We start from the raw sequence: 144,179 nt of genomic DNA on the forward strand, positions 1-144,179 counted from the left end.
AGTGATGAATCCTTGCTTGATATCCAAAATCCTGAAGCAGCCTAACTGCATTGTGAGCCCCCTGGAAGAAACGCCACCCATTGCTGGTAGTGATCAGCTCCTATTGTCTAACCTAAAGAAAACCCTTGAGTCATCAGTTTACCCATAAACAAATCTAGTGTTCTCCCTTGAACCATTGTTGTTTCCCTACAAAAAAAAACCCTACACACGCTCAAGTAAGTGTTCTGATGCATGGATCCAAACTCTGCATCTGTTCCACTGGGATTTCATCTTCTCCTGACTGATTGTGCTGGGGGCTCTGCCTGTCTCCAGCACTCAGGACCCTCAGCTACCATCATCACCTGGGAACCCCGACCAGTCCAAGCTTCATGGGGAATGGTGAGATCCCCATCTCTCTCTCTCTGTCTCTCTCTGTTTTCTTTTCTACCTCAGGTATAACTTTCTAACCCTCATTTGTTTGATCAGGTATAGTTGTCTATATATGACTTTTGTGATCTTTAATAATGTAACAATTGTTTGTTTTGGCTCTCCTTGTGTGGTTATCACTATTATTTAATAAATAATTTTTATGGTTAAGCTGGTTGCTTCCCTCTCCCTCTGAACTTCACTCTTTTGTGGTTTTTGCTTTCCCATTTACTCTGCAGCAACGCTTCTCTTACTTAAGCTAAAGATCCCTGTAGCGCCCCAAAATGCTGCGGGGTTTCTCATCAAGTGGGTTACTACCATTACAATTGTGAAGTGAAAGTGGGGATAGGGACGTCCTGAGCCTGTGACATACGAGGGTGGCAGCTTGGAAATGCTGCTCGACTCAGACTACCGAGTCCAGGGGCATATAAAGGTGGCAGCTTGAAAGTGCTGCTTGACACAGTCCGCTGAGTCCAAGGACATATAAGGGGTCAGCTTGAGAGTGCTGATTGTCTACTCGGACTGGCTCTGTTAATGTGTTTTTCTATGTTCATCTAGTTCTGGTGCTGCAGGAATCCAGCCCTAGGGAACCTAGGTCCTGCAGGATAGCTCCATTGGGAGGGGACTTGCAGAAGGGACAAGTAGAGCTCCATATGAAAACACAAGTGACACGAGCAGTACATTAATAGAATAACAGAACCGTCCCACCCCCCCCGAAAAGTAATCCAGTAAATGAGCGTACCCCAAAGTAACAGGTAAATCTGGTAACATGGTGCAGTGGGGCTGGAGCTGTCAGCCAGTGGGGACCCTGGAGCTCTCAGCCACCACAGGCAGCTGGGCACCCGCAGTTCCCAACTGCTGGCCCCAGAGCTCCGAGCCACGGTGAAAGGTCCCTGCAGCTCCCAGTTGTTGCAGGCAGTGAGGGGATCCCTGAGCTCTGAGCTGCTGTATGCAGTGGGGAGATCTTGGTGCTCTCAGTCATTGTGGGCAGCAGGAGGACCCTGGATCTTCAAACCACCACAGGCGCTTTGGGAACCCTGGAGCTGCAGCAGCAGTAGGTGTTTGACCCTCCTTCGCATTTTGTCATGGTTATTTTTAGTAAAAGTCACAGACAGGTCACGGGCTTCCGTGAATTTTTGTTTCATGCCTGTGACTTGTCCGTGATTTTACTAACCGTGACAAAATCTTAAACTTAACCACAACTATAGTAGTATAAATATTTTGGTATACTTTGTCAGTAAATTTCCCTTTCTCTGGTCTGCCTTTGAGATAACTGACAACACTGAAGGAAGAAGCATATGAGAGATTCAGCAGTGCACGTTACAGTGAAGATATAACAAAGATGGGAGACATCTTAATATAGAAACCTTCATTAACCATTTAATATGGATAGACAACTTAGGACATTTTGGGTTGCTGCACAGTATGTTGTAATTAATACATTAAACCAAACATAAAAAACATTTGGAAAAATACTGTACAGAGTGGGTGCTGTTGTGAACAGCTGAGGCAAATGCGCAGTGGGTGATCTCTGGTCATAAAAGACAGTTTCTTGCATTGTTTTCTTTTACTGTGTTAGGCTTGGAATAGGTTGCTATTACAATGGCTCCCCCCTGGGGACAACTGTACAGTAGAACAGGTCATCTTCAGCAACTTTTGTTTTCTTTTGAAAATAAAATTGTTTTGTTAACTGTGAAAAACAATAACTTGGATGAATGACTAGGCAGAGTTGAGGACTGGATGAAATGTAGGTGCAGTCTTGTGAGTCTGCAGCTTCTGAACTGAGAAAATTATACGGGAGCCTAGCCTAGAAATATACTACACAGAGAATTTTTAAAGTGACTTTGTTAGCACTATGCTGAAGTCCAGTGTAGCAGAGCTAGTGAAAATAATCACAATTTCTATTATAACAAAACGTAATATTACTTATTAAGTTCAAAAGGCCAATGCCATCTGTGCAGCTTGCTACTGCTGAGTAAGGGAAAGAGAGAGTAGTGGACATGGCTTGCTGCTCCCCTCATGTCTGGCTCAGGTACAGTAGCACAAATGTATACATCTGGCAGGCTGTTCAAAAAAGAAAGGTAATCAGGTGCTGTGTTGTCATGTCGTGTCAATTGCGAAAAGATCACAGAAACAATTGCTTCCTTCTAATATTGAACAAAGAACTGTATTAGAATAAAGAAATCAGTGTACTCTCTAACATTATTTACTCATTCTGCATTTTCTCTCCAACCAGGTCATTCATTCCTGGGAGAATTTAGCTGCACAGCCAGTACTGAAAGTGAGTGTGGTTTTTCTCCTGGTGCTTCAGTGATGAGTTTCCACAGTAGACTCAAATAACATTTCACTGGGGCCAGAGCAAATTCATCAGACGGCCCCCACCCCATCCCACACAGCTAGATACATAGGTACAAACCTACTGTCACCAGATTTATATAAATAACATTTAATCAAACTCAAATATCCATAATGTTTTTCTGACAGGTGATGGGCTTGTGGCCCTGTGGCCAGGCCCCTCCTTTAGAACAGGCCCTGCGAAAGTTTCCCCCCTCCCCGCATCAGCAGCTGCAGTATGCTAGGGGGAGGGGGACAGTCCGGGTCCCCACCCCTGTGCAGCAGGTGCAATGTCCCCGGACTAGGTCCCACGCAGCAGGTGCAATGCCCGAACCCTGTACCATGGTGGCGTGTACCACTCAGCGGGGGGTGTTGCGTCTGGCCGGCATCCCCTGCAGGCAGACGGGTACAGAGTCTTCCCCCGCTGCCCGGTGTAGAATAGACTCAACCCGGAACTCGGCCAGACGGCCGCAGGCAGGGGCGGGAACTGCGAGCCGTGCTGCATGGCTAGGCAGCAGCTGGGGCGCGGGGTGACGCGAGGCTGTGCCCGGCCGGCGGCCCCGGGGGATGGAGCTGCTGGAGATAGACCTGGAGGGCGGGAACTCTTGGGAACCCGCGGCAGGAGCGGGGAGCCCCAGCCCGCAGCGCCAGGGCGCTAGGGGCAGGGGCGGCAGCAGCGCGGACAGCCTGGCCGAGGAGGAGGAGGAGGAAGAGGAGGATCAGGATCCCGCGGGCAGGTACTGCAGCACCTCGTCCCTAGTGAGCGGCCTCCTGACCGAGCTGTATAGCTGCGGGGGCCGTGCCCGGCACCGGGACAGCGTGGACAGCTCCACCGAGGCGTCTGCGGGCTCCGATGTCTTCCCCGGGGGCGGGGGCAGAGGCAGCAGCGCCGAGTCCCGCTTTCTCCAGGAGCTGCAGCAGCGGCCGAGCCAGCGGCACCAGATCGAGTATCTGGGCCAGAAAGGTAAAGGCACCGGACCGCCTGCACCCACCTCCGCCCTACCCAGCCACCCCATTGGCACTGGGAGCATCCTGGCCCTCACCCCAACCTTATTCTTACCCAGCCACTCCAATGGCACTGGCAGTACTTTGCCCTGGCTCGAATCTCCTCCCTGCCTGGCCACTCCAAGGCACCACAAGTCTCCTGCCTCATGCCTCCATCTCTGCCCTGCACGGCCACCCCAAGGCACTGGGTGTTTCCTGCCCCATGCCCCCATTTCTGCTCTGCCCAGCCACCTCATTGGCACTGGGTATACCCCATTCTGCACCTCCATCTCCAGCCTGCTTGGCCACCCCACTGCACTGGGAGTACCCTGCTCCAAGGCCCCACCTAATGTTGCCCAGCCACCTAGGGCTGGATTAACCTTTTGTGGGCCTGGCACCAAACATTTCTGAGCCCCATGTAGTCATTATGGGCCCAGCACGATGGCGCCATTGGTGCCATAGTAAATGCGGTACTGCTGGGATGGGGATGAAAACATTTATTCAAAAACAAAATAAGATATCTGAAGCCATGCTTGATTGAGACCTCCCCTCAGCCCATAGAGAACAAACTGGGCTAGCATCAATATACCCAGAATATTCTTGAATTTGGTTTACTTGTGTGGGAGGGGGTTGTTTGTTAGTTTTGTCTTTTGTGTTTAAACACTCAGGGCCCGCTTGGGGACATGAATACACGTTTTTAATTTTCACATTTATGAGTTATTTTAAGCCTGGATGTAGCAGTCAATGGAGTTGCACCTGCATCACCATCTCCTCCTCCATGTATGTTTTGTAAATACATTTTTTTTAAAGCTAGATTTTCTGTTTTGGTACAATAATATTTAAAAACTTTTTTTAAAGTTAGTTTCTTTAGCCCTTTTCTCCATTTGCCTCACCATCCGTCATGACTCTAAGTGAAACAATAAAGTTACGGGAGTGGAGTGTGGGAAGGAAAATTGCAGGGGAGAAGTTTCTGGGCATTCCCACTGGTGGGAGGGTGGCAGCCAGCCCTGCTGTCACTGTCCCCTCTCCCCCAGGCCCTGAGGGTCACTGACAACCAGTCTCCCCCACACTGCACCCCTATGGCAGCTGAGGTGAATAAACACACATATACACACCCGGTGCGAAGCTGCAGGGTCAAGATAGTGCCCAGGAGCCTGTTGCCCGGGGGGCTGAATGCTGGGAGTCACAACACTGCTGCCATCCCAGGAGAGTGGGGGAGACTCGGGGGCAGAGGGGCTGAGCCCCCTCTGCCCCATGCGGAGGATCAGCGCCCCAGCACTGGGAACCCTCTCCCTGCACCATTTCCTTTTTTTTTTTTTTTTTTTTAAATTGGTCTACTGCGCTGCTACTCACTTCAACTGGGGCAGAAGCTCACAGCACGGAGCGGGTCATTATGGGACTACTAGTGTAGCTGGCGACGCAGTTTCAAGGCACCAGTGGAAGACAACGGGCACGCGAACTACAACTCCCCCCACACCTTGCAGCACATTGCTTGGCTGTGGCTAGGCTGGATTAACCGTTTGTGGGCCTCTAAGTTGTTGTTATGGGCCCCTTCCAAGTGTGGGTCTGGTACCACTGGCACCATTGTAAACCCAGTACTGTGGCCACACCATGGCAGTAGGAGTCTCCTGTCCTGAAGCCCAATCTCAGCCCTGCCCAGCCACCAGAACATCTGTCCTTCACCCCAACCTTATCCCTACCCAGCTCTGGCCCCCATCTCATGTTGCCTGTTCCACCCCACCATCACTGGGGGTATCCTGCACCACACCCCCACTTCATCCCTGTCTGGCCACCCCATCAGCACTGAGTATCCTTTCCCCTATGCCAGCCTCATTCTTTCCCGGCCCTTCCACTGCTGCCTGCATGCCAAACTCATCCCTGCAAACAGAATAATGTCCAGACCAGCAACATGTATACATGACCCTATTAAAGCAACAGTTTCATAAAGCTGAAAACAACTATGAGCCTAATCACCTGGGAGAGTGGATTTAATCAGAAAAATGTGAACGATAATTGGGAATCTTTTAAGAACATCATACTATATGCTCCAAAAACCACACACACACAATTGAAGAAGAAGGCTGTGCTGTTTTTTGTTTTTTTTTTTAAATCTGGTTTAGAGGGGAAGCGAAAGTAGCTATAATTTTTTTTAATGTAACAAATGGAAGATAGGGGAAATTGATAATAATGGATATGAATCAGAACTTAGGAATTGTAGAAAATTGGTAAGGGAAACAAAGGGACACAGGGAGAAATATGTGACCAACTGAGTTAAGGACAATAGAAGGAGTTTTTTAAATGTATTAGGAACAAAAAGAACTCTGACACTGGTATTGATGAAAATGGTAGAATTATCAATAATAATGTAGAAAAGGCAGAAGTGTTCAGTAAATATTTCTGTTCTATATTTGGAGAAAGCACAGATAGTATAGTCTCATCATAAAGTGATAACACACTTTCCGTTCCACTAGTATCTCTGGAAGATTTTAAACAAAAGCTACTAAAATGAGACATTTTTAAATCAGCAGGTCGAGATATTTTGTATCCAAGACTTTAAAAAGAGGTGGCTTAGGAGCTCGCTGGACCATTAATGCTGATTTTCAATAAGACTTTGAGTTTTGGGGAAGTTCTACGAGACAGGAAGAAAGCTAATTTTGTGCCATATTTAAAAAAGGGTAAACAAGAAGGTCCAGGTAATTTTGGGTCTGTCAGCCTGATGTTGATTCTGGGCAAAATAATGGAGTGGCTTATACAGGTCTCAATTAATAAAGAATTAAAGGAGAGTAAAATAATTAATGAAAGTCAACATTGGTTTATGGAAAAGTGATTCTGTCAGACTAACTAGATATTTATTTTGATGACATTACAAGTTTGAATGTACTTTTGATGTAATATTCCTAGACTTCTGCATGTCATTTGACTTGGTAGCACATGACATTTTGATTTAAAAAACTAGAATGATATAAAATTATGGTACACCTAAAAAATTGATAGGTCTTAAAATGTGATTGTAAACAGGGAATCATCATCAAGTAGGTGTGTTTCTAATGGGGTCCCACAGGGATTGGTTCTTTGCTCTACACAATTTCACATTTTTTTAAATCCGTAACCTGGAAGAAAACGTAAAATCATCACTGATTTTGCAAAAGACATGAAAATTGAGAGAGTGGTAAATAATGAAGAGGACAGGTCACTGATTCAGAATGATCTGAATCACGTAGTAAACTAAGTGCAAGCAAACACCATGTGATTTAATGCAGCTGAATGTAAATGTATTGCATATAGAAACAAAGAATGTAAGCTATATTTACAGGATTGGGGATTTTATCCTGGGAAGCAGTGTCTCTGAAAAAAGATTTGGGGGTTGCGGTGGACAATAGGTTGAAGATGAGCTCCCAGTGTTACACTGCGGCCAAAATAGCTAATGTGATCCTTGGAGACGTACAGGAGAATCTCGATTAGAAGTAGAGAGGTTATTTCACTTCTATATTTGGTCCTAGTAGGACTGCGGTTGGAATACTGTGTCAGTTCTGGTATCCACAGTTCAAGAAGGATGTGATAAAATGGAGAGGGTTCAGAGAAGAGCTACAAGAATGTTTAACGGATTAGAAAACCTGCCTTACAGTGATAGACTCAGTGAGCTCAATCTGTTTAGCTTGAGGAGTGATTGATTGCGATCTTGAAGTACCTATATGGGGAACAAATATTTAATGCTCTTCAGTCTCGCAGAGAAAGATATAACATGATGCAATGGCTGGAAGTTGAAGTTAGACAAATTCATAATTGGAAATAATATGCAAAAATTAACAGTGAGGGTAATTAACTATTGGAACAATTTCCTTAGGGTTATGGTGGATTCTCCATCCCTGACCATTTTAAAATCAAGATTGGATTTTTTTTATGAAAACTATGCTCTAGAATAGTTAAGGGGCAGTTCTATGGCTTGTGTGATACAGGAGGTCAGACTAGAAGATCACAATGGTCCCTTTTGGCCTTCGAATCTATGAATTCCTGCCCCACTGGTATGGGGAGCATCTTGCCCCGTCACTCCACCAGCACAAAGAGTATCCTACTGTGCACCCCAGCCTCAACCCTTGGGTCAGATTGATAGAGACCCTGGGGAGTTTTCACTTCCCTCTGCTGCATGGGTCATGGGTCACCTGCAGGTTTAAACTAGCGTAAATGGTGGATTCTCTGTAACTTGAAGTCTTTAAATCATGACTTGAGAACATCAGTAACTCAGCTAGAGTTAGGGGTCTATTACAAGAGTGGGTGGATGTGGTTCTGTGGCTTTTAATGTGCAGGAGGTCAGACTAGATGGTTATGATGGTTCCTTCTGACCTTAAAGTCTATGAGTCTATCTCTGTGTAGCCGCTCCACTGGCACTGGTAGTGTCTTGATCTTCACTCATCCCTGGCCAGCCATCAACACGGAGGTTACGTTCCTCCAAAATTATCCACAACCTCACAGGGAGTAACCTATTATGTCCGTTTCCCCCGAGCCTGTTTTCCCTGCCCTCTGTAAACCCCTTCCCTGATCTGCGTCAAACTCTTCCTTGTACAGAGGCACAGTGATATCACTCAGATCCTTCACATTTGCATATGAATGACACCTTCTTTGAGCCTGTCTCCTTTCCCTGCACTCCCATCTCCTCCTCTCTATTATCCTGGATTTATTTGTCCACCCACCTCTTCACCTTCTCTGCCTGTGCAAATGTTACCTTTTCCTCCATCTGCACAAAAGTTACCTCTCCAGCCTCCCCCCACCTTTGCCAAAACAAACAAATCAACAAACCAGAGCTGTTTCTCCTCTCCCAGAAACTGCCCCTTCCTCCACCTGCATAGCTCTTGGGAAAGGAGGGTGGGATAATCAGGATTTTATCAAAATATTCAGTGCTTGGATGGTGATAATGTCAGGTACAGCATGAGTGTGTTGGGCCTTTATTTTCAGTTACATATGTTCATATTTTTCTGGAATCTGTCACACAAAACATGGGTTCCAGATTTTTTCTCTTTATGAAATTACATGAATCTCAAATAGTGACCAGCTGTCACTTGTTCCTGAAAGATTTGTTAACTTTAATGTTGCCAGATAGAGGGCGCCTTCAGGAAACCGGTTTTGTGAATTTATTTAGCTCTGTGTGACCTTATGCACAATTTCTATAGTTTTAAACCAGCGAAGCATAATAACTCTGTAAACTTGGTCATGCATTACAGATTCCATATTGTTAAAAGTAGTCAATATTTGGATCACTTTTTTTTTATTTCTGATGACGTTTTTGACATATTAGCTTGTTTGGAAATAAATTGAGTCTGAGGGGGGAAAAACAGATTTTTAAATGTAAAAAGTAAAGCTGTTACACCATTTGCCTTACACTTCAGAAAATTTGAACTCAGACAATAGCAAAATGAATCTATCCAAGAATGTTCATGAAAACTAAGCAACCGTGACACTAGATATTAAGAAAAGGAGGACTATACAAAGGCCACTTGTCTCCTGTTGTTAAATCAGTCTTGTTGTTGACATGGAAAAAACCAGGAAGTGAAACCTGCCAATTTCTTCAAATCTGTGCAAAGAGCTTTTTGCTTCTGTCTCTGGCCTGTTAAAGTGGTATTGCTCTAGTGGAAACTTGCAATTTCGACATACGATTAGTTCAGTCTAGAATATGTTTAATGAACCAAAACTTGTCAGGGTTTGCATGAATGTAACTGTGACTTAGTGAACGGCTCTGATACACAAGAAAGAATAAAATCCAGCTCACTCCCTCTGTTGATTCTACATGGTAACCAGAGTAAAAAAAATAAATTCTTACTTCTAAGTCCATGAACGTGATTCTGAATACATACAGGGATTAGATATACAAATAAGAATGTTCCAGTTTTCCATACATGGTTTTCAGAGAGAACCATATTTTAAGGCATACATGTAACAGCATAACTAGTAATATTTTTGGCTACATCTATCACAATAAAAACAAATTTATAAATTAGAAAAATTAAAATTCTGCCCTTATATAGTGTGTGCAAGTTAATTATTGACTTTGGCCCTGCTCCTGATAAATAAAATAAAAAATGTCTGCCAATTTTTATTTTTTTCATTTTTTCTGATATACATTAATATTACTACAGATGTTCAAATAATATTTTCTTGGATCTAGTCATTTTATATTATCCGCCCAGGTGCACAGCCTTTCAGTCAGTCTTCAGTGTATTTAAATGGGAACATCTCTGCCTGTACGCCACAGTCCCATTCCAATTAATACAGTGAAGAATGTTAGTTTTTCTGATCTGATGTGCTACGTGCCTATGCAAAAATGATGATAATATGGCACAAATATGGTACCGGTTCCTGGGAAATATCGTACCGGTTCCTGGCACATTGGGGGAAAAAAAAAACCTGCCAGTCCGCCACATCAGATAGTTTGAGAAGCACTGCCCTAGATGACACACTGAACTCAAGTCATATGTGTTTCAGGCTGGACTGTAATAATTTTGTGTTCTGCTTATTGACAGATGCTGATGAACTGGCAACTATAGTACGAGAACTGAATTACAGAATTTGTGTTCAGTCAGCAAAGCTGCTTCGTCATCTGAAGCAGAAAGATAGGCTTTTACATAAAGTGCAGAAGAACTGTGATATTGTCACAGCATGTTTGCAGGCTGTTTCCCAAAAACGCCGTAAGTACTGTTTTGTGTACATGTTTATTGGTTGTGAGTAGTTTATTTAATTAATATGGCAGTATTTCAATAAACCTTTGCATTTCATAGTATGAGACTTCTAAACAAGTTCTAAAATCAAAAGGCTAGTTTATGCTATTAGATGCATATAATTAACTCACACAGAAGTCAGTGGGAGTTGCATGTGAATCAGTTAAAAAGAATTGGTCCAAATAATTGATAAGAGATGCTATAATAGTCCAAGATGAATGCATTGAAGAAGTTGTGTCTCTCACAGAGTACGCTCTGTAATGCTTTTTCAACTTAGCATAGGGGAAACGTTGATTCTGCTTGCTGTGTTTAATTGTAAACTTTTGTATGGCTCGGGGGAAGATAGTAAGTACCATTATTCTCTCTTCATTAGTAACTGTGTGTTGTATGTATGTTTTTCATTCCAGAATAGTATTTTAGTATGCCATTTCTTTACTAAGTGGATTCAGAACTATAGATATTGTTAGGAAGCATGAATATCAACATCTGTCATTTATGCAAGGGTTTCAAAATAGGAGCTGTGGGGAAGAAGAGAAATGTTGCTTTCTGAGTTAGTTTTTTTCTCTGACTAAACAGAATATTTTTGTATTTGATTTTTCATCATTGTCAAAAGGCACTAAAATACTTTTGGTAGGTTTTAGTATAGCGAAAGTGTAAAATGTCACATCTAAAACCTTATCATAGCTTTAGAAACAATTATGAAAATTACCTAACATTCCGTCTTGTTTTTTTATTAACACGCAGCGTGACAGGTACAGTAAATGTTCAGGTAAAGTAAATATAAGCATGACCACTTAAAAAAATGCCTGCAGCAACTTTGAGGTGCATGTAAAAGATTTATTTAAAGAACTTACTGTAGTGACATATATATACTAATGTGTGTTTAAGGGTTTGTCTGGTCCTATTGTAAAATTAAATCTTTGAGAGTTTATAAATGTTGATGTGCTCTATGTGAAATTTAGCAAACGAGTTTTTAGTCAACATATAGTACTTAAAATACATGCTCTTCCTCTAATCTCTCCTTTCCCCCCAGAAAAACCTTTAGGCCTCAATTCTGTAAATGCTTAAGCACAAACATAACTTTAACCTTGTGAGTAGTCCCAAGATTGGGTCCTAAATTCTGACAGTGAAATCAATGGCAAAACTCCCATTGACTTTACTAAATTCAGAATTTCTCACCCTGACTGTAAAAGAACTGTGAATCTGAGTTTTAGATGTTTTTTGTTTTTATTCATACTGTTGGAAAGTGGCACTGTTGTTTTGAAAGAAAACCAGCTAGCTATCCCTGAGAAAGCAATTTCAGTTTTGAAACATGCAGTTATTGTTTAACAGCCGTGTGTGTGTGAGTGTGTACGTTTGAAGTCTGGTTACTGGCATGCGTATGTCTAGGGCCCTACCAAATTCATGGTCCATTGTGATCAATTTCACTGTCATAGGATTTTAAAAATTGTAAATTTCATCATTTCAGCTATTTAAATCTGAAATTTCATGGTGGTGTAATTGTAGGGGTCCTGACCCAAAAAGCAGTTGGGGTGGGGGGGGGTCGCAAGGTTATTGTAGGTAGGGGTTGTGGTACTGCTACCCTTCCTTCTGCACTGCTGTAGGCAGTGGCATTGTCTTCAGAGCTGGGCAGCTGGAGAGCTGTGGCAGCTGGCAGGAACCCAGTTTTGAACACAGAGCTGGGCCCGCAGCAGCCGCCACTCTCTGGCCGCCCAGCTCTGAAGGCAGCAGTGCAGAAATAATGGTGGCATGGTCTAGTATTGCCATCCTTCTGTGCAGCTGCTGGCCAGGTGTTGCCTTCAGAGCTGGACACCTGGCCAACAGCTGCCGCTCTCTGGCCTCCAGCTCTGAAGGCAGCGCAGAAGTAAGGGTGGCAATACCATGATTCCCCTAAAATAATCTTGCAACCTCCCCCCGTGCAACTCCCTTTTGGGTCAGGACCCTCAATTTGAGAAACGCTGGTCTCTCCTGTGAAATCTGTATAATACAGGATACAAGCACACAAAAGACCAGATTTCATGGGGGGAGACCAGATTTCATGGTCCGTGACTTGTTTTTCATGGCCATGAATTTGGTAGGGCCCTAGCTATATCTCTTTAAATTAGGCTTTTATATTTAATAAAACTTGTTTAACATCTAGATACACACTTTTGAACTTCCTGATTTTTGTGTATCCCAAAGCAATTGTAATTTAGTCATCTTGTGCATTTAGGATGTAATCCAGCGCTCACTGAAGTCCGTGGAAAGATTCTTGTCGGCTTAAATGGGCTCTTGAGCAGGTCCGCACTGTGTTCATTTTTATGCCTTAATGTAAAAATACTAACACCATGTATGTACAGAATTATATTTGCTGTGGGAATATAACTTTAAATGTTCTGACATTTGTGCATCTAAAATCTCATAAATGTTATGGTATTAACAGAGATTTTTCCAGTTGTCTTCAATTTTTAAAGAGACTTTTTAGAATACACAGTTATTGTGATGACCTCGAAATAAATGCATAATATGAAATAACCAAAATGTAACTGAATTTATTTTAGTGTATAGCACTCCAGCTATACACACGCTTATTAATGCATCTTTTGTCTACATGCCTCAGTACCTATTAAAATATTAGTAGAAATCAATGGACATAGTACATTATTGTATTAGAAGCCTAACTTATTTTTGAAACTCATCAAAAGTACTTGTAATTGAAAGCCAAGTGCACAACAAGTTCAAATGTTGTTTCTAATGGACACTGAATTTCTTTTTCAACTTAAGATTTTAAATATCCAGTTTCTGATAGAGGAGCCAATAATTATTTTTAAAGTATTTAAAGAAAAATGTTGGTAAGTATCACAAAAGATTTATAATAAAAATGTATTCTTGCAATGTTTTTGTTATGGGCAGTAAAGCTTTCTAATGTGCTGCTCCATATTAGTATTGCAGTGTCTTGTATTACTAATGTTTGTGTCAAGAACTCATTAAGGAAAATTGGACAAACCACATCGCTCTCTAAAAAATGTCTAAAAGATTTTCTTAGTGACAGGCTAAAAAATTGCTTGGAAACGTAAATTAAGTCATTTAAAATATTGCCTAAACCTACATATTTATATAATGGCTCCATGTTTGAGTGGCTTAATTTTATTTCCATTTAACTTTTGTTTATAAATAAAGGGTTAGCCATCCATCAGTTAGATTTCCACACATTTAATTTGATTTCCTAATAGTGGTGTTTAAAATGAAAATTGCATAAACAGGATTGAAATTTATACAAACTTTTTTTTTTTATTTTTCCCCTTGAAGCAATATACTTTCTTAGCAGAACTAGATGAATGAAATTTCCTTTCTGTGAACGTTTTTATGAGATTTAATAGGGAATAAAATTATTCAGGAAATTACAAACTTTTCTTTTGTTAGGTTTTAAAAAAATATTAAATATTTTCTGTTGTAACACCTTTTTAGAAACTTAAAAATAAACTATTTTATCAGTGTTGCAAACATTTTTTTTCCTGCAGGGTTCCATTAAAGACACAATGAATGTGTTAAAAGTTTTTCAGGTTCTCCACCCCACCACCCCCACTTCTCCTGGTTTCCTATCCAGCCTCCTCTGTCAAGTGACAGTATAGAACTGCTGAGCCAGCAGGGGGAGCTAGAATATTTTATTTCATGAAGAAGTGGAGACTTAAAGGTGGTGCTCTTTTTTTTTTCCCCCTCCCCCCAATTACAATGATGGCTCTATTGTCCCTTGTTTTTGTTTTTAAAGGATTTAGAAATGACTTGCAATATGATATTTCTTAGATTGGTCTGAAATATGTGATCAGACAAGAACCACATTGATAAGAATTAGGCATAGATTGACATTTTTAAATTGTGTTCATGGAGAGTGTATTCGGCTCCAGAAATAAGGTATAAAACAGGTATAAAAATAATAGAAAAATGTCTTTAATTTTATAGCTGACGCTGGTGAATTCACACACACATAACCTTCCACCCCACACTTGTTCTTGGTACCAGTCTCCCCGCCCCAGCTCCTTATCCAGTGTCTGTGTTTCCCTCAGTGGCTCCCTGTCTCCTTCTCCCCACCACACCCCAGCTCCCAATCCTAGTCTTCCTGCCCAATCAGTCCTAGTCTTCACCTTCTAGCTGCCAGTCACAGTTTCTTTATCCCCTCTCTCCAGTCACAGTCTGACCAAGCTGCATGTCCTAATCTAGTTCTTTTCCATTCTCGCTGTTCTGGCTCATGTCTTCTCTCCATTAGAGTCAGACAGATTTTTCCTCCATATTGCCTGTGGATCAGTAGGGAGGTCATTGAGAGCACTGGAGAGATGGGCTTCCTGCTCTCAGTTCTGGTGTCTGGCATCACCCTGTCCTGGAAAAGTCTGGCTTCACGCTACAGTCCTGGTTTGGAGCATGCTGAGTTGCTCTTTGGAGATGGCTGAGTTAGAAGCCTCTGGGGGTGGGAAAAAATCTCTTTGCACATGCTTAGTGCAGACTTCTTTGGGTTTAGCAGCTAAAAATTTCCAAACAGTCTATTCCCACTGAGCATGCTCCATCTCCCACTGTTTCTAGTGCTGACTGGATTGTGCATGTTCGGCACGGCTGCTGATGTATTCAGAAGTTCTGGATTTCAGTGACTGAACAGCTCAGACTATATGGTTACACAGTGGATTCTTCATCTGCTGACTTGCAATATTGGTAATCTCTTTGAGTTTGATTTAAACTGATATAAAGCCACCATATATGGGAGCTTTTCTGTGGCACTCATCGTATCTAAGTGTTTCATAAATGTGAATGAATTTATTTTGACAACACCTTTGTGAAGTGAGGAGGTGGTACCGTCCCCATTTTACAGATGGGAGCTGAGGGACAGAATGATTAAGGTCAAGAGTATCCACTAATTTTATGTGCCCAATTTAAGACACTTAGTACTTGATTTTTTTTCAGAGCACTTAGACTTGTATAGTACGAAGCACAATTCCCATTTCCTTCCTTTCTCTGTGAGGAGGAATCTGTACTCAATGACTGTTGCTCCCTGTGCAGGTGTGGCCTTCAAGAAACCTTGGTCTCAGATGAAAGTAAAATACAACTCTTACCGGTACGGGTCCCACTCTGCCCCCGCTCCCCCGGAACGGGAAAGGGGTGGGGCCCAGGGGTGGTAGTGAGTTACATTTCTTACCTGTACAGTCCAAACACAAGCAACCCACCTCTCCTACATACTTCATGGATCCCTCCCATTACATGACTTAGATACAGAAAATAAAGCTACTATTACTACTACCAGTACTGTCTGTAATAAAACTTTACTATTGGAATAAGCCTGAAAAACTGAAAACTCGCTGTCACATTTTTCAGCTTGTCCTCCCTCCTCCTCCTCCTCCAGCCAGGGTGCCCGACGTGGCTAGGCTCCATATTCCCCTGACCCCTGCACTCAGCAGGGGCTGCAGGGGTTCCCCTCTAGCTTGTGACAGGGAGCAGGGGGACTGGCTGAGGGAGAAGCCTCCCCAGGTAGCCTGCTTCCTGCATAGGAACAGTTTAAACCAGGGTTTCTCAAACAGGGGTCTCCACTTGTGCGCTTGTGTAGGGAAGGCCCCTGGCAGGTTGAGCTGGTGTGTTTACCTGCCCCGTCCACAGGTCCAGCCGATCTCTGGAGGCTGTCATAAACAGATAGTTAAGGGTTAATGTCTCTTTCACCTGTAAAAGGTTAACAAACAGTGACCTGCAACACCTGACCCGAGGACCAATCAGGAGACAAGATATTTTCAAATCTGGGTGGAGGGAAGTTTGGGTGTGGGTCCTTTGTTCTTGGGCTGTTCTCTCTCTGGGCTCTGAGAGTGACCACACGAATCTCCAGGCTCTCTAATATTCTGTTTCCAATGTGTAAGTACAACGGTAGAAAGACAATATAGGCTTTTACATTGTTTTTCTGTATTTGCAAATGTGTAGTTTGCTGGAAATAGTTTAAATTGTATTTTTTCTGGATAAGGCTGTTTATCCATTCTCTATAAGCTAAAAGACCCTGTAACTTTTTACCATCTAAATTGCAGAGATAAACCTTTTACTTTTTTCTTTCTTTTTTATTAAAATTTTGCTTTCAAGACCTATTGGATTTTTTTTCTCCTAGTTAAGGCTCAAAGGAACTGAGTCTGTATATACCAGGGAATTGGTGGGGAGAAGGGAAAGAGAGCAGGGAGGGAAAGGTAAATTTCCTCTTTGTGTTAGATTCACGGAACTGAATCTGTATTGCCTCTGGGAGAAGGGAGGGAGAAACCTGATCTCTCTGGGTTGTGTTTCAAGGAGTGGAAGAAGGGTGATCTCCTGGTGTACCCAGGCAGGAAAGATCTGGGGGGAAGTAAAGAGGGGGGAGGGAATGGTTTATTTCCCTTTGTTGTGAGACTCAAGGAATTTGGGTCTTGGGACCCCCAGGGAAGGTTCTGGGGGAGACCAGAGTCTATCAGGCGCTCTACTCTAAGTCCTGATTGGTGGCAGCAGTACAGGATCTAAGCTGGTAATTAAGCTTAGGGAAATTCATGCTAGTACCTATATTTTGGACGCTAAGGTTCAGATTTGGGAATTATACTATGACAGAGGTGCTGCTTCCAGCAGCTCCCATTGGCCTGGAGCAGTGATTGGCAGCCAGTGGGAGCTGTGATTGACCTGCGGACGGGGCAGGTAAACACCCGGCCCCGCCCACCAGGGCCTTTCCCTACGCAGGCGCACAAGCGGGGACCCCTGTTTGAGAAACCTGGTTTAAACTTAGCTGTTCACTCTGCAGTCTGAACTGTGGGATTTGGGGCTATTTCTGGCATCCTTGTTGGATGCTAATTTCACTCTTGGTTGTTGGGGTGTGTGTGTGACCAAAGCTGGGGCAGTTCTTTTCTGCCCCCTGGATGAGGCGATCTTCAGTAATATAAATTGAATATAAATGAACTGCTCCGGCTTTGGTCACCCCCACCCTCCCCAATAGCTGAGAGTGAAATTAATAAGGATGCCGGAAATAGCCCCGAACCCTGCAATTCAGACCACGGAGTGAACAGCTAAGTTTAAACTGTTCCTATGCAGGCAGCAGGCTACCTCAGGAGGCTTCAAGCTAGCGGGGAGCCGCTGCAGCCCCTGCTGAGTGCAGGGGTTGGGGGAACACGGAGCCTAGCCTGCATCGGGCAGCCTGGCTGGAGGAGGAGAGGGAGAGAAACAGCAAACAAATTTGACAGTGAGTTTTCCCTTTCCAAACTTTTATTAGGTTTGAGTTTGAACTTTTTGTTATGCAGCCAAAAGAGGTGAAAGTAAGCCAGTACTGAATGCTCCACTTATTTGCTAGTACACCACTGCACCATTTTTTACTGGTACTCCGTACCGGTCCCCTACCAGCTTACTTTCACCTCTGCTTGGTCGCCATTGTGGTAGGCTAGTGGCTGATTTTAAATCCTCATTTTATATCATACTTGTTTAAATATGTTCCTGCCTCTTCATTGAAGAGAGAGAAGTTTCTGTTAAAGGCCTGGTCTACACTACAGCATTAGGTTGACGTAAAACAACTTACGTCGACCTAATTATGTCAATGTACACACTGCAGCCTTGCTCCTACTGATATAAGTGTCCAACTACACCAACATAATAGTTCCACCTCCACAAGAGGCAGAGGGCTTATGTCATTGTAGTTAGGGCGACAGTGTCCCTATAGAGACTGCGTTACTTACATCTATGAGCTGTCATTCTTAGTCTTAGTCACCACTGGAGCTGTGAAATTGACAAGAAAGCTGGCTACCAGCTCCCTAGTTGGGCTGCCACTCAGGCTTGGTATGTCACTCAGGCTCAATCTGCTGCCTGGGGTCCTCTCTCCCCACAGAGAGCCCTCCTGGCCCCACCTCTCCCAGGTGTAACGGGTGATGCTGGTGGCAGACAGTTTGTGCACGACGGGGGAAAGAATGTCACTGACGCCAAACGCCGAAAATTAAAAGGTTTGTACACTAATGCGAGGAGCCTAGGTAACAAGATGGAGGAACTGGAGTTACTCGTGCAGGAAGTGAAGCCGGATATTATAGGGATTACCGAAACCTGGTGGAATAGTACTCATGACTGGAGCATGGGTATTGAAGGCTATGTGCTGTTCAGAAAAGACAGGAAGAAAGGCAAGGGTGGGGGAGTAGCCTTGTACATCAATGATGAAATTAAATGTAGCGAAATAAGATGCGATGGAATAGATAAGACGGAGTCCGTCTGGGCAAAAATCACGCTGGGTAAAAAAGCAACTAGAGCTTCCCCTGAGATAGTGCTTGGGGTGTGCTACAGACCGCCGGGATTGGATTGGGATATGGATAGAGACCTCTTTAATGTCTTTAATGAAGTAAACACAAAGGGGAAATGTGTGATTATGGGGGACTTCAACTTCCCGGATATAGACTGGAGGACGAGTACTTGCACAAATAATAGGGGTCAGATTTTTCTGAATGTGATAGCGGATGGATTTCTTCATCAAGTAGTTGAAGCACCTACGAGAGGGGATGCCATTTTAGACTTGGTGTTGGTGAGCAGTGAGGACCTCGTAGAAGAAATGGTGGTAGGGGACAACCTTGGTTCGAGTGATCATGAGCTGATTCAGTTCAAACTAGATGGAAGGATAAACAAATGTAGATCTGCGATTAGGGTTTTTGACTTCTCGAGGGCTAATTTTAAAGAGTTAAGGAAATTAGTTAGGGAAGTGGATTGGACGGAGGAATTAGTGGATTTAAATGTGGAGGAGGCCTGGAATTACTTTAAGTCACAGCTGCGGAGACTGTCGGAAGCCTGCATCCCGAGAAAGGGGAAAAGAACCATGGGCAGGAGTTGCAGGCCAAACTGGATGAGCAAGCAACTCAGAGAGGGGATTAGACAAAAGCAGAAAGCTTACAGGGAGTGGAAGGAAGGCAGGATCAGTAAAGAAAGCTACCTTCCTGAGGTCAGAACATGTAGGGATAAAGTGAGGAAGACTAAAAGCCGCATTGAACTGGAACTTGCAAAGGGAATCAAAACCAATAGTAAAAGGTTCTACAGCCACATAAATAAGAAGAAAACAAAGAAAGAAGAAGTGGGGCCACTATACACTGAGGATGGAATGGCGGTTAAGGATAACCTAGGCATGGCCCAACATCTAAACAAGTACTTTGCCTCGGTTTTTAATAAGACTAGTGAGGAACCTTGCGATGATGGAGAGATGATAAACGGGAATGTGGATATGGAAGTGGATATTACTGCAACTGAGGTAGAGGCCGTACTGGAACAGCTCGATGGGTCGAAGTCGGAGGGCCCGGACAATCTCCACCCGAGGATATTAAAGGAACTGGCGCGTGAAATTGCGAGCCCGTTAGCGAGAATTTTTAAGCAATCGATAATCTCGGGGGTTGTGCCGTATGACTGGAGGATTGCTAATGTAGTTCCTATTTTTAAGAAAGGGAAAAAGAGTGATCCGGGTAATTACAGGCCTGTTAGCTTGACGTCTGTAGTATGTAAGGTCTTGGAAAAAATTTTAAGGGAGAAAGTAGTTAAGGACATAGAGGTCAATGGTAATTGGGACGAATTGCAACACGGATTTACTAAAGGTAGATCGTGCCAAACCAATCTGATCTCCTTCTTTGAGAAGGTGACGGATTACTTAGATAAAGGAAATGCGGTAGATATAATTTACCTAGATTTCAGTAAGGCGTTCGACACGGTTCCGCACGGGGAGCTGTTAGTTAAATTGGAAAAGCTGGGAGTGAATATGAAAGTTGTAAGGTGGATAAGGAACTGGTTAAAGAGGAGACTCCAGAGGGTCGTATTGAAAGGTGAACTGTCGGACTGGAAGGAGGTCACCAGTGGAGTCCCTCAAGGATCGGTTTTGGGACCGATCTTATTTAACCTTTTTATTACTGACCTTGGCACAAAGAGCGGGAATGTGCTAATAAAGTTCGCGGATGACACGAAGCTGGGGGGTATTGCTAACACGGAGAAGGACAGGGATACTATTCAAGAAGATCTGAACCACCTTGTAAACTGGAGTAATAGAAATAGGATGAAATACAATAGTGAAAAGTGCAAGGTCATGCATTTAGGAATTAATAATAAGAATTTTGGATATACGTTGGGGGCGCATCAGTTGGAAGCGACGGAGGAAGAGAAGGACCTTGGGGTACTGGTTGATAGCAGGATGACTATGAGTCGCCAATGTGATACGGCTGTTAAAAAAGCAAATGCGATTTTGGGATGCATCAGGCGGGGTATTTCCTGCAAGGATAAGGAGGTGTTAGTACCGTTGTATACGGCGTTGGTGAGACCCCATCTGGAATACTGTGTGCAGTTCTGGTGTCCCATGTTCAAGAAGGATGAATTCAAACTGGAACAGGTTCAGAGACGGGCTACGAGGATGATCCGAGGAATGGAAAAACTGCCTTATGAAAGGAGACTCAAAGAGCTTGGCTTGTTTAGCCTGGCCAAAAGAAGGCTGAGGGGGGATATGCTCGCCCTATATAAATATATCAAGGGGGTTAACGTTAGGGAGGGAGAGGAATTATTTAAGTTTAGTACTAATGTAGCCACGAGGACGAATGGGTATAAACTGGATATTAGGAAGTTTAGACTTGAAATTAGACGAAGGTTTCTGACCATTAGGGGAGTGAAGTTCTGGAATAGCCTTCCGAGGGAAGTAGTAGGGGCAAAAGACTTTCCTGGCTTTAAGACAAAGCTTGATAAGTATATGGAGGGGATGTTATGATAGGATCGTTAATTTGGGCAATTGATCTTGAATTACCACCAGACAGGTCTGCTCAATGGTCTGCGGGGAGATGTTGCATGCGATGGGTACTGAGTTGCTGCGGAGAACTCCTTCTTGGGTGCTGGCTGGTGACTCTTGCCCACATGCTCAGGGTTTAGCTGATCGCCATATCTGGGGTCGGGAAGGAATTTTCCTCCAGGGCGGATTGGAAGGTGCCCTGGAGGTTTTTCGCCTTCCCCTGCAGCGTGGGGCACGGGTCGCTTGCTGGTGGTGTCTCTGCAGCTTGAGGTCTTCAAACCATTTTTGAGGATTTCAATAACTCGGTCCTGGGATAGGGGTTGTATAAAATTGGATGGGTGGGGTTCTGTGACCTGCCTTGTGCAGGAGGTCAGACTAGATGATCAGATTGGTCCCTTCTGACCTATGAGTCTATGAGTCTATGAGGTCCTGGGTCCCTGTTTGCAGCTGGGCTATTGTCTGGGTTCTCAGCTCTCTGCTCACTGGGAGTATGGAAGCTGACTGGACTCTGGGCACGGTTCTCCTTGCCAGGAGCCTGGCTGTCCCCCCAGGCTCTTGTCTCCCCAATCCCTACTTGGAGCATAGCTATGCCCTGTGAAGAGCTCCATGCCCAGAAGCTGGTTGGCTGCTGGGAGCCGAGAACTTGGATGAGGGGGCCCTGTCCCATTTCCAGCCGGGGGGGTGGGAAGCCAGGTTGCTGGCAGGGAGCTGCATGCAGAGCTGGGTGCCCTGGTTCTCAGCCTCCCATACTGTCCCTCTTAAGTTGGTGGAAATGCTCCTGGTGAGGACATGCACTACTGACAAAAAGTCAGTGTGGACCTGAACCACCGCAGTAATTTCTGCAGTGGCTGTCAGTAGACTTAACATAGGTCAACTTAAATTTATAGTGTAGACAAGCCCTTAGAAAAGTAAGATTACTCCTGGAGGAATTCTTCACCACTGTGTGTGTGTAGAATTCATGTCCCCTGCAGATTTCTTTGCTTCCCTGCAGAAAAATGACTTTCTGACAGGGAAGCAAAGGGAAGCTGCAAGAGCAGTCATGCACCACTCCCTAGCTGCCCAGGTACATCATTTCAGGCATCTGGAGCAGCAGGTGGCTCCTACCCTGAACTGATAGTTAGTATTAGCTAATAGTCTCAGCTGAGCTGGAGGCAGAAGAGGATGGGACTACTACTTCCCCTGCTAGGAGTGGCTGGGGCTGTGTCAGACCCACCCTGAGAAACCTCCCTCAGCTGCAGGAAGCTCAGCATCCTCCCCTGCTTCCTGCCCCCATCGCTCCTCCGCTGCAGTGGGAGGAGTCACTATATGGGAAGCTGCTCCCCCTCCATCCACCCAACCCCTGCGCATCCAGACCTCCCATACCCAGAAAACCCCACCAAGCCTCACGCCATACACCCAGAACCCTCCTAGCCCTCCATACCTGAATCCCACCCCATTGAACCTCAACCCCTGCATTTGGAGCCCCCTGAACCCTCACCCCAACAAGCCCCACTCATTCAGCACCTACACCCCCACACTCAGACCCCTCCGCTGAACCCCAAGCACTTTCACCTGGAAGCCCCCTGCAGAGTTCCATTGCCCCTGCAATGCCCCCAGTGAGCCTCTGTGCATCCAGATCCTCCCACACCTAGACCCTCCACTGAGTTGCCTGCACCCAGATTGTCCCACTCAGAATCCTCTCACCCCACGCCTGGATCCCCCCGCACCGAGCCCCTCCACACTTGGATCCTGCTTGGTTAAGCCTGTCTGCCCTGCTCCCAGGGCCAGCTCCAGGCACCAGCTTTTAGGAGCAGGTGCTTGGGGTAGTCACTCTGGAGAGGAGTGGCACTCCAGGTATTCGGTGGCAATTCAGCGGAGGGTCTCTCGCTCCTGCTCAGAGCGAAGGATCTCCTACTGAATTGCCGCAGATTGTGATCGCGGCTTTTTTTTTGGCTGCTTGAGGCGGCAAAACCCCTGGAGCCTGGTGCTGCTTGCACCTGGCGCAGAGGGGCTGGGCCCCAGGGTGTTTCTGGGGCAGGCCCAGGCCTTGTGCTGTATCAGGGTGGAGTGCAGTCTCTTTACTGAGTACATGTCCCAGGGCTGGGGAGGCTGCAGGGTGATCTCCCACCTTCGTGCAGCCAGTGGCCTGTGTTCCCCACTGTCATGCTGGAGCCTCTGCATTTATTAATTGACAAATAAAACTTGCAGAATTTTAAAATATTGTGCACATAATTTTTATTTTTTTGGCACAAAATGCCCTCAGGACTATAAGATCGTGATGTCTTTCTCTTGCTGTTTCCTCCACAAATGCGAGTTAAAGATTAGTAGATGCGTCTAATTCTTCTTTAGATGTCCACGTGAGTGTGAAGCAGATCACTCACTTTGAAAAACATCCCTTATTGTCTCGGGGTTTGGTTAATGAACTTCGAAACGAACACACGCAGTTCTGGTCTGTGAAATAAAGCAAATTCTCTGTAGTAGCTTTTCACAGAAACAAATTAATTGAACTATTCAAAAATATATTATCTTCTGATGCAATTCTAGTAGACTGTTTGTTACAGAAACTGATCTCTGATGAGGCATCTTCAAATGATTCAGTTGGTTAAGTTAGTCTGACCTTTTCCTTTCTATGGATTTGTATCTGTCTATTCAGTTAAATTCCAATCACCTGCACTTCAAAGGTGTTATGAATTTCATATCTTAGATACTGTGTCCTTTAAAAATATGGACATAACTAATGTTGAGTGTGCTTGGTTCTCTTCCGTCACAATGGCTGGTTATTATTCTAATTCTTTTTGATCTTCTGTCCTCTATATGGGTCTATGAAAAATGGGGAATAGAAAGACTCATACACCTCACATACAGAAAAAATCATATTTAGTTACTTTATTTGACTGGTATTGATGATGGGCTATCATGATCACTGTCTGCTCTTACTCTTTATTCCCCCTCTCCCTTGGGTTTCAGGATTGGTTGCCTGTTCGTAATAAAAAATGAAAATGGAATGTTGTTACACTCCTATGCTTTTAATTACTCTCTCTCTCTGTAGCAAACACTTGGTTTCTCTCCAAGGGGGTGAAGGTAACCCTGGTACAGAAGGAAGGTCATGGCACTCAGCACCACTTTTTAAAAGTTGCATTGGGGCTACTTGAGGGAGAGCTGGGGGAGTGGGGGTGGGGCTCCTGGGCTTCTACATTCCCTGAATGCCATGGAGAGAGGTTCTGTATCCCCACATGGGTTGATAAGGAGTGGAGTGCTGGGGCAGCCAAAGAAAGGGGACCATAGAAATGTATATTTAAGCAGATCTAGTGCCCCCAAACATACTGCAATTGGCAACTGTGAGTACTGGCCTATAGGCTGTAGTTCTGCTGTCTGTACCTGTGTTGGGGATGGTATTGGGTCCAGTTACTCAAACTGTATGTGGTTGAAGTGAATGTAACTGTATGTGTGCAAAATATTTAATGAAGCTAAAATAACACCCAATGTTATCTAGCATAGAAACAAGTACTAAATTGTGCAGTAGTTAAAAATAGTAAGGAAAAAACGTTTGAAAAGAGACAACTACTATAACAAACACAGTACTGTAAAATAAAATGCCATTGGAGTATTACATTTCCTTAAGCCATGGCTATAGCTATCCCAGACTTCAGGGAATTTGAAAGCACGTTTTGTTCACCAGTTCTATTGCTGTTAGAGCCTGGGCTCCTGTGATAAGAAGTGAGCTTTGTATATTATATTCCTTTGACACCAGGAAGAAGGTAATTGAAACACAAAATAGGTGTTATGGTGACTCTGACCTAGGGGACTGTCAGCAGCAGTCTTACACCATTACTCCTTGCATAGCTGTTCGTGGGGAAGTGTTGCATTGAACAGCTGCTTGTTATATTTATAACACTTGACAATGTAAATTATGCTGGGAATGCTAAATATCTCTGTTAGTGGGAGAGGAAAGAGAAAGAAGAATGAATACTATACAACAACATAAAAGTCTAGAAGGAGGTATAGAATAGTCAGCAACAAGATGGTCACTTGTTGGAACTATAAAATATAAACTGTGTGACCAACATTTTTTGTTCATAAACCTCACTTTGCCCACAAATGCTGAAAGCTGAGTACATTATAGTAGTGCTTTAGAGTGTGCTGGAGCATTTTACAGTCTCAGTGCACGCTACACCACTGAAATACAGCCCCCTCAGTACTCAGGGGTGGTGGCCAGCTAGTATGCAGAACAGCATAGGGGAACATTTAGGCAACAGAGATGCCAGGGTTATTTCCTATTTTTATCAAAAGTATCCTGAGATCTTTAGCGTGTACACAGTACAGGTAGGACTCTGAGAACGGAGGTGAATCCGTTGCCTATGAGGCAGTTATTTAACAGTCTCAAGTACAACTCCCTGACCAGCAAACATAGTGGTGAATCATCAAAATATCTCCTGGGGGATTTCCCTGTAAGAATTTTCTGCTTTTGTTTCAGGACATAACATTCCTATCAATGGTACTATAATGTGTGCACGTTGCCTGGGGCATATGTCCTGGGTATGTACTTTGTGTGCAGTTCAGATTGGCAATGAATCTTATAGGTTTATTTTGTTCTGACTTTCAGTCCTCTAGCAAAGAGCAGCAAAGAATCCTGTGGCACCTTATAGACTAACAGACGTTTTGGAGCATGAGCTTTCGTGGGTGAATACCCACTTCCTCAGATGCATGTATTCACCCACGAAAGCTCATGCTCCAAAACATCTGTTAGTCTGTAAGGTGCCACAGGATTCTTTGCTGCTTTTACAGATCCAGACTAACACGGCTACCCCTCTGATACTTAGCAAAGAGCAGTATTACTAATTCAGGTGAGGGAAGTATATCCTTGTATAACAAACCCTGGCTGGCTAATTCAGAACGTCCACTGGCTATTCTGCTATCTAATATTTTCCTTTTAAAGGAAGCAATATCAATAGAAATTTAATTTGACAATCTGTCCAATCTCTCTCACTTTGTTACATACTAATGAAATTCTGTTGTTGGGCAGCGGTAGATCTGGAATTCTTCGGAGATCACTTTAGGCTCTGGATCTAATTTTCGTTTCTTAGCTATCAAGAGGAAGAAAAGGTTCTTTGTGCTTTTGGAGCTAAATACTTTACTCTTTCCCTCTGTCTAGTCAAAAAGGAAAAGTCACAAATGTGTGTTATGCCTGGGTCATTCATATGAGACCTAAAACATTTCCTGTAGTCTCGGTACTTGCCAAGGTGGTCCTAACACAAAAGGTGTCAGAAACCAGTGACTAGAGCTGCGTGGGAAACAGCTTTTTTATTTTTGGAGGTGGGGGGAAGTTTTGCGATTTCAAAATTTCTTCTATTCTGGAACAGAACAAGACCATTTTTAGAAATTTCCTGCAAACCAGAATTCTGAAAAAAATCTGGTTTGGGTCATAGATTCATAGATTCTAGGGTCAGAAGGGACCAATGTGATCATCTAGTCCGACCCCCTGCACAAAGCAGGCCACAGAACCCTACCCATCCACTTCTATAACAACCCCCTAACCTATGTCTGAGTTATTGAAGTCCTCAAATTGTGGTTTGAAGACCTCAAGCTGCAGAGAATCCACCAGCAAGTGACCGATGCCCCACGCTGCAGGGGAAGGCAAAAAACCTCCAGGGCCTCTGCCAATCTGCCCCGGAGGAAGATTCCTTCCCGACCCCAAATATGGCGATCAGCTAAACCCTGAGCATGTGGGCAAGACTCACCAGCCAGCACTCAGAAAAGAATTCTCTGCAGTAACTCAGATCCCATCCCATCCAACATCCCATCACCAACCACTGGGCATACTTATCTGGCGATAATCAAAGATCAGTTGCCAAAATTAGGCTCTCCTGTCATACCATCCCTTCCATAAACTTATCAAGCTTAATCTTAAAGCCAGATATGTCTTTTGCCCCCACTACTCCCCATGGAAGGCTGTTCCAGAACTTCACTCCTCTAATGGTTAGAAACCTTCGTCTAATTTCAAGTCTAAACTTCCTAGTGTCCAGTTTATACCCATTCGTTCTTGTATCTACATTGGTACTGATCTTAAATAATTCCTCTCCCTCTCTAATATTAATCCCTCTGATATATTTATAAAGAACAAGCATATCCCCCCTCAGCCTTCTTTTGGCTAGGCTAAACAAGCCAAGCTCTTTGAGTCTCCTTTCATAAGGCAGGTTTTCCATTCCTCGGATCATCCTAGTAGCCCGTCTCTGAACCTGTTCCAGTTTGAATTCATCCTTCTTAAACATGGGAGACCAGAACTGCACACAGTATTCCAGGTGGGGTCTCACCAGCGCCTTATATAATGGTACTAACACCTCCTTATCTTTGCTGGAAATACCTCGCCTGATGCATCCTAAAACCGCATTAGCTTTTTTAACGGCCATATCACATTGGCAGCTCATAGTCATCCTGTGATCTACCAGTACCCCAAGATCCTTCTCCTCCTCTGTTGCTTCCAACTGATGCGTCCCCAATCTATATCTAAAGTTCTTATTATTAATCCCTAAGTGCATGACCTTGCACTTTTCACTATTAAATTTCATCCTATTACTATTACTCCAGTTTACAAGGTCATCCAGATCTTCCTGTATGATATCCAGGTTCTTCTCCGTGTTAGCAATACCCCCCAGCTTCGTGTCATCCGCGAACTTTATTAGCACATTCCCGCTTTTTGTGCCAAGGTCAGTAATAAAAAGGTTAAATAAGATTGGTCCCAGAACTGATCCTTGAGGAACTCCACTAGTAACCTCCTTCCAGCCTGACAGTTCACCCTTCAGTACGACCCATTGTAGTCTCCCCTTTAACCAGTTCCTTATCAACCTTTCAATTTTCATATTGATCCCCATCTTTTCCAATTTGACTAATAATTCCACATGTGGAACCGTGTCCAATGCCTTACTGAAATCGAGGTAAATTAGGTCTACCGCATTTCCTTTGTCTAAATAGTCTGTCACCTTCTCAAAGAAGGAGATCAGGTTGGTTTGGCACGATCTACCTTTAGTAAAGCCATGTTGTACTTTGTCCCAATTACCATTGACCTCAATGTCCTTAACTACTTTCTCCTTCAAAATTTTTTCCAAGACCTTACATACTACAGATGTCAAACTAACAGGCCTATAGTTACTTGGATCACTCTTTCTCCCTTTCTTAAAGATAGGAACTGCGTTAGCAATTCTCCAGTCGTACGGTACGACCCCTGAGTTTACCGATTCATTAAAAATTTTCGCTAACGGGCTTGCAATTTCATGCGCCAGTTCCTTTAATATTCTCGGATGAAGATTTTCCGGGCCCTCCGATTTTGTCCCATTAAGCTGTTCAAGTATGTCTTCTACCTCAGATGTGGTAATATCCACCTCCATATCCTCATTCCCGTTTGTCATTCTTCCATTACTCCTAAGCTCCCCATTAGCCTTATTAAAGACTGAGGCAAAGTACTTATTTAAATATTGGGCCATTCCTAGGTTATCCTTAACCTCCTTTCCATCCTCAGTGTGTAGCGGTCCCACTTCTTCTTTCTTTGTTTTCTTCTTATTTATATGGCTATAGAACCTTTTACTATTGGTTTTAATTCCCTTTGCAAGGTTCAACTCTACTTGGCTTTTAGCCTTTCTCACTTTATCCCTACATGTTCTGACCTCACTAAGATAGCTTTCCTTGCTAATCCCACCTTTCTTCCACTCCTTGTAGGCTTTCTGCTTTTTCTTAATCACCTCCCTGATATGCTTGCTCATCCAGCTTGGTCTACAACTCCTGCCTATGTTTTTTTTTCCCCTTTCTTGGGATGCAGGCTTCCGATAGTTTCTGCAGCTGCGACTTAAAGTAATTCCATGCCTCTTCCGCATTTAGATCCACAGGTTCTTCAGTCCAATCCACTTCCCTAACTAATTTCCTTAAATCTTTAAAGTTAGCCCTTTTGAAATCAAATACCCTAGTCCCAGATCTATTTTTGTTTGTTTTTCCATCTAGTTTGAACTGAATTAGCTCACGATCACTCAAACCAAGGTTGTCCCCTACAACCATTTCTTCTATGAGGTCCTCACTGCTCACCAAAACCAAATCTAAAATGACATCCCCTCTTGTTGGTTCTTCAACTACTTGGTGAAGGAATCCATCAGCTATCACATCCAGAAAAATCGAAGCCCTACTATTCTTGCTAGCACTTGTCCTCCAGTCTATATCTGGGAAGTTAAAGTCTCCCATGATCACACATTTCCCATTAGTGTTTACTTCCTTAAAAGCATTAAAGAGGTCTATATCCATATCCAAATCAGATCCCGGCGGTCTGTAGCACACCCCAAGCACTATCTCAGGGGAGGGTCTAGTAGCTTTCTTTCCCAGTGTGATTTTTGCCCAGACAGACTCTGTCTTGTCCATTCCATCCCTTCTTATTTCTTTACAGTTAACTTCCTCATTGATGTACAATGCTACTCCACCACCTTTGCCTTTACTTCTATCTTTCCTAAACAGCACATAGCCTTCAATACCCGTACTCCAGTCATGACTACTATTCCACCACGTTTCTGTAATCGCTATAATATCCGGTTTCACTTCCTGCACCAGTAGCTCTAGTTCCTCCATTTTGTTCCCTAGGCTCCTCGCATTAGTGTACAGACATCTTAATTTTTGCCGTTTGGCTTCACTCCCATTCTGTACCCTGTTAGGCACAGACATTCTACCACCAACATCACCTGTTAGTCTGTTATCTACACTACCCTTCCTCCTTATGCCAATTCTTCTGTCCACGGCTGTATCCCCTCTTACGTTGTTTACTTCCCTCTCAAGGTTAAATTCCGGCGTGGAGATCTCCCGAACATCTCCCAACCATCTCCCCCAAATTTCTAGTTTAAAGCTCTCTGAATCAGGTCAGCGAGCCTCCATCCTAGAAGTCTATTTCCCTCCTTGCTCAGGTGAAGTCCATCCCAAGAGAACAGTGAAGTGAAACATTTTTTGTTTTGATAAAATATGAAAGATTTTGTTCTGATTATGGCTTTTTAAGTTTACATATTATAATATCAAATTTTAAAAAAGAAATAGTCGTTTCAGAATGGAAAATCAAAAAGTTTTGAAAAGGTAAAAATGGAATGTTTTGGTTTTATAAAACCACTTTTAAAAATTGTTGTTTAGAATTAATTGTTGTCAAAGGTGACCTGTTTCTGCAAAATGTTGCACTTTTGACAAATCAGCATTTTACGATGAAAAAGTGTTCCTTTGGAAAATTTAGGGCCAGATCTACCAGTGGCCTTCCTGTCAGTAAAGAACCAATTCCCTCTGCAGCTCATTTCCAGGAGTCTCTTAGGGTACGTCCACTCTGCAAAAAAAAAAAACACCAAAACAAACAAAAAAAACCTACAACCCTAACCAACCAAACAAGAAAAGGTGGCGGCAAGTCTCATGGCTCTTAGGGTTGCCAACTTATTATAATGTTTGAAAACTAGATACTCCAACAGGAGTGCCAGAACCTCCTTTTCCTCCCCCAAGGTCCCACTCCTCCATTCACTCTTCTGCCCCCCCAATCAGTCACCAGGGCCTCCCAGAGAGGGGAGCAAGTGGGGCAGTTTGCCCCAGGCCCCACAGGGGCCCCGCGAGCCCTGGCCCAGCGGTGGTTCGGGTCTTCAGCGGCATTTCGGTGGCAGGGGGCTCTTCAGTGCTGCCGAAGACGTGGAGCAACTGAAGGGTCCCCCTGCCACCAAAATGCCACCGAAGACCCAGACTGCCGCTGGGTGAGTACAAGTGCTGCAGCTCCCCCACTTTGCCCCAAACTTCCTGAATCCTCTGGGTGGCCCTGTCACTCGCTGCTTTTTCCCCTTCCCCCCTCCTGGGTCAGGATAGACTTGTCTGCGAAGGTGGGACTGGGAGCTGCAGCCACCAGACACAAGTAGGAAGCGGCCCCGGCTGAGAAGGGGCTGGCACATGTGATGACCCGGCACCTCCTTGCCTGCCATACCCAGACTTTGGGTGTCTGGTCAATAGCTCTGACTGGACACTGTCAGGTCCCCTTTTTGACTGGACTTTCTGGTTGAAAACTGGGCACCTGGCCGTCCTACTCATAGCCTGGATGTACAGACTCAGACTTGTGGGCTCATGCTATGGTGTTAAAAATAGCAGTGTAAATATTCCTGCTCAAGCTGGAGCTCTGGCTCTGAGACCCACACCTTTTGCTGGGTTTTAGAGCCTGAGCACCTGCCCACACAGAAATGTCTACATTACTATTTTTAGTGCCATAGCTCAAGCCCGAGTCTGTAGACCCTGGCTCTGAGGCTGTCTACATTACCGCGGTAAGCTGACCTATGCTACGCACTCCAGCTGTGTGAATAACGTAGCTGGAGTCGACGTACCTTAGGTTGAGTTACCGTGGTGGGCTGATGGCAGAAACTCTCCCTTCAACTTACCTTACTCCTCTCATTGAGGGTAGAGTACAGAGATTGACTGGAGAGTGATCTGCTGTCAATTTGCCAGGTCTTCACTAGACCTGCTAAATTGACCGCTGATGGATCGATCTCAGATTATCGGTCCTGGCTGTAGTGCAGACATAGACAGTGACTTGTTGCTGTGGTGTTGGGTTTTTTTCCCCAGTGTTGGTATACTCTAAGTAATTCTGCACTGGGACTTCCTGGCTGGTTCGGGTTGCTGAGGAACCAAACTTTGTTCCTTGAGCCAGCTGTGCTCCTGCTGCCTGTTTCAGGCTGTTGATGACCCTCCTACTCTCCTGTGCAACATCCCCCTGGGCTGCCCCCAAGTTCTTGTTCCTCATGTAAGCCCCAGCTCCCCCTGCTCCAGTGTCTCTCTTCCAAATCTCTCAGTGTATGTCTACACTGCAGAGAAAAACTCACAGCTGGCCTATGCCAACTGATTTGGGCTTCCAGATTTCACTAGAAGCCTGAAAATCTACATAGCAGTTAAATAGCCCCTTAGCCCAAGTCAGCTGGCACGCGCCACCCTCTTGGTGTCTAATTGCTGTGTAGACATATCCTTAGACTCTGGAACCTCTCCTATTTCAACCTCTTCTACAGATACCCCTGCGTCTGCTCCTTTGCCCACCTTAATAAATCTCATCCCACCTACCCCTTCATCAGCATAGCCCTACATAAATCCCATACAATCCTGTGCAAGTCTCCGCTTTGTAACATGAGATTTTTGTTGGGTTGTGCAGCTGAGGGGGACTGGACAGCATGCTCCTCACAGAGCTCCATTCCACCCTCCTCATGATCCCGGCCCTTTGCTAAAGCCTCGGTCTACCCTGCCCTAAAGTGCACCTTGCACTACTGCCTCAGTGACTGTCAGCAATAGCTCTACTTTGCACTATGAAAAAATGTGTTGTCCGCATGGCTTATGTCCTGCCCAGAGACCTGCTTCCCCAGGAAAATTTCCTGGTTGTGCTTTAATTTCTAACTAGAATGTGTGAACTTACTTTACCTAATTTGAAGAATAAATTGTTTCTGTTTAATGCAATAACACTGCCTATTATGTGGCTCAGCACCCTATTTTTTCCACTGAACATAAAATATATGCAGGTCCTAAATTCCCTCTAAGCTGCACAGCTGGGCGTCTGCCCAGCAGGCTATCAAGTGCCACGCACTTCAGGTGTCCCTCCCCTCACTGCCATCCTGCCTTGGAGCTGCTCCTGGGAGTCTCTTGCTTGCTGTGCAGGGGGAGGGGCATGCTGATGTCAGCATATCCCCCTGTCTCCGCCCCATACCCCATCTTCACAGAGCAGGAGGACAACAACACAACAGGGCTCAGGGTGGAGGAAGCTTGCTAGTAGCTGCTGCTGTGTCTGAACGTGCCTATCTACTTAAAAGGGCAGTGTACTTAAAGGAGAAATTCGCCTCTCTCACACACACACTCTTTCACACTCACCTCCCAACACATACTTGTGGTGGTGGTGTTTCTTCATACTACTTTCAAAGTGTGTTTATTTTAGTTTTTGACTGGTCTGTGCATTTCATAACTTTATTACTCTCTTTTGCTTAAATTTAATTCTTTGAGTAGTGAGTTCTAAAATGCCTAACCTGTTCTGGCTGGTAATTATCCCTATGGTAACTTTTTAAAAATGTATATTATATCTAGGTTTTTGGTTTCTACTGATGGCTTACATCGACACATTACCTCAATATGGTGCACATTAAAAAATTCATTCCGCACGTGGATGGAAAAAATTAGAGGGAACGCTGTGTAGGACCCCATATATTCTGAGATTCTGTGGCTGTACAGTTCATCCTTGGCTGCAGAACTGTGTTCCAGAATCTAATATTTCTTTTTTAGTCCTTATCGTTATAAAGAAAACCTTAACTTACATTTAATGTTTTTTATGACCAAGCTGTCTTCATGAGTCTGCAGACTGCCCAAAACAATAGCTCTGGGAAGTGCAAATCATTCAGGTCATGTCAATGGATTGTTAACTGTGGATCCTAGCGATGACTCTTAAATTTAACATTCCAGTGCTGATCACTTTACTAGAAACATCCAGCTTCAATGCTTATTACACAGTATCAAGTTGCCTCCATCTCCTGAGGTGCTAAAGCATTAGCCAGTTGTCACAATTTCCAGTTCTCCCTGAAAACATCTGCAGTGCTCTTATGCATTATACAAAAGTTGGCTGACTATCAAAAGCTGAATGCGGATACACAGTAAAATAAATAAGAGGCTACAGTGCTTGCTGTGTATTTGAATATTTAATTCAATAAAGTCCTCCAGAATCTGGTATGTTTTGCTGCAGAGTTTAGGCCCAGTGTGTTGTGGAGTACCCCGGTTATTAAGCATATGTAAGTTTAGAATTATTGGATCTCTGCCAAATGTATATCCTTGCACTTTTGGGACTGGCTGTCATGAACATTATTTTCTTTGACAGTCTGTTAGCTACTATGGTAACACTGAAATGGTAAATTAGGTTCTATTTTATCTATTCACTTTCTATCTTAGATATCCATTTGTGGAATTACCACTCACGGTTTGACTGCTTAACTTCTGTTCCAGATTCCTCCATCTGAACAAATTATTGGGTACTGGTACAAGCTGGTGGTTGACTTCATTTTTTTTTATGATGATTCATCTGATGCATGTGAATTTTAATATATTTGCTGTGAAACATATAAGTGAGTGTGTCTTAATAAACTGGTATATAGTACTTGTTATATGATATATTTGTATTAATATTTAATGGAGCAGACTATTACCAGCATTTGGTTCAAGTACTATTTCTACCTACTGGTTAGTTAGCCAGATGCAGTGAGGCCTAACACTCAACTCAATGGCCCGTTTCAGCATCTTTTGAAAGTGTTGTGCAGGTTTTGAGGATGAGGATTGAGAGGTCAGACATAGAGTGAGCACTTTGTGAAAAGTGTTCACCTACAGGTGAGGTGTTGTGTACCATTTTCCTGCATGAGTTCATTTGAGAGCATACTGATTGTCTGGTTTCACCCACATAGTTGCACTAAATGCCACAATAGCACTGGATGAGGTACACCACATGTTGACAGGTATCAGGGGGTAGCCATGTTAGTCTGGATTGTAAAAGCAACTAAGAGTCCTGTGGCACCTTAAAGACTAACAGATGTATTGGAGCATAAGCTTTCATGGGTGAATGCCCACTTCATCAGATGCCTGCGGGTCACCTGTAGGTGAATACTTTTCACAAAGGTGTATCTGACCTCTTGTCCTCAAAGGAAACCTGCACAATGCTTTCAAAAGATGACCCTAGGAGCTTATATTCATAACTTTGCTAGACATGAAAAATCATGGACTGAATAGAGATACTGGACTTATGGCTTATTGTTACAACCATCTGTAATCCACTAACAACCCCTGCAGCTGCTCCCCACCGACCTTCCTTTCCTCCTTATGACTAGAGGGGTGTTATCAGGCCATTTCACCTTGAATGGCCCCTTAAACCGTGTTAGCTACTTATACTAAACAATCTGGTCCACCTTGTATTTAGCAGTGACATTCTGAGGGCATGTCTGCACTACAAAATTAAGTCGACTTAAATTAAATCAGTTTTGTGTGTCCACACTAGCTCCTTCTGTCGGCAGTGTGCATCCTCACCAGGAGTGCTTGCACCAACTGTCATTGTGGGGCTCTGACTGCTGGAACGCCACTGCCTGGCTCCGGCTGTTAGCTAGAACAGTCGTTGACGTAACTACACCAACCTAAGCGCTATGCCTTTTGCGGAGATGGAGTTATTAAATCGATGTAGTGAGTGACTGTAGCGGGGTGGTCACCCCGCTCCTGCCCAGAGGGGTTAAAAGCAGCCCTGGGGGGGGCTGTGGCTGAGGAAAGGCTGATTGGGAAAGGCAGCCACAGATGAGGCCACGCCCCAGTCAGGCCACAGCTGGCCTTATAAAAGGGCTGTGAGCCAGGAACACAGACATACTCTCTCTAGCTTCTTGAAAGAGAAGGACCTGGCTGTCTGGGAAGCTGAGGGGGGTGCCTAGGGTGGAGCAGTGCTGGGGAAGGGCAGAGGGAGCTGAGGAGCTCCAGCCTAGAAAATCCCCAGGCTGCAGGCCAAGTTAAAGGTCCGCAAAAGGTTACTAGGGCTGCAGAGGGGCAGCCCAGGAATAAGCAGAGGCAGCTGGTCCAACCCCCCTTGCTGATGATGAGTGGTTTACAGACTGCAGTCTGCCCCAGTAAGTGGGGGTTAAATGGAGACTGGCAATAGCCACTGAGGCAAGGTGAGGATAGGGGGTTAGGGGTTCCCCTGGTGGGCAGAATCCTTGGGCAAAGGGCACCGGAGTCTGGGAGGGACACGGGGACCAGCGGCAGGTGAGGCATCAGCCAGCAGAGGGAGCTCTGGAGCTGGAAAAGAGCTAATTCCCTGGACAACCAGCAGGAGGCACCGTGCCAGTGAGTCATCACCATGCCACAGTGACTTATATCAATGGGACAACATTGTAATGTAGACTCTTACAGTGTTAGGTTGACATAAACTGTCTTACGTTGATCTAACTCTGTACTGTAGACCAGGCCTGAGTTAGTTTCCAAGACCTGAAGAAGAGCTCTGCATAAGCTTGAAAGCTTGTCTCTCTCACCAACAGAAGTGGGTCCAGTAAAAGAGATGACCTCACTTACCTTGTCTTCCAAGGAATGTTCAAGGCATCAGTGGGCAGAACCCTGTTGATTTATGTGAAAACAGAAATGCCTGATTTTTCAGTAAAGTCACCATTTTGTCACTCAATATACAGGGTGAGGCACAGATTTGAGGGCTAGAGTTTAGGATTAATGTGAGGGTTAGAGTTATGTATACAAAATAGAATAGCTCCAACAAGAGAGATTGAGAGACCCAATCCAGAATAGCCAATAGCCCAGAGATTAGGGTACCCAGCTTTGCTGCAGGAGACCAGTTCAAGTCCCTGCTCTAAACCAGGCTGTGTCCTATCCACTAGACTGTTGGCTGTTCTCTCTCTCTCTCTCTCTCTCTCTCTCTCTCATTTTGACTAGACATTCCTTCCTGAACCTAAGAAACCTTGCCAATGAAAAAATGTTTTGTCAAAAACTCCTGACTAGCTCTCTTTTTTCCGTAGGTGAAATTTGAAGAGACTGTTGATTGAGTAAAACTGAAAATGTCCAACAAACTATGTTGGGATATTGGGGCTTTAAATTATACTGAAGAATTTAATCTCAGAAAACTGCATATTCTTCTTTGAGTGCTTGCACATGCCCATCCCAATGTAGGGGAGTGCACACCCTGACTGCACAGTTGCTGGCATTTTTTCCCCTAGTGATATATGTTGGGTCAGCTCCAGCACCCTCTGGTGCCACACGCTCATAGCGCAAGTATAAAGGACCCTGCTAAGCCTGCACCCCTTCAGTTCCTTCTTACCACATGTGACGTGATGGACGGTTGCTGGAACTTCTCTCATTGCTTCAGGCAAACTTCCCAGTGGTTTTCTGCTATTTCTTTTCTTTTTCAGTGTATGCAGTTGTTATAGTAGTGATGGTCAGTTTTTTTAGTTATATATTTGTTGGACTACTTCATGCTTAGTTAGCAAGGTTGGTCCACTCCCAGGTGCTAGGGCATGCCTCGGTCACCGGGCTTCAAGCCATGCGCTTCTTGCAGCAAGTCGATGCCATTGAGTGACCCGGACTTGCATTGTCTCAAATTCTTGCGGGAGTCTCATAGAAAGGGACCACTGCCAGATCTGCAAGGACTTCAGACCTCCCACCAGAGGACCAGAAGGTGAGATTGAAGGTCCTGCTAATGGAGGCAGCCCTGAGACTCTCTTCAGAGCTGCATTCAGACTTGGCACCAAGCACCTCAGCTATGGTGCGAAGCACTTCCCTCACCAATCATGGGTCTTGGCGCTGGTCCCCATCTCCGGTACCTAAGAAGAAACAGGAAGCAGCCAGAGAAGAGTCTATCCCCGGTGCTGAAGTCAGGCAGGTGTGGGGACAGGTTTAAAGTGAGACCTGCGTCAGGCACTGCAACAAGCAGGACCAGCAGGCCCCAATGACTCCAATATTAGAGACGCCACCCTCAGACAGACAACACACCAATCAGTTCACAGTGCTGTTGACTCCGGAGACGTTTGCAGTAGCCAGGGACCTACTTGGTATGCCACCCTTGATTTAAATGAGGCATACTTCCACATACCGATTTTCCAAAGCCACAGAAGGTTCCTAAGATTCATCATGAATCAGGTACGTTACCAGTCTGTGGGGCTTCTGTTTGGTCTGTTGGCTGCTCTGCGGGTTTTCACCAAATGTATAACAGTGGTGGTGGCTTTCCTTAGGAAACAGGGAGTGCATGTCTTCCTGTACCTTGATGACTGGCTAGTCAAAGGTTGGTCCAAAACTCAGGTGGAATCCAACATCCATCTCATCCAATTGATCTTCCAGACCCTAGGCCTACTGATAAACACACAGAAATCCATTCTTGTCCTGAGGCAGAGGATAGTTAATTGGTGCAGTCCTTGACTCCATTCAGACAAGAGCCTTGCTCCTGGAAAACTGGTTTTGGGCAATCACGGGCTTGGTAGGGTCTCTCCAGATCCATCCAGTCACAACAGCATGAAAATGTCTGAGTCTTCTGGGCCACATGGTGTCATGCACTTATGTAGTGTGACACGGGAGGCTGTGTCTTAGACCTCACCAAGTTTTTCTGGCCACGGTGTATTCACCTACCTGGCATCATCTGGATTCAGTGCTCACCGTGCCTGCTCAAGTCCTTGTTTCACTGACTTGGAGGCTGAACCACCACATGGTTTGTGGTGAGGGAGTGCCCTTTTCGCAGCCCAACCATCCTTGTCTCTGGTCTTGGATGCATCAGCGCTGGGCTGGGGAACCAACTTGGGGTCCCTCAAGACTCAAGGCCTATAGTTCCCAGAAGAGCTCTCGCTTCATATCAGTGTCAGGGAGCTCGGTGTGGTCCATTTAGCCTGTAAAGAATTCCTGCCGCATGTTACGAACAAAGTCATTTTGGTTCTCATGGACAACACAACTGCCATGTTCTACATCAAGAGGAAGAGTGGAACTCACGCCTTCCCCCTATGCCAGGAAGCAATCCAGCTGTGGGAGTTCTGCATAATGCATTCAATCCATCTCCGGATGCCGTACCTTCTGAGACCACAGAACTAGCTGGCAGATCACCTCAGCAAGCCTTTCTCCTCTCACCACGAATGGTCCCTTCAGCTGGACATTGCAAGGGGCATTTTCCAACAGTGTGGGACTCCCCTTATCGACCTGTTTTTCTACCTGTGATAACCGGAAATGCCACCAGTTTTGTTCCCTGCAAGGCCACAGCCCGGAGTGTCTTAAGGACATCTTCCTGCCGTCATGGATAGATCATTGTATTATGCCTTTCTCCCATCCTGATGATGCACTAGGTTCTGATGAAGATCAAGCAGGACCAGGCACAGGTCATTCTCATAGCCTCAGCATGGCCCAGGCAGCATTGATTTGCCACCCTATTAGGCCTCTTGGTGGAGACCCCGTTCCTGCTATACCCAGACCTGATCTCCTGAGATGACAGTCAGCTGCTCTACCCAGACCTCAACTCTATTCATCTGATGGCCTGAAAGCTCCATAGCTGAATCCTGAGGAGCAAGCTTGCTCGGAGCAAGTCTGTAGAGTCCTGCTAGGCAGTAGAAAACCCTCCACAGGACCACTTACCTTGCAAAGTGGAAGCAATTCTCCACCTGGTCCTCCCAACACAGCGTTCTGCCTATGCAGTCCTCGTTTCAATTCATATTGGAGTATCTATCGCATCTGAAACAACAAGGTCTGGCTATTTCTTCAGTCAAGATCCACCTAGCAGTGATATCGGCCTTCCATCCCTGGGTCAACAACTAGTCTATCTTTTCACATGAGATGGTTATCTGTTTTCTTAAAGGTCTGGAGAGGTTATACCCCCAGGTAAGAGAGCCTATTCATCCTTGGGTCCTAAACCTCATCTTGTCAAAGCTTACAAGTCCCCTGTTCAAGCTGCTGGGGACATGCTCATTGGTTCACCTATACTGGAAAGTGGCCTTTTTTGTGCCATCATCTCAGCTAGACGGGTTTCGATAATATGTGCCCTAATATTGGAGCCTCCATATATGATAAGGATAAGGTACAGCTGCATCTGTATCCGGTGTTCCTCCTGAAAGTGGTTTCACAATTCAGTGCTCTCAAGCAATCTTCCTGCCACTGTTCTTCCCGAAGCTGCATGGGAACAGGGAGGAGCAATAACTACACTCCTTGAAGACACGAGAAGTGATTCTTCCGCTCTGCTCTGCGCTGGTTAGGCCTCAACTGGAGTATTGTATCCAGTTCTGGGCACCGCATTTCAAGAAAGATGTGGAGAAATTGGAGAGGGTCCAGAGAAGAGCAACAAGAATGATTAAAGGTCTTGAGAACATGACCTATGAAGGAAGGCTGAAAGAATTAGGTTTGTTTAGTTTGGAAAAGAGAAGACTGAGAGGGGACATGATAGCAGTTTTCAGGTATCTAAAAGGGTGTCATCAGGAGGAGGGAGAAAACTTGTTCACCTTAGCCTCCAATGATAGAACAAGAAGCAATGGGCTTAAACTGCAGCAAGGGAGGTTTAGGTTGGACATTAGGAAAAAGGTCTTAACTGTCAGGGTGGTTAAACACTGGAATAAATTGCCTAGGGAGGTTGTGGAATCTCCATCTCTAGAGATATTTAAGAGTAGGTTAGATAAATGTCTGTCAGGGATGGTGTAGACAGTATTTGGTCTTGCCATGAGGGCAGGGGACTGGACTTGATGACCTCTCAAGGTCCCTTCCAGTACTAGGATCTATGAATCTATGAATTGTAGACATGCCTGGTGTTCTATATACCAGCGTTTCTGAAACTGGGGTCTGCGGTCCCCCAGGGTCCACAGGCCCCACTGATCAACTCTCCCTCCTCCCTCCCTCCCAGTGCCTCCTACACACTGGGGAACAGCTGGGAGGGAGGGGGAAGAGCAGGGACTGGGTGCGCTCGGGGCAGAGGGTGGGAAGAGGAGGGTAGGGCTGGAGCAGGGGCAGGGCCTGGGGCTGAGCGGGGTGGCTTGGAGGTCCCCAAACATTTTAAAATCAGAATGGGGATCCGCAGGTTGCTAAAGTTTGAGAACCACTGCTATATGCAAAGAATCAAGCCATTTTGCAGATCAACCCAGCTGTTCATAGTGATAGGAAGGCTCATATCCTCTCTATCTCCACCCAGAGGTTTTTGTTCTGGATTACATCATGCATTTGTGTGTGTTACAAGCTTGCTGGCAAGCAGCTAATCTGACTGCTCATTCTACAAGATCACAAGTCTCCTTAGCTGCTTTCCTTGTGCAAGTCCCTATTCAAGACATCTGCAGGGCAGTAACCTGGTCTTTGGTGCATTCTCAATGCACTATGCCCTCAGCCAGCAGGCCAGAGATCATGCCAGCTTCAGCGATGCAATCTTATAGTCAGCTTGTTCTTGAACTTCGAGACCACCTCCTGTGCAATTGCTTGGGAGTCACCTATGTTGAAATGGACATGTGCAAGCACGCGAAGAAAAAATGGTTATTAACATTTCTGTAACAATTCTTTGAGGTGTGTTGCACATGTCCATTCCGAAACCCGCCCTCCTTCACCTCTTATTGGTAAGAAGAAACAGAAGGAGCGCAGGGTCAGCAAGGCCCTTTATACCGGTGCTATGAGCGCGTGGCACCAGAGGGTGCTGAAGCTGAACCGATGGATACCACTAGGGAAAAAAATTCCAGCAACGAGGGCACGCACACACACCTATATTGGAATGGACATGTGCAACACATCTCAAAGAACAAGTGACAGAAAGGTTAGTAACAGGTTTTTTTTGTATAAGTTGCTTGTTTGAGTTATTCTGTGAAAGAGAGATTTCCTGGATCCTGAAGATCAAATGGAAGGAACAGTTGTTGGGGTAATTAGCACAAGGAATATGTTAATTTATGGAGAGTCAGGAAGTGCTAGCAGCTACTGAATTGCAGCTTTGCAAGATAGATTTGTCGTTAAAAACAAGGTGATGGAAAACTGTATATCAAATTTAGTCCACTCAGATCAGTTTCTTTTTATAACTTTACTAAAGAAGCTCTGGAGATGATGAAAAATGTGACCATTAGATTTTAAAATATTATGGTCACTGTAGTTGCATTATGACTCTGAGATTGGTCATTTTAACTGAGTCTGCAGTGGACTTGCAGAGTAGAGTGTGTATGTCTGAACACTGTTTGCTGTGGGTTGCATTCACAACTTGGTAGGAATGTGAAGGCTGCATTTAGTTTGAAGATGCATTTTATAGAATACTTATTTACAAACAAAAATCCATACAAGCACATTATTTTATTTATTTGTATCTTTCTTGTTGCGAGGCTGGTAACTGCATGTTGTGTTTTCCAGTGATCAAAACCTGTAGCTGAGGAGCTTTGTTCCCTCTCTGTGATGATTAAAGTAGGATTCTGTGAGCACTCTGGTTATGTATTGGATTCCACAGGCAGATGTAAATGGTATATCTTGTTGAGGCTAAAGCTTTTTCACTGTCCCTTTAAAGAAATCTGGCATCAGCTTTCAGCAAAGTATAGTAGCTTTTAATAAAATTGCAGTATTGACTTTATGTCTTTTTGACTGTCAAATATCTCCATCTCTCCCATTTCTGGAAGCAAGAAGAACTGAATTATCTGCAAGTCCTCCATTTTGCTGTAGCAGTAGTTCTAGGTGCTAGTGGTGAGGGATATCCTTTCGTATAGAAAAACGTGACAGGAGTGTGTAATAATACTTAGCACTTTATGCACTACTGTACGTGTTCAAAGTGCTGTACAGACAACCCCAGTGGGTTGAATATAGTAAAACCTGTAGCTGATTAGCTTTTGAGCAACCATAAATTTAACAACTATTTAATTTTCAACATTTGGATTTCAGAATAGTCACATCAGTAAACTTGCCTTATAAAAGGAGAACATGAGTCTTGTTTCATCTGCCCAGGAATTAAAGCCAGAATAAAAAGAGTAATCATGATACCTATTATCCTATGCTATTCTTATACATAGACCAAGAATCTGTCTATTGGTCCAACTTGGTTTTGTTTCCAGCTGTTTAATATATTTATTGCTCTGAAAGTTTCCACTAGCCATTAGGTGCGTATTTGTTCTTAGCCATGGTGTAAAAATCTAATTACCCTTCACATTAGAAATGTACTTGGTTAATCTAAAATAGATCTTCTTTAGCAAGATAATGTTGACATTTAGATGTATAGCAGTCTATTCCTGTTAATTAAGGTCCTCCAAATTGCATATTTAAGATCACACAAAATCTTGTATCAGATCAATGCTGAATAATTGCTGGCTGTATTTTACAGAAGAGAATAATGGTCAATGTGGTCTACAAATCCAATCTAATCCTGCAGAATTTGACTGCTGAACTATAAGATTAATATACTGGAGGAGGATGTTTGATTATTTGAAGTGGCAGTTTCCCTTTTTAAAAAGGATCAGGGAAACTTTCACATTTTCATTTCTGATTATGTGTAGTATATAATCCATTAGATTACTATCCTGCGAAGTCAGATAAAGGGTGAATCAATGTATCCTCTGCTATCATGACCTTTTTAAGATAAAAATGAGTGAACAAGTTATTTTACTGCATAGTAATCTAGAGGAAAACAAATTTTTATTCTGGCATCCCATTAAATTGTGGAATCTGACCCAAAAGTGAGAGAGATGCATTATACACAGTCGGAAGCGATTGAGAGAAACAGAAATGAATAGCAAAGATGGAGAGGTGAAAAGATTGCATTGGAATTTCTTTCAGTTACCAGTCCAAAAGACTAAGAGAGCCACTCACCAAGAACCACCACCACTCTAACATGTAAAATGCATTTGTCCTGTAATGTTGTTGTAAAACTCATTTGTAATCTAATGTTCCATGAGCACGTTCCACCTGTGACTATTGTAAATATTTCAGTGCAAGTTCTCAGTGCAGCTCTGGGGTCATTACTTTGATAGTTTCAATAGAGTCACCCTAAAGCAAACCAGAGTGATTTTGAGTCAGACTGTAAGTTTATGTTGTCTTTCTTTCTCCCATTGCCTTCTGTCCCCCTCCACCAAAAGCCAATAATGTCTGTTTTCTTTGCAGCTGGGGCTTTCAGCAGAACCCAAAGTTAAAACAGTTTATTGTAACCCAGTTTAGCATAGTGCGTCCCATCCAACATGGATTGGCCTAACCTGTTTTTGGCCCTATACACACTGACTAGTGAAATTGCTGGGGGATAGTTAGGTTGTGCTCCCTAGAGCCAACCATGGATCTCCCCTCTTGCAAAGGTTGGGGGATGGGGGCTCCGCTTTTTCCATAGCAGTCACTTGCTCTTCCAAACACTATAGAATGTGCTTTGTAGGTCTGTGGCCCATATGGGGATGGGGGCAGTGACTAGGTAGGCTGAGAGGAATTGGATTTCTCCTTTCGGGGTCCTAGTGGCAGCCCTAGGCAGAAGAGTTCCCCTGGGACCAGGGTGCCTGGAGCTTTGGGCTAGCATAGAGGTACAGATCCTCTATGCTGATCCCTCTCCACTCCTGCAAGATTTCTCTTGGGGATCCCTGGGGCTTGTAGGTGGGTCCTGCAGCCTATTGCACTGGGATGCACCCCTCTCCTATCTGGAATGATAGGTAACTAAAAAACCACACCAATGGACTCTTGCAGAATTTTCCTTACTGCTCCCTCCCTTTCACTGCTTTACTGTGGAAAGGGATGATCTTGCTCCATGTTAGAAACTGAGTTCTCTTGGGCAGGAATTGTCTCTTGATTGTGTATCTGAAGGTGCCTAGCCTAATTTGGTGCTGATCTTTGATTGGTGCCCCTGGAGCAACTGCAGTACAAATAGTAAATAACATATGAAAACTTGCATGTTAAACAAGTTCCTTACCTTGTTTCCCAGCCAAGTGCAAAGGTGTCCTAACATTTCTATAGCTATGACTGTTACTTTTTAATCAGAAGTCTAAAATGTACTGCTGGCTGCCTTTTGAAGTTGTGCTCTCTGTGGAGAGATCTTGTAATACGCTTTGGGGGACATGATTTGGTTTTGCTTTCATTTGTTATGTTTGGGGATTAAAGCCTCACTGTTTTTGTGACAGTAGTCCAGAACTAATTAAGTTAGCTGTAAAATTCAATTTCTACACCAGCTGTCAAGCAAATAATCCAATTAAAGGAATAGAAGAAGAGCTCTGTTTTAGAGCTGAAGATCTATAACTGTGACCCATCCCAGTGTAAATACCTTTTTAAATATAATTACGAATTGGAACTATCAAAATGGTGGTTCTTTGTGGGGTTTTTTTGCACATGTGGTGCTCCTTGTTCTGTTAATGTGGTTATTTATTTTTAATAAAGACTGTATGACATTAGCTAAAGTAGTGTTCTGCGACCTGAACATTGGTCAAGACATCTCATTTGTCAAGACAAAGGGATGTTTCTTAATATTCATGCTCATGATTTTGAGCAAAAATTTGATTGCATACAGGGCTTCTTTCAGGATTTCTTCTGTTTAATGATCCCTCAGCAAAAATATTTGCATTTTGCAGCCCAGCGTCTCCCACAGTTCTTGACATCTAGGCTGCTCTCCTCTGTTTGCAGCTTATAGAGGCAGATCAGAGTTTTGGAGCCACATGCTCTTGCCATGTACCCTCAGCTCCTTGTTTTCAGTTTCTCTGCATTTATGGCAATGTGCGGATCGTGGTTTTTACAGCTCCCACCTTCACATCTGTTGATGGTCAACATTTTTTGTCAAAATTTGGGGCAGTGGTGAGCAGTGATTTCATTAGCCCCTTTTCCCCCAGCACAGTTTTTTAGCCACGTGTTAAACCCCCCAGACCCTCAGTTGCAATGCCTCCCTGCTGGCTTCCAGGTATGGCAACACAGCCTAAAAAGCACCAAATGAAATCCAAATGGTGCTCCATCATGACTGTCCTACCAGACTCAGCACGAACAGTGAGTTGTGCCCAGCCTGCATCCAGCCTTCTGTCCCTAATTCTATGAGGTCCAAGGGTTATGAGTTTTACAGTCATATGAGATCCTCTGTCCAGTAGAGCAGCATGACTCTGACATGGTAAATGTGGACCAGGAGTCTCTTGGCAGAGCAGAGAGAGTCGCCAAACATGAGGAGGTTCCCACGCAGCTGACTCAGGGGGTAAGCCCCAGTGGGCTTTTGGAGCTGACTTGCAGGGTCACAAATCCATCCCCCACAAGTCCTAATATGTGTTCTGAGCACCCTGGGAAGAGAAGCAGGGCTCATAAGCATCCTCCGCGCCTTCCAAATTTGTCCAGGATGACTGTGGAAGGATTTCCCCTCCCTTCTCCCTGAAGAAATGGGACCCAACAGGTGAGGGCTCAGAAGATCTTGCAAGAGGACTTCAGGCCCTCAGCAAGGCTAGCCACAAAAGGCCTCACCAAAGCCATAATGGAGCTCATCCACTCTTTAAGTGAACTTAAAAAAAATCAAAGAAAGTGAAAAGGGAGAAGAAAATTCATAAAAGATCTAGGAGGTATAAGTCCTGATTCCACTTCCTCTTCCACGGATGGTGGTGAATTGTCAGGCTCTGATTCTGATCAGGACCAGAGAAAGACTCAGTTTGTCTGTTGTTTTTTTCCACTCTCTGAGAAATTTGAGGCCATGTGCAATAAAGTTTTATCTACTATTCCAATTCAACCTGAACAAAATCCCATGAGTAAGTTTCTGAGCAAATTGAAAATCCTCTCCTGAAAGCCACAATTCTCCTATAGTCCTCCTTCAGGGATGTAATCAGGGATGAGTGAGATAAGCCAGACAAGGGCAAGCACATTAGTAGAAATGATCTCAGGTTCTATAGGATTCCGGAGCTAAAAGTCCTTAATGCTGAGATACCGAAGGCTGATGTTGATGTACTGTCCCTGGTTAAAGATATAGTTATCCCCTTAGAAGGGGAGTTCTATCCTAAGAACCCCACAGAGAAAAATTAAGGCCACTCTCAAAGAACGCTCTGAGGCTTCCTCAGCCTCCCTCGAGGTGTCCCTAGCAGCTGCTTGCTTTGTGAGGTCATCATTCTCCTTGCTGGAAAACCTCAGAGCCCTCAAGGATAGAGATCATGCTAACTTTGGCTCTATTTTAAAGAAAATTCCCCTAGCAACAGCATTCATTGCTGATGCCTCAATGGACATGATGAGATTCTAAGCTAAAGGCATTGGCTCTGGCTCAGTGACTAGGCTTCACCTATGGTGCCATCCCTGGAAGGTGGACTGGCACTCAAAGCAGGTGCTGTGCTCTGCTAAATTCACAGAAGCCCTGCTTTTCAGAGAGAAACTAGGTAAGATAGTAGAGAACAATGTTGCAATATCTAAACTGTCTTTCCCAGCACGACACCAGCCCTTTAAGAGAGCATACAGACTGGCCTCCAGACAAAGGCATTTCTTTTGGCCTTCATCCTTGCCAAAATACCAGGAAAGAGATGGCAGGATCTCCAATGGAAATCCATGGTACCACGGCTCAGAAGAAGAGTCCCAAGGCAACCCTGTCACTCCCAAAGCTGCTTTATAACAAAGACTGCACAGGTTTTTACTCGGAGCAGAAGTTTGGGAGCGGGATTTCCCATTTCCCAGAGGAATGGGTTGCTTGCTTCAACTTTGGATCAGTGGCTCAGGGAGGTGGCGACTTAGGGATACTCCCTAGTGTTACAGGCTCCACCCCATCTGTTTTTCTTTGAGTCTCCCTTCCCAACTGACCCCATAAAGCATAGTCTAATCCAGAATGACATTTCTCACCTGCTGGATATCTGCATAATAGAGTGTTCCCTCAGAAGAAAGATTCTCAGGGTTCTACTCCATTTTCTTTCTTGTTCAGAAACATTCAGGGGGAAATCTGAGCCATTCTAGATCTCAAAAAGCTCAACAAGCAGATGAAGAAAATGAAGTTCTGGATGGAGACCCTAGTCTTTACAGTGTCATTCTTGCCCCAGGGGTATTTGCCGACATCAGTGGATCTGGTGGATACATACCTCCACATCCTGATCAGACCCTGCCATCTCAGATTCCTAAGGTTTGCCTATAGTAAGAAGCATTATCAATATCAGATGTTCACGTTTGGCTTGTCCTTCGACACCCCTCCCCCCCCAGGTCTTTACAAAGATGTTGGTGGTAATCATAGTCAGACTCAGGTCACAGGAGATCTTCCTGTACCACTTCCACGATGAAATCTAAATCAGAGCTCCAACCCCAGCAAGGACACGCAGAGCTACGTCCCTGACCTTGAATCTCCTGCAGGTGGATGGCTTTATTATCAACATCAAAAAAAGCTCCTTGATTCCATCCACCCAAATAACTCACTTGGAAGTGAACACAGGCATCTTGATAGCAAGGATATATCCATCTCTAGAGAGGTTCCAGAAGATTCAAAACCTCCTTGCATTGATTTGGAACTGCTAGCACTGAGACTTCAACCTCCTAATACTGTGCATAGGGATCATTCAATAGGCTCATTCTCACAACAGGCACCTTCAAGACTTCATTTTAAAGGTATGGGACCACTTCCTGGAATGTGTGAGAGATAAAGTGAGAGTTCTGGCACGGGTGGTTAGCCCAGTGCAGTGTCCACGAGGGCATGCCTATATGCCTTCCAGATCCCCGGATTGTCACAACTGATGCTAGCCTAGAGGGCTGACGAGCACACTTGGGGAGACCCAAACAGCTCAAGGCATCTGGAACTTAGAGGAAAGGACCCACAGCGTAACCCTCCCTAGAGCTAAGAGCAGTCAAGCTGGTGCTACGAAATTTCAAGTCCAGGCTGAAGGGGAACCACGTCCTGAGTCAGTCAAACAACATGACCATGGGGGAAGAAGAAGCCCACAGCTACATGCTGAAGCAATGGAAAACATGCAGTGATTCTCCCTCAGGGCATTTGTCTAGGGCAGGTGGCCTCCAAGGACACAGTAACTTGGTGGCAGAACCAAGATTAACTAAGTCCTAATCTGCTAGCCCACAATGACCTTCCTCAAGCAAATCCTTAAACCTGTCTTTCAGTTTACTTGTAATGCCAGGTGGCTAAGGGGCAGTCCAGAGCAGTAGTCAAGTGTGTGCAGATGGTCAGGTAGCTAGCAGGTCAGTCTGTATCGGGGCAGTCTGGGGCAATGGTCAGAGTTCTCGCAGGGGTCCATAGCTAGAAGATCCACTCCAAGGGACTGGGTCGGATGAGGCAGCAATTAACAAGGCAGAGTCAGGTGAAGCAGCTTGGCAAGGCAGTCTGGGGAGTAAGCACTGGTCTATTACTCAGCTTCTGCTTCCTGTTGGGGCCTTGATACAGTCCAGTTACCCAGTGAGAGTGCTGACTGCCCATCTAATCAGGGGTTTGGGGTGTGGCTCCTGTAGGCCTTTAGCACTAAGGCTATTGGTCGGGGTGGGGGTTCAGCTCATCGCCATGGCACATTGGCTGTGTCTCTAGCCTCATCTGCAGACATGGGTTCAATACAAGAGTCCTGACATTTGTACAATGGAGATATCTACCCTCATAGGGGAAATAAGAAGATTACAGTTTTAAGACATGGTATCAATACTAATTAAAGTATTATCAGGTGCCCCTACAGCTTGTATGAGGAAGAAATACGACTACACAGGGGAGAGCAAACATTGTTCCTTGTATCCTAGCTTCCTGTCTTCCACAGAGCATGGACAGGTGAGAGGGAGGGAGGCTTTTAGAGTTGAGAAGAAGACAGGGTTCTGGGAAAGAGACATATTTGGCAGAAGTATCTATAGATCTCTGTATGGTAAACATTTTATGATCCAATCAAGAGGATGGTTTAAATATCACATTTCAAATAGTTTGTCTCCTGGCAGCCTCAGATTGGCCTACCCCTTCTTTCTTCTGAGTTCCATTCAATCTGTTATGTAGAGTTCTCAGACAAAACCACGAAAACTAGGGTGAAACCTTGGCCCTGTTGAAATCTCTGTGAGTTTTGCCAATGACTTCAGAGGGCCTATGATTTCACGTTCAAATTCTTTCCATTCTCTGTGCACACCAAAGGGCCTATGGTGTATTTTGTACAAGCAGAGTTTGCCCTGGTGTTGTACAGAATTTCTCCTCCCTCCACTGTTGTACACCATGCTGTGTGTCCATTGTCTGTTCTTCTCCCAGAGGCAAGTGCAGTTGAGTGATGCTGTATGTATAGAATTTGTAAAATGCTTTGGGATGAAAGGTGCTATAGAAATGTAAAATATTATTACAGTAAGCGCTGCTTGTGACAGCTGCTTTATAATGGCATCTCCCAGGAAACAAATAGTTACTGCTACTTAATTAAGAGGGAATCAGCATAAATCTCATTTGCTGCTTTTAGCCAGTGCTCAGCAATTAAATGTTCATAGATTTTTAAGGTGTGAAAGGACTACCATTATTCTTTAGTTTGACCTCAGGCATAACGTGGGCCATGGAATTTCATCCAGTAATTCTTCAGTGTTTTCTCTCCCACATTCTGTTTGTCTTGACTATTTAGATGTAATCTCCTCAGAGCAGATGCTCTCTCTCACTGTGTTTGTACAGTGCCTAGCACAATGAGGCCTTGATCTTGGTTGGAGCTTTTAGATGCCACTATAATATAAATAATAGAAAATTTATTCTTCCCTATCGTGTAAGTGAATGCTGTCAAGCCCAATACCTGTCTGTACATCTTTTGAGAAAGAGCTATCCAATCTCTGTGTAAAATTATATGAATTTACCAATTTCCTTGGTTCCAATGGTTAATTGCCCCCATATTAAAAAGTTCCATCTTATTTCCAATTTGAATTTTTCTAACTTCAACTTCCAGACACTGGATCTTGCTATGCCTTTGGCCACTAGATTTAAGAACTCCTAATATCAGATATTTTCTCTGTGTGTAGGTATTTTCATCAGATGTTTAAATGTGGGTGTGGGTAAGGAGAGAGAAACTCTGTCCCTCTCATTCGTTGTTCAGCATCCTTGGCATGGAGGAGCAGGGCTTCAGGGTGTTTCTGAGGAGGTAGGCGTGGGACAGGCACTGTCCTCTCAGGCAGAGCAGAATGTAGCAGCCTGCCTGCTTAGTGAATTGTTCCAATTTTCTTTGTGAATTCCAATGCAACAAGTTTTTGTTTTATTTATATAACATTCCGTTACAACATGTTATTTATTATAAAACCTGTGGTAATGGAAAAGTCCACTGGAGAAGAGACAGAAGGTAAAGAGCTCAGGAGTCTAAAACAGGTGTAAAAGTTTAAGGCTCCTTTACATTACCAGAGTGGTGTAAAGGACAGTATGGCCTTATAAATTCTTATGGTGCTTTAGTAATTAGAACTGGTCTAAATTTTTGGACTGAAATAATTTCCTATCAGACTGTGCTCCATAAACTGTTTGCTACTGACCTTTCTGGAGATGGTCAGTAGCCAGTATAAATTGTGAGTTTGATTCTCCATCCCTCACTTGCTCTTCAGTTGTCTATAATTAACGCTATGTTTTAGTCATGGGTATCTTTAGTAAAAGTCACAGACAGGTCATGGGCAGTAAACAAAAATTCACAGACTGTGACCTGTCCATGACTTTTACTAAAAATATCTATGACTAAAATGTGGAGCGGGGCTACCTGGGGGCAAGTGGGTGCTGCGGGGGCAGTGTCTGTCCCAGGACCCCCGCTGGTGCTGCGGGCAGGGGGAGGGAGCGGTTGGCAGGGCTGGCAGGGTTCCTACCTGTCTCTGCATCTTCCTCCCCCATTCAGCAGCAGCAGCAGCAGAGTTTGGTTGTGGGAGGGGACAAGGGGTTGGGGAACAGGACGGGGTGAGGCGGCTCTGGGAGGCACTTACTATGGGGCTCCCCATAAGCAGTGACATCCTCCTCACTCAGCTGCGAGGCAGAGATGTGGCCAGGCAGCTCTGCGTGCAGTCTCCGCCCAGAGCGCTGGCTTCACAGCTCCCACTGGCAAACTCACAGCCTTACCTATAATGTAACACTGAGCATATGGCTGCATATATTTGTTCATTAATAACTAGAAATAGATGGTCAAACCTCGTTATATTACTGTTAGGTGAGGGGGATTGGGAATTTCCTCCAATGCTCCCTACTCCCATTCTCCATCCATTGTACTGCAATTTAAATAAATTACCAAAATAAGTGAAACCAGAGGGATTTTATTGTGTTATATTGACAAATAAAATATGCAGAATTTTATAACGTAGAATATCTGCAGAATTTTTATGTTTTTTGGCACAGAATTCCCCCAGGAGTAGATATTAGAGAAACAAAGTGGGTGAGGTAATATCTTTCATTGGACTAACTTCTGCTGGTGAGGGAGACTAGATTTGGAGCTTACACAGAGCTCTTCAGGTCTGGGAAGAACTGAAGAAGACCTTTATGTATACTCAAAAGCTTATCCACTCTCACCAACAGAAGTTGGTCCAATACAAGATATTACCTCACTCACCTGTGTGTTTAACTGTGTCAGTTTGCCTGTTATTTGTATGTCTTTCACAAAGAAACAAGGGAGATAAAAATGTATTTTAAAAAATAGCAAACTTAAGTTTTTAAACAACAAAAATTGGCAGGTGCAATCTGAAGCAGGTGTTAGTATCTGGAATGACTTGTAACTCAATTTTTGAGATTCATGCATTAAACTGACATAAATCCGTTAACCTTTCACTGAATAATAGAACAGCAAGAATTGTAAAAACTACCCATTTGAAGTGCTTTTTCCCTATCCATTATATTAAAATCTGGTTTGAAGTGAAATTCTGTGGAGTTACTCCTTATGTGTATAACAAGCCCTCTTAAAATGTTGTTGGAAATAGCTAAATTTTCAAATTTAAATTTTAACAACGCTTACAGGATAGAGTACAGTTTTTGAATTTAGCATATGATGTATCACTGTAGTAGTAAACTTTGTTCCAATTCAGATACATGGAGGTTGATATTATAAAGATCTTCTCCTGAAACAAAATAATTGTGTTAAACATAGAAAGGCAAAGAAATGGAGCTGAACCTTTTCAAGCTGACATTCTGGGCAGGCTCCCTATCTCCAGGATTGGACTGGAGTACTTGGTGAAAGGAGTAAGCTGTAGCATCCTTCCTCTCATTGTGTCAGGGGATTGCAGCACATATAAGCCTCTTTCTCAGGAGGGCTGTCATCAGTGGGTGATGATACAGCACATACCATATGTGTTTCTATGAATTTAGGTTGGAATTTAATGCTGAGAGTGATTTTAAAACATTCTAAGCTGGGCTTGTAAGAGTGTAACTGCTATTAATCCTTTGCAGAAATATCAGTCTTGACCATTGTTGAAAAAGAATAGGCATATAGATTCTTAGACATGTCATTATAGCTTGTGCTGGCTTATCTGTTTACAAAGCAGAGACAGTAGCAGCTGCCTTCCTGCACTATTAAAGTGCTGTATGCATAGCACACCAATGTACCCAAGTGTTTAGTGGTGCTGCTCCTCCCAACCCTTCCTGTGTTGCTGTGATAAGCTCTTTGATAGATGCTGCAATCCAGTTACTCTTGAGATCCATGTTGTTTTTAAACCAAGCTCCTGTTTCCTTTAGATTGCTGCCTGCTTGTTCCCAGGTGGTGCCGGAGGAGGCGGAGGGAATTCCGCTGGGTTTTCAGTAAGTGATGCTGGGAGGGATTGTGGGCGGGCTTCGCTTCCCCCTTCTTCTCTTCGGCACCTCGACTGGGCTGTCTCTGCACTGCAGATGTCCTCCAGCAAAGAGAGCTTCTGCCCTGCACCCTGGCTCCGTGTAGTGCCTCGCAGACCGGCCCGCCTGCTGCCCTAATGCCTTGGTTGGGAGAGATTTCGGCCCCAAAGGAAAGCCTTGCAAAGCGGGGAATAGCGCAGAACTCCAGCTGAATTTGCGTCACGGGGGGAGCCGGGCTGCGCCTGCCGGGGAGAGGCCGCTGCTGGCACAGCGTGGATGGTTCGTCTCAGCCCCGTGGGCACCCATGAGACAGGACAAGCTGACGGGCTCCCTGAGACGTGGGGGAAGATGCTTAAAGAGGCAAAACACAGGCGGCGGCGTGGGCACCATCCTGAGCAATGTGTTAAAGAAGAGGAGCTGTATTTCCAGGACGGCTCCCCGCCTGCTCTGCACCTTGGAGCCAGGTAGCGTGGGCGTGGGCCGGGGCGGGGGAAGGACCTCGGCGGGCTCCTTTTGCTCCGCGGGCCCCTGGGCTTGGGTTTGAAAGTGGCGCTTCTGTGCGGCGGCTGCTCGGCTAATGCTCTTAGCCAGGCTTACCCCGGCCGGGGAGCGGTGTGGGGCGGCGGAGAGGAGCGCGGGCGGCCGCTGCCCGTCACGGACACGCGCGTCTCCCGGCCGGGGAGCAGGACGGAGATGAAATCCCCGGGTAGGCGCCGCTCGCGGGCCTGGGGGGGATGTGGGACCGGGGGTGCCTCGGGCGTGTCTGCCAAGGACGTGCCCAAGGCAAATGGCCGCTCCCTGTCAGCCGCAGCCTCTGCAGGGCTGTGCCGGGAGAGGCGGCGCGGCCCCTTGCCGTGATGCAGCGGTTGCACTCGGCGTCTGCATTAAAATCCTCCTCGTGCCGCTTGCGTCGGGCTGCCGACAGGGGACGGTCCCTTCCCCGCCCACTCCGTGTAAAGCTCCCGGGCGCGGGCCCTGGGCAGCGGCCACGCAGCTCCTGCCCTGCTGCGGGTCGGTCCGGCCGGCCTGGGACGCGCCAGCGAATCGCCGTGTCCTGCTGAGGCCGCTCTGCGGGGCGGGCGGGGGTGAGGCCAGGCCGGGTCCTGCCCGCACTGGCAGCGCTTTGCCGCCGAATGAGAGTCCTCAGCTCGGGGGGGAATGGCTGAGGGCACTTTGCCACCCCTGCGTGACGGGCCCAGTGGGCCATGCCACCCGCAGTTCTGCTCGCTCATTTCCCGACCTTCTCGGAATGGTTCTTGGCCCAGCTGCCCTGCCCTTGCTCTTCGCCCATCTGGCTTGTGCCTGCTCTCCCTCCCCCTAGCCTCCTCTTTCTTCTTTGCGTTGCACGGCTTTGCTACCCCATCCCTCTTTGTGAAAGCAGTTCAGCCACACTGTAGCTGGGTGGGTCTTTTTGCATCACTCATCCTCATCTGCACGGCAGAGCTCCCTGCAGCTGAGCAATCTCATCTTCTCCCTCCCTCCCTTCCACTTTCTGTACTACTCAGCCATGCTCTCAGAGCCCTGCTCTCCACATTTCCCCACCATTACTGGGAGCACTTGACCTGGGGAAATTCCCTTGGCCTATCTGCTTTTTGAAGAAGTATATTGCCTAAATGCACAAAGAAGACTGTTTTCTTAAAGGGGCAATCATCAACTTTGCATCTCTGTTTTTTTTCTTAGAAACTAATTCCCTTTCAAATAGAGTGAAACCTTTATTAAGTGGCTGCTCAGGGGACCAGCAAAATGAGGTTTTTTAAGAAGGTGGCCTTTAACAAAGGTGGATCTGCAGCTTACTAGAAAGCCAAGTGGACTCAGTTATTTGATTCCAAAATTTTGTTTTGTTTATAAAACACTGAAAATATAAATATTTAAATAATTTTATTATTATAAAATACTCAAAATACATATACTTAATAATAGATGTTTAATGTATAAACAATCATTTGTAGCTGAGACATTAATTTGTCTGTGGGTTATCATGAACATGAAGTAAAACTGTAACATAATTATTTTTAACTAATGTCTCATAAATGAGTATTCAAATTTAAAGCAATACACCATACTTTGCAAAGTGCAGTTTCCCATTGTGTATATACAATGTGCCTTATGAGAACTCAAGTGCAAAGTGAGTAAGCTGATAACTTAAGCAAGATTTCTTCTGTATTTGAGAGCAATTCTGGGTGGTCTCTGGTTATGTTGGAGAAGTGGTTGCTTAATATATTTATATTACGAAGTTCTTGTGGATAACCTGTTTCTTAGGGCTGCTGGTTACCAAAAATAGGGTTCTTTAACAGACATCGTATATTTTTTTAATATGCCCCAAGGTCCCAACTGCTCTGTGGGTCCTGCCCCCAGCTGACTCCAGCTCATGCAGTAGCCTCCTAATATTGGAGACACTGCCATTATACTGTCAAGCTTTATAGATAAATTGCACAGAGATTCCTGCCTGCAGCTGTGACACTCATCCTTCATCCCCAGGGCAGGGTAGAGGAGCTGATACCAGAAGCACATCACCATCTCACATCCAGCAGTGGATTAAGTGGTGGTGTGGGATTTCTGTAGTCCCAAAGTGAGCTGCTAGCAGGAAGCACAGTGATGCCATAGCTGGGGTTACCTGCTACCACATCATCATCCTGGAGATCAGGGAGGATTTGAACATTTTGTGCCTCATTGTTGAATAAACTTAAGGGGTCTCATTCTGGCTTTGTATGTATCTGCTGATATCCATATGTATTGGGAAGCCTCTGGGGGCCAGTTTCATTGCATACTTCGTTATGTCTTGGTGTGCCCGGTGGTTGCTAGGGTAGTGGATTGTACAGAGGATTGCTTTGGATACTGCTTTAACTACCCTTTACATGGGTGAATATAAGTTTTATAAAACAAGTTGTGGGACAAAACTGCATGGCTTTTTTGTTTTTGAACCAACAATTAGACTGAAGTTTGCATCACTAAATTTTGAGAGCCCAGCTTGTCATAACTTAGTCCCAGATTTGGACCTTAGCGTCCAAAATATGGGGGTTAGCATGAAAACCTCCAAGCTTAGTTACCAGCTTGGACCTGGTACTTGCTGCCACCACCCAAAAAATTAGAGTGTTTTGGGGCACTCTGGTCCCCCCGAAACCCTTCCCTGGGGACCCCAAGACCCAAACCCTTGAGTCTCACAACAAAGGGAAATAAATCTTTTCCCTTCCCCCCTCCAGGTGCTCCTGGAGAGATACACAGACACAAGCTCTGTGAATCTAAACAGAGGGAGTCCACCCTCTGTAATTCCAATCCTGGAAACAAAAGCACTTTCCTCTTCACCCAGAGGGAATGCAAAATCAGACTAGTAAATCTAACACACACAGATCTCCCTCTGACTTCTTTCTCCCACCAATTCCCTGGTGAGTACAGACTCAATTTCCCTGAAGTTTCCCAGAAAAGAAAAACTCCAACAGGTCTCAAAAAGAAAGCTTTATATAAGAAAGAAAGAAAAATACATACAAATGGTCTCTCTGTATTAAGGTGACAAATACAGGGTCAATTGCTTAAAAGAAATATGAATAAACAGCCTTATTCAAAAAGAATCCAAATCAAAGCACTCCAGCCACTATAGACATGTAAATACCAAAGAAAAGAAATCATATAACTCACTATTTGATCTCTTTGTCCTTACAACTTGGAAACAGAAGATTAGAAAACAGAAATCACTTCTCAAAGCTGAGAGAAAAGCAGGCAGACAGACAACAAAGACTCAGACACAAACTTCCCTCCACCCAGAGTTGAAAAAATCCGGTTTCCTGATTGGTCCTCTGGTCAGGTGCTTCAGGTGAAAGAGACATTAACCCTTAGCTATCTGTTTATGACACAGCTGCTGTAGGGCTTTTCCTCCTTTGTTTAGGACACATCATCAGTTTCTGGTTAGGTACAGCCTAGGCGTTGATTCTAGCATTGCTCACTTTCAGACACTATCAGTCGAAGAGGTTCCAGCAGCTGATCTGAAGGTACAGTCCGAGCCTGTGGTGATTGGATTGGAAATGTTTGGGTGGGTTAGGGCTAGTTGACTAATCCATGCCACCAAGAACATGGAGGTCATAACATACAACCTTCCTGTGCATCCTTCCTTTGGAGCTACTGAAGAGTTCCCAAACTTTTGGTGCAATATTTCTGTCTCCGTGAAGTAGTTCATTGCTGAAATTGAGGAATGGAGTTTTGATTATTCCACCAAGACTTCTTACGTGGCTACTTGAGCACAGAAAGATATGGTAGCCAAGTAAGAAGTCTTGGTGGAATAATCAAAACCCCATTCCTCAATTTCAGCAATGACCCTGATGTGTGTCAGATGCTCATGAGACAGAAAATGGAGGGCTGTACTAGGTTTTGGCACTCCTGAAAGGATGGATATCATTCCAGTAGTAATCCACTGTTAGAACATGTGGCGGCAGCTTTCCTCTGGTTGACTAACTTAATGGGGAGTGGGGAAGGGGAGATTCTCCTATGTCAAATGGCTTCTCTACAGCAATTTTTGGCGTGCTATGGATTAGTGAGCGGATTGCTATGGTTCCTGGTAGGCCTCATTCTTGCACTCACCTTAGAGATGATGCCTCCTCTGTGCCTCCAAATTTTGATCTGTGGCTCTTTTATGTAAGGCAAAACAATATGGTAAGGAGTCATTAATTAATCTTAGAGAGATGCCCAGTCAATTGGTCTAACTCAGGATGGCCATTTCAGTGTATCTCCCTGGGCAATCTGCATACAGCTCTCTGTCTTTTCTGCCTAGTGACATCACACCTTTGTTAATTCAATGCCATCATCTAGAATTCATTTGTGAGTTGAAATCTGGTAGTCCTTAGATCTCATTTATTCAGAACAAGTCTCCACTGTGTCTGCTGCCATGTCTGGGGTCTTCGATCTTGAGGTTCAAACACCAGGTGGATAACATTCTGCCTGTTTTCAAGATTGTATTTGTCCAGACACACCCTTCACTACTGCTGGCTGACTTTGCTAGTGGTATTTTTCTTGTGTAAATTGCAGGAATACAGAGGCCTTGGTATTAGGCGGGTCTTTAAGCTCTGGAAAGCTGGAATGCTCTCTGTATTTGATTACTAAGTTGGGGGGAAGTGCATGAATATTCTGGAGGGCTATTGCTTCCATCTAACTTTTGCTGATACCAGAACATGTTACCTTAAAGTGTCATCTGGAGTTACACTTTAACAAAAGTTACTGCTAGCTATTGGCCTGAATTTACATAAATTGCTGCATGTCCTTATTGTGTCCTGCAGTCAGTAACAGACAGTTTACGGATGAGACCTGGTTTTGTTGTACTGACTCATGTTTGCAGCAAATGTGATCTGGCTCCTTTTGCGTGCTGGGGGGTGAGAGGTGAATCCTAATAAGTAATTATTGCCAGGTGTAAGTGCCAAAATGTTCAAAAAGTCTCCTTTTTAAAAAATATTGAAAATATTCATATAGACAAATGCTTTATTATCCCCAAACCCAGTAAGGCTGTTATTAGCTGAACGGTGCAGATAAAAGTATCCAAATGGTAAATTCCCTGATACAGTTTTAAAAATCTAGGGTAGAGAATTGTTTGCCTTTTTTTAAACTTTGCTTTCAGTCTAAACCTTTGTATACCACCTCTTCCTCACCCCCTCCAGTCATGTTCTAAACACTTCATAATCAGTTTCATATGGAAATACTGTCAAAGCTTAACTGCCAAGCATTAGCAAATGACACTACATCGTTTTCCAAACACACAAGGCCTAATCCAGTAAAATGTGGCGCGTTTCTGATGAATTACCGTACATTTAAGGCATTTGGCAGCTTGCAGCACTGAACTCTTTACATTGATATAAAAATTATATACAAAGTGTTGATTCATGAATCTGTATCTTAGGAAAGACCACCTTCATATGGAAACATTTTAAATACAGAGCACACATGATACCATTAATCAAATATTACTGGAAAAATGTCTTTAAGAAGGGCTTTATTCTTTTGTATGCATTCCTTTGATAACAGTTAGTCCAAGAGAATGTGAAGAATGAAATATTGGACTCTTCAGCACCTTGGTTTTGGACAGCGACATTCTGAATGATAGAGGACTAATTTAATCTAACATGCATGACATAAATCAGATTATATGTATTATGGTATATCCAGATGCCATAACCAGAATCTATTACAGGCCAAGCCTGAGATCCTAGTTTCATACCTGAGTTTGCATTTGAAAAATGTGACATCTATATTAAAAAGATTAATTAACATTAATTGCTTTTATAGCCAGAAGAAACTCTTAAGTTTAAATGGGAGTACTAGCCAAACTTATCCAGAATATGGATAAATAAGATATTAAATATTACATACTGAGCAATATACTGATTTTATTAATGTAACAAAATAAAAATGAGCATCTAGTATTTTAGTATCCATAAATCGAAGCACATGGAAAGAAAAGGTATTTTATATTTTTATAGATGGATATCATGCTTTAAAAATGGAATGATCCCTTGTTCAGTATATTACTGTGGTTTAGCATAAGATACTTTTGTTAAGGGTCATGCAGCTCACTGTATACCGAGGAATTCCTACGTGGACATTTTCACAATATATGCACAGTGTACAAAGTCAGAACTCTTTACCTTCCCTGTCTTCTCTGGTGGACTTTTCCAATGCAACAAGTTTTTGTTTTATTTATATAACATTCTGTTACAACATGTTATTTATTATAAAACCTGTGGTAATGGAAAAGTCCACTGGAGAAGAGACAGAAGGTAAAGAGCTCTGACTTTCTCACAATGTGCATACAATGTACCATGCCAATGTAGGAGATCCCTCAGTTTGCAGTGTTCTTAGCAAAATATGTTATGCTGAACCACAGTAATATACTGAACAGGGGATTACTCAATTTTTAAAGCGTTATATGTATACTTTTTAACATACACCTTCAGTTTACTTTGAAAACAGGAATTGATGGAAACAAGAATAGAATGCAGTCATTCAGAATTACATACAGTAGTTCAATTTAGAGGCCTTGTCTACACCACAAAGTTGCAGCGCTGTTGAGGGGGTTACAGCGCTGCAACTTAGGAGGTGTACACATCTGCAGGGCATTACCAGCGCTGCAACTCCCTGTTTGCAGCGCTGGCCGTACACCCGGTCGAACCTCGGGTGTAGAGGATCCAGCGCTGGTGAGTCATCAGGTGTAGACACTCACCAGCGTTTTTCTTGACCTCCGTGGAATAAGCAGGTATCCCAGCATACCTGAGGAAGCCTCTCTGGTAATCAAGCAGGTCTCCTTCCCCGCGGTTTGCAGGGGGGTTCGGGGAACGCGAGAGCAAACCGCGGGGAAGCAGATCTCCTTCCCCGCGGTGTGCTCTCGCGTTCCCCGAACCCCCCCGCAAGCAGGTCTCCTTTCCCGCGGTGTGCTCTCGCGTTCCCCGAACCCCCCTGCAAACTGCGGGGAAGGAGACCTGCTTGCGGGGGGGTTCGGGGAACGCGAGAGCACACCGCGGGGAAGGAGACCTGCTTGCGGGGGGGTTCGGGGAACGCGAGAGCACACCGCGGGGAAGGAGACCTGCCTGCGGGGGGGTTCGGGGAACACCGGAGCAAACCGCGGGGAAGGAGACCTGCTTGCGGGGGGGTTCGGGGAACGCGAGAGCACACCGCGGGGAAGCAGGTCTCCTTCCCCGCGGTGTGCTCTCGCGTTCCCCGAACCCCCCTGCAAGCCGCCCAACAGCGCTGCAGTGTGGCCACATCTAACACCACTTGCAGCACTGGTTGCTGTAAGTGTGGCCACTCTGCAGCGCTGGCCCTATACAGCTGTACTAATACAGCTGTAACAACCAGCGCTGCAAAATTGTAGATGTAGACATACCCAGAGTTCTGTATTTTCTTTTGACTTGATTTAATTTTTTTCCTTTTCTAAATAGTGATCATGATTTTGGTTTTGTCTTTTTTCTCTTTTGTTTTACTATTGTCTCTAGGGGTTGATACAAAGTTGAAGTTCACTCTTGAACCATCTTTAGGTCAAAATGGTTTTCAGCAGGTAACTTCATTTATTTTTCACTTGTTTTTAAAAGACTGAAATTTCCTTTTCACTCTACTTGTGTTACTTGAAATGTGCATTGTTTTGTTTTTATCTTAATGTGAGTATATTAGTTGCCACTACATAAAGATTTGTTCCAACTAACATTTTGGAAATTGTAATGCAATTCCTTTTGTTTTTCCTGACATCTCAGAATTTTCATAATGTTAGAGTCTTATTTTTTGTTATATATATATAAATTATTAGTCTTATAAGATTATATTTTGCCTTTAATTAGGGTTTATGTATTAACACTAGGCACTGGTCCATTTTATGGCTAAGCATTTAATTTCTTAAACATGGGAAATAAAATGAATGTTTCTTACCTGCAGTATTGCACATATTCACATATTTCTGAATTAAACTATTTCCATATATTTTCTGTGCTGGATGTTTTTGCTTTTAGTGGTATGATGCTCTCAAAGCAGTGGCCCGACTGCCAACAGGAATACCAAAGGAGTGGAGGAGGAAGGTAGGTATATCTGTACACATCACAAGATAATTGCAGTCACATGTGATTTAGAGATTGTATGAATTTGAGAGTCTTAAGCTTTGTATGCACTGGGGATTTTTGCTGGTTCAAACCTATCAAGGACAGCCACTTGTGGAGCTGCACGTTGCACAGACAGGCAAAGCTGCTGTTTACACTAGTGGTGTTGCTCATTCTTGAAACTCAGGTAAGCTGTACTAGCACAGATTTTGGCTTTTACCACTTTACTCCGTCTACACCAAGAGTTTGCACTGATGAATCTTTCCCAATAGCTGAACATTAATGCCTGAAATCAGGGCAAATCTCCAGGGAAGACAAGCCTTTACATTTATGAAGTTGAAGGTGATAACTGCTGTCACCAAGGCATAGTGCTGACAAGAATTCCCATATAAACATTTGGTTAGGGAAAGGCAGAGTGCTGGAATAATAGGGGAGCTGAGGGTAAGGAATGATGTTCATTAGAGACTGCTATTAATGTGAAACAGCACTGGGTTAGTGCTGTAGAAATGTACCCACTGCGAATTACACTGACATCACTAAATCCACCTTAATGCTTCCTTAAATAAGATTTGAAGCCATATCCCCAAGATTTAAAATAGTCTTTTGTACGGACTAAATGTGGGACATATTGTGGCCTCAGTTTCATCCAAGCAACCCTAGAGAAGGATTAAAACACGTAATATATGTACATGGTTTAATATAACTTTTGTGTGTTGGGATCGTTCTCCTTTTCCTTTCTTACTCCCTGTTGGAATTATTATTATTTATGCTGGGTATTACCATGACACTAATTTAACCATAAATTCCTTTAGTAAATCCAAAGAGCAAACAATTACTCTAAACATGCCTACAAAGCCTAAATAATAGCAATTTACTCCAGCCAAACAGTAACAAAATATTTATAGGCATGTGATCAAAATTACTTACAGATGGGCTAAGGATGCTTAGACCCATATTGATTGACTCCCAATGTGGTCAGGCAGGTATTAGCAATGAACCCTTTAAGAGTTTACTTTTTTATACCCTTTAACAAACAAGTGATGTCACTGCGAATTATCGCACCTTAGCTAAGGCCGCTGTATGAAGTAGTTTCTCATACAGCCAATTATTTACTGCACATGTTGTTTACTGTTATTTACAGTTATTTACTGCACATGCCCAGTTAACTGTGTTTTATTTCTATTATTTCAACCCAAACTTTATCTTACTTAAGACTGGTATTTCACAGAGTCACTACAGGTTTAACACAACAACTCTTCTTTCTCATGATCTCATTCTTTTTGGTCACAGGCTTTGGGCCTATTGCTCCTGCTAATATCCTAACTCAGTTTAAAACCATAGCCCACCTAGGTCTCACGTGGGCCTATAGTCCTGCACGACCTGTTGCTCCAACCCAAACCATTTCCTCTTTCAGATTAAGAGAGAATAAAATAAACAATCATAGGGGTATCATTCCCCCCTAATTCTTTTAATAAGTAATCCATTTGCATCACATTGGAGTCTTTCAGCTGCCATTTTCTTCCCTATTATGAAGTCTTTCTCCCTGCTCCCCCTAATAACTAGTCTGCTGTTGCTCCCTCCCTTGTTCTGTGAAGCTCTGCAAAGAGTGATGCAATGTACAGACTCTTTTCCTCACCCTCACCAAGACCATATCCATGCTGTTGCTCATGCACTTATTGTTTAGCTAGCTGGAGGAGCAAGTGGAATGAAACTGGCATTGCCACCCCCACACTCTTTCACATTTCTGCTGAACTAGGAGGAAGCATTCTATACTGCTGCAGTCCAGTGAGAGATTCTCCTCAGCTGGTAGGGGTGGGCAGGGGCAGGGCAAAGGTTAAACTTCCTCCAGCACAGGTGGAGGACAGTATCCATGCTGCTCCTTTTGTACAGGACACTTTTCCTCTTGATCCAGCAGAAATAGAGTGTGAAACCAGCAAGCATCACTGGAGTTTCATTTTACTGCTTTCCCTACCAGCAAATGCTGTGTGGAGGTGTAGCAGCAGCACAAGTACGTTCCTCTGCACAAGAGACCTGTAGTGTGTGGGAAAGGGGAAATGTAGGAAATCTGTGATTCTACAAGCTATAGGTGAATATTTAACTGTTTTATTACTTTGGGATGTGTGGGAATGGCTTTTTTCATTTAGAATATGTAGATCAGTTCCCCTTCCCTTTCACCATTTCTTTCACCCTCCTGCAAAGCAATCATTTGTCATTATTAAAAATTAATATGTTGTGGCCTCCCACCCTGCCTTGAATTAGGTAAAATTATATACCAATGCTCTTTACTAAATTTTTATCTGTTAACCTGTTAATAATCGACAAAAAGTCTATTTGGAGTGAGAATTCAAAACTTACTTAGCAAAGAGGTTCTGTATCTGCATTGTACCTGTGTTCTCTTCTGATTATGTGCCACCATTTTAAGCACTGATTTTATTTTCCTAATGTGGATGTAGAAATCTCTCCTTTAAAGATGGGCTCCTCCAGTTATCATTTAGAGATAATGACATTTGCCATGATATCCCTATCTCGAAGGTTCCTTGTATCTTTGTTTAAAGTCCAGCATTTCTTTACAGAATCCAATATTTTCTGCCTAACTTCATAGGCTGTATACTAGCCTAGAGTCACAGATGCACCTCAGAGCATGCTGTGTGTGTAGTCCCTGTGCTTGAAACGAGGCTAATGTTTCAAAAATACATCTGAATGCCAGCAGTTCATGAAGTCACAGTCACAGTAGCTTAGTATAAACCAAATAATTCTTTGGATCCAACCCTGAAGTCCCTACTCAGGGCCAAATCACATGCTCCTTTATATTGAAAAACAAACAAAACAAAAACAGAACCCTCCCTCCTCTGAAAACAGCTACCAGAAGAGGGAAATTATACAAGGTTTCTCTTGCAGGTTTTCCAGCAGATCATTCCATGACAAAGTTTGTGGAATGTGCAGCTTGGGGCTATGTTATCTTTTCAACAGATTCCCTGTTGATGACCATGTGGTGGAAGGGATGGTGTGAGCAGTACATCTGGCCCTACCTTTACCAGTCTTGCAGATCAGACTCTCCCTTATATTTGGATTCCTGACCCCAGTATCTGTGGGGGATAGTGAAGATAGCTACCACCCCCAGTTCTTCTCATACACAGAAGACAGCCACAAGGAGGATCTGCAGGAAATGAGTGGGGCCTTGGGTTTTATTCACACAGAGTTTCCCTGGAAGTCGGTAGGAGTTCTGCCTGAGTAACACCTTCAAGACTGGGCCCTCTATTTGCATTTTAGAAAGCAGGGATATTGCTTTTATTATATAGAAATTGTTTAGACACAGAAAAGATTTACATCCTTCTTTTCTTCCTTCTGTATTTGTTGTATCTAAAGGAAAATCACATCTGGCTAAAACTGGTGAGATTCATAGAATTACATAATAGTATGTATAAACTGCTCTTATTTTAGAGTAGAAATGGAATAATGCATCTTGTCATGTTGTATGTATCTTTAGGTTTGGCTAACCCTAGCAGATCATTACCTACATAGTATAGCAATTGACTGGGATAAAACTATGCGCTTCACTTTCAATGACAGAAGTAATCCTGATGATGACTCCATGGGCATTCAGATTGTAAAGGTAATTGGCATTTCAGTTGATATGTTTATGTGCATAAAATACAATTTTTTAAAAATTTCTCTGTGGAAAATAAGTGTTGTTTGGGAGGTGTTGAATTTGTTTAATTTTCTGCTACTGCATTCCTAAAATTTACTTCTCCTTGGTCTGTTGATCAGGTGTTACTGTTCCTCTGGGCATTCTTGCATATTAATTGTTGAAATTAAGAAAATAATTTGTTTCAATGCTGTTGCTGTTGGTAGAAAATTCTTTTTGCCTGATTTCCACCTCCAGCGTTCCTGTTATTCAGAGAGAAGTAATGGAGAGAAAGGTTAATGAAAGGCACATTTTACTCTTGCTTTGCCAGTAATGCCATCTGCTCAGTTTGTCCCCTCCCAACACTCAGAGTTGGGCTGGGGGAGGAAATCTCTGTGAGGATCTCTTTGTGGAGGTCCTCACACATCGCCCTATTTGGAGGGGCCCATTTGCTTCTTTCAGCATCTTGTAGAAATGGTCTAATCACCTGCCTCTAAACCTTGCAGATCTCCAGGCACGTCCATGCAGAAATCCTGGACCTTTACAGTTCACTCCCTTTAAAGGTCTCCTGCCTCTGGTCCTGTGCTACCCTGGCAGCAGTTGGGAGGGCTACATGGAAAAGACGATATATATCCTGGGGCTGGATAATATTTTTACCCAAAGTCTGTGGAGCTGGTTGGGAGACAGCCCCTCTGGCCCACCCAGTCTCCAGTCCTTCCCCAGTTCATATCTCTGGCTCTGTGAAGAAGCCTGAGGGGAGTGGTGCCAGGGAGGAAGTTAAGTCCTCTTTTCCACTCGGGAGAGTGGGGAGATCTGCGTATGGAGGGGACCCTCTATGCAGAGATGTAGGGGGCACAATATGAGCCTGTATTGAAGAGAGAATTTTTGCAAAATACTTGTTTGTTTGCATCTACTAGCAGAGATACAACCAGCTGTTATAGGGTAATTCATCTTTTCCTTCAGTAAATTACATTTGTCTACATTCAATTGTCCACTGTACTGTCAGTCATGTAAAATTTATAGCTCAGAGTTGTTTTAGTTGTGTTTGTAAAGAAACTTTCTAGACCTCCTAGAGATGATGTAATGTTCTGATATGTATGTAAAGTGATGTTTGTTTGCTCGCTTGAGAATCATACTTGCTGAATTAATAATGGTTTAGCAAATTTCTGATTAAGGTTTTGGTGGACTTTTGTATTCTATAAATAAAATATTTGCTGGTATCCAACTGTGCTATGATGTAATAAGTTGACCGTATTGTCACGTAGCCTACAATAGTGAAATAGCCTTCACTCTGTATGTGTTTCAGTTGTTGTATCATTTCTTTTTAAAATAAGAGCCAGTTTTGGGAAGAGAATATCATAGTTCAAATTATGGTTTTACATAGCTCTAGTGTCTTGCAGATTAGTCTGTTTTACATTGATCATTTCATGAAAATAATATCTTCTAAATTCCATCTTTGCTTTAGCACCAGTATACCTAAGTGATGATGCTTACATTTCTGAATATTTGTTTGAAAAACACTACCCAGCTTGGTAACACTAAATTATAGATATTGCCTGTACAGTGCCTTATTAAACATTTAAAAGTGCTGTACATGTTTGTGCCTTTCACTCACGAATGAATTACAACCTCCAGAACAATGTGTTTTTTGCTGTCATAAAAAATAAGGAATCTGGCAATATTTTTGCAATTTGATGTTAATTATTCCTGTTTTCTCTTTGCATGTCAAAAAAGATGTTGGCTTTATTCATTTGCTAACACAAAGTGCAATTACAAAGAATGCACTGTTAACGTCTAAAGGACTAATGGTTTGCTCAAGCACAGTGTTAAAAAGAGTCTTTAGAAAATAGTATGTATGCCAGCATAAAATTTATATTCAGCTCTAGATCTGAACTTGAAATTGTAGCTGCTAATTTCAATGTTAGTTGCCTACAACCACCCAGTTTAGTACCTTGCTCCATACTTTATAGTGGCAACAAATCACGATATTCCATTGACTAAAATTCACTTTGTAATTCTTTCTCTATGCAGAGAAGTGTTTGAAAAAAGGAGATATGTAATATTTCTCTTTTAGGCTTCTGGTTAAGATATAGGTACAACTTTCTTTTAACACTTTTTTCTGGATTTCATAATTTTTCAGAAGTAAACAACACTTTACAAATGAGAATGTTTGTTTGTTTTAAAAATAATTTTGCAGCTATTTATGTTTTATCTCTTTAAAGATAGCTTGTAACCTTATTGATATTTCAGGGACAGTCAGATACCGGCATACTTTTGTTAATTTATTTATCTAGGACAGTTTCAGATGCACCATCTGGTTTACAGAGTGATCGTCTTTACACCCAATTTTCCTGCTCTGTTGATCGGGATCAAGGAGGTCAAGTGAGCTGGTGGCTCAGTTCCTGCTAGAACTCAGGGCTTTCCTGGATACCAGCCCTTTGCTCAAGCGATGTCATTCCTTCAATAAGCTAAACATTTTAAAATAAAAATTTATCTCTTCGAACAGTGGGAACATAAGTGTGTGTGTGTGTGTGTTTGGCAGGAAGGGGGAGACAAGAAGTAAAGGAGTCGAATAGAAGAACATCTCAAATATCTTTCCTATTTTAGGATCTTCACCGAACTGGTTGCAGTTCTTACTGTGGCCAGGAGGCAGAGCAGGACCGAGTTGTGTTGAAACGAGTTCTGCTGGCTTATGCTAGATGGAACAAATCAGTTGGATATTGCCAAGGCTTTAATATACTAGCTGCTCTCATCTTAGAAGTAATGGAAGGCAATGAAGGGGATGCCCTGAAAGTGAGTAAAACCACGTGCTGTGTTTCTAACCCTTGTGATAGTGAGGATTACCTTTAAAAGGTGAACTTAGTGTAAACAATACATAAGTTTGCAGACAGCCTAAAACAGCAGCTCACAGAGAACTGATCTGTCTCAATGGGTCATTTTAAATGTCACCCCTGTTAACATCCTCTGATGACCATTTTTGCAAAAATACCCAGATAATGGGTAAAATCCTAGCCTCAGTGAAGTCAGTGGCAAAATTCCCATTGGCTTCAGTGGGGCCAGAATTTCAGCCAATCCCAAAGTGCCCCCAAAGCACCAACTGGCCCTTTTCCCAGCAACCCAAGCTTCCGACTTCCCTTGACAACTACTGTGATGAATTTGTGTGATGTCAGTCCAAAAATCTGCAGCACTTTGAAATAAAGTCTGAGATCAGCATGAAGTAGAATTGAATATCGAAATAATTATCCTTGGTGCTGTTGTACTGAGTGTATTACTCATTTTCATGTTTAATTGTTTAAAACCCTCCCATCTTAATTTAAAGCTGCTGCTGCTGCTATATTTCCAGAGTGCCACAGAATCCAGAGTCCAAGCCACAGAACTGAGGCCTGCCTTGCTACAGGGCACCAGGACCAAGATTTGCCAGTGTTATGCATGATCTTCTTAAAGTGCAGTTTGTTCATGTAAATGAGGAGTTTACTGTGGGGGTTGAATTGTTAAAGATCATGACTCTCTCAGATACTGAGGTGTTTACCTTGCTCTAGGTATTATTATATAGATATTTAAGTCTTAGAAACTGTGGGCAGAATAACAGCTCTCAGAGTCAAAGTCCAGCATGTATACATTTCTAGATAGATATCTGATATGTTGCTTTATTATAGAGAGAGAATTGTAACATTAGGAGAATATTAGAATAGTTCCACTATATATCATGGAGTAAAATTTGCCTTGTATAATTTTATCCCCACATAATTGCCTTGTGTGGTTGCCTAAATAATTTACAATTATAATTGCTTTTATTTTATGACAACCACATGTTCTCCAGTTTATTAAAGGAGCAGTTCCAAAGACATGTCACTAATTAAAGTAAGCACGTTAATGTTAAATCTCCAGTTCAATAGGATAGAACCTGCTTATAAATTCAGTAAATGAAATTAACCTAACTGAAGTAGAAATGGATATGGTAGATGAGTGCCATAGTTTGTGTGAAAAAAGCAATCACACGTGATTCATCTAGTTTAAAAAAAATACTAAAGAGATTTTATAAAAACAGATTAAACAACAGATTGGCATGGGGAAGAAATTACAGAATTGAACACCAGTGAGAAATATCCCAATTGCTGAAAAATGTACCACAGGATGCTAATAAAGTACATCATCTATTTTAAAAAAATCCCACTCTTAAACACTTTTGATGGCAATGAAGTAGTCAGAAGTGAATATTTAAGGCTTATAAAAAGCTTTGTTTTCTTTCTAGCTCTCTGTTTCATGTCTGGAGTATTTTAAAGCAGGAGTCAACAACCTTTCAGAAGTGATGTGCCGAGTCTTCATTTATTCACTCTAATTCAAGGTCTTATGTGCCAGTAATACATTTTTATAAGGTCTCTTTCTATATGTCTATAATATATAACTAAACTATTGTTGTATGTAAAGTAAATAAGGCTTTTAAAATGTTTAAGAAACTTCATTTAAAATTAAATTAAAATGCAGAGCCCCCCAGGCCGGTGGCCAGGACCTGGGCAGTGTGAGTGCCACTGAAAATCAGCTGGCGTGCCGCATTCGGCACCCGTGCCATAGGTTGCCTACTCCTGATTTAAAGCAATATCCATCATGGAAATAGAACCCATTGTGCATGTGGTTTTGTTAAATATAGTGCTTTACAACTGAAGTAATAAGAAATTAGCAGAACTGCAAAGATATTTATTACAGTTCTAATTAATGTTAGATTACTTGTTCCAAAGGCTTGGGAACAGGATAAAGAAATAAGGCACAGTTTTTTTTTTTCACAAGGGAGAAAAAAATCCTAATGCAAACAGAAGACTGATAAAAGTATTTTGAGAAATAAAGGACTCTTAATTATATTGCAAAGAAAGAGTAGAGGTAGTTCTGAGAATCATGCAGACAAAAATAATGCATTGCTGCAAAATAAATATCATGCTTATTTGCATATAGCACTTTTTTTCTACTAATTCTATGAAATCCATAGAAGTGTAAAAATTTCTAATGCTTAAAAAGTCACAGGCAGGGAAGACACAGTCATTCAGTGCAAAAACATCTTGTATGTAAATTGCAGGGGCAGGTGTTACATCAGTGCTCTAAATACTTGCATATAACAATTTCCATTGAGATGGTAGCAATCATATTTGTCTCATTTTATGATCCTTAAATATTTCACCATAATCAGTTGGTGAATTATTGTCAATATAGTTGCCTTCTTTGTATAATTAAACATATTTGTTGAACTGCACATTGTTATATTGCTCAGTTTATTACTTGTATAATGATAAGATGAAATGCAATGTACAATAATGCATCACATCAGCTAAAATGCAGGAAGAGCATTCTAAAAAGCAGCATCACATACATTGCCAGTAATTTAGATGCTGACTTGGATAGCAAGTCTTCCATCTGTGACATTTAAACAGCACAGACTTAGTGGATTTAAGAATTTCCTGAATAATTCAGAGCATCTCACTAGCACATACAACAACAGAAGTATCAAAAATTGGCTTTGATTAATAGAATATTACTTCAATTATTGTGCGGTGTGGTTTCTATTAGTCTTTTACATCCTGTTATTTTTTGAAGTTATCCAGACTCCTCCATTAGCAGTGCATGCTGCTGTTAAAGAGTTGACACTTAAGACCCAATCCTACAGGTGCTCTGCACCTGGAATGTTTACGGATCCTTATAGCAGGGCCAGCTTTAGGCACCAGCATTCCAAGCATGTGCTTGGGGCAGCATTCCGGCTCTTTAGAGTAGCACTTTTCAAGGGGCGGCACTCTGTTTTTGTTTTTTTGTTAGTTTTTTGCTTGAGGTGACAAAAAACCTGGAGCTGGTCCTGCTTAAAGTAATGTTGCCTTCTTGAATTAAACATCAGACACCTAAGGCACATCTTGCCAGGGTGTGTAAGCTATAGCTCAATGGAACAGAACATTTTAGTGCATTTTACATTTTAGAATAAGAGTTTTTGCTATTCCTGGAAGATCATTTGTTCTCTCCTTATCAATCCTAAATGATTGACTGATCTTTTTCTCATTTTCTTACAGATCATGATTTACCTAATCGATAAAGTACTTCCTGATAGCTATTTTGTCAATAATCTTCGTGCATTGTCTGTGGATATGGCTGTTTTCCGAGATCTTTTAAGAATGAAACTTCCTGAACTGTCCCAGCACTTGGATACACTTCAGAGGGCTGCAAACAGGGAAAGTAGAGGTGGGTTCACAAAAACGGTGTTAAATTATTTTCATATTTGCCTCGTTGAGCATCATTTTTAAAAAACACAGTGGTTTAAATATGTATATCTTAAAACTTTGAGAACAACAGCATTTTTTAAAATTGTGTAAGGATACAGTTGACCTTTTACTAATTGATTAACATAGTTAACACGAGAGGAAATTGTTCTTATACTGGTAACCGTATCTTGAACCAACAGCTCTTTCAGATGAAGCAAATGAGGAGATACTTTAGCCCCATAAGTAGCTGTGGACAGAATTGGGTTGACTGCCATAAATTATGTATCTGACAATACTACATCACATAGCATAGTACAGTGGATGTCCTGGAAAGTTCTGTGCATAATTGCATGGCCTTTGATGTCCTCTTCAGTTTCTTGGTGGAATCTGTATTTGAATTATGTTATTCTTATGGGAAGACTGATTCATGGCAGTAGATCATGTCTGGTTGTTACTTTTCTGGTTAGCTGCCTAGTGACACAGGGTGTAAAATGTCCTTGAATCTGAGAGCTGATCTTTGTTCTCTGAAAATGGCTCTGCACCCTGAGCTCTAAGGCTTAACACTCCTCAAAACGTTCTTTACTTAACAAGATTTAATTTTTTGTTGTTCTACAATTGAATGCCCCTTAAGTTCCAAACCTGAACATTACGACAGCCCTGTAAAGAGTGAATCTTCTAGGAGATAGTCTTGTGGGGCCTGAATAGTATAAAAACAGATAAACAAAAAGCCTTTAATTCATGTTTGCTGGCTCGGTGATCAAGTAATTTTGGAGGGTGATGGGGAGTGTTGCTGATCTCCTATAAATCAGTCCACACTACCAAAATCCATGAAACACGCTCCAAGCACCAGAAAGTAAAACTTCAGAATTCCAAACTGAAGGATTAATTATTTTCTGAAAGTGCTAACAAACCAAAAGGAAAACCAAATACATTACAGCTGTATCTGCTGAGGCAGGACACTAGGATTTTAATACAATAGACAGGACTTAAAAGAACGATTCCCCATTGGGCAAGTAGGAGGTTTTTTTTGTTTGGTGTTTTTTTGGTTTTTTTTGGACAATTGTCATCAACTTCTGCAGAATTTGAGTTTTATTTTTAAAAAAATCTAGCTGTTGTGATTGCAGGATACAATAAAAAACCCTCCTTCCAAATATGAAATGGGTTTTAATTAAGTGGTGCTACCTTCTGGGATCTACAGACATCACCAGCACCTCTGCTGCTGCTCAGGCCATGTCTACACTACCACTTATGTCAGCAAAACTTATGTTGTTCAGGGGTATGAAAAAAACTCACCCCTGAGCAACATAAATTTCGCTGGCATAAGTGGTAGTGCGCACAGCACTATGTCAGCAGGAGAGCTTTTCCTGCCAACATCGCTACCACTGCTTGTTGGAGGTGGTTTAATTATGTCAACGGGAGAACTCTTTTCTATCAGCAGAGAGTGGCCACATGGGAGATCTTACAGCAACGCAGCTGCATCAGTACAGCTGTGCCACTATAAGGTCTCTAGTGTAGGCATAGTCTCAGTTTTCCTACACTGCAGCAGAGTGTTTTGACATGTTACTTTTCACTTCTGTTGTTCAGAACCCTGTAAACAGCTGCAGATGGGGAAAGTTTTGAGCAGCAGCGGAGGCCCTGGAACTATTGGCAGTCTTCAGAATGCAGCACTGCACCAGTTCACACAACATTATAAAGTAACTTTGGGGAATAATGAATTGTGAATGACTTGCTATCTTAATTTTTCCATTTTAGGAGGCTATGAACCCCCGCTTACCAATGTCTTCACAATGCAATGGTTCCTGACCCTCTTTGCTACATGCCTTCCTAATCATACAGTTTTAAAGATCTGGGATTCTGTATTCTTTGAAGGTTCTGAAGTTATACTGAGAGTAGCGCTGGCTATCTGGGCAAAGTTAGGCGAGTAAGTGACTTTTCTTCCTTTTTGTGCAATGCATGCAAGATATATGGTTTTAATACGTGTTATTTTTCTGATGTGAAAATTCCAGATATAAACAAGAATGGCCTTGCAATATAGCATTCTATAAAATGTACTCTAGGAAACCATCTGCCAATGGCAGAAAGAAGGGCGGGATGACTTATTGGTCTTCACCCTATCACATTTCTATATTTAATTACATAGCATATATAATATGTATGTTCAGATGTTGGGTCTGATTCTGTAAGCCCACTGCACACACAATTCTAGGTGAAATTAATGGGAGTTCTGTGCATAGAGGCTCCTTGTCTGTACTAGATGAAAGGCACATTAGATTCACAGGCCGTAGGACTTCTCTGAATTAATTCTCGTTTGTTTAGAGCATATCTTTTAGAAAAAAACACTCAATCTTGATTTTAAAGTTGCCAATGATGGAGAATCCACCACAATTCTTGGTAGATTGTTCCAATGGTTAATTACTCTCCCTGTTAAAATTTGTGCCTATTTTCAGGAAGAAACATATGTTGCTAAAGTGTAGTTACAGTAGTGCTCAGCTCATTACAAGCCTCAATCTATTCTTCTGTACAATGCATTGCCTGATGAATGGGTGTTAACCAACAAGTTTTCTAGAAACTATCTGTGGAAGCAATTGCTTTAAAGAACATTTTTAACCAAGATTTTATTAAGGATAATGTGTAGGTGCTAAGAAATCTACATCATGCAAGCTGTCTCATTTTGTAAGGGAACAATCACCGAATACAAATCTAAGTGTGTTTTTTTTTAAAAGAATACTTGGAATGGAATGACTTTTCTGAACTACTACTTTTGTCACTGCAAATATTTACATTCCAAACAGAGGGTCAAATCCCTGTGGAGTTAATGAGAGTTTTGTCACTGACTTCATTGTGAAATGTGAGCAGGAGCGGCCAAGTATCTACTAGTGTCAGCTGGAAAACTCTGTTGGATTGAGCAGCTGCATTCAATCTTTTCCTCTGATACCCAGCAATGCCTACCTTCCTAACAACAAAACTTTTCCTTTAATATAAAATTAAAATATTAAAGATATTGACAAAATGTTTATGCAGCAGTATCCCAAGAGATCTTCTAAATTTGCAAAATAAATTACCGCTTAAAACTTCAGCACCACAGGCAAGTGCTTTTGTATTATATTTGGTTTTGTATCTTGCATGTTTAATCTGAAAAATACTTACTTTTTTTTGTAACTTGCAAATGGTGAATAATTAGCTAAGACCTGTTCTTACTCAGGCTTTATTTATGAATTGAGCTGTTTACATTTAGAATAAACTAGACATAGGATTATTATTATTTCGCATTATGTTATCTACAGACAATGGGCCCAGTCCCACAGGACCTCTGTGCATAGACTTCCCACTTCACCTGGAATTCTAGAGGCCTCAGTCAGGATTAGAGCCCCATCTTGCTAGGTGGAAGTAGGTTGTGATGAGGGACTTCTGGGCTAGTTTGGGCAGGGTGTTCCAACTGTAAGGGGCAGCATGGAACAAAGCTCAACGGTACTCGAGGGAGAAACAGTCAAATAGGCAAGAGATTCTGCCTAAATAGGAGTAGAAAGGATTGGGAGAATAAGATACTAATACGCAAGGAGGAGCTATATTGTGACAGGCCTTAAAGGTAAGGACCAGAAGCTTGTATTTGATGTACTGGAGGAGGAGCAAGTGAAAGACTCAAAGACAGAAGTGACATAGTCAGAATGATGGACCAAGAAAATGATATTAACAGCAACATTTTGAGTGGACATAAAGAAAATGAAGTAGGTGTCATGAAGGCCCAAAGAGGGGAGTGTGCAGTAGCTGAGACAGGAGATGATGAGGACTTGGATGAGTTCTCTTTGGGTAGATAAAGAGATGGAGGAACAAACTGTAAGATTTTGGCCTGGCCTGGACATTAAGTTACAGTTGCCAGCCAGGAGGAGATGTCAGAGTGGTAGGCTGCAATGCAGGACTGACAAGTAGTTGAAAGGCAGATTTGAGAGTCATCAGCACAGATGTGGTAGTTGAAGCTGTTTGAGAAAATGAGGTCACCTAGAGAAGAGGCATGAGGGAGAAGAGAAGTGGGCTAAGGACAGAATTCTGTGGGACTTCCACAGAAATAGATACTGAAGTGACCAGAGATATAAGAGGAGAAGTAGGAAAGGACAGAGTCACAGAATCCAAATGACCAGATTTCAAGAAGGAGATTCTGAGCATCCGTGTCAGAGGCAGCCAAGAGTTGAAAGAGAGTGAGGTTCTGAGACTTGGCTGAAGAGGGATTGTTAGTGATTTTTATTTCAGTAGTATGTAGAGAGAGAGGAAATTAGATTGTAATAGATCAGGGTTGGAGCTGGAGGAGAGGAACTTGAGGCCACGATTGTAGATGTGTGACATTCAGTGAATCTAGAGGTGAAAGGGAGAAAAGAGATGGAGTGTTAGTTGGAGAAGGAGGTGCTTTTACTTAGGATGGAGGAGACCATAACATATTTGTGTTCTGAGGGAAAGGAACCTAATGAGAGTGAGAGGTTAAGGAGAAAGGGGTGGTATGGAGAATGGGCAAAAGGAATATCATGAGGCAGGAGGAGATGGGTTGACAGGAGCAGGTGAAGGGTTAGAGAAGGAAGGGAGGCAAGAAACTTCAGTGTCACTGATAAGGGAGGAGGATAAAACACATGCAGTTTTCCTTGGAAGAAGAGAACATATTCTTTTCCCTTCCCATGAGGTAGGTGTTATCTGGAAGGCAATTTTTAATAGATTACCACTCTCAGTAACAGTATACTATAGTCACAATTCTATTTATGATCTTATCTTTGACAGTTTTAGCCCACTTCTGCAATCTAGTTTCAAATGATCTTTCACAAATTAATTTCTTTTGAAATAATGCAGAGACTCATGATGATCTGCTTTTGTCTAAAATGAATTAATTTGTAAATGTGTAGGACTGCTGCCCTAAGCTCCGTGATGGATTGCAGAGATTGGTGCTTCTCATTGGAAGTATAATTATACATTTAACCCATAGTTGTAGTTGTTGTTATAGTAAGAATTGGTCAACCCTGTAAGGTAGGCAGGGGATGTCTTATCCCTACTTTATAGATTGGGAAACTGAAATAAGTGAAATGACTTTTCCCCAAGAGCACAGGCAGGTTTCCAATCTTGTATTTAATCCCTTAGACTATAACTGTCTCTCTCCTTTCTCTTTGAGAATTTTTCACTTTCTAGTAGTAGTAATAACAACAAAAGAAATGTCTGGAAATAAAAGTGAGTAATGTCAGCCTTTTGCATTCAAGTCTTCATGAGCTCATGGAGGTGCTGTTTTGGAGGAAATGGAGCACTGCTTTTCTGATCTCTGATCTTGTACATACATAGATCAACGTCAGATACAAACTGTCAGAATCAAGTATTTGGAAACCGAAGTAGCTGTTAAGCCTTGCTATAATATCACATGCATGTACTGAACGTGTACTTATGAACACTGTATGAAAAATTTACTGTCTTTATTCTTTTGTACTGATCGGCCTTCATTTCAGCTAACATGTCTTGACATTTCAGTTAGAAGTAGCAGCTCCAGAGTCCTATGACAACTCCTGAACTTAGACACCCACAGTAGGTGACTCAGGTTTTCTTTCTATACTCATTCTCCTTTATAGAAGGCAGGCTATAATGTTTTCGGTGGCTGCTGGAAGTCACAGATGATCTTGGAAAGATTCATTTGTTGTAATTCCAGGAATACCACTCCATAAGTGATTTCTTCCTCCTGCTCAACAATGTAGAAAGAAAAAATGTGAAGGTCAAGGCAGTAAAGATTCTCCTTCATATCAGAAGGAGCGCTACATACAACTCCTATGTAAACAAATAAGAAGATACCTGGAGTTCTTTGCTGAGCCAGGAGGCAGAAAAAGTCTTGTTGTTGTTAGAAATGAAAAGAAGTCATTCAAAGTGGGATCTATTGTCAGTGAACTAAATTCCTAGACAGACTGGCTCAGTAGGAATTCTGTCACTGACCAATTGGAGCTGGATCAGCAGATGTTCAATAGCATGTTATCCAGATGAGCACTTTCTCAAATTAGACTCCTTTGCCTCGAGCCACAACATGCAACTTCTGTTCTGCTTGAAAGTGTGGCTACATTGCACCTCTTGTAAACATCCCTGGTGCGTGTCAGGCCCCTAGAGCTTACTCTTCCCCTGGATCTTCTCGTTGTCCTTGGCCAATTCCCTTCCTCTCAAGGGAGTGACTGAAGAGCTCCTTCTTGCAGCCTCTTCCTGCTCTCACTTCTTGGCCTTATACTCCTATCCCAGCTCTTCCCCCACACTGGGCTTCATCTGCAATCAGTGCTTATCAAGCTCTGTTTTCCCTCCAGGTGCAGCATATAAGATGAATTGGTCCCTTCTGGTCCACATTAACCCACTCCAGACTTGTGTGGGGTGGATACCCCACCATACCTTTTCTGTCTCTTGGGGAGGTGGATTCACTGTACTGAGGGGAGAAGCGCTCTTGTCGGCTTAGGAGCATCTTCACTAAAGCGCTACGGCGGCACAGCTGCACCGGTGTAGCTGCGCTGCTATAGCGCTGTTCATAGACGAGCCCTATAAGACTGAAATTTAGTGAGTGTGTCTATATTCTTTAGAAAGCCAGGGAAGTCTATACTATAGCCAGCTTGTTAAGGGCATTTGTAAAAGTCCTCTTTGTTTGTTTGTTTAACTTTGACATGGTTAAAGGTAATATAAAATAAACTAAACTTAGTAGAAACAGTGCCTAAGATTTTAAAAAATGACTAGTGATTTTGGGTGTCCAATTTGAGAAACCTGACAAAGGGCCTGCGTTCCAGAAAGCATTGTGCACCTGCCCTTAGAAAATCAGGCCCTTTCAGGGTGTGTTGAGTTAAGCATCCAAAATCACTGGTCACTTATGAAAATATTCGCCTATAACTATTTTTTTGATGTTGTCTTGGTGACTTAAATCCACATATTCATGTTCTTTTCTCTTCATATTTCTGTTAAGTGTATTTCTACCTTTCTTTCCACGTAATTTCTCTCACACAGGAAGAATACATCTCCCATTTACACAACAGGTATATAATGTCTGGGAGAGCTGCTGTCTCTGCAGGGGACTTACACTGCTTAAGGTGATTTGGTCCTGACTGCGTATACTAAGTGAGCCTGAAAATCTGCTCCCTGGCACCTTTGGTTTCTACTGCTGTAATTACAGCAACACTTGGATCTAGTCACAGGCCTGACTCATCTTCTGCCATTAAAATATAAAGCTTTCTATACAGTATGTGCTGCTGTGCTGACAAAGTGCAGGTCTGTGGAACTTCAAAAATAAAAAATGTAATCCTTATAGCCTTCACACCTGTAACATTCAACAACTTTCCATATAACATGTGTAGAGCCCTACCAAGTTCAGGGCCATGAAAAACACATCACGGCCCATGAAATCTGGTTTCCCCCTGTGAAATCACATCTCGTGTGTGCTTTTACCCTATACTATACAGATTTCACAGGGGAGACCAATGTTTCTCAAATTGAGGGTCCTGACCCAAAAGGGAGTTGCAGGGGGGGTATAAGGTTATTTTCGGGGGTCACAGTATTTCCACCCTCACTTCTGCGCTGCCTTAAGAGCTGCATGGCTGGAGAGTGGCAGCTGTTGGCTGGGCGCCCAGCTCTGAAAGAGGCATCCCCCTAGCAGCAGGGCAGAAGTAAGGGTGACAATACCATACCATGCCACCCTTCTGCATTGCTGCCTTCAGAGCAGGGTGGCCAGAGAGGGGAGGCTGCTGACTGAGGGCCCAGCTCTGCAGGCAGCAGCACAGAAGTAAGGGTGGCGATATCATACCATGCCATCCTTATTTCTGCGCTGCTGCTGGTGGTGGCTCTGCCTTCAGAGATGGACTCCCTCCCAGCCAGCCGCTGCCGCTTTCCAGCTGCCCAACTCTGAAGGCAGCGCTGCCGCCAGCAGCAGCACAGAAGTAAGGGTAGCAGTACCGCAACTTCCTCTACAATAACCTTGTGACCCCCCTCCCCAACTTATTGTTGGATCAGGACCCCCTACAATTACAACACCATTAAATTTCAGATTTAAATAGCTGAAATCATGAAATTTATTATTTTTAAAATCCTATGACTGTGAAATTGATCAAAATGGACTGTGAATTTGATAGGGCCCTAAGAGTGTGTAACACTAGTGAGGGCTGATTACAGCACTGCAGATTTTTCTTTTCCACTCCATACTATTCACAGTGTTTAGACTGAATTTACAAAAATAATCTCCCTACCAAAAATACCCTGTTTCTCTGCTCTGCTACTAGACTCTGGCAGCCATTCCTAGCATATCAAGGGTTTCATATGTTAATCCGTATTTGAATTCCTGACATGCACTAACACAGAGTGAGAGTGGCCTACTCTCTCAGTATTGTGAACTGTGCACACTCATCCCTCTTATCATATAGAACTTCTTGTGATCTGCTGATTTTTATAATGGTGGTTTTCTTTGCAATAAACCAAAGGTTTTAAGTCAGTAATATAGGGGATGTTCTGTATGATTACCCTACAGAGAATACAGTTCACTTTGAAATGTAAAATTAGTTTAGTTTAGATCACAGAAAAATTTGTGTTCTGATACAGGCAGATTGAATGCTGTGAAACTGCAGATGAATTCTACAGTACTATGGGCAAACTAACCCAGGAGATGCTGGAAGACAGTCTGATTGACAGCAATGAACTCATGCAGGTTAGTAAGCAACGCTTAATGATTTTATTCTTGTTTGTGTATTTGTATATTGTCAACAGTCTTCAGCTTCCTGGGTCTAAAGGATGAAATTTTTGTTAAAATGTTATTTCAAGAAGAAAAATTAAGGTAACACCCTAGTGTCAAACTAACCTGTCAGTGGAGCAGATACATAAACATTATCAGTGGTCAAAGCTAAAATACCACTCAATTGTAAGTTAGATGTGGAAAACAGCTAGACCTCATTTGACAAGGAGGTGCCAGTCAATTGCTTTCTGCAGTGTCGACAATTAAATATTTGTGCATTACACTCAGTGGGATTATCTAAATTATGAGTTATATAATGCTCTCTGTATTTTATTTCTAATTTTTCTGTCTTACATTATATTCATTACAATGTAATCTTTGTATTCAGTAGACTTTGTGGGTGGCTGACTGCTCATCAACTGAAAAAAAAAATCCCTCTGTTTAAAATAAATAAATAAATAAAATCCATTGAACTGTTAGTTGTGAATTATAAACAAAATGTAGATGATTGCTCTAATTACCTTCTTAAACTTCAAGTCATTGAATGATAAACAGAAACCTAAAGTGTGTTTTTTAAAAAAGGCCTTTCGTATTGCAGGTGCAGTTTTACACTTGCAGTTCAAGCACTAAATTGCAGACACCTTTTTTCTTACCCCTGCAGTTGCACTCATTTAGAAGCCTAAGTACCTGTGTGCACTCATAAACGTGGGAGCTAGGGGCTTGATCCTACACTCATTTAACTCAGTGGCAAAGCTCCTATTGACTTTAATGATACTGGATCAGGGCCTCAGTGACTAAATAGGTGCAGTTATGGGACTGAATAATTCAACTGTAATACTGGAGGCTGTGTTGAGGCTTAACTTAAAAGTTCTGGTTCTAAATATCTTAAATTAGATTGTCTCAAAATAAGAAGCCTATGGTAAATTTTTGTCACTCTCTAACCAGTGCACTCATTTGGAGAGTTCTTCTTGACTATACAGTAGAATCATCTTTCAAACTCCAAGTTAGTGTTGAAGCAGAGAATTACTGTAACGATATGTAATCTTGAACAATTTGCCTTCCTTTTTTCCTTGTGAAAGTGTTAGAGATGGAGGAGGTGAATAATTTGGCTTCAGTGTCCTTTTAAAAAAAAAAAGTGATAATTTACTATCTGAATTGCCACCATATATTTCTAAATAGATTTTACAGATCCTCTCAACATAAGTCAAATACTGAAGAGGAAATGATGAATGCCAGTTCAAGCTGTTGCTTTCTCTGTATTCATTATGTCTCAATTCTGGGCTTGATGTGCAGTACAAAATCGAGATGTGGCATGTGTCACAAAAATAACGGTGGACCTGAAGTGGGTAGAGTGACTCATAGCAACAGATTTTTCTTTTCCTTTCTGTTTGTGCGTAACAGAAAACAAACCACAGGTAACTAGACTTAAGGGAAAGGAAGGGATGGTAGAGTCTTTTAACTGTTGTAATTATTAATGGTATTCTCCCTTTATATTTAACTTACTTAATAATTTCTTCTGATCTCAGCTAAAGTGGTAAACAGTGTGAAGTGTATACTTGTGTTGCACTGATAACCATTAGGAAAGGCTAATGTTGTAGCGTCTCCCAGCAAGGCTCTAATACTTTTCCCTTCAAAAGTGTAAATAGTATGTTTAATTTTCCCATGACCTATTAAAGAAAGCATACCTGGTCTTATGTCTCAATGCACTTGTTGAACTATTTTTTCTCTAAACAGAAGAAGAAATGGAAAACAATAGTAAACCAATGCACTGGCACCTGTATGGTGCATACCATTGCAATGGATGCCAAATCATCAGCGTTGAGCCCGCCCAATGGCAGCAGTGAGGAGAGCAGTGCTGGCTGCCTCACCGCCTGCTCAGGTTTGGCCCTGTGGCCTCTCCATCATGACAGGGGGACCATGGGACCAAATCTGAGTGAGTGGTGGTGTGACCTGGTACAGGAGGTTGCAGCACCACTCAGCTTTGGCCCCAGGGCCCCTCCATCAGGATGGGGTTGGGGTTTACAGTGCCAAAACTGAGTGGCATTGCAACTTGCTCAGTGCTGCTCAGGTTTGGACAGAGGGCTGCAGGGCCAAACCTGAGTGGCAGTGAAGTGGCCAGTGCTGCCCTTCCTTGCCGTTGTTATGAGGCCAGTTCCCGCAACAGGGGCTCCCCCATCACCTCTGGGGCCTGCCCAGCTTCACTCCTCCTCTTCCAGTAGCCAGTGTCCCCTCTGCTCTGCCCACAGAACTCGCTCTGTGACAGCTTCAGGAGCGGTGGTATATACCCACAAAGGGGAGCCTGCCAGGAGAGGTGGTGGGAGTCCTGGGCTGTTCTCTGTGGAAATTTTTTTGCAGGCGTTCCTGAACCAGTGTATTGAAAGGACCAAGAATGTTAACTAGAATCAATGTTGCAGGTTGTTTTCAGCATCTTCAAAAGAATCAGCCAGAAGTATGTTTGAGAGTGATGCTCCTACATTCTTGACAGGTGTTTTACAAAATTGAAAATATAGTGAACACCAGTCTAACAAATGTTGAGGGTTGGTTTTTTGACGGGGGGAGAAGGGAAAGGTCGGGCTATAGTACTGTAATCCGTTTGGTTTTCCCAGTCATTTCAGTAAGGACAGCCATTCTCTGCACCTACTATTCCAGTGGCTCTCAACCTTTCCAGACTACTGTACCCCTCTCAGGAGTCTGATTAGTCTTGCATGCCCCAAATTTCACCTTAAAAATGACTTGCTTACAAAATCAGACATAAAAATACAAAAGTGTCAGAGCACTATTACTGAAAAATTGCCTACTTTCTCATTTTTACCATATAATAAAATAAATGGTAATGTAAGTAGTGTACTTAGATTTCAGTGTATAGTATATAGAGCACTATAAACGAGTAATTGTATGAAATTTTAGTTTGTATTGGTTTCAGTAATGCTTTTTATGTAGCCTGTTGTAAAACTAGGCAAATATTTTGATGAGTTGATGTACCCCTGGAAAACCTCTGTGAACCCTGGTTGAGAATCACTGTACTCTTCCACCTATTTTCATATGCACATATTCTGTGTATGCCCTGCCACTCCTTTAAAAAAAAACAAAAAAACCCAAAAACTATTTCCCTTGCATGAAGAATATGAATACACATAGCGCTCAGCACGTAAGAACGTTTTTGGAAATTTGACTCTTCAGTGGTGAGGTTTTTGTCTGGTGGTGGTAGAAGGAGCTAGACTGGAGGAGCAAACAAGTCCCAAAGTAACTCCTTTTTCAGATTAAACAATTTAGGAAAGTGAGCATCAGTTCCACAAGTTTTAAATAATAGACAAAAATAGCTTTTTTAGGACTAGAAGGTAAACAAATACAATATTATTGGTCTGTTAATAAACACCTTAGTTCTGAGGTTGGGCACAAGACTGCATGCCAAGTATCTGCAACAATTTGTGTTAGCCTGCCAAGTTGTCTTAACACCTTTATAACAATGCTTGCTTCTTGAAAGTAGTGAAATTCATACAAAATTCTGGAGTATTTTTTAAACATTTTATTCTGGAAGGAGAAGAGGAGATAATAGAAAAAGGGGAGGGGACTTGGCGAGTGTGTATCATGGGGCATAAATTAAAACTTTGGAAACTAGGAGCAAATGGAGGAGTTGAGCAGAACTGTTTCACATAAAGGGTAACAAGCATATGGAATATGTTGCCTGGAAAGATTACTGACATAAAAAATAAAGATAAATTCCAGACAAATCTAGAGTTCTTTCTTTATGGGGAGGGGACTGAGGGATATCGTGAAGAAGCAGGACGGTGTGATGGTGATCAAACAAAAATGGGTAGGTATGTTGGGCTGGAGATGATTTCCCCCCTCACCCCACAACCACAAAATTTCTTGGGCTATGTCTACTCTACTGCAGTAAGTTGACCTAAGTTATGCAACTCCAGCTACGTGAATAACATAGCTGGAGTTAAACGTAGCTTAGGTCGACTTACTGCAGTTTCTATACCGTGCTAGGTCAACGGGAGACACTCTCCCGTTGACTTACTTACTCTTCTCATTCCGGTGGAGTATCGAGGTCGACCGGAAAGCACTCTGCCATCAGTTTAGCAGGTCTTCACTAGACCCACTAAATCGACCCCTGGTGCATCCATCACCAGAGCATCAATCCAGTGGTAGTGCAGACATAGCCTTAGTCCGGTAGATTTGAGCAGTATCACTGTTTAGGGCCCAGAGAACATTCTCTTTCACAGTTGCAGGAAGGTCCTGTAGTTTCATCTAATGGGAAAGCTTCATTCTTCTTCGAGTGATTGCTCACATCCATTCCAGTTAGGTGTGCGTGCCGCGTGTGCATGCTCGTCGGAAACTTTTTACCCTAGCAACTCCAGTGGGCCGGCAGGTCGCCCCCTAGAGTGGCACCGCCATGGCACCCGATATATACCCCTGCCGGCCCACCCGCTCCTCAGTTCCTTCTTACCGCCGTGTCGGTCGTTGGAACTGTGGAGCGCAGCATTGCTGTCCTCCATGTCCCTAGCTCTCCTTGTTCTACCGTTGTTAGTTAGTGGTTAAGTATAGTTAGTTATATAGTTTATAGTGTAAATAATATTGTACATAGTTGTTAGCCGGTTTGGGCCGTAGCCCTTCCCGGCACCGGGCTCATGCCTGGTTCGCCGGGCTTTAAGCAATGTGCGGCCTATAAGAAGCCTATGCCGACCAGCGACCCTCACGACGCGTGTCTAAAGTGCCTGGGGGAATCGCACAGGTCGGACAAGTGCCGCATTTGCAAGGCTTTTAAGCCCAGAACAAAGAAGGAGAGAGACCAGAGACTTAGGACTCTCCTAATGGAAGCGGCACTTCACCCAGCAGCTTCGCAGACCGTGATCTCTACACTGGCACCGGATCGCACCGGCACCGGAAAGGCTCCCCGGCACCGACCTTCCCTGGCACCGGGTGCAGAAACAAGACCATCGAAGTCTGCAACTCCAGCCAGGCAGACTCGAGTGGAGCGCCCGGCATCGACATCTGCCACGGCGCTACCGGCACCGTCGACTCCGGGCCCGGTGGGTCCGTCGAGTCCGGTCCCGCCGAGCTCCCCCATAAGATCTGGGGTTGAGCTATTGGTCCCATCCACTCCAGAGACCTTCGCCTCGGCACGGGACCTCATTGCCCTGACTGAGTCAACTCAGCTGCCACCCCCGGTACCTCCGGTGCGGGTAGCGTCCAGGGGCAAACCCATGATGACGGCGCCGTCTCGGGACTCACGCTCGCGATCGAGGTCCCGACGCCACGGTCGCTCGAGATCCCGACACCGCTCGCAGTCCCGGCACCGCTCCCCTCGGCGGTACCGGTCGTACTCGCGGCACCGATCGGCCTCCAGACGGTCACGGTCTGGTTCCAGCCGCCGATACCGACACCGGGACTCTAGGAGCCAGTCTCGCCGTCGTTCAGCGCACCGGTCGACCTCCCGGCACCGAGCTGGTGGCAGGTCCCGGTCCCGGTCGACCTCCCGGCACCGCGTCGGTGGCAGGTCCCGGTCCCGATCCCGGCACCGAAGCAGCGACCGGTACCGGTCCAGATCCCGGCACCGAGACAGAACCCGGTCCCGATCCCGGCACCGGTATGACTCCCGGTACCGGTCCCCAGCACCGAGAACATCTTCGGTGCCGGACCGCGGAGACTCTTACCAGCCGCGGTCGGCCCCTCCATGGCCTTCCAGACAGCCGTCGGTGTCATCACAGGCGGACAGCGTATATGCGCTGGGCACCGACAGACAAGCGGCTCTCTTCCAGGACCCTCCGCAACAGGACCAGGGTCCGCAGCAGTGAGGGTTCTGGACACCCTGGGCGTACCATCAAGCCCAGGGCCCCCAACAGCTTCCTCCTAGGCCTGCAACGGCAGAGCACAGGGTGCCGGAGGCGTCGTTGTCCCGCCCCCCTCCCTCCCCGGACAGGGAGGAAGGATCGAAGCAACAAGACCCTGGTCTTCCTCCTGAGCCAGAGGCGAGGGCTGAGGCGGACCCCCCGCTGGACACTTTCTTGCCAGGGGTCTCCTCATCCTCTTCTCCTGACGAAGCGGTGGCTGGCACTTCCTCCAATAGCCCTCCTCCGCTAGATCTCAGGGAACATCAGGACCTCCTCAGGCGCGTAGCACAGAATCTGAGCCTGCAAGCCGAGGAGGTCTCTGAGATCGAGGACCCCGTCGTCAGCATCCTCTCCTCCGATGCTCCCACCAGGGTCGCCCTCCCCTTCATTAGGACGATCCAGGCCAACGCCAATACAATCTGGCAGTCACCGGCCTCCATCCCCCCCTACGGCGAGGGACGTCGAAAGGAAGTACATGGCCCCCTCCAAGGGCTATGAGTACCTCCACATTCACCCGACACCATGTTCCCTGGTGGTGCAGTCGGTGAACGAGAGGGAGCGTCACGGACAGGAAGCCCCAGCCCCCAAATCCAAGGACCTCCTCGGCCGCAAGGTCTATTCGGCTGGGGCCCTTCAGCTCAGGGTTTCCAATCAACAAGCCCTTCTTAGCCGCTACGCTTTTAACTCGTGGGTGGCAGCGGACAAGTTTAAAGAGCTGCTGCCACAAGAGGCTCGTCAAGAATTCGCGGCGATTCTTGACGAGGGCAAGAAGGTTGCACGAACCTCGTTGCAGGCCTCCTTGGACGCTGCAGACTCGGCTGCCCGTACCCTCGCCTCGGGGGTAACGATGCACCGCATCTCCTGGCTTCAGGTTTCTGGCCTTCCACCGGAGCTCCAATACACCATCCAGGACCTCCCGTTCGAAGGCCAGGGCCTGTTCTCGGAAAAGACAGACCCCAGACTGAAAAGTCTTAAGGACAATCGGGTCATTATGCGCTCCCTTGGGATGCACACGCCTGGGACGCAGCGCAAACCCTTCCGACCGCAGCAACAGCAGCAGCGTCGGCCATACCCCCAGTTCCGCCAGCGGCAGGACCTTAATAGGTGCCGCGGCAGGAATGGAAGGCGCAGACAGTCGGGGAACCAAGGGGGGCAGAATCAAAGCTCCTCCAAGCCCCCGCCTGGGCCCAAACCTTCGTTTTGAAGGTGCGCCCGAGGGCGCAGTACCAGTTTCCCCCACGGATCCTTCCCCCCCGTTTTCCAACCGCCTTTCGTTTTTCCTCCAGGCGTGGACCCAAATAACATCCGACCGCTGGGTCTTACGCACGGTGCAGACGGGATACCGCCTGCAGTTTGTATCATTTCCTCCCTCCCGGCCCCCTTCCTCGTCCCTCTTCAGGGACCCCTCTCACGAGCAATTCCTTCGACAGGAGGTACAGACGCTCCTCAACAAAGGAGCTACAGAGGCGGTTCCGGAAAACGAGAAAGGCAAGGGGTTTTATTCCCGCTACTTTCTGATCCCCAAGGCCAAGGGAGGCCTCAGGCCTATCCTCGACCTGCGAGAGCTCAACAAGTACCTAGTGAAGTTGAAGTTCCGCATGGTATCCCTGGGGACCATTATTCCATCCCTGGATCCTGGAGACTGGTATGCCGCCCTCGACATGCAGGACACTTATTTTCATATTGCCATATGGCCACACCACAGACGTTTCCTTCGATTCGTGGTGGGCCGCCTTCACTACTAATTTGCAGTCCTCCCATTTGGCCTTTCTACGGCACCGAGGGTATTCACAAAATGCATGGCCGTCGCTGTGGCACATCTTCGGCACAGTCGCATCCACGTGTTCCCTTACCTAGACGATTGGTTAATTCGGGGCACGTCGGAGCTACAGGTTTGCAGCCACGTCCGCAGGATCACCGGCCTGTTTGCTACCTTGGGCCTCATGATCAACGTGGACAAGTCCACCCTGCTCCCCTCGCAGAGGGTGGAGTTCATTGGGGCCGTCCTGGACTCCACCGTGGCCAGGGCCCTTCTGCCGTTGCCAAGGTTCCAGGCGTTGTCGGCGATCGTTCAGCGCTTGCGGGCAGCCCCCTTGACATCGATATGGACATGTCTAACCCTGTTAGGCCATATGGCAGCATGCACATTTGTGACCGGATACGCACGGTTCCGCATGAGGCCCCTCCAGTCGTGGCTCATCGCACATTACCGGCCGGCAAGGCAACCACTAGACATGCTGATCACAATCCCCCAGGGGGTGTTGGATTCTCTCAGCTGGTGGCTAGACCAGTCCGTAGTGTGTGCGGGGCTCCCATTCCACCCGCCCCAGCCCTCGGTGTCTCTAACGACGGATGCCTCAGATCTCGGCTGGGGGGCCCACCTGGGAACCCTGAGAACACAGGGCCTGTGGTCCCCACAGGAGGTGAAGCTGCACATCAACATGCGGGAGTTGAGAGCGGTCCGCCTTGCTTGTCAAACGTTCTGTCACCAGCTTCAGGGTCGTTGTGTCGCGGTATTTACCGACAACATGACGACCATGTACTATATCAACAAGCAGGGCGGCACCAGATCCTCTCCCCTATGTCACGAGGCGATGCGACTCTGGGACTTTTGTATAGCCCGCTCCATTCACCTCACGGCTTCCTTCCTCCCCGGAGTACGGAACACGCTGGCGGACCGCCTGAGCAGATCCTTCCTCTCGCACGAGTCGTCCCTTCGCCCGGACGTTGCCCTCTCGATCTTCCAGAGGTGGGGTTGTCCCCGTGTGGACCTCTTCGCGTCCGGGGGGAACAGGAAATGCCAGGCGTTCTGCTCCTTTCAGGGCCGGGAACCCGGGTCTATAGCGGACGCCTTCCTTATTCCGTGGACGACCCACTTGTTCTACGCGTTCCCCCCGTTCCCGCTGGTCCACAGAGTCCTTCTGAAGGTGCGCAGGGACAGGGCCCGCGTGATCATGGTAGCCCCGGCGTGGCCCAGACAGCATTGGTACCCCATGTTGCTGGACCTGGCCATAGCCGACCCAGTTCCCCTGCCCCTTCACCCGGACCTGATCACCCAGGACCACGGAACTCTCTGTCACCCGGACCTCCAGTCGCTGCACCTAGCAGCGTGGCTCCTGCGTGGCTGACCAGTTCTGAGTTGCGCTGCTCCACCCTGGTACGTGAGGTACTCTTGGGCAGCAGGAAGCCTTCCACTAGAGCGACATACTCGGCCAAGTGGAAGCGTTTCTCCTGTTGGTGCATGGAGAAAGGTCTCCTCCCGATGGAAGTTTCGGTGGCCAATATTTTGGACTATATTTGGTCCCTCAAACAACAGGGCCTGGCGATTATCGTCCCTGCGGGTCCACCTGGCGGCTATCTCCACCTTTCACCCGGGTGGGGATGGCCGCTCCGTTTTCTCTCACCCGATGGTGACTAGATTCCTGAAGGGGCTGGAACGTCTATACCCTAACGTCCGACTCCCTGCCCCGACCTGGGATCTTAACCTGGTGTTGTCTCGGCTCATGGGGCCCCCCTTCGAGCCGTTAGCTACTTGCTCCCTACTCTATATTTCTTGGAAGACTGCCTTTCTAGTAGCTATTACCTCAGCTAGACGGGTGTCGGAACTCCGGGCTCTCATGGTAGACCCCCCGTATACAGTCTTCCATAAAGATAAGGTGCAGCTGAGGCCACACCCTGCCTTTCTCCCCAAGGTGGTCTCAGCCTTCCACGTCAACCAAGAGATATTCCTCCCGGTTTTTTTCCCGAAACCTCATTCTTCAGGCAGGGAGCAACAACTCCACTCGCTTGATGTCCGTAGGGCTCTCGCGTTCTATGTGGAGAGGACCAAACCGTTCCGCAAATCCCCCCAGCTTTTCGTGGCAGTAGCGGACCGCATGAAGGGGCTTCCCATTTCCTCGCAGAGGTTATCCTCGTGGGTAACATCCTGTATCAGGACCTGCTATGAGCTGGCCCACGTTCCTACGGGCCGTGTGACTGCGCATTCTACCAGGGCGCAGGCGTCGTCGCTGGCTTTCCTCGCCCGTGTGCCCATCCAGGAAATCTGTCGGGCAGCGACCTGGTCATCGGTCCACACCTTTGCTTCCCACTACGCCCTGGTCCAGCAGTCCAGAGAGGACGCGGCCTTCGGATCTGCAGTGCTCCATGCCGCGACTTCTCACTCCGACCCCACCGCCTAGGTATGGCTTGGGATTCACCTAACTGGAATGGATGTGAGCAATCACTCAAAGAAGAAAAGACGGTTACTCACCTTTGTAACTGTTGTTCTTCGAGATGTGTTGCTCACATCCATTCCACACCCGCCCTCCTTCCCCACTGTCGGAGTAGCCGGCAAGAAGGAACTGAGGAGCGGGTGGGCCGGCAGGGGTATATATCGGGTGCCATGGCGGCGCCACTCTAGGGGGCGACCTGCCGGCCCACTGGAGTTGCTAGGGTAAAAAGTTTCCGATGAGCATGCACGCGCAGCGCGCACACCTAACTGGAATGGATGTGAGCAACACATCTCGAAGAACAACAGTTACAAAGGTGAGTAACCGTCTTTTTCATGCTGTGGGATTTTGGAGGCATTCTTCTGACCTGAGGTATGTGCACATACCTCAGGCTCTAAAAGTTTCTTAATGCCAAAACCTGGTCTACTGCACCACTTGTCCTCTTTTTCTAATCCAGCTATGAATGTTCCAACTCCTGCTTCTAATTGCTTGCATCCGTGGATCTGGACAAACATATTTTTCCTCCTCTGTCAGGAAGGACTTGGCATTGAATCAATTTTTGTGACATTCTTTGTGCATTAAACACAGAGTCATGAACAGATATTTAGAAACCATTCAGAATTTACTTTTATCTTAATTGAGACCATTTTGCCTTCAGATCAAAATGTCACTGACTATAGCACAGGAAAAACATACAAACGAAGAGTTCCTGCCAGAGCTAATGAGAAATTTCAAAATTCCTGGCTTTGAGAAGCCACTTATTTTCAAAATGGGTAAAAGTCATACTTTTAAAAATGCTCTGAAACAATGTTTCATTTACAGTCTCTTACTTTTAATATCAGTTTCTAATGGAGTATGGAAGTCCTGAATAATTGTACACATGAAAGCAGAGAAACTTTAGCTGCTGCTGAATTAGGTAGTTACAAACTGAGCAATATCATTGCAAAGGATGATGTACAGATGCTGTGACCGAATGCACCTCTGTATTCACACCCTACACACTAGTGTAATAATCTTTGTGCAAAATATGCCTTGTGAGTTATCATTTGAAAACTAATAACTCACTGGCCAATAATATCATGGTAGAATGTATGTAGTAACATTATATGTAAAGTTATGAATTCCTCTGTATGATGTTGGTAGCAGAGATTGTTAAACAGGTCTGTCCTAAAAAAAGGAATATATGTTTACCTGAGTTTACACGTAAGTAGGAAACAGGACCCTCAGGACAGGAAGACGATGTAAACCAGTTTCTCAAAGAGAAAGGACAAGCTAACGCCTCTAGCCAGGGGGTATCAAAGTTGATTGGCAATACCTGGGAATGTGATAAACACTTTCTAGTAGCTAAACTTAATAGGCTAGACTTGGTTCAAGGTAAAATCCTCACAACATATTCAGGGGGAGAGATCAAAAAAAAAGGCGCCACCCACTGTGGCTCTTTTACTCAGCCGGTGGCGCTTTTACTGATTGGGCGGCGCTCTGGGTCTTCAGCGGCATTTCAGCAGTGGGTCCTTCACTCGCTTCGTGGGTCTTTGGTGTCATTTTGGCGGCGGGCCCTTCAGTGCTGCTCAACACACCCAGAGCAATTGAAGGACTCGAAGCTGAAGTGCTGCCAAAGACCCGGAGTGCCGCCAGGTGAGTAAAAATTAAAAAGGCTCCAAGAAATTGAAAAGGCGCCACTTGTGCTCAGTGAGAGAGTGGCCGCTGTGCTGCTCCCCCCATAGCTATGCTACTGCACATATTCCCAGCAACACTGCTGACCAGATTATCAGATTGGGACCTCCCCCCGCGAAGTCAAAAGGCTGGTTCCTTTGTTGTCTTCAGTGAAAGGATGGGGGAAGATAGAGAGACCCTGAGGTGTTTTTGCACTCCACTTTTATAGTCAAGTCACCCTTTGAAATGCATTTTTCTGAGGGTTACCTCTTAAATCAGTGGCTTTCAACATGTGGTCTGCAGACCCCTGAGGGGTCCGTGGACTATGTGTAAGAAGTCGGCAAAAAGTTTTCATTACCATAGAACAATAGTTTTCAACCTGGGGTCCGCAGATTATATCTAAGATTTCCAAATGGGTCCACACCTCCATTTTCATTTTTTTAGCGGTCCGCAAATGAATGAAAATTGAAAACCATTGCCCTAGATAAAGTTCCTTCCTGCTGTGAGAATGGAGACATGAAGTCTCGTGATGAAAGAGGTTCCATGTGGTTGCTTGCTAAAATGCAGATTTATTTGTTCCTGCCCCCCTTGGTTGCCAAAGAATGGCCACTTGACAGGTGATTTCCCATCAGCTTTGATGACACCTGACTAGAGGTGTCAGCTTGTCTTTTGTCTTCGAGACTGTGATTCATCCACTCCCCAGACTTGGCTAGTAAACACATTGAGTCATAATTTCAGTTTACGTTCATAACTCTTAGTAGGCATTTTGTACATACATTTCACCATGAGATTGTTGACCAGCGAGTTATTAGTTTTCAAATGATACCTCACATATCATATTTTGTACAAAGATGGTTACAATAGCGTGTAGGATGCATTCGGTCATAGCGTTTTATCTTTTTCTCTTGTAAGCTTTTCTGAGTTCAGTGTCTTACACTCACTTAATCTATCTCTTTGTAGTTAAATAAACTTTATTTTTCAAGCTAAACTGATTCAATGTTGTATTTAAACAAAGCTGTTTGGTAACTCCATTCAAAGTAGCTGGTGGTTGGCTATTGACATCTTACAGGGCAATGAACCTCTAATATCTGGACTGTCCAGAAGGGGACTGGACAGTGCAGAACACATGTTTTGGGGAAAATTTGGGACTGAGACTGTGTTGAGGTCACCCTGCAGATAGTAACCAAGTCTGGTGGAAGCCAGAGTGTGGCTGGTGTGTTGCCGACAGGCTGCTGGAGTCATTGTTGCTGGACCAGGACTGCAGCTTTACACAGACACTCAGGGTGTGACCTGTAGGCTGTTTAGCTCTTTGTGAGCGGCCCAGGAGGGGAGCTACAACAACAGAGCATTGTGGGACGCCCAAGGTTGTAGGGCACGTGGTGACACAACCTCTCAGTGGTCTGGATTGCATCCCAGAATGTGACAGATGCCACCATACAATGTGTCTACCACAAATCCCATTAATCAGAAAATGATTAAAAGTGAAAGAATTTTAAAATTCAGTGCACTTGTCATTATGGTTTGTTTACTTGTATTTATCTCCACTTGGGCAACGAAATCAATAAAATCCATTTAACTTTTATTTATAGCAGGGGTTGGCAACCTTTCAGAAGTAGTGTGCCGAGTCTTCATTTATTCACTCCAATTTAAAGTTTCCTGTGCCAGTAATACATGCTAATGTTTTTAGAAGGTCTCTTTCTATAAGTCTATAACATATAACTAAACTATTGTTGTATGTAAAGTAAATAAGGCTTTTAAAATGTTTAAGAAGCTTCATTTAAAATTAAATTAAAATGCAGAGCCCCTCGGACTGGTGGCCAGGACTTCGGCAGTGTGAGTGCCACTGAAAATCAGCTTGCGTGCTGCCTTCGGCACCCGTGCCATAGGTTGCCTACCCCTGATTTACAGTCACCTTTATTTCTAATCTTAAGGACTGCTCTGTTTGGATATCAGACACTCAAGGGGATTATTGGTTTTACTAAAAACAAGTGTTTACAGAATTTTTTTTTTTAATTGCAGAATGGACAGAATAATGCTAGCTTGCCAAATAACTTCTATTTCAGATTTTATATTGAAGTGCAGTACCATTCTTTCGTATCTGCTATTTATGCCAAACATACTTGCAGATCCAACATTACTATTAATAAGACTTTGAGTAGAGGATGTTCATCAACTTACAGGAATTTCTCAATATCTTGCAGGATCAGGCACTTAGGGCCTGTTCCAAACTCCTTTTAGAAGTCACTGGAAAAATTCCCATTGATTTTAGTGGGCTTTGGATCAAGTCCTTAGTTACTGTCAAAGATAACTTAATAGCTGCCAATTTGTCATCAGTCCACACTGCAACCATATTCTTTTATCACCCTCCAGAAGCAGTTACCTTTCAAAGTAAAATTCCTACTAATGTGACTCCTTGTCTGTTTTAAAAATCTGTATTCTTTCAGCCCCTCTCTGGTCACTCTGTAGTAGAACTCTACGAAGCTTCACTTAATGTTAATGTTGAGAAGTTTTATGCTATGATATGTTACAAGATCAGAGTTTGTCTGGACTCTGATAAAACTTGTGTTGCCAAAGATCTTCCTGTTTGGCTATGGTTTTCATGGCTGAGGAAGTGTTGGGATTTCCTTCTCTGAGACTCATAGGGGCAGATCCTCAGCTGGTGTAAACTGTCATAACTCCATTTAGGTCAATGGGCCAGTGACAGTTTACAGCAGCTGAGGATAGGGTTGCCAATTTTGGCTGGACTTATTCATGGAACTTTCGTCACATGATGTAATATTTATTTAAACATTAATTTTTAATTTCTGGAGACTCTAGGACGATCCTGGAGGGCTGGCAACCTTAGCTGAGGATCTACCTCAGGGTGTTTCTGATGGGGTCAGCCCTTGTTTGTCACTTGAGCACTTGCACTTCCATCAGCAGTAGTTCTTCTTCGAGTGATCTCTCATATCAATTCCAGTAGGTGTTTGCGCACGCCGCGTGCGCGGAAGTCTGAAACTTTTTCCTTAGCAGCTACCCGTCGGGCCGGCTGGGGAGCCCCCTGGAGTGGTGCTGATATGGCGTTCTATATAAGACCCTGCCGGCCCGACCCCTCTTTAGTTTCTTCTTACCGCCCGTGACGGTTGTTGGAACAGTGGTCTTTTGGTTTCCCAAGTGCTCCACTAATCCCTAGCTTAACTCAATCATTGTTAGTTAATTGTTAATAGTTAGTGTTAAGTGTTTTTCCTCTGTAGTGTTAAGCGGAGTTAATTGTTGAGGGCAGTTTAGCACTCTTCAACTGCGCTGCGGGGCCCTGGGGCATGCCGTCCCAGGGCTTCAAGCCTTGCAAGTCTTGCAACAAGCCCATGCCTACGGGCGACCTCCATGACTCCTGTCTGGGGGAGGGCCATCAGGCTGACAAGTGTAAAATCTGTAAGGCTTTCAAGCCACGGACAAGAAAGGACAGGGAAATTCATCTCAAGCAACTCCTCATGGAGTCTGCATTGTAGCCCTCTCAAGACGCAGGCCTGAGCGCCTCAGTGTACAGTGCTCCCCCAGCAGTGTCAATTCCGGCACTGCAGAAGATCCTGCACCCACCTCGGGACCGACGATCTCCCGGGCCCCAGAAACGCCTGCCTTGGCACCATTCCCATTCCCTGATTGCTGGAAAGAAGCAGGCCTCTGGGAGGACCCCCAGTTAGGATCGAAGCAGTTGTTCCAGCCCCAGCTGAGCAACATGCCAGCCCAGCACAGGGTTCTGTTCAAGTGGAGGAGATTACATTGCCCTCCACTCTGGATACCTTCGAGGCCGCTAGAAACCTCATTGAAATGACAGCCCCGATACCTACGGCCCCAGCACCGGCCCTGGCCTGAGTTCCGGTACCTTCTAAGGGCAAGCTGGCGATGGTCGGGCTCTCGGCCCCTAGATCAGCATCTCCATGCCACTCGGAGTCCCGGCGTTGTTCTGAGTTCCGGCACCATCCCACGTACAGGTCTGACTCTCAGCACTGGTCTCGCAGCCCTGACCCTCGGAGCTGCTCCCACTCGAGGTTGCTGTCGACTGCTGGAACACGGTCCTGCTTGAGGTCCGGATCTCGCTCAGCAACCTCGCGGCACCGTACGGACCACCGCCGCATGGAATACCAATCACCGAGCCGACTGTTGCCACGGCACTGGTCCACGGCCTACTACCGCTTCCCATCGCGGCACTGCTGTACAACACGGCACCGCTCTTCCTCGCGGCATTGCCTTTCATTGTGGCACTGCTCTCGATTGTGATTGGCTTCACGGCGCCGGTCACCCTATGACCCTCAGCTAGCAAGGGGCGCAGTGCCCCCCTTACTACACTCATGCACTGCCCCTCCTTGGCCGTTGCGGTCCCAATCTCCCTCTGGGAGGTCGGGGAGAGCTTCAGGGGCTTCAGATATTCCCCGGTCAGGACCGGGAAGCCTTGGACAAAACCCCCCTGTGCCCAATTGACAGCCTCAGTGGCAATTCTGGACCTCCTGGGCATACTGTCAGGCCCAAGTGCCCCCCCCAGGGGCCCAGCCATTGTCACGTTCGGACATCCATCCTCCCGAGGCACCCCTCAGCAGCCCTCCTCCGGACTCGGATCTACCCAAGGAGTCAGCACCCATGGTAGAGGCTACCCCGGGGGCCCCAGAGGAGATACCTGTGACTGACCAAGAGGTTGTCCCTGCTGCCGCTCTCCCGGTGGAGTCGTCTTTGCCCTCCCCTGATGAGGCTGTGGCTGGCACATCTATGTCTTGTCCACCCCCAGTGGACTTTAGGGTCCTCCAAGAACTGCTTCGACATGTGGGCCTTAACATGAACCTCCAAGTTGAGGAGGCTGTGGAGGAAGAGGACCCAATGGTGGACATTCTAGGCCCGGAGGGGCCTTCCAGGGTGGCCCTCCCCATGAATAAGATTATTCAAGTCTCTCTGGCAAACCCCTGCCTCTATCCCTCCCACAGCCAAGGGGGTAGAAAGAAAATACTTTGTTCCCACCAGGGGCTACAAGTACCTTTTTCATTCACCTCGTTCCATGCTCACTTGTAGTGGATGCGGTAAACGCCAGAGAAAGACAGGGCCAGCAAGGGCCTGCGCCCGAATCAAAGGACGCTAAATGCTTAGACCTTTTGGGGAAAGAGGTTTATTCTACTGGGGGTGTCTCACTTAGGATCACTAACCAGTTGGCGATCTTCAGTAGATATAACTTTAACTCTTGGTCTTCGGTCCTCAAATTCCAAGATCTTCTCCCAGCGGAGGTCCGTACGGAACTCAGGGCCATTGCTGAGGAAGGTAAACTGGTTGCCCAGACCTCTCTCCAGGGTTCCCTTGATGCTGCGGACTCTGGCTTCTGGCATTGCTATGTGACGAAATGCCTGATTACAATCCTCGGGTCTCCTGCCGGAGGTCCAAAACACCATCCAAGACCTCCCCTTTGATGGTCAGGGCTTATCTGCAGAGAATACTAATTCCCGCTTGCATACCTTAAAGGACACGAGAAACACTATCAAATCTTTAGGTATGCATACCCCGGCTAATCCACAAAAGGCATTTAAACCTCAGACCACCCAGCAGTGTGCCTTCCCGCCTAGACTGAGGCAGGACTTTTCTCATCGGAGAAACAGATACTTCCAACATAGACCGTCTTATGCCCCCCCCTCCCCTCAAGACAGGGTCAAGGACAGTCTAAGCCTCTCCCGGGCCCTAAGCACCTGTTTTGAAGGTGTGCCCGAGGACGGACTACCAGCTCTCATCCCGGACAGTTACCCGTTTCTGAACTGTCTATCCTGATTCTACTATGCCTGGTCCCATATTACATTGGACTGTTGGGTCATCCACACGGTGGAGACGGGATATTCTATCCATTTCCGTACCATCCCGCCCTCCCACCCTCCTTCCCCGTCCCTCTTCAGGGATCCTTCTCATGAGCAACTCCTCATCCAGGAGGTTCAATCCCTCCTTGCCCTAGAGGCAGTGGAGGAAGATCCTCAGGAGCTCAAGGGCAAGTGTTTCTATTCCCACTATTTCCTTGTCCCCAAGGCAAAGGGAGGCCTAAGGCCCATTCTGGACCTCAGGGAGCTCAACAAGCACATCGTCAACCTAAACTTCCGTATGGTCTCTTTAGCCACTATCATTCCTTCACTGGATCCAGGAGACTGGTATGCCGTCCTCAATATGAAAGACGTGTACTTTCACATTTCAATTACTCCCGTCTCACACACGTTTCCTTCGCTTCATGGTAAGCAAGACGTACCATCAGTTCACAGCCCTCCCATTCAGCTTGTGCACAGCCCCTCGCGTCTTGACCAAGTACATGGCAGTCATGGCAGCCTTTCTTCGACATCAACACATGCCCATCTTCCCGTACCTCGACGACTCTCTTATACGGGGCCGGCCTCACCATGATTTCCAGTCCCAGGTACGTCTAGTCATGGACACGTTCACTCGGATATCATGGTAAACGTCAGCAAATCCGTCCTCGCACCCACTCAAACAATAGAGTTCATAGGTGCAGTTCTGGACGCAAACCAAGCAAGGGCTTTCCTTCTGGAAGCATGGCACCTGGCTATAGCAGGCATAATTACCAGCCTCTGCAAGTTGCCCACCACCACAGTAAGGCAATGCCTCAGGTTGCTGGGTCACGTGGCCTCCTGTACGTACATGGTGCAGCACACAAGACTACGGCTTAGACCGCTACAGACGTGGTTGGCTTCCGCCTATTGGCCTGGATGCAGCAATCTAGAAATAGTCGTCACGGTCCCAAAGTGCATACTCGACTCCCTGCAATGGTGGCTGGGTGCTGGGTGCCGGGGTCCCGTTCCATCCTCCCCCAATCCACCCTTACCCTAGTCACAGATGCATCTGCCCTTGGAGGGGGGGCCCACCTCGGCAGTCTAACAATGGAGGGCTTATGGCACGAGAGCGAGATGTCATTGCACATCAACATCAAAGAGCTCAGGGCTATTCGCTGTGCGTGCCAAGCCTTTCTCCTTCACTTGCAGGGCCACTGCCTGGCAGTCCTAACAGACAATACCATAGCCATGTTCTTCTACCTGAACAAGCAAGGCGGAGCCTGCTCATTGCCAGTCTGCCAAGAAGCCCAACTTCCGCTTAGCCAACTCCATCAGTCTCCAGGCCTCGTACCTGTCAGGTGTTCAGAACGTTCTGGCAGACAGCTTAAGCAGGCGTTTTCTCACTCACGAATGGTTGATACTTCCGGATATCATTCATTCTATTTTCTGCACCTGGGGGTTTCCCCGAGTCGACTTGTTTGCTTTGCGGACCAACAGGAAGTGCCCAGCCTTCTGTTCCTTCCGGGGCCACAGTCCGGGCTCAATAGCAGACACCTTCCAGATCACATGGTTGGGTCATTTGCTTTATGTTTTCCCTCTGTTCCCGTTAGTACACAAGGTTAGCTCATCAAGGTCCGCCGGGACAAGGCAGATGTAATTCTGATAGCCCCTGCCTGACCGCATCAGTGTTGGTACCCAACCCTACTGGATCTGTCAGTCCAGGCTCCCCTGCATCTCCCTCTCAGTGCCGACCTCATCTCTCAGAACCACAGTCATCTCCTGCACCCGGACCTTCAGTTGCTCCACCTCATGGCGTGGAGGATCTGTGGCTAAACCAGGCTGAACACGCCTGTTCGGACTCGGTAAGGCGGGTGCTTCTCGAAAGTCGCAAGCCGTCAACTAGGCTTACCTACAAAGCCAAGTGAAAAAGGTTTTCCAGCTGGTGCGCTCAGTGGCAGGTGCCCCTGCTTCAGGCTCCAATTCCGTGCATCTTGGGCTACCTGATGTTCCTAAAGGACCAGCACCTAGCCTTTGGATCCCTTAAAGTCCTCCTTGCAGCTGTCTCTGCGTTTCATCCAGGCGTGACTGGATGCTCCGTGTTTGCACACCTGGTCGTGCAGCATTTCCTCAAAGGCCTGGAGAAAATCCATCGTCCAGTAAAGCCACCTGTGCCTGCATGGAACCTTAACTTGGTCCTCTCTTGCCTTATGGGCCTCCTTTTGAGCCGCTGGCCTCCTGCTCACTTCTCTACCTCTCCTGAAATGTTGCCTTCCTAGTGGCCATCACTTCTGCACGTCCGGTGTCCGAACTATGGGCTTTCACATGTGAGCTGCCCTATACCATCTTTCATAAAGATAAAGTTCAACTAAGACCTCACCCGGCCTTCCTACCAAAAGTGTTGTCCCGCTTCCATGTGAGTCAGTATATCTTCCTACTGGTTTTCTGACCTTCGTGAACAGCATCTTCATTCTCTTGACATTAGAAGGACACTCACCTTCTGTATAGACTGAACAAAGCCCTTTTGTAAAACAACCCAGTTGTATGTCGCCATTGAGGAGCGAATGAAAGGCGCTCCGGTTTCCACTCAATGAATATCTTTGTGGATCACCGGGTGCATTCGTGCTTGCTATAACCTGGCAAACGTCCCTGTGCCTGCTGTTAAAGCTCACTCTATGAGAGCTCAGGCGTCTTCAGCTGCCTTCCTGGCACACATCCCTCTCCAGGAAATCTGCAGGCCTGCCACGTGGGCCTTGGTTCACACTTTACGTCCCACTATGCCGTTGTCTAGCACTCTTGGGATGATGCGGCCTTTGGAAGAGCAGTCCTCCAATCTGCGGTTCCTTGACTCCGATCCCACCTCCAAGGTAAGGGTTGGGTGGGAGTCACCTAACTGAAATTGATATGAGCAATCACTCGAAGAAGAAAAAACGGTTACTTACCTTTCTGTAACTGTTGTTTTTTGAGATGTTGCTCATATCTATTCTATTCCCATCCACCTTCACCTCTGTAGGAGTAATCGGCAAGAAGGCACTGAAGGGGGGTTGGGCCAGCAGGGTCTTATATAGAACACCATATCGGCAACACTCCAGGGGGCTCCCCAGCCGGCCTGACGAGTAGCTGCTAGGGAAAAAGTTTCCGACTTCCATGCACGCGGTGTGCGCACACACCTAATTGGAATAGATATGAGCAACAATCTCGAAGAACAACAGTTACAGAAAGGTAAGTAACCGTTTTTTGTAGTTGGAATCCATTCTTCTTAGAATGTCCCCAGCTTGCCTCAGGTGGCACATGACCAGGATTCATCCACCACTGGTTAGATTGTTAGCTTCCCCGGCCCGAGCCGGGTACTGATGGGGAGCATGGCATGAAAGCTGATCCCATGCTCCCCTTCGGAATCCATTAATAATAAATAGGGGTAAAATCTTGGTCCCATTGAAGTCAATGGCAAAACTCGTATTGACTTGAGTGGAGGCAGAATTTCACCCCCAGGATTGAGAAACTGTAATTATCTAGGCAGGTGGAAAAAACAGAAATTAAAGAGGAGCACTGAAAACTAATTAACTATTCAGTGTCTTTCTCAGCCTCAATATAGATAATGAATTTGATGCTTTTACAAGCGGAATTTCTGTTGTGGGTAACTTTCCATAAGTTTTGTTTTCCAATCTTTTTGTGCCATCGGTTAAAATGCATTATAAATGTTCCATTGTATTTATTCTCCACCGCCTCTGCAAACAACATCTGTAAGTCTGCTATAATTATTATTTGTATTACAAAAGCACCTGCAGGCTCTTGCTAAGTGTGTGACGTGCCATATGTTTTGTTTGCTTTTTGTTTTAATGACAATTTTTTTAGTAATTTCTAATGTAAATCAGCGTGTGAGGTTTTTGTAAGTTGCTGGCAGTGAGTGGATTAGAAGTGATGCTAAATAAATACAGTAGTTGAAAGGATCTGACCTTCTTGTATTAGGGCAAGTGAACAATCGTGTCAGAAACCACATTTTCATAAACTGTCTCTTTCAAAATATCCTATATACCCTGGAGGTATTTCTTTGAGACACACAAACCATTGTATAGGCATATGCTTATACACTAGCTCTCATGTTACCAGTTATGTATGTTTCTTCTTTGGACTATGTATTTTTCTAGTGAGTCATTCTTTGTTTTTCCTTGAGGAAGTGTCGATTGCATCATAAAATCAGACCTTTCACGTTTCCTTTTCTACATGTGAATGTCCAGTGTTTAATCCTGCAAGCCTATGAAATCTGTACAGTGCTGCAGTTTTTAGTGGGACTATTGTTAACAGCACAATTTTAAAGGGTGCATTTTTTTCCTAGACTGTTTATTCCATGGCTCAGTTTCCTTTTCCACAACTGGCAGAATTAAGGGAGAAATATACATACAACATTACTCCATTCCCTGCAGCAGTAAAATCAACTTCGGTTTCAGGGTAAGTCTATAATACACCCAGAAAAATCTTTTATTCCTTGTAGTCTAATATAGCCACTATTCATCTGTACAGCAGAGAGGCTAATACAGTTGCTTTTTCCATTGCACATCTAAAATAGATGAAGGCATTTAGTAATGATCAATTAGTAATTAATGCACTGATGTATCTAAGATCTGCTTTCTTTTCCATTTGTTTTCATTTGGCAGAAGGCCAGGCAGAACCAGAGATAGTGATGAGGAGAATGACCTGGATGATGAAGATTCGGTTGCCAATGCAGTTGGCTGCCTTGGACCATTCAGTGGGCTCTTAGCACCAGAGCTACAGAAGTACCAAAAACAGATCAAAGGTAAATGCAACTTGAGTTCATTCTGAATTATGCAGTCCAATTTGTGTGAGCTTGATTCACCTGCTGATTAATTGAAATTATGAAAGTTGTAGTTTGAATTGTATTCAGAGACCATTGTGGATCTTCTGTAACTTGCTGTACAATCTTTAGATACTCTGCCTACTAAATTGAACGCCTGTGTGTGTACAATACTTGATGGTGTGGAATAAAGATTTTAGCCACGATTATTACCCCAAAAATCCTAAAACTAAGCTGAATAGGAGCTGTTAAGTGCTTAGCATTTTTGAGAATCCCAAAGATAATGAAATATGGCCTTAAGACTCTAAGTTAAAAAAAATCCTGTTTTTTGTTACCATGTGTTTATATAGCATCAGAATCCAGGAGTGAGTTATGCAGGTCATCCCCAACCCACCCTTGTAAAATCTTTATACCATTCCACACCATCATCTACTCTGTAAATAACACATTTTATAGAAAACTATTTTGATATGTTTCAGAGTGTTATACAAAAATTCATTGATCCTATTTTCATATCCCCCAATCTTTCACTCAGTATCATGAGTCCTACTGTACAAGCCTCATAAGGAGAGCAAAATTCTAATACATTTTAGAAACCTAAAATTTTACCTAAAATAGCTTTCCTATATGTGATATAATAGCTTTAGAGTCTGATTTTTGTGATCCCCACTGGAGGATTCTCTCTGAACATTTTATCTCAAACATACAACTTTCTCAGGTTTTATATCATTTTCTTTCAATAGTTCTTGAGATGCACAGGAGTGGTTACAAGAAAAACCTTCTTGGTATCCCTGATTGGCAGCCAATAATAATGTTAATTTTTATTATTTTTCGGGTAACACCAAAAATCTTCCTTGGATCTCCCAGACCTTTGCCTTCAAGTGGAATGGTTACAGTTATGCTGTCTGCCTCTTTACCCGAAACTATTTCTGTTGTATTTAATTTCACCATTCCTTCTGCTTGTATTTGCCGAGATCTGTATGCTAGAATTCTCTGTTTGATGTTGTTTTCTTTCTTTTCCTGGAGGACTGCAAGTCCCCAGCTGCTGCCTCAGACTGACACTTACTCAGAATGTTAAACCATTAACTAGACCTAATCCAAACAAACATCCTATGAAATAAGTTATCCCTTTGACTCTGAATTGCCATTTTAGCGGCACATCAGAAACAGCTGGGAAAATAAGTTGCGCTGCTCCTGTTGCTCTGCCACTCTTTGGTCATACAAACTCCCTAGCAGCCTGCCTCTTCTGCTTCCCCCTACGCCTGATGATTCTGCTGCTCCCTCCCTCCTTGCTGATCTCTGTCAGATAGTCAGTCTCATTTGACCAAATGACTAGTTTGACTGTAACAAAGTTATGTATCTGTTCATGGAGTGGTGGCCTCAACTTCTAATCACTTTGTAACTGAGAATCTTTGTTTACTACTTGGTCATGTGAAATGCCCACTTCAGTGACTGCTGTGTGTGTTTTTTATGCAAACAAGATTTTCAGTTTATATGTTTAATAAAGGTTTAATAAATTATACTAAGTTAAAAATTTAGACTTACAATACAGTTATAAAAGCTGTTTTTATTACACAATGTAGTTAAAATAACAGGAGTTCGGCATGTAATTTCCTTGTGCATTTCCTTGGTTAATGATTAGTAGAGCACAGAAAATTCTGATGTATTCTTCCCCCTCGCTTTTTCCGACTGTGTACAGATCAGAATGAAGAACAGAGACTGGGCTCTAGTAACATTGCAGAACTAAGTCCAGGGGCAATAGACTCCTGTAGAAGTGAATACCATGCTGCTTTTAACAGTATGATGATGGAGCGTATGACCACTGACATTAATGCATTGAAAAGGCAGTATTCCCGAATAAAGAAGAAGCAGCAGCAGCAGGTTCACCAGGTGTATATCAGAGCAGGTAATGTATCAGAACATGATCTTCCCCTTTATTCTTTACAAGCCAACTTCACTATCTGAAAGGAGAGGCAAAAATGTTTTTTGTGTCTTTAAATTATTCATATGTAGAGAGAGAACAAAAGAGAATGAATGAACTTGCAATACAATACATTAGTGATATGGCAGAAGCAATTTTGTACAAACAAATCGTATATAAGATGATTTCTTTGTTTTTCTTTTATCAGGGTCTGAAGATGACGACCCTGGGATCTTGTTAGGTCCCAGGGACCAGCTGAATAATGGTATCTAAAAATGTCTTTGCTATCTGGGTATATCACATTGGTTTCACTGCTGAATGTGTTAAAATCTGCGGCATCCTTGGACTTGACAGTACTTATACATTGTTAAAGAAATGACAATAATATACTTTAAGAACCAATGGGTAGATCCTCAGCTGATGTAAATTACCGTAGCTCCATTTAAATCAGTTTGTTGAAGTCAAGGGAACTGTGCCACCAAATAGTCAATTGTAGCTCCAAGATTGACAGTTCAAATCCAGTCCACGATGGTAGTGAGTATGTGGGAAATGAGTTTGTTCCCAGTCCATTTCCTCATGGAGAGAGATCCACATGATAAAAACTACTACCACAATTGGCACTGATTGGCAACCATGGGGGCAGCATCAGCAGACAGGGTGAGGATTTTAATAGGCCTGGAGACTAAACTCCCATATCACCGCTAGAGGTGCTCCCTCCAAGTCACAGTTGAAACACATTGATAGGCCACTGTAGGAAGTTTGTTCCATTAGTGCTATACCTGTTCTGTACATGGAGGATTTTAGTCCCCAGAACAGTCAGTCCAGCAGGTTTCATGATTGTTACATTCACATGAAAAGAAAAAAAATATTGATTTTTAAAATACTGGTGATACATCAAGTGCAAGCAGAAGCTCTGGCCAAACTGAAACAATGCAATAGTAAGATCCTCATTTCCAATGATTGCCAAACCCTTTCTGATTTTGCTAATCATGATTAATGGGCTAATTTATAGTTTTAACACATTAATTCTGAGTCTGTCACTCTGGTAAAATCGGAAGTTCTGATGAAAATAATAAGTTAGTTTGTCCTGGTTCCAGTTCAGCATGGACAGATGTCTATTAAAAATAAATTGGTGCATTTTCCAGACCTCTGCTCAAGGAGAGGCCTGTGTGACTGACCTAGTGTTGAGACTGAATTGCCTCTTGCTATTGAAGGAAGAATCTAAGAGATGAGGGACTCGCTAAGGCCAAGGTTAAAGTTAACCTTTGTATTGTAGCATGTATAGGTACCCTATAAGAGTAAAAAGCCCTGTGCAGGGCTATGCTCAGCTCTAAACAAATACAAAGCAAAACCATAATGGCAATACTTTCTACATTTCTACAATGTCCCACCTACTGTCAAGCTCCTACCTGCAATTCCTAAAATGATGGAACCAGTTTCCAGATATCTATTATCTTAGTAGTAGTTACTGGTTTAGAAATTAACAGTAAGAAAGGAGGTGGGATGAGGGAAAGCTTTTGCCGTACTTTTCCTCTCTGTTTTTGACTTGAAGATATACTACAATGTTAGAGGAATTCAGTTTCCACTAGGGTCAGTCCTACAAATCATCTCAAAAAACAGCATTGCGACTGTTTGTTTGGTGGGTGATCACTGATGTAATGATTTGTTTTTGTTCTTTAAGACTGCATTTTTTCTTTTACTTTTTCTTTCAGACAAAGGGCCAGTTACCAGTCTTCTCCCCTCTCAGGTAAACCATTCTCCAGTGATAAACCACCTTCTTTTAGGAAAGAAGATGAGGGTGACTAATAGAGCTGCCAAGAATGCGGTCATTCATATCCCAAGTCACACAGGGGGCAAAATGTCACCCATTCCCCATGAAGATCTTAAAACCAAGCTCAACTCTCCCTGGCGCACTCACATCCGAGTACATCGAAAGAACATAGCTAGAGCCAAATGCCAGATGAGCTATGGGGATACCATAGGACTCATAGAAGAGCAGAGTGAAGGCTGCAAACGAAATAGCTGCAGTGCAAAGGAGGATCCTCCAAGCAATTCTGATTTGGGGGAAAGAGAGGGAAGTGGCTTGGATAACAGGACTATTCGGAAAGCTGATGGACAGTCAACTGAGGCACTTTACAAGGACACCAATGCAAATATGTCAGTGGTTCAGCTGAAATTAGAAGCACTGGAACTAACCCAAAATAACAAACCTGATACTGAGCCAATGCCCAATCAGTCCTGCCCAACACACTTATCAGAATCACTTAGTTTATCCAGTGACAGTGGAACACTGGCTAAATCTTCTCAAGCCAGCAATCCTAAATTACAAGTGTTTAGCCCTTTCCCCAGTGTCAAACCCCTTCGAAAGTCAACTGCAGCCCGCAATTTAGGTTTATATGGCCCTACTGAAAGAACTCCAACAGTGCACTTTCCACAAATGAGTAAAAGTTTCAACAAGTCCGCCAACGGGAACAGCGGGACTAAAAAACGATGATGTACCATCAGCACTTTATATTTCTGAAAATAAATATGTATTGATTGTTGTGTGTGTATATGTGTCCAAAAAAGTTTCTAAATAGTTTAATTCTTTAAATGAAATAATGGGGACAAAGTGGTTAACAGAAGTATAAATATGTATCCTTGAAAATTGTGCTATTGTAATGTATGGATAGATTAGGGAAGATGCACTGTGGCTCACCATGTAGATTATAATGGTTCTGTGGTAAAATAAAAATTGATTTGCAATGTGAAGCATGCTTCTAATTTTTAAATCTAATGTAGGAGAAACTGTAGGGCTGCCTCCTTCCCCCCTTCAAAGGGTGATCCATGTCTCTGTGAGGGCTCTGAAGATAAATTTTCCATCTTTGCGGATACAGACTAACATGGCTACTACTCTGAAACTTCCATCTTAGTCGCCTATACCCATCTACAAAGCATTCTGTATGATGTGACAAAGTTCCTCCCCTACCTTGGTGGGTCTTGCACTTATTGGCAGCTTTGCTTACCTCAGTGATCTTCCCCACAGTCTGGATCAACTCCTCCTGTATCTGATCAGGAGTTGGGAGGTTTGGGGGGAACCCGGGCCCGCCCTCTACTCCGGGTTCCAGCCCAGGGCCCTATGGATTTACAGCTGTCTATAGTGCCTCTTGTAACAGCTGTGTGACAGCTACACCTCCCTGGGCTACTTCCCCAAGGCCTTCTCCAAACACCTTCTTTATCCTCACCACAGGACCTTCCTGCTGGTGTCTGATAACACTTGTACTCCTTAGTGCTCCAGCCGCGCAGCGTCTCACTCTCAGCTCCTCGCGCCTCTTGCTCCCAGCTCCTCACACACACTTCCTCTCCTTTAGCTCCTCCCCATCTGACTGGAGAGAGCTCCTTTTGAAACCCAGGTGCCTTGATTAGCCTGCCTTGATTGGCTGCAGGTGTTCTAATCAGCCTGTCTGCCTTAATTGGTTCTAGCAAGTTCCTGACTACTCTAGTGCAGACCCTGCTCTGGTCACTCAGGGAACAGAAAACTACTCACCTAGTGACCAGTATATTTGCTCTCTACCAGACTCTTGCACCCCACTGGCCTGGGTCTGTCACAATGACTACCTGCCTTTTGGTTAAGTGGAACTACCTTTAGATCTCATCAATATGGCTCCCTAACTAGCTAGCGGAACTGCAGTTAAACAACAATAAATCAGGCAGATATAGAAATCAAAAGCATCTCTTGCAGTGCAGAAAATTACCACTAACATATGGGACCAGCTGGATGGTGATTCAAAAACTATTCAGCAGCATTTAATGTTTCTGTTCCTGTGGCAAGTCTTGTCTGCTGGTGTTAGTTCTTTTCAATTTTCAGTTTGAAGCTGGTCAGCTAAGCTAAAATAAGAAAAACATACCTCCCTTTCATGACATTGCAAATTGCTACTACAAAGGAAAAAGCTGTGGAGAGTCATAGAGTAGTAAGATTAATGATATATAGAGAGAGTTGTTGATTTATTGGTAAACTTCTTGGCTACAGTGGATTTAAAAAATAAAATTGGTAGTTTCTTGTCATTTTAAGGTAAGTCAAATTTAACATTAACTGTTGACAGTGGGCAGAATTTTCAAAAGTGTTCAAGTGACTTAGGAATTTAAGCCCCACTTGCAAAAGTGATTTAGGAACCTAGGTCTCATTGGAAATCAACCCACCCATTTAAGCAAGTGGGCCCACTCCAGTTGACTAAAATGGATTCAGAAATAGGCCTGTGGTATAGGATATGGAATCTTAAGATTAATTATTAATTCTATTCTAATTTCTTTTGCCAATTGCTCATAATTTTTTCTCAAATGCCCAGAATACTGTGTCTCTTCCGCAGTTCTGAAACTTCCAAAGCTTGTAAGTTTCTTAAGCCAAATAACTGTAGATTTCTTTCCATATATATATATTCAAACAGACAAACAGGGAAACTAAATGTAAAACCCTGGGGATAATTCAACTTCAAGGTTGAAAACTCAAGCACTCAACTTCTAAAAAAATTCAGCTTGCTCCTATAATGTTGACTCTACCATTATGGACATATTGGCCATGGTTCCCCACTATGTTGCTTCAGAGTAGACTCCTCATAGTCTCTATTGTCCTGCTACAGCAGAGGTCGACAACCTTTCAGAAGTGGTGTGCTGAGTCTTCATTTATTCACTCTAAGGTTTTGGTTGCTGGTAATACCTTTTAACATTTTTAGAAGGTCTCTTTCTATAAGTCTATAATATATAACTAAACTATTGTTGTATGTAAAGTAAATAAGGTTTTTAAAATGTTTAAGAAACTTCTTTTAAAATTAAATTAAAATGCAGAGCCCCCCGGACCGGTGGCCAGGACCTGGGCAGTGTGAGTGTCACTGAAAATCAGCTTATATGCCGCCTTCGGCACACATGCCATAGGTTGCCTATCCCTGTGCTACAGTCACTTCTGCTTTACCTGACTCAATCTGTGCCATAGAATTAGTGAGATTTTCCCCACCTTTATTTTCTTTCACCTCCTCAGTAATAGAAGTAGGTACACTTTAAGTAGTAATAAACCAAATGCTTGTTCTGAACAGTTGCTTGCTGTGAATTCTTATGAAGTCAGGCTTTTAAGTCTGTGGAACTGTGTTTTGTCCAGACAAAACTTTGTCTTTCTAGTTGGTTTTAAGATTGCAATTTTCAGTCTTCTATGGCAAATAAATTCCCAAGCAATCTGTACAAAAACATCTCTGTTAACTCAAAATGCTTTATTCTGAAGAGGTGACGCCAATGAAAAGTGAACTCTTTTTCATGAAACATTTTTACAAATGTGAGTGGCTAATAAATGTTAAGACCAGGACTACTTGAATGTAGAGATTGCAACATGAACGAAAATGATTCGATATGTTCTGTCTCTCCCCTGCTCCTTTGTCAGAGATGCTGTTTCAGCTTCAGCTAGAGCAACAGCAACATCCAATGGTCACAGGGTTCACCACAGGTTTTAAAAAATATTTGTCACCTTTCAAAATATCTTTTTGATAAACCTATATTTGTTTCCATAAATAAGCAGGGTGTGTGTGGAAGGGGCGGTGGCAATTAAGGTGAGAAGGATTTTTGAAGGGCAAGGTAAATCTCCTGCTTATTTGTCAAATATCAGAGGGTGGCTGTGTTAGTCTGGATCTGTAAAAGCGGCAAAGAGTTCTGTGGCACCTTATAGACTAACAGACGTATTGGAGCATGAGCTTTCATGGATGAATACCCACTTCGTCGTATGCATCCAACGAAATGGGTATTCACCCACGAAAGCTTATGCTCCAATACGTCTGTTAGTCTATAAGGTGCCAAAGAACTCTTTGCTGCTTGTTTGTGTTTTCCCTCTTGGATGAAACTGCTATAGGCAGAAAATAGAAGGACCAAAAAGATCAGCTGATTCTGTGGGCTGCTCATTTCAGTATGTGATCATCTCAAGTGAGTCTAGTGCCACCAGCGTTGCACCCTCAGCCAGTTTTCAGTAGTGAGTAAAGTTCACACTGTATCTGACTCAAAAGTCTAACCTGGGGATGGCTCTGTTGCATAATCTCTGTTTTTCCTTTGCAGGATGAGGAGGGCTCAAGTCTTTTTTTCTTGAATCAGTATAGTCAAGTAGTGGAACAACTTAGATGGACACTAAGTAGATTTGTTCGAGCAATAAAGGCCTTGAAAGGGCAATAAAAATTACTCTGAGAAAGTGAAATGACACTAAAAACTCTAGATTACACTGTACTAAACAGCTCTTGGACAATTAATGTATATAGTATAATAAGCGGTTTTATTACCATCTGATGCAAAAGCATTGCTTCCTTTCTCCTATAGCTCTTAAACAGAAGTCTTACCATAGGAAAGGACTCTCCTCAAAAGTCCCATTTTCCTATTATGCTACATGCTTTAAAAAAAATCCTTGACTTGCCAAGATGTTGCCCAAATTTCAGAGTGTTGCCATTCTGTGATGTCACTTGCTGACCATTTAGCCATGTGCCCGCTCCCAGAACACTACAGCAAAAGAGGAGAGGACAAGTTAAAATGGTATGATTCAGTTATGAGACTTTGTTGCCATGACAAACCAAAAAGAGACAGAGCATCCAGATATTGGTCAGAATGAGGCATGATCCATCCAGAACAGGTCTTGAGTTTGATCCTTGTGTCCATTTCTCACCAGTAGCCTTTCGTTACCGGGTGCTTGGCTGCAACACAGCATGATGCCATCTCTTTCCTTTCTCCCAGATAGATTTTCCTTCTTGCTCATTAATGAGACATCTGTTATGATTCCTGATCATTTGAGATATTGTTTTTCTCACACTCTCACTTTTCAGACACTGAAGTGGGATCTGTTTCACTCTACATCTGTTGCACACTCGTCCCTCTTTAGGTTTGGACTATGCTTTGTGTCCCATCAATGTCCACTTCTAATTTATATGTAACCCTTCTGCCCCTCTGAGTTGGCAGCAACAAGGTCCGGGTTCAGTATCCAGGGGTTCTGTTTCAATAACACAATGCATAACCGGCTCGAGCCCCCATCCAGTGACCTGGGACACTTACATACCACACACCCTTGGGCGCCTCTAGGAGGCAATACTTGCCCTCTTGCAAGCACGGAGTCTGAGTGTAGCAAAATCCTTTTAATAAAGGAAGGAAACAATGTGGCGTCCCATTGGAGAAACACTACAAACAGGATTATAACACAAACCATAAACAAAAACCCACCTCCAAGTACGTTTGGCAATGTCCTTTCCCCCTTAGGGTCTTAAGTCCAATCACCCTGAAGTCCAACAATCCAAAAGTCTCTGGTCAGTGCCACCCCAGAATTCAAGAGTTTATCTGCAGAGTTTTACCCCCCCAGCCTGGGTGGAAATGGGTGGGGGGGAGTCCACACAGGGTGTTAAGGGGCACCTTACATGGGCCAGGGCAAACTGCTCTGCCTCTCCATGGAGTTCTGCTGCAGCCTTCACTGCGACCAGCTCCACCATACCAGCTGTGCTGCTACTCCAGCTGTCCCTGCAAACCGCTTCACTCTGCTCACTGTTCCATGGGCTGCTCCAACACACTGCAAACTGCTCCGCTCTGCCAGTTGCTTAACGATAGGTCTTCAGGCTCCCCCACTAGTTAACACAGCACTCAGTGATTCTTAGCTCAGCTCTTTCAGTGATTTCAGCTCTTAGTAGGGGAGCCCTGCTGCTGGTGCACCATTGGCCCAACATGAATTCAGGTCAGCAGTCTCTGGATGGACTCCTAATGGAATCAAAATTAGCTCTACTCTTTAACAGGGGAGAGAGAAGGATGTGCAATTGGTGTTCCAGGCCTCAAAAGGGGCCCATGCCATCAAGTACACACACCAGTCCCCAACCTCTCCCCATTCACTGGGAGTTGGAACCCATGTCCCTGGTCTAGCAAGTGTCATTTAATTTATACTGAGACATCTCTGTCATAAAGCAGTCTCCTAGTTCCTCATTCACATAATCAGGTGGCAACACTTTATTTATCCTGCTCCAATACAAAGAAATTGGGGATCCCAGATCTGTCAAAATAACCATCCCAGGCTGCCTTGCTGGGTGTACCCATGCAAATATCTGACTTCCTGACATTCTTTCCACACTTCCCATAATTCACCACCAGATGTCAGGGTAGAGCTCATCCTGACTGCTTATATCCTCCTCCCAGCCGACAATTTGTTGTCCCGACAAATCACATTTCCTACTATACCAACTCACTGGTCCCCTCCAAAGGGCCTTTGTCATGGTACAATTCCCCACTCTGAACCTTAGCATCCAAAAGATGGGGTACCAACATGAATTCCTCTAAGCTCAATTCCAGCTTAGAACCTGTAGCGCTGCCACCAACCAGGAATTCCAGTGCCTGGTACACTCTGGTCCCCCCAAAACCTTGCCCAGGAACCCCCAAGACCCAGACCCTCTGGATCTCAACACAAGGAAAGTAAACCCTTTCTCCCACCGTTGCCTCTCCCAGGCTTCCCCTCCCTGGGTTACCCTGGAAGATCACTGTGTGATTCAAACTCCTTGAATCTTAAAACAGAGAGGAAAATGCACCTTCCTCCCTCCTTCTCTCTTCCCCTCCCAGATTCTTCCTGAGAGAGAGAGTAATCCTAACACAGAGAGAAATCAGCCTCTCTCTCCCTCTTCCCTCCTTTCTCCCCACCAATTCCCTGGTGAATCCAGACCCAGTCCCCTGGGGTCTCACCAGAATAAAAAAACAATTAGGTTCTTAAACAAGAAAAGCTTTTAATTAAAGAAAGAAAAAACAGTAAAAATTATCTTTGTAAATTAAAAAAAAATGGAATAGGTGCAGGGTCTTTCAGCTATAGACACTGGGAATACTCTCCCAGCCCAAGTATACAAGTACAAATTAAAATCTTTTCAGCAAAATACCACTTTGAACTCCTTTCAGCCAAATGCACATTTGTACTCCTTCCAACCAAATACACATTTGCAAATAAAGAAAACAAACATAAGCCTAACTCGCTTTATCTACCTCGTACTCACTATTCTGGATCTATAAGAAACTGTATCAGGGAGATTGGAGAGAAACCTGGTTGCACATCTGATCCCTCTAAGCTCCCAGAGTGAACAACCACCAAAACTAACAGCACAGCACAAAAACTTCCCTCCCTCAAGATTTGAAAGTATCCTGTCCTCTGATTGGTCCTCGGGTCAGGTGACCGCCAGGCTCACTGTTCTTGTTAACCCTTTCCAGGCAAAAGAGATATGAAGCAGTTTTGTTCTATTAACTCTTACTTATCTGTTTATGACAGCATTAGATAGCCCACTTTAGCTTTCATAAACCTGTGTGCTAAATGTATTGGCTCCTCACTAGTCATCCCAGGTGCATCGTAAATTAACCGTTTCACTGGTCTTATTACCCTGTCTCGCCTATTGCGAATCTCTGTTGGTGTGGTAGGGGGGACATCCTCTTGAGTGATGGATGGGGAGGTTTCCTGTGAGTTCTCCTTGGATACTGGCATAGGCCCCTGCATTTCTAGTTCTAACAGTGGAGGGTCGAAGGTGCTCAGGACATCCTCCGTCTGTATGTCGCCACTGTCCAATAACCTATGTATGTCATCACATGGTTCCACCAGTGGCTCAGGAGTGTCAGGAATGGGCCTAAATACTTCTGCCATAGGGTTTAGGGAGGAAGAGGAAGTACTGTCTTTTGATTCAGCTGATTGAGAGTGAAATCTTGTTTTCATCCCAGGATACACCATGGTTGTGTCTTCATCCTCAGACTCACTGTCAGATGTGCTGACTAGGGGTAAGTTAGCTGCAGGAGGCCGGTTGTCCACGTTGGAGGGCGGCTTTGGTACAGCACCTTCGTCCTGACCAGTTGCCCTGTTGTGGTCCATCTCATAAGGGCTGCCTACCAATTCCCCCACAGGGAGCAAAAGGTTTCTATGCACGGGTTTCGTCTGCCCTGGACCCTCTTCAGGTTTGATCTTGTAGACCGGCAGGTCTCCTAGCTTTTCCATCACTAAGTAAGGTATTGCCTTCCACCTGTCAGCTATCTTGTGTTTGCCAGCAATACCCAAATTTCGCAGCAGGACTCTGTCCCCTGACTGGAGCTCTTGCAGACGCACCCTAGCATCATATCGATGTTTGTTGCGGTCTGTGTTCTTCTGAGCTGCAGACGTAGCTAAGTGATAAGCATCCTGCAGCTTTTTTCATAGTCGGGATACATATTGCTGATGGGTTTCATAGCTATCGCCATCCTCTGATACACCAAAGCACAGATCTATGGGTAATCTTGGTTCTCGCCCAAACATCGAGAGATATGGGTTGACTCCCGTAGCATCGTTCCTTGTGGCGTTGTAGGCGTGCACCAGAAATGCAACATGGGATGGTTATTTTGACAGATCTGGGATCCCCAATTTCTTTGTAGCTGCAGAGTTTTACCCCCCCAGCCTGGGTGGAAATGAGGGGGAGGGAATTCCACACAGGGTATTAAGGGGCACATTACGTGGGCCAGGGCAAACTGCTTCGCCTCTCCATGGAGTTCTGCTGCAGCCTTCACCGCGACCAGCTCCACCACACCAGCTGTGCCACTCCTCCAGCTGTCCCTGCAAACCGCTTCACTCCGCTCACTGTTCCATGGGCTGCTCCAATGCAACACTGCAAACTGCTCCGCTCTGCCAGTCGCTTAACTATATGTCTTCAGGCTCCCCCACTAGTTAACACAGCACTCAGTGATTCTTAGCTCAGCTCTTTCAGTGATTTCAGCTCTTAGTAGGGGAGCCCTGGTGCACCATTGGCCCAACATATACTAACCGATAATATATTTGCTGAGAGTTTTCCTTAGTTATGCACATTTCACTGTGTATGTGTGGGAGGGATGGGGGAGTGGGTCTGCTAATTTGATAGGTCAGTGCAGGAATCTAGAACAGGCTAGCTTGATGGTGGTGATAGCTTCATTCACAGCAGCTCAGTTGCAGCACTTCCTATTTCACTCAATGAAAAATAAATAAAATGGAGACACAGACAAGTGAAGGGTAAAAAGCACAATAAACACATTAAGATGAAAGACACTGAAATGGTAAATGTCAGGATTCACTTAGGCCTTTGCTTCCTCATTCCCACTGAATTGTCATTTTGTTGCAAGGTGCTGTATAGGAACCCCCTATATTTGTAATTCAGTACCTCCACCTGGATTCCACAGTTACCCTTTTAGTGTCAATAACCACAGCAGGATTTAAGTGGTGTTCCTGATACGAAGCCACACGTCCCAAACCTCCATTGTCTTCTTTCCTTTGATCTCTCACCTGTAATATAGGTACAACTCAATGGTCATAATTTGCTTTCACTCTTATGAATTATTTGTAAAGTGTCAGAAATGTTACTTTCCAGGACAGGGCCCTGCCTGGAGGAGCTTGCACTCTGATTCAGACATAGCACAACAAAGGATGGTAACATCCAAAGTGTTGTGGAGATCTGAGGAAGGATGAAAGTTACAACAGTGAGATAATGTTTTGTGTATATTACACACACACACATGTGGTTAGTTCCTGTTTTGTTCTTAAATACTAATGCACTGTGTAAACTGTGAAAACATTGTCAGTTATGTTATTGTAATTAGGGCCCTACCAAATTCATGGCCATGAAAAACATGTCACAGACTGTGAAATCTGGTCTCACCCTGTGAAATCTGTATAGTATATGGTAAAAGACTACAAAAGACCAGATTTCACAGGGGAGACCAGAGTTTCTCAAATTGGGGGTCCTGACCCAAAAGGGAGTTGCAGGGGGAATGCAAGGTTATCTTAGCGGGGTTGTGTTGTTCCCACCCTTATGTCTGTGCTCTTTTCAGATCTGGGCAGCTGGAGAGCGGCAGCTGTTAGCCAGGCACCCAGCTTTGAAGGCAGTGCCCTGCCAGCAGCAGTGCAGAAGGGTGGCAATACCATACCATGCCACCCTTACTTCTGCGCTGCTGCCTTCAGAGCTGGGTGGCCAGAGAGCTGAAATCATGAAATTTACCATTTAAAAAGTCCTATGACCGTGAAATTGACCAAAATGGACTATGAATTTGGTAGGGCCCTAGTTATAATAGATTTAGGATCAAGGGAACAAAATTGGCCAAAGATTGCAGAAGTGGAAGCCAAAGATGTGAATGCTAATCACCAGCAGTGACTCTTGAGGGTGGTATAAAATGTCAAGGAAGTTGTTATGGTGGGAGAGGGCAGTGTGAACAAAATTTGGAATTGCTTATAGGAGAAGACTAGGAGCCCAATCTGATTTCATTAAAATCAGTGGAAAAACTCATTATCTCCATTAGGAGTTGGATGGGACCCCTGGAGAGCACAGTAGGCCAAAACCTGGGGAGTAAGAGAAGACTAGCGATAAGGTGTAGATAGTGGCAGAAGGGAGAGAGAGGTGTAGATTATGACTTCAGGGGGAGAACAAAGAGTCTGAATCTCATACAGTTAGGAGATAGTACTCCCTCCACTGTATTCCTATCTCCCTGTTTTGACCCTCTGTGCACTACGCTGGAACTCTGACCTGCACTGCAAACACTCTCACAGGTTCACTGGCTTCTGAACATTCCTTGCTTTGGATCTGCTCAGCGACATGGTATTTGTCTTTGAAGAATCCTGCTTGAAACACTGATGGGTGGAGGAAGGCTTGTGTCCCTGAATCCCACTGTGATGAAGTGTTGATCCTGAATTGATGAAGTGCTGATCATGAGTTGATGCTTGTGTCAAGTGTTGATCCATGCTTCAGCTGACACTATGGCTGCAGAAATGTCAGCAATCATTCAAAAACATTCTTTCAACCCTGAGAAGAAATCTACTCATCCGCTGCCCTCTGCCCATAATAGTTTATATATTATAATTAAATGAAGACAGCAGAAGAGAGAGAGAGAAAGCGAGAGTTCCTTTTATTCCAAAAGATCTTGAAGCATGTCGCAAAGTATAAACTTCTAGCACAGCACATCTCAGGGATGGAAGGCAGCAACAAATCAGCACACAATATGCTACATGACAGTAGTTCTGGTGGAGCAATTCTGGCCAAGGACAGTGAGGCTCAGACTTCATCAGCGGCTTTTCTGGCCCAGGTCCTGATCCATGACATCCACAGAGCAGCAACCTGGTCATCAGTGCATACTTTCTTCTCATAGTACACCATCACTCAGCAGGCTTGAGATGATGCCAGGTTTGGGAGAGCAGTGTTGCAATCCACATGTCTATGAACTCCAAGCCCACTTCCTTGGGTACTGCTTGAGGGTCACCTAATGTGTAATAGACATGAGCAAGCACTCAAAAAAGAAAAAGAAACAAACAAACGGCTACTAACCTTTCCGTATCTTTTGTTGTTCAAGATGTGTTGTTCATGTTCATTCCACGACCCACTCTCTTGCCCATCTATCAGAGTTAGCTGGCAAGAAGGAATTGAGATGGTGCAGTGCCGGCCAGGCCCTTATACTGGTGCAAAAAAACTACTCTTTCAGTAACTGTTCTTTGAGGTGTGGTGCTCGTGTCCATTCCATGTTAGGTGTGCGCACGCTGCATGGACCATCACTAGAGATTTTTTTCCCTCAGAGGGTGCTAGAGCCAGCCTAACCGATAGCACTGAGGGAAAAAAATCTCTAGTGATGGTCCATGCAGCGTGCGCACACCTAACATGGAATGGACACGAGCACCACATCTCAAAGAACAGTTACTGAAAGAGTAGTTTTTTAAATTGTAAATAATGGTAATTTTCTTGCCTGATCACTAGATGCCACTGTTGCTCTACTCACAAATCGCTGAAGGGGCAGCTCCCTCCAAGAGTAACACTGTAATTTCTTGGGGAAGGAAGTATGCAAATAACACAGGTGGTTGGGACATTTCTCCCTAGATCCTCAACTCTGCAAGGAACAGCTTTCAAAACAATCATGGTCCCTTTTTTCAAGTTGCAGTCTCTGAGGCCTATGTTAGTCTTTCTGTTGAAAAGGGCCACTAAACCTGAGCATTTTGGGGATGACAGGATGAAGACAGTCTAACAGCTTACATACCAGAGAAGGATGTCGTCAGTGCTTCACATTTTATACTGGGTAGATAGATAACCAGGTGCCCCGGAAGGGTGGAAGACCCAAAGCAAGTTCTTATCGTTGAAGGATTAGCTTGCAAACCTGATTTAGGGCACAAGTAAAATAAGCTTGGTGGAGTCAACTGGATGTCCAGTGAATACTCATGTTGTCTTTTACTTAAGGAGGACACAGCTATGGAATAGCTGGTATAATGCAGGAGATGAGTCAATTAAGGGGTACTGACAGGTACATAGCAACACACAGCGGCTGCTTACAACTTGCCTGACTTAAGTCTCTGTGATGAGCATTAACCAACTTCACTCTGAAGGGTAAAATAATTTTTTTAAAGTTCCATGAACGCTGTATGTTGCTTAAATAATACCTAAGCTTATATATTTGTCCAGACAGTGCTTCCATGGGAAAACCTGGGACTTTGCTTCCCCCCCATCCCTGAAGAGGCTGGATCCTTGTCATCCCACCCTGCTGCTTATTTATTATTTGTATTGCAGTAGCCCAATGGAGCCCCAATCAAGGACCAGGACCCCATTGTGGTAGGTGCTGTGTAAACAGACCAAAAAGACCTGCCCCATAGAGCTTAGAACAGGGAGAGTCAGTCTTACGGGTGGGTGATGTGGGCAACTGCCTGGAGCTTCATGGCCAAGAGGCAAGGAGCAGGGTGGGGCTGGGGTCTGAGGCCATGGAAGGGAGCTCAGGGCAATGGGAGTGGGAGGATGCAGTGGAGCCCAGGGGTGATGCAGGGGGTGGGGAGCCTGGGGAGGCAGTGGGGGCCAGGAGGGATGGAGGTTAGATAGGGGGCTGGGGGAGGCAGCAGGGCCAGAGGTGCCAAAATATAAGTTTGCCCATGGTGCCATTTTCCCGAAGTCCAGCCCTGGCTTACAAGCTAAGTAAGCTGGTTACCTGGCATGAGTTCCTGCAGATCTGGCTCTTGTTATACAGAACTTTTTAATGGTTTTAAACTATTAGTTGATATTTTTTAATTGTACAATAAAGGGGATTTTATTTTTCTGGGTCTATGAGGCAAATCAAAAACCAGAAGTATGATGGAGTTACTTTGCACCATTAACTTAGAACCATTTTTCCGTTCTTGCTGAGCACACCAAGCTTTATCTCGATTCGTCCTTTGGGCCAAATTACTCTCTTGTGTTTCCCTGAGCAATCCTGCTAATGTCAATGGGGCTGCTTGGAAATAAATACAAAAGATCTTGGCCTTCTGTTTCTAATACTGGGAGCTTCAGCGGAGATGACAACTGAATACAAAAGTCAACTTTAAGGTTAAGATTGCAGTGTTCAATCAGAGCAATAAAATTCAAACTAGTGATGTGCTGTGCAGAGAGCCCAGCAGAGCAGTATGTGCAGTTGCTCATATTGTATCAGGCAAGCCAGCCTTTTCATTTTGTATTTCCTAGCTACCCAACAACCATACAGCTTAGAAGGAGCCAGGATTGTAAGGGTAAAGATTTCTACAGCTACAGCCAGTGAGGTAATGGCAATTTCTACAGTGCATATGTACAGTGAGGAGCAGGGTTATGGCGTTGGTCCCCTTTCCACTGCACTCAATAGACTGATGGAAAGTGAACCATTTTCTGCATGGATAGTCCAGATGGATACTCATGCTTATCTGCTGAAAAGTGAGCAATGAAATTGAAAGGCTTAGAACTCTGAAACCATCAGCTTAATTTGTGACTGCAGTCAGAATGACAAACAGGTTATTGGGCCATAAGCAATATGTTAGAAATAATGACAGCATTTACATGGGATTTTTCAACTTCGGCATGCTTTAGATGGATTAAATCTTAAATATTGTTACTAGCATTAATTAGTTAATCTAAAAATCTGTGAAAGCTTTGAGATCACATTTTGATTCAATGTGGGGCATAAGACCACAAAAAGCCGTTGAGAGGAGAGAGGCTGAACAGTCCAGAGGAGGCTGACCAAAGGATTAAGAGCATTAGCTTTCGGAACATCTGAAGAAAGGAAGGAGGGAAAGGATAAGCATAATGTGGGGGCAGAAGAGATACTCTTTAAAATGAGATGAGTGATGTGGGGGCCATGGTGCTTGCCTGTTCATGTGGCTCTTCTGTGAAACGTCATGTGCTTGAGTCGTCAAAATGGAGCCCGTGACAATTAGTTTTCCCTTCTTCCATCTGGCGGTGAGTCTGGAAATGCAGGGCACTGGAAGAAGGAGAGAGAGGCTGTGTTGGGGGGGGGGGTAACTTCAGCCTGGGGATTATTTATTTATTTAGATTTATTAGGAAAGGTGGTCACCTAAATTCTCTAAGTGCCAATGATACTATCTAGTGCTTAACTATATAGAGAGTTAGTGCGTGGCATGTTGGAAAGTAAATTTACAGCACTGTAGCCTGCAGTACACTAAGTTACCATGCACACTCTGCTTCTGCACACTGTAAGTTCCATAGTGTGACCGCAGTAGGTCAAAGCACACCACAGAATTTTAGTGTGCAGTAGGGGTGTCCTCACAGCAATTAGCGTACAGCACGCTAGAGCACTGTAGATTTACACCTCAACTTACTGCACGCTAACTCTTCATGTACACTGGTCCTAAAACTCACACCTTAAGTGTCAGCAGTTTAAAATGATCTACCACAAATCTCCCTCCCACTGGAATAAATCCTCAGCCCTGCAATGAACAATTTTCTCCTCCACCCCATTTTCAAATGTCTAGGGGGGAAGAAAGGTGATCCTTGCAACGGATCCTGAAAGACAAGCGATTTGGGCTATTTTGGAGCAAGGAAAAGATTGAATTTGTTGTTTTGTTTTGGGTGAGCTACAGTGGTTGCTGCCTGCGGTGTGAGGTTTGCTAGGAGTAATTGCAGGGTGAAGTAGACAGGAAATTTCTGTTCTAATCTGTTTTGAATATACTGACTTTTGCAATGGTGCCATTTTCCTTCAAGAACTTAATATGTATGGCATTTAACTGTTATGTTTATTATCTTAAAGTAAGTATTGTTGATCTGTACTGCACATGTTGTTCTTTACATTATAATGAGATCTGTTCAACCATTACATTATTTTGATTCAGACACTGCACAACACAATGAAAGCCTGGAACAAGCTACAGTCTGCCGTAGTCTGGTCTGCTCCTTGAAGTCCAGAACCTCGCCTTCCAAAATGGAGGATGACCTTTTGTCTCTGAAGCCACACCCCCACATCCTTGCTGCCCAGTGACAGCTGCTCCCCACACATATGAGTTCTATATTCACTGAATATTGGAAACAAATAATTTCAGTAGTTCTTACAAAAAATAAATGGTAAAAGGACAGTTCTTATGTGCCCAGTGCTTGTTTTGTTTCAGTGCTCACACGAGGTGGTGCTTATACTCATGCAGGACAGTACTGCAGCCAAGAAAATGTATCGTTTTTTAGCACCCATTTTCCCTAAGAAAAATCAAGTAAGGGGTTAGATATGTGCCACTTTCATTCCACTTAAGCCCTCAAATAGGCCTTAAGGAGCAAAGAGCCTTTGTGCTGTCAGTATTACAGCTAATCAGAATATTTTTGACCAAATTTTGGTGGCATAGGCTGTTTTCTCAAAGCCAAGATATTTTGCAGAGATATTTTGGTTTCAACTAAGACTTCATCGAAAAGGCTTGTTTGTTTGGGTGACAAGGGGTAAGAAAGAAAAATAAAATGACAGAAAGCTTGAAAAGTTTTGTTTTGGTTTCTATGTGGATGCAAAACAATTTTCAAAACGTGGAGTTATCACTAAACAGAATTGCTGTTCTCAGGTCAGTTCTGTTCAGTGTAGAACTTCAAAAGGATTCTCTGCAGATGGGTGAATTTCACCCACACAAAGTAAGATTTTGGATCTAACGTTGGACTCAGTGGACAAAATCTAAAGGTAAATTAGCAGCAGGGAAAATTTGACTTTAAAATTAGCGGTGAATTGCACAAGCTCTTGTCAAGAGCAGCAGTGGAGACTAACTAGTACACTGTGTTTAAAAAGAACTAGTTAAAAGTACTAGCTAGCTATTTTCTTAGAAGGAAATATTATACAGCTGTTATGGATAAAGTGCTGTACTTGTTAGGCTGCTGGGCTTCTTTCCAGCCTATAGTACTCCTGTGGTTCTTTCTTAGTTCCTCTTGTATTTATTGAACTGTTAAGATTTGAAAACTCTGCAATCTACCAAAAGAAAAACTTCATAGTGAAAATTCAGTGCTTTACTGGGGGATTGTCCTGGAACTGTGCAAGTGGGCTGAGCCCACTAGGGGGATGTTGCAGGCCCTAAACATAATTTGTTACAAAGTTAGGTTTTGTGTGCTATGTTGCACTTAGGGTGACCAGACAGCAAATGTGAAAAATCGGGATGGGGGTGGGGAGTAATAGAAGCCTATATAAGAAAAAGACCCAAAAATCGGGACTGTCCCTATAAAATCGGGACATCTGGTCACCCTAGTTGCACTGAGTGATACTCTTAGTGACAATTCAGAAAAAATAAACTATCACTAAACGTGCTGTTTCTAAGTCTACTTGTTTTCGCAGTTTCCCATGATGTATTAGCAATCAGCATCTGTTTCTATGATCTACACTGAAATGGAAGCCTTTGCAGTCACTTTCTAAATGGTGTGTATCAAAACTGACAAAAACCAGAATATCTTATTCATTGCTGTGATGCATCATAAAATAAAATCTAATATTCAGCTCACTTCCTCACACACGTGAAGATGAGAAGTGACTGCTCACCTGCCCCACACCCCACAAATATAAATGAAAACTGCTATTACTATTTTAATTTTTAACACATGTGACTGTTTCCCTGCAGTGTGTGCTATTGCCATCTGTGAAGTCTGAGGACAAGAATGCACACTCTTTCATGTTACATGATTGAAAAATTATGGGGAAGGAAAAAATGAAGGTAGTTAATCTCTATATCCATAGGCATTCTATATTCTGTAGATATTAACCCTTTATTTCCCTCTCTACATCTATATCTATAGATGAATTGCACTGTATATAATGTCACTAACCCTTGTGTTTTTTCTCATGATGGGTTTTGAGTCACATCATACAGCTTATATGCTTGCCCTCAGAATCACACTCAGAAGGCCATCACCCTTTATACTAAGCTTCCTTTTGTATATCATTTATAAAGAGTTAAGAGATGATTAACAGATGTTTTTAAAAATTGTTAATTAATTGCATATAACCACAGTGTATAATGATCAATATATTAACACCTTCTACTAGTGTGTTTATAACTGTCTATAACACACACTACTCCTGTTTGTAACATGCTTATAACAGCTTCTAACCATTTACTAACCATTTATAAGTGGAATGTTAATATAAAGAGTTATCCAGAAGGCAATAGAATGTATTGTGATGAACTAGACTTGAATGCCCATTTGCACATGCAGTTTAGATGGTTTCTTTGCCCGCCTCCTCAGTGTGTCCATGTCTTGTTTATTTTGTTTGATTGTTTTCAGGCCCTTATGTCCTATTTCTTGTGTTTAGCCGTCTTCCTTTGTGAGACCAACTTCTCAATCAGGTATTTGAACAATTCATCTATTATAATGCTACTTAGTTCATATCAAACTCAAAGCAGAGCAGAGATGTTAAGTATTAAAGCTGCCTGATCACCTGCCTTTACCTTTTCTCAATCTCCATCCTCTTAATCCTGCCCTCAGTTATACCTATTGAAATTAGATATAATTTCCCCCTTTTTATATGAGGGTCAAAAAATGCTGCAAAAGCTACAGAGACTATTTCAGTCTTTTGGATCTCAGGAGTTGGAAAAGTTTTTGGTAAAGGCATGAAAGGGAACTCAGTGGATTCTTCAACTCAATTTTTACATAAAATGCCATACTTTGGGGGTGTTGTTTACCAAGAACAGCATTATGACTATTCATTGTGTACAACAGAATTTCACAGTGGTAGCTGTCACAGGGTTAAATCTGCTTTTCCTAGCTGTGCATTTCATGGCTGCTGCTTGTTCTTGCACAGAAGTATGAGATTTGTGATATGCCTCTAGGGCCCCAAAGGCAATGATGGGTCCAAGCAAATGGCTATATCATTTTGCTTTATTCCAAAATTCTACAAGAATCTGTTTGCATTGTATATGTGTACTAGGGTGACCAGATGTCCCAATTTTGTAGGGACAGTCCTGATTTTTGGGTCTTTCTTACATAGGATCCTATTACCCCTCACCCCCCACAGTCCTGATTTTTCACACTTGCTGTCTGGTCACCCTAATGTGTACAAAACAGGCCATTTGCCTGCCATTGTCCTCCTCCTCCGCTGTGACAGTCACCATTTTACTTTCCTTATCCATGACTCTTTTATTTCCTCCACCATATTTCCTGGGCCTGCCCCACATTACAAACTCTCCCAATCAGATTATGAGTACTGCAATTTGGGTGTTTTTCTTGGAGTACTGAAATTAGGTTATTACCTGAAAATCGCAGCTTTAATTTTAAAATAAATAGCAAAAGTTTCTAGCTCTCCTGGCTGTGGGGAAAGATATGCATATGTGTCCCCTAAATGGTCATGGTCAGACACCGGAATTGAAAAAGAACCCCAAATGGATTTTTTTAAAAATCCCATGATTTTTAAGCTAATCTCATGATTTTTGAATGCCTGACTTTTGAACATTTGGGGTTGGCAACACTATACTGCTGTCCTTGAAAGGTTGGAGCTGGAGATCATTCATAATTCAGGGCAGCAAGGAAGTAACCAGTCTCACTGAGACAGATGAGGCAGGAAGTATCAAAGTTCCAAAGTACACAGGAATAAACCTCAACTTTAGCAAATTTTAGGAGCTTTGCGTAGCTGGTGCCTTCCCTTGCCATGCAGCCACCAGTGCTCCATATTCTTCTGCTAGAATGCAAGTGAACAATATGCATAGTTCTATATTTTCGCATTCTGGTACAGTTTTTAAATTATTTTAGTAAAATCAAAGACTATTTAATGAACTTGTAATCAGTTAATGTGGCTGCAGAATTCATTGCAGTTTTGCCTTTTAAATCAGAGGTGAGAGCACTTCTGACATAATTTAGGTCTGTTTCGCTACATAGTGCGTAAGGCTTGCCATCTAAGAGAGGAGGGCTGGTGTTGTGAATTTAATGCAATAAAGATTAACTAGATGAATAGTAAAATAAGCGCAAAGTGCAAATATAGATTTTGCAGGGAAGCATTTTTCAGGGAATTCTCAGATCCTGATGGAAAGGCCACTGAAAGCTGTGCTAATTAAAACTGTATGGTTCTGTGGGTACTTTTAAGATGATGGAAATCACCACCATGTGGATTTAGAAGGAAAAAAAGCCCTTCTTTCATCTTCGCATTTTCTAGCACTTTGGATGAACTGATTGTCAACCTGTACCTCTTCCTGATCTTGATTCTTGACCAGCTTTTAAACCCCACATAGCATTACAGGATAATGGATAATTCCTTGCTGCTGCTATGCTCCACTCACACAGTACCCAGACCTACACAGTTTCAAATCTGTGCCGTACACATATGCAGATAGTTATGGATGAAATCTATCCTTGGTGATGACTTGCTACATATAAATGACACCCAGCCAGCGATGGACCACACGGGGTCACAGATCATCTTGTGCTCTGGAACACTGAAGTTACATTAAAAACAGAAATGGCACCATGTGAGGACGGAGGCTCAGCTGGGTTTCTAGTCTTACAACTGCTTTGTTTTGTGGCTTGAAATCAGATGGAACCATCCTTTAATCCTCTCCAAACCCTCCCTGCAGCACGGAGACGGTGGCCAAGCAGAATCAGAAAGTTAACTACCATCCTACTAGGGAGCCTAGGAAACGTGTCAGTGTGGTAAGACTCCTCCTCCTCCTCCAATCTGTTAAGAAGGACTTCAGCAAAAATGGACTTTTCACGGGTTATAACTGATTGCAAAGGTACAGCAAAAAAATGTAAAGAAATGAGCAGGTTACTCAGCTACTTCGCCAGCTGACCAAAAGAGGGATTAGTTCCTCTCTAGCCACGGAACAGAGAATGAAGCAGCTAATTTTTCTCAGGGACTAGGGCTCCTAGGTACTACAATAATATAAATACTGCTATTGCCACCTTGGTCTTCCTCTCCCTAGGCACTTGATCATGAGCTTTCTTTACGTCACATGGGACTAAAACTGGTGAATGAAGGTCAGAAAATAAGGCACATTTAACTAGAAACATGAGGAAAAACACAATGTCAAGGTGACCTTTGTTACAAAACATTTAATAATACAGAGTGCTACAGCGATGCTCCAAGCTCCTGCACTACTGAAAGCTGTAGCATGTTTTGGACCATACTGTAGAATCCTGTTGTATTTTTTTTTTAACTAACAAGTTAAAACAGAAGTAATCTCTCCAGGCTAGAACCTTTGGAAATATGTAAGACAGATGCTAATGGCAAGAATTTTAGACTCAGGTAATGCAAGTAAGGAAGTAGCTGTGTGTTGGGGGGAGAGCAGGGAGCTCTTGAAGGGTGAGAGGTGCTTTTGGGCTTAGCGTGTGTAAAAGAACAAGCTCCTATTCTGCCTCTCTTTCCCTAGTAAGCTGTTGTGAAAGAAACATCTTCTGTCAACTGCTTGCCATGACTTCAACACAAAGCAATCTGTTTCCTTTCTTTTAGGCTCACGGGCTTCTGGTATTCAATAGATTATTTTTTTGACTTGAATCCAAGTATTTGTGCAGTTTACTGCAAATTCTTGATGTGATTTAATGTTTCACAATGGCACCAAAGGGAAATCCATCATGCTGGTGATTCTGCTTAATTAAAAGGCAGCCAATGGCTGCATTTAAACACAGTGGTGCTGGAGCATTTTTAGTAGTGGGGGGGCTGAAAGCCAGCCCCCTTACCCTTGTTCACCCCCCCCCCCACCCAAGCTGAGGCTGGGAACAGGGTTGTGTCTCCGGGAGGGGAGTATCCGGACAGGAGCAAAGGGCCCAGGCTGTGGCCAGAGCTTGGGGCAGGTGTGGGGCCAGGAGCAGAGTCTTGGGCAGGGGCTCGCAGCCAGGACCCCATGTCTGAGGCAGGAGCAGAACCCCGGCCATGGAGCAGGGGGTGGGCCCAGAAGCCAGGGAGTGGGGCCAGTGGCCAGGGCCCTAGGAGCAAAGCCCCAGGTGCAGGGCTGGGAGTGGAGCCCTGGGCATGGGCCAGCAGCTGGGACCCAAGCCCTAGGTGTGGGGTTAGAGAGCAGAGTGTGGGGCACAAGGCCAGCAGCCAGGGAGCAGGGCTGGTGGCAGGGACCCAAGCCCCAGGTGCAGGGCCAGGGAGGGGAGTCCTGTGCGTAGAGCCAGTGGCTGGGGATTGGGGCACATGGCTGGCCTCCGGGACCCAAGCCGGGGAGTGGAGCACTGAGTGTGGGGCCGGCAGCCCAGCATAAAACCTGGGGGTGCTGGAGCACCCCCATACTCCTACTTCCTGCGCCTATGTTTAAACGAGAGAAAAAAGGTTATTGCAAGACATGGATGAAGTATGGGTAGGAGAGCTGGAGGAAGTTTATATCAGTGGAGGTTGCATTGGGAGTACTGGGCTGAAAGAATAATTTAGCATAAATATCAGGAAAATAACATAAAAAGTTTCTGAAGTCTTCCTCCCATCCACCCCCCACCCCATTTGTCTGCTTTGTCCAGCTGCTGCATCCTGTCTAATAGCTACTGCTTGTCTACACTGACCCGCTAAATTGGTGCCACTGTGATTGATGCAGCAGTGTCAATTTAGCGGGTCTGGTGAAGATGCAATAAGTCGATGAGAGAGCGCTCTCCCGTTGCCTTCAGCACTCTGCCTCTCAAGAGGCAGAACTTGGCAGTAGACACCACATTAGGTCAATATTTACACACCCCTGAGCGACGTAACTTACATCGAATTAAGTGGCAGGATAGATCAGGCCCTAGACTGTAAACTGCCTGGGGCAGGGACTGTCTTCTTTTTTACTTTGTACAGTACTTGGCACAATGGGGCCCTGCTTCTTGATTAGAGCTGCTCTGCACTGCTATAATATAACAGATCGATTATGCTGTGGAATAGTTTTCCCAAGAGGTCAGTTGGAAACCCCATTATTTAAGATAAAAGCACTAGGCTGTAAGGAGCAATAACAATAGCAGCAATGGCTGATGGACACGCTAGATAAGCAGTTCCCAAACTGTGGTCCATAGACAACTTGTGGTTCATGGAGGCCTGGCAGGCCACATGATGTTGGCCCCTCCTTGTTTTCAGGTGCTTCTATGGGCCTCCATGAACTTTTGCACTATCTTGAGTAAAATCTTCGGGTATCAAATTCACTGCACCGGCAGAATCTAGAGGGCTTTCTCTTGAGTCCTCTCCTTTTCCATCCTTCTTTTTCTATGAATGCAAAGGAGCCTGGATTTTATATTAGTAATTATGTGTAACAACAGTATCATAGTCACAAAGAGGGAGTGAGGCCTCGGTCTTTTAAAGAACTTAGCTACAGGCTGATTTTTTGAAAAGGTCTTATCTTTTCTGCAGTAAGGGTGAAATCCACAAAGCTCTCTGCACCTCATAAGCCTCTGGCAGGACTGCATGTGGGATGCAGGTGGACAGGCCATATGATGGGGCTGGCCTGTCACAAAGCATGGCGCAGGAGATGGCTTTTTGAAGCACCACTCAACCAGGGACATTTCCTACCAGTTTGAAACCAACATCCACTGTATGTGATTCACTTGAATACCCGGAAGGATTTACAGGCCTCTCAGGAAAAAATATCAGCTTATTAACCAGTGAGCAAAATAATAATCATATGTTTTCTGTTAGATTAATCTCTTAGGGCACCAAAGGCTCCTTCCACACCACATCAAAAGGGGTCCTGTTTCATATGGGGAAGAACCTGATATGAAACAGTAGATCTAACAGTAGACGTTTTTCAGCATACTGGAAATGAATTCCTGATGTGTTCCACGTTGTTTAAGTGCCACCATTGCACATTGGAGTGATAAAAGGTTGACAGGTGCAGCAATTTTCTAATCTCTTAGAACTTCCTATGGGAATCAGGGTTTGGGAGATTAATCCCAATAGTTGGGAAGAGTGAAGGGGGCATATCTCTATGTATGTATGTCTGAAAATCTTTTTAACCTAACATCATTGGACTGGTTTATATTTTTAACCCTTATCTAAGTAAGAACAAATGTAATCATACTCACTTACACAATATTGTTTATCAGGGTGCTGTATCCTCCATGGCTCAATGGGGGCCGATTCTATGGCAAAAGTCTCTAATTTATTCTGTGACCCTGAAACATCCCTTATTTTGCAGCAATCAGGTGCCTGAGACATTTTGTTTTCTGTCTTCCTCCCCTGCCAGGACCCTCCCTCACCCCTGCGACTGCTTCTTGCTCTCTTGATTTCATCATAAGGGGCTGTTAATTGGCTTACTGCACATGCTTCCTGCACTGTTCCATGAAGCTAGGTAGGACCCAATATAATAATACTCTTCATATACGCACTATCATTTATCAAGGCCCCATATACCCCATGATTCAATGGGACCAGATTCTGTGGCAAAAGCCCCTATTTTATTCTCTTCTCCCAGTAGCAGGGTGGCAAGGAGCCAGAGCTAGGTTGCAGCTTGCAGGCAGGGAGTGAGGGGAGCTCGGAAGCCTAGACTGGCCAGCTGGGGTGTCTGGGGCACTGCACAGCAGCTACGGCCCAAAGAGCCAGGGAAATAAGCTGCTGAGGTTTGTTACAAGCTCCTCCCTTCCTGGCCACACACGGAAGGAGACTGGGAGCTGGGCCATTTGGACAGCGTAGCAGGAGCTGGAGGCCCTAAAGCTGAGTTACTTGGAGACCATGGGGTGGGGGAGAACCCTCACTGAAAATATGCATTGACAAATTTTACATAAATGAGTATTTCAGCTCTAGCCAGAAGGGGGTGCATGAGTTTTGTGGGGATAGGGCAATGGGAATGGGAAATTCTCAGCAAAAATGTTAAAATCTGAGGCATCATGGAAAAATATCAAAATGCCATGGCTTCAGAATGACAGAGCCCTCTTTGATACGAAAGAGACATTTCTCAGAGATGGTGTTTTAGGCTCTTTGCAGGCTGAGGAAGTCATCACTGCATTGTTACACTTGGGTCACATTTTCAAGGTGACCTCTACAACTATAAGGCCTAGAAACACTTCTTTATTTTGAAATCAAAGCTGAGATTCTAGCGCACATTTCACCAAATTCCACAGGTGCAGAATACATGGGACCCTGCACTTTATTATTAATGTATGTTATGGTACCACCTGGAGGCCTCAACAAAGTTACAATGACCTTATGCTAAGCACTGTACACACACAATAAATTTCAGTCACAGTTTACAATGTAGTCTGAAGCTCACAAAGGTCTTTACAAAGAAAGAAATTGTTATCCATAGTATATAAATGGGGATACTGAAGTGCAAAGTTCATTGACTTGCTCAGGATCAGACAATGAGTCATTGGCAATTGGGAACAGAACCCTGGATTTCTCACTCCCAGCCTTTACACACAATTTGATTTCAATATTTCTTTGTTTTAAACACACTCCAATCCAAAACAAAATGTTCCTCTTGGATCTTACCCGGTGTGACAGGGCACACTTGCCCGTTACTGGACAGTGAAGGGTTAACCCTACATTGTGGACTGAAGAAGCCATGCCCCCTCAACTCTACTGAGCATGCTTCAAATGCGCTAGTACAAAAGTGGGCAGTTCAGCTCATTTGGGGCTGACTGCTGGAAAGGAAGGATGCAAGCTGCATCTGAAGCTCAGCCAAAGCCTAATACTGTGGGAGCCAGAGGTGCTGCAACCCAGGCAGACACCAGGGTACCCACAGAGGCCCTGCAGAGTCTGGAGTTGCTGGGGACAGTGCAGACCAGGGAACCTGGAGACAGCAGAGATGCCCAAACTGCAGCAGTGGGAATCATGGTAGGAAGCAAACCAGGGGGATTAGATAGTGGCCTGGTTAGTGAACCAGAACTTTGAGTCAGTATGTTTCAGCTGGACTCTGCTGCTGACTCAGTGGCACACACTCTTGCCACTACTAGGGCCTGGGCTCATGCCTGGTGAAGAGGGAGGGCCTGGGACCCCCTACCTGGGCTGCCATCACCCCCCTTTTTTGTGTGTGGTGGCTCCCTTCCCTGATTGTGACCCCTTGGCTGTTAGGCCTTACTGCCCTGGTAAGAGGAGTGAATCTATTGACTCTAGCTCCTGTGCCTTACTGCCCTGTGGACGGGGTGAATCTATTGGCTCTGGCCGCTAGGCCTTACTGCCCTGCTGACTGAGCAAATTGATTGACTCTGGCCATTAGACCTCATTGCCCTGCTAACAGGGGTGAGTATATTGACTATGGCTATGGAGGCATAGATGCTGGTTCTGTACACCCTGCCCCTATACCCTAAGGGAGGCAGGGTGCACTTGCCCTGTACTGGATGGGGTCCCCCCCGCCCTGACCCACCTGGTAACCTCTAAACTGTTCTTTCATGTATAGTACTGTCTGATGTAGATTACCAGTCTATGGTAATTGGGTTTTCTTCTTTGTAATGTCTATTTAATTATGTTTAGTAACTACTGATGCTAGAACTACCATTTTTGCATGTTTATTTAATTTAAGTGATAGCACATCATTTTATAAAGACAGTGCTGGATTTCTGAGACTTTTGCATTCACACATGGTTTCTGGCATCTCTTAGTCTTCCACTGTTTTATAATATCCGGACAGTCCCATGTCATATGCCAATAAACTCATTTCTCCTGTGCACATCTTCAACATAAATCTGTAGCTCTAATCCCTGTCCTTTGTAATGTAAGTGCTGCTCAGAGTATGCTGCTCAGGTTTCAGATTTACCTCTCTTATATATCATTTCCATCAAATTGGACCATTTCTCGTTGCCATATTTCTTGTCTGTAGTATGTTTCCAGTTTTTATTTTAAACGCAGTTAAACTTATGAAGATCCTTGCTGACCATAAAACTATAAGAAAAGGATATTTGGTTACCTAAGGGCAAAATTCTCCCTTCTGAGTTTTACGACAGACCTCAGCTCTGATATTTTACTCTATCAAATGTGCATATTTCCTACTGATGTCAAGGGCAGTGACATGCAGATTAGGAAAGCTGAAAACAGGCGTCACCCTATGAATCTGCCAAGAAAAATCTGATCTTTGTTTTTACTGCCTTTAAAATTGTAGCTAGGATTACCTGTTGGTGATAAATGAATTCCCTCTGTTTAAATAGTAATGTGCAGTGTAGATGAAGTATAGCTGTGAAAATTCTATTCTATACAGTCTGTATATGTACAGAAGAAATATGATTGCATTATGCGGGTTAGCAATAGTTTTGTCACATTTGTCCCTAGTTCCAAAATACAGCCTGGTCCTACATTCTTTGAGTACATACAACTTCTATTGAAGTCAGCTAGAGTTGTGCATGTGCCAGGAATACAGGATCAGATCCATTAAAACGTTACCTTATTTGCAAAAGCACAGTATATATTTCCACCCATATGTTTCTCTGGGTATATTCTCCATTAAGCATGGTGAGCAGATCCTATTTGCCATGTAAAAAGAGGCATCTGGTGGCACCTTAAAGTCTAACACATTTGTTTGGGCATAAGCTTTCATGGGTAAGCCCCTCCCCTCCACTTCTCTAGTCTTTAAGGTGCCACTGTACTCCTCGTTGTTTTTGTGGATATAGACTAACGTGGCTACCCCTCTGATATTTTCCATGTAGTCACTCTATTATTGGGATCATGCTTATCACCTTCTGAGATTATTTTATTTGGGTTATATCTGAAAATCATAGGAAAGATATTTGCCAACTGAAAGGCATGTTTGTATTTTTAGTCTAGGTTTGGTACTTCTAATCTTCTCTTTTATAGAGTAGTAAATAACTTGCTTATTTTCCTGCATAGCTTTCTCCCCAGCCTAGAAGAATTCTAAAAATGCTTTGTTTAATCATTTGGAGACTTATAAATGCAGCACGAAAAGGGAGCTGAATAGTAGAGAGAGAACAGCTTTGTGATATTTACCTTTCCTGACGTATTGAGCCTCCAATTATCTTCGTTCTTTAAATTGTCCAAAATGTTTGATATAGCTCTGTCCCATTTATCGGCTGAGTTTCATTTAAAATCAAAGGAATTCCTTTATCTACCAATTTCCAAATTCAAGGCTTTAAATAATGGATGAGGGACAACATTTTACTGGGTAGCAGGGGGAGTTTGGCTCAGTATAAGAAGGAGAGCTAGTAATGCTTCTGATTTGATCTAAATTATACTGAACCCCAAGGTCCTATTAAAGTCTGATACAAATATAGAAGAGATTTTATGGAGCTACTTGGATGACAGGTATGTGAACCTTAGTTATGAAACCCTAAACCATAAACTGCTTTTGCCACTGAAATAAAACTAGCTGGTTTTCAGACCAAACTTTTTGGGACCCATCAACCTTTTATTGAAACAGGAAATGAGGGTTTTTTTTTGCTGTAGTGGACACAGCATGATTTTTTTAGCTTTTTGGATTGGTACATGTGGGGCAAAACTGCATGCCAGAAGTCACATGATAGGCCTTCAGTCTCCAGGATTCCCAATTGACTGAAACGGTCCTAGGAGGTTAGGGGGGACAACCACAATGTTACTTGCAGTTAGACTCTCACCTGGGTATTTTAAGTGCGTTTTCCAATCACTGCTCACAGTTATGTCTGAAAATAAGTTTCAGTTCTCACCCAGTGAATCACAGCCTCTGTATAGATGGGAAACAGCCAATGAGCATGGGATTGACGGGAGAGGTTTTGTTTTCTTTTCCCTTGGTGAAAATCCCAAACAATAAATCTTTCATATTTGCAAAGGAGTTGCAGATCCTTGGGTGAAAGATGCTCTATTAGTGCATAGCAGGGTGCAGTCTGGGCACAACTCTGCACAGCATGGCATGCTACTGCCTTAGTTTCTCTCCTGGTTTTTCAGCAATCTGCCTAGCTTTCTGCACATTTAATGGCTGAGGTTAATTAGCCCTCTAGCTGACTCGTGTAAGAGTCCTCGCTTCCAGGCTTGACCAAACAAAGAAAATCAAAAGAAAAATCTTCCACTCAGGGGCGGCTCCAGGCCCCAGCATGCCAAGCGTGTGCTTGGGATGGCATGCTGCGGGGGGCGCTCTCCTGGTCGCCGGGAGGGTGGCAGGCAGGCAGCCTTCAGCGGCATGCCTGCGGAGGGTCTGCTGGTCCTGGGGCTTCGGTGGAGCCGCTGGACCGGCGGACCCTCTGCAGGCATGCCTGCGGGAGGTCCACCGGAGCCACATGACTGGCAACCGGCAGAGTGCCACCCGCGGCATGCCGCCATGCTTGGGGCAGCAAAATGTCTAGAGCCGCCCCTGCTTCCACCCCACCCCTTTTTAGGCTCTATTCCATATCTCCTTTTCTTATAGAGTACTGTCTCTCAAAGCAACTTTCCCTGCATTCCATAGGCCCCATCTTATCTAACCAAGGGGTTTCCATTCGGCCCTCTTTGAAGCTCCTCCCTGGTTCTCCCACTCAGTTGAACTCTTTATGGCTTTTATGAACACCTGCTGCTCCTCAGACTATTACCAGATTTAGTCACCTGGCCCTTCAGAAACCCTTCCACCTTGGGAAATTGAATTAGGTCTGTCACAGGTGCAGCTATGACCCAGTGCAAGGCACAAGATTATTGTACATTTTTAAAATTACATAAATATAATCTTAAAGTTACAATTTCAAACTCTAGGAAGTCAAGAATTACAACCATGACACTCTCCTGGTAATAGTAATTTGCCCACTTTGCATATACAGAACATTTTGAACTTTATTTTTGCATGTTCTAGTCTACAGAGCCTACTGCAGCATACCCCAGTAACTCTCTTAATACAAAACCCATATGTTGGGGTTCCCCTGAGACCTCATCCACTTGGTTCCCCAATAATTCAGTCCAACTCCAGTCTCGTCACTCAGGCTGCTTTATTTGGCACTCAGCAAAGCTACACAGAATTGATCAGGCTCAAGCCTAGAGGATGGGTATAGTGCGTACCTCACATCCAAAGTTACACAACAAACCTCTTCATTTATATGTATTTACACGTTACATTGCATTTACTATACATTGCATCTAACGCAGAGGTAGGCAACCTATGGCACACGTGCTGAAGGCTGTACGTGAGCTGATTTTCACTGGCACTCACACTGCCCGGATCCTGACCTCCAGTCCGGCGGGCTCTGCATTTCAATTTAGTTTTAAATGAAGCTTCTTAAACATTTAAAAAATCTTATTTACTTTACATAAAACAATAGTTTTATATATTATAATCTATAATATATATTATAGATTTATAGAAAGAGACCTTCTAAAAATGTTAAAATGTATTACTGGCACGTGAAACCTTAACTTAGAGTGAATAAATGAAGACTTGGCACAGCTCTTCTGAAAGGTTTCTGACCCCTCATCTAATGTTTTGGGATTAGCTTGGTTACTTTGTAGGAAACGATCGCTGTACAGCATGCTCTGTCCATGCATTACTTATTCTTCATCTCCTAGACTTATCCATTGTAATCTTGTCCTTTATAAATGAGTCCCTGAGTGTTCCCCCTTATCTTAGCTAGTACAGATATTCTGCTGAGCCATTTACTTCCCTAATCCTGTCTCCCAAGAAATGAGGTCTTACCCATGTCCAATTACTCATGTCAAGCCAGGCCTATACCTAGTTGCATTTTATTATTCTTTATAACGATTTGCACTAATATGTCCTTCCAGCCAAGGTTCTGAAATCACAGTTAATATTTTAATTCTCACAATCTGCTTGGAGGTCTAATTTGCACTTGGCTTCTTATAGCTGTCAAGGTTCCTCCCCCACTCTGAACTTTAGGGCACAGATGTGGAGACCTGCATGGACACTTCTAAGCTTAATTACTAGCTTAGATCTGGTAACACTGCCACCATCCAGAAATTTCAGTGTCTGGAGAACTTCCTGTCCCCGAAAAACCTTCCCCTCCCTGGGCAGCCTTGAGAGGCTTTTTCACCAAGTTCCTGGTGAACACCGAGCCAACCCCTTGGATCTTAACACAAGGAGAATTTAACCATCCCCCGCCTCCTTTCCCCCACCAATTCCTGGTGAGTCCAGATCCAATCCCCTTGGATCTTAAAACAAGGAAAAATCAATCAGGTTCTCAAAAAGAAAGCTTTTAATTAAAGAAAGGTAAAAATCATCTCTGTAAAATCAGGATGGAAAATACTTTACAGGGTAATTAGATTCATATAGCCCAGAGGAACCCCCGTTAGCCTTAGGTTCAAAGTTACAGCAAACAGAGATAAAATCCTCTCAGCGAAAAGGAACATTTACAAGTTGAGAAAACAAAAATAAGACTAACACACCTTGCCTGGCTGTTACAAGTTTGAAACATGAGAGACTGATTCAGAAAAATTTGGAGAGCCTGGATGGACGTCTGGTCCCTCTTAGTCCCAAGAGCGAACAATCCCCAAAACAAAGAACACAAACAAAAGACTTCCCTCCACTAAGATTTGAAAGTATCTTGTCCCCCCATTGGTCCTCTGGTCAGGTGTCAGCCAGGTTTACTGAGCTTCTTAACCCTTTACAGGTAAGAGACATTAACCCTTAACTATCTGTTTATGCCACAGCCGTAAGGGGCTATTGCAACAGCTGGGAAAGATGGAGTGCAGGAGCATTCCAGACACATCTCTTTTTTGATGGGAACATCCTTTACACCAGGAAGCTGGGGCAGAGGTGGAGTAGAGCCACCATGCCATCTCCATGGTACGCATTGATTTCCCCTGTGCTCCAGGAATCCCTGAAACTCAGTTCTCCTGGGTTTAGATTATTAGTTTAAGGCCAGAGGGGACCATTAGCTCATCTAATGGGGAAGGGATAGCTCAGTGGTTTGAGCATTGACCTACTAAACCCAGGGTTGTGAATTCAATCCTTGAGGGGGCCACTTAGGGATCTGGGGCAAAAATCTGTCTGGGGATTGGTCCTGCTTTGAGCGGGGGTTTAGACTAGATGTGACCTCCTGAGGTCCCTTCTAACCCTGATATTTTATGATCTCCTGCATAACACAGGCCTACAGACCCTTAAATTTCACCATGTTATCCCTGTACTGAGCCCAAAAACTAGTATTTGGCCAAAGCGTGTCTTACAGAAAGGCATCTAGTCTTCAATTCAAGACATCAAGGGATGGAAAATTCCACTGCTTCCTTTAGTAATTTGTTCCAACAGTTAATCACCCTCACCATTAAAAATTTGTGCAATATTTCCAGTTTGAATTTGTCAGGCTTCAGCTTCCAGCCATTGGTTCTTGTTCTGCCTTTCTTGGCTAGATTAAAGAGCCCTTTAGTACCTGGTATATTCTCCTCATGGAGGGACTTATACACTGTAATCAATCATCTTTTTGATAAGCTAAACAGATGGCGTTCTGTAAGTCTGTCACTGAAAGGCATTTTCTCCAGCCCTCCAGTGATGTTTGTGGCTTTTTTGCATCCTCTCCAAATTTTCAACATGCTTTTAAAAGCATGAACACCTCAACTATATATGGCATTCTAATATCCGTATCATCAGTGCCATATCACCTATTTACACCAACTCATTCATCTCCTGATTATTCATTATGAGATTGCATTTCCCTATTTTCATGCCATCAGAGCACGATCAAAAGACTGTCGTGGAATGAAGAATCAGCTCCAAAGTCATTGACCCAAGAGGCATCTGATCTAAAAATACAAAGATGAAACAGACGAAAGCTGGGGGAAAGGAACGTACCATACAAAACTAGCTCATGCTCTGGTTGCTGTACATCAGTGGTTCTCAAACATTTTTTCTGTGGGCCACTTGAAACTTGCTGAGGGTCTCAGTGGACCACTTAATAATCTTTCCGAATCTTGTTTGTACCATTAGCTAGCTATTGTAAAGTGCTTTGGATAAAAGCACTCTATTAAAAAAACTTAATGTTTTTTGTTCTACAAATAAAAGTGCACAACTCATATTTTAATATCAGTAGTCTTATCTTTCTAATGCGATGGATGTGCCCTCTCTCCTCCACCACAGCAGCCTCCAAGCTGGGGCTGGGAAGGAGGGGGGGGTTTCCCCCATCCATGGCAGCTCCTGAGCTGGGGCTGGGAAGGGGCGGGGGTGTCTCTCTCCCGCCATGGCAGCTCCCAAGCTGAGGCCGGGGAAAGTAGCCTCTTTCTCTGGCCGCCTCAGCCCTGCATGTCCCAAATTCCCCCCGAACCCCTCTTCTCTCCCTGCTGCCCTCTCCCACCTACTTGCTATTCCCCCCACAAAGCCATCACCTCATCTTACATGTGCATCTTCTCCAGGGTCCAGGTACCTAACTAGTGAAGCCACACCTGTATGGCTCCACTAATTAAGTGAGTGGCTCTTCATTCTCTTGTGTGCGGCCACCCAGGCATGCATCTTAGAGGGAACTATCCACAGACCGCATGAATGGAACTTGCGGACCACTGGTGATCCACAGACCACAGTTTGAGAACTTCTACTGTATGTGAAAGAGCTGGCAACAAATTAATTGTTTAAATTGTGTAATAGTTATATGCATGGTGTGTGTGTTGGGGGGGGGAGAGGGTGGCCCATCTTGTATTTTTCCTAGCTTCACATACCTGAGATTTCCTGTCACAAATATAGTACGTTCTCTAGTAATGCATCAATTTATTGCTTCTATAGTTAGGGGCTTGCGATCTGAGTGAAACCACTGTGCAAAGCTCTCTTGACCTCAGTAGGCTTTGCAGACTCAAGGTTCTGTCTGCACTCACCTTACTGAAGGATCAGGGGCTTTCTTTGGTTACTGGTTCATTTTCCCCTCAATTTATTCTCTGCTACCCCCAAACATTCTCCAGTTTCACTTTAACTCTAGTTTTTATTATTTCATTATTTTTATAGTAATGTTGTATACCACAGCTTGTGGTGGTAGGGAATGGAGAATCTGCTAAAGAACCTATTCAGGGTAGACCTTTGTTTCTAATTAGTTTATTAGTTAATTAAAAGGAAATGCCTTGTATCATGCAGGGTTAATTTCTGATCTGCTGGGTGAATTCCATTGGCTAACAAAGAATTTCTGTTAAAATTTAAAAATAATAAAGGAGGGCAGATGGGATTTTAAGGCTACAAGTCTTGCATGAGTGAACTCTTCCTTTAAAGGAAGTAAGCATATGTCTGTCTTCTAGTGAAGAGTCTGTCTAGATTTACAGTATGTACTTTAAAAGCACGTTAGGGACTTGTGTGGCTGATACAGACTTTCAGGGTTTGCATAACTGAAATTGTTGCTTCCTATGTTGAGAGAGATTGCCGAGCTAATGGTTTTAATTATGATAGAAGTGTATGTTAATTTCTGTTTTAGAGAAATGAACACTTGCAGAGCTAATGAAACGAAGGGATTTTTTTCTCAATTTTTTTTTCCCCACCAGTTCCAAAGTTTGATCACCACTCAAGACACCACCACCACAGGGAAACATTTTCTAATACCATATGCAAACACCAGTCTTTAATTTTATTTATTTTGATTTCAGCATGTTGACATCAAGAGAACTATCCCAGGCTCTGGGCACCTCACCAGATAACTAAAAATGCTATCAAAGTTAGACAGTGACAGCAGTAACAAAACAGTGGCATTTCTTTGCTAATCTTCAAAAACTACTTAAACTCCCCTACCTATCCCCAAAGTCTGCAGTCCCCAATTCTCTGCCCCCTTATAAAAACCTCAACCTTGTTGCATAGATTATTCCAAGTACAGAGTACTAGCTGCTGTCATAAATGCATTTGTTTCCAGAGGAGTATATCTCAGAAATAAATGTTGGTGAACATCAATTGAACAAAAACAATTGTCTGAACTTGTTAAGTAAGTTTCCTATACTAAAGGTGGTTTTCTTGTCAGCTTTGTTTTAATATTATTGACCAGTGAGAAAAAGCAATGGTATTGGAGTACTGCATTCCTTATCAGTATGCAAATGTTGCAATGAGTTTATTGAACTCCTCAGATCCTCTACTTGCAGTTTTGACTTTGGCTGCCAAAGATGTGTATTTTCTTTACATTTCCAATCCTGTTCATTCTATCTGAATTGCAGACATGATGCCAAGAGCTCAAATAGCAAACAAGTCAACTCCTTTACTTATTGTCTTGCTGTCATTCTTTTTTAAATCAAAGAGTTTCTCTTAAAAAACTAAGAAAAAGCCAAACAAATCACCAATTTCAGACTCTCCTAAATTTGTTCTGCTTCACTTAAAGCAAAAAGTAGCACAAGTTAAAGTATGTTAAGATGCAAGGGGAAAATGGGGAGTAATCTACTCAAGAGCTCCTAAAACACAAGCTGCAATCTTTAGTGTTTGTCTGTGGGCTTCTTTGAAATGTGTGTCTGACCTAGCCCCTCAGAACAATGAACCTTCTCTCAAAGAAAGTGCCAAGTGTCCATGTAAAGTGAACTTCTTCCAACTTGAAAAGAAAGGGAAACAAGAAATTCCACTTAAAATTCCAGTGTGTCTTGTATTTGTGATTTGTGATTGACAGCTCTGAGGCATTCCAGATGGTTTAATGCATCCTTTTGAAGCTATCTTTTGATCTCATTTATTTTTCCTTCTTGTTTCACCTGTTATATGTTGACTGGAGAAGTAGATGGACATACTAACCCTGCCATGGGGCACAACTGGGCTACAGGAAATTTATGTTCAGGGAAAGTCATATGACAAACTAGAATAGTTAAGATTTATGAACAAGGGAAGCAAAGTGGAATTTTATTGTGTGATTTATTATGCAAAAACCTCAGTATACTTAGCAACAGGCAGACCAAACAAACAGGCTCTGAGGCTCAGTGCCATGGGTTTTTATTGCTGTGAAGATGTGCCCACAGCATCTAAATGACTTACTCACAGAGGAAGTCTGTGGTCTCACCAATCCCAAGGGCGAGGCCTGAATAAGGGCTAGCAGAGGAGCCAGCTGTGATAGACATTGGGTATAGTCAAACCTCCTTGTGTTGCAGAGCAATTGCAGGAAAGATGGTGACTGTGCAGGCTCACCTGAACTACTATGTACTTAGCAGTGGGAAAGAACACAAGGTCCATGTGGTGACGAGCTAGTGACCTTGGGTTAGGGATTTTCCTAGCACAAGCAGGACAGTTTGCTGAAAGCAAAGGGACAGAAACCAAAGATGAGAGCAAAAACTGTTTCTTGGCAACAGGGATTGACTCACCATGTATTACAATAGTTGTAATTTCATGATCACATACTGGTGTTTTTATTTCCACAGGCCCCAGTGACTGAGGCCTATGCCTCATTCACTGTAGAAGCTGGAGGACATGTAGTGAGGGGAATACAATAGAAAATGAGCTTGTGGTAAGGGAATGACAGCCAGGAAAACTGAATTCTATCCTGGCTGTGCCCCACACTTCCTAGTCACTTAGACCAAGATTTTCAGAAATAGCTACTAACTGTGTGCTCCCCAAATGCTTTGCAATCAGCTTGATACTGATTTTTCAGAAGTCCTTAATTCCCCTGATCTTGAACTAAGCCAGGGGCCAATGCAGTCCACAGCATGATTCTGATAAGCCTGAAGGCTGCTCTAATTTTAACTTTGAAGCAGGGTCTGCATGAGCTCTCCCCTGACATCTCGTGATAAGCTGGGGAAGCAGACTTCATGAACTGACCTTGTTTGCATAGACAGCTGCCCACCTAGGCCGAGTGGGCGTGGTTAAGACTCAATTGAGAGTCTTTTTTTGTTGCAGACCAATAGAGCTGAAATCACCAATAATCGGGTCTAAGCACTAGACCTGCTTTGGGACAGTGTCGCTGATGAAAGAGACTGCCCAGCTTGAACTAGCAGTGAGGCCAGGGGCGGCTCTAGGAATTTTGCCGCCCCAAGCACGGCTGGCAGGCTGCCTTCCACGGCTTGCCTGCGGACAGTCTGCTGGTCCTGCGGCTTCGGCGGACCTCCCGCAGGTGTGCCTGTGGGAGGTCTGCTGAAGCCGCGGGACCAGTGGACCCTCCGCAGGCAAGCCGCCGAGGGCAGCCCGCCTGCCGCCCTCACGGTGCTGGCAGAGTGCCCCCCGCAGCTTGCCGCCCCGAGCATGCGCTTGGCGTACTGGGGCTTGGAGCCGCCCCTGAGTGAGGCTCCCCCACTAACAGCTGAAATCACTGAGATTTGTTAAGTGGTGGGATCTCAAGACATCTTAGGGTGCAGAGTAGCAAGTGGCTGGCAGAGTGGCGTGTGGCCGGCAGAGAAGCTGACGCCAGAGGAAGCGCCCAGACACAAAGTGCCTTCCCCCTGCCCCAGAGTGGGAGGTGAATTTATGCAGATGTTCTTGGTCAGTGAAGACTCAGAGTTCAGAGATACAACTGTGAGTGGGGTGTGATGAAGGTAGAAGGGAGGGGCATATTAACGGAACTTTTGGTTATTGGACATAGAAGCTGAGGCAAAAAAAGGCACTGCACAATGTACTCGGGGTTGCAGGTATTTCTCATGGTTTTATGCTCATGAATCCTGCTTGTGGCATTTTCCCACGTTAATGCCAGGTTACTTTCCTCCTTTTTAGTAAAAAATTATTTGACACTCCCCCTCTCACAAGCACAGAGTCTAAGTGTTCTCTCTTAGAGGTGCCCCTGGGGTAGTATGTAATTTTCCCAGGTTACTGGGTGGGGTCTTGAGCTAGTTCTGTGTTGTATTGTTGTACTGAACGCAGCCCTGTTTGCTGCCAACTCCACCTGGCAGAAGGGTTACACACCCAACTGCCAATGGGCCTCAGGCTAAGGATGCCATAATCATACTCTGTTCTCCATGAATGTCCTTTGCTAAAATCTGTGGTACTCATACCATATTTATACTGATTCCATTTAATAATTTGCATATTTTTGTTTTAGTTTCATAATGGTTTTTCCAGTTTAGTTTTGCTGAGTTACTATAGGTGTATGGATGGGAAGGCATTTTTAGAAGGTTTGTTAGCTACATCTGGAAACTATTAACATAGCTATAAAGGAAAAAGGGGGACACAAACTGCCCCAGAAGGCATACCATAAAAATTTGCCTTAGACTTCAGGAACAATCTATCTGATAAAATTTGAGACTTATTTCTATACTATATTCCATTGTTTTCCACGTGTGTCAGTGAAACCTGTGGCTAGAGTTTCAAAAGTGCTGGGCATCCACAGCTGCTATTGACTTCAGTGGGAATTGCAGGTACTCAGCCCCTCAGAAAATCAGACTAGTATTGTCTGGATGTTTATAAACAATTATAAATATCAAGCACATTTGTTTTGTTTTTGAGGAGATCAGTCACATTTTACCTTTGAGAAGAGCAAGGCCTGAAAAATCTATCTGAACTGGCACTGAGTATCCTCTAGGGAGGAGAAATTAGCAGGAATATCCAGGGGATAAGACAAATGTTTTCAGAGCTGCCTGTGTTTTCCTTGTGTTGCTCTGAATTGGATACTCTACTGATGAAGTGAGCTGTAGTCCACGAAAGCTTATGCTCAAATAAATTGGTTAGTCTCTAAGGTGCCACAAGTACTCCTGTTCTTTTTGCGGATACAGACTAAAATGGCTGCTACTCTGAAACCTGCCTACTGATGTGGTGAGAAGCTAAAATGGAAGCTATTAATACATGTGAAACACTTTATGTGGGGGGGGGGGGGGGGGAAATGTTCTGAAAA

The 144,179-nt window shown here is 44.1% G+C and overlaps 1 protein-coding gene across 7 annotated transcripts; it reads left to right on the plus strand.

Annotated features, from left to right (window-relative positions):
• Positions 1 to 3,204: 3,204 nt before the first annotated feature.
• TBC1D30 (TBC1 domain family member 30) lies at positions 3,205 to 107,289 on the plus strand. 7 transcript variants are annotated; one of them, XM_050923477.1, is made up of 15 exons: positions 10,306 to 10,400; positions 53,129 to 53,191; positions 53,279 to 53,685; positions 61,186 to 61,247; positions 61,693 to 61,758; positions 65,264 to 65,389; positions 68,009 to 68,194; positions 71,446 to 71,614; positions 73,387 to 73,555; positions 80,200 to 80,305; positions 102,141 to 102,253; positions 102,460 to 102,599; positions 104,317 to 104,523; positions 104,747 to 104,803; positions 106,251 to 107,289. In XM_050923477.1, exons 3-15 carry the CDS (start codon positions 53,526 to 53,528, stop codon positions 107,030 to 107,032), a joined length of 2,343 nt encoding a protein of 780 aa, XP_050779434.1. In that variant the 5' UTR covers positions 10,306 to 10,400; positions 53,129 to 53,191; positions 53,279 to 53,525; the 3' UTR covers positions 107,033 to 107,289. The 7 variants fall into 7 exon arrangements, with proteins under 7 accessions (XP_050779401.1, XP_050779412.1, XP_050779423.1 ...); XM_050923444.1 differs by lacking the exons at positions 53,129 to 53,191; positions 53,279 to 53,685 and adding an exon at positions 3,205 to 3,703 and having other exon boundaries at positions 10,236 to 10,400; XM_050923486.1 differs by lacking the exon at positions 104,747 to 104,803.
• The last annotated feature ends 36,890 nt before the right edge of the window (positions 107,290 to 144,179 follow it).

The sequence above is a fragment of the Gopherus flavomarginatus genome, chromosome 1 (genome assembly GCF_025201925.1).
Source record: "Gopherus flavomarginatus isolate rGopFla2 chromosome 1, rGopFla2.mat.asm, whole genome shotgun sequence".
Taxonomy (NCBI): domain Eukaryota; kingdom Metazoa; phylum Chordata; order Testudines; family Testudinidae; genus Gopherus; species Gopherus flavomarginatus.

Excerpts from the sequence above, each read along its gene's own strand:
- TBC1D30 (XM_050923444.1), top strand. The coding sequence starts at position 3,307 with ATGGAGCTGCTGGAGATAGACCTGGAGGGCGGGAACTCTTGGGAACCC. Across the intron at positions 68,195-71,445 it reads ATGAAGGGGATGCCCTGAAA|ATCATGATTTACCTAATCGA; the intron begins GTGAGTAAAACC and ends ATTTTCTTACAG. Across the intron at positions 102,600-104,316 it reads GTACCAAAAACAGATCAAAG|ATCAGAATGAAGAACAGAGA; the intron begins GTAAATGCAACT and ends GACTGTGTACAG.